Source organism: Nyctereutes procyonoides, unplaced genomic scaffold (genome assembly GCF_905146905.1).
Source record: "Nyctereutes procyonoides isolate TBG_1078 unplaced genomic scaffold, NYPRO_anot_genome, whole genome shotgun sequence".
In the NCBI taxonomy this organism is placed as follows: domain Eukaryota; kingdom Metazoa; phylum Chordata; class Mammalia; order Carnivora; family Canidae; genus Nyctereutes; species Nyctereutes procyonoides.
The window spans coordinates 14,432,117-14,561,258 of record NW_026575144.1 but is presented as its reverse complement, the minus strand read 5'-3'; the positions used below and the strand labels follow the sequence as shown (position 1 = coordinate 14,561,258).

The following is a 129,142-nucleotide window of genomic DNA, read 5'->3' as shown; positions in this document are numbered from 1 at the left end:
CTATACTTGGGATGAAGGTGCCATGTTGCATGCATATGACGCTCTTACAGCGATCTGCTGGTTTATGGTTGCTCCAAAGGCATGGATGCAGAGGGGGTGGGCAAGCCCAGGCTGAGGTTGGCTCTGCTGGTGGCTGGAACGCCACATTCTAGCTGGCCTGCTAACTCCCTGGGTCTGTGCCTGAGCTAATTGCAATGTTCCTCACAGAGTGGGCACCTCTTGGAGTTTCTAAAACCGAGCACGATTACGCAGACGCTGCCGCACCGACTATCTTTTTTATTTATTTCATTTTTTTTTTAAGATTTTGTTTATTCATGAGAGACACAGAGAGAGGCAGAGATGCAGGCAGAGGGAGAAGCAGGCTCCATGCAGAGCCTGATGTGGAACTGGATCCCAGGACCCTGGGATCATGACCTGAGCCGAAGGTAGATGCTCAACCACTGAGCCACCTGGATGACATCCCTGCACCTCTAGTCTTAACGTGGACCCCGCTCTCCAATTCTGCTTTAGATGGCATGGGGTCAGTGAGACACACTCCTGTTTCCTTTTCACAAGTTGTTTGGAGGCTTTGGGCTCATGGCTAGAACAGTTCAGCAAGGAAGCAGGCGTAGGTAACTACATTTTACTTTGCCTCCTGAAGATGTGGAGCAGAACTAAACACAATCCCTCTTCCTAACGCAGAGCACGTCTTAATGCCAGAAGGAAGGGAATAAAATCAGAGTGAGACAGTGCTTACCAAGAAAAGACAAATGCGTGCTAACATCTTCTCCCCCACCGATGGGAAACCGGGGCAACTGGGTGTCAGTGAGTTTGGGGACCAGCATTTTTGAATTGGAGCTCCTCAAGCTTCTGTGAGTGCTTGCATGAATCTGATGGTCTTGTTAAAATGCAGATTCTTACTCATTAGGCCTGGGTGGTAGGGGCTGAGATTCTCTTAACAAGCTCCCAGGTGAGTGCAGCTCCTTGCTCTACCTATGAGTAGCAAGAGCGCGCCCTGTACTAGGCCAGAAACAATCCTGTGGTTGATTCATGCCAGCGAAAGACAAAATTAGGTATAACGGTTATTTTGTATCTGTTTTCTAATAGGTTCTCTGTTATTGTATGGACTTGGCCATGGCTGGCAGAGACCGCTGCTGTCCTGCTGGGGGTTGAACGCAATCCTGTGCCAGGATCCTTTGTAACCCTGCCTACTTAAGATTAATGGCTTAAGTAGTCAGTCCCCATCATCCAGGCCCAGCACCAGCATAACCAAGAGAACTCAAGGGTTTCAGGCCCAGCTGCCTGGACTTCATTGATCCCAACAGCCACCTGCCCCACACCCCCTTCTCCCGCCCCAAAGCCAGTACCAAAAATGAAAGCCCAACAGATGTGTGCTGGAAATCCAATGTGGCAGGCCTGGCCCATAGCAGAGCTGGTACTCTGAGGAAAGGAGGTCACAATCGGGTGGAAATTCCTGTGATCCTGCTGGTGTGGGCATGTGGGATGATGCAGACATGCTGTTGGGTGCACGTGCACCCATACACATGTGTGGGGTTGGGCTGAGGTGTTAAGAAGAGGAGGGGTGGCATGGTTGGGCTGGGACCCTTACACACCTTTTTGAGGCCCACAGTGAGACATGCATTGGACATCCTCCCCCTGCCCATGCATACCTGTATATCTGAAATCAGGTTTTACATAACAACATGCAGCCTTACTGCATGTGACACCCTCTAATTTTTTTTTTTAATTCTAAAATGCTGATTCTGATCCACTAAATTGATTTCAGGGCTCACTCTTGAGTCATGATGCAGATTTTAACAAATACTCAAGTACCTTGAGAGCCTTTTCTTAAATGGAGAATATGTGATTCTCTCATTTATTGTAGAGTAAAGAAGGCACAAGTCTTCTTTAACATGAGAAGATGTAATTTAGGAAATATGCATTTAAAATTGGGATTTCTTCAAATTCCATCCTGTAAGATCTTAGTGAAAAGATCTATTTCTTTGGAAAACTTGGAGCATCTAAGAAAATGGAAGAATGAATGAACTAGCATATTTATAGATTCTTAAATCCTTGTATGGAAGATTTCAGGACAAATAAATTTATTTTTATTTTATTTTTTTAAAGATTATTTATTTATTCATAGAGACACACACACACACACAGAGGCAGAGACACAGGCAGAGGTAGAAGCAGGCACCATGCAGGGAGCCTGACGTGGGACTCGATCCAGGGTCTCCAGGATCATGCCCTAGGCTGCAGGCGGTGCTAAACCGCTGTGCCACCAGGGCTACCCTGGGACAAATAAATTTTAAAAAGAAGTATTATTGATAGGTGAGGTCCAAGTAGATACAAATAACAAATGTTTTTGAGATTAAAATTTATAGTAACAGGATAATATGACTGATTTATAAATAATCTTTGAATATATCAGCAATAGAATGATAATGTCAATATTTACTGAGTCATTATATGCCTACTCTGTTAAACATTTTAATTCATAAAAACTTGGTCTCTTTAGAAACTTCCCTTTATTTTCAAAAACAGAGTGTGGCTCTGGGAGGATGAGGTGTATTGCCCTGGGTTGGTGACCTTGTTTCTTAGAGCTGAGAAGCAGCTTTTTTTGTTTTTGTTTTTAAAGATTTATTTTGTTGAGAGAGAGAGAGCGCGTGTGTGCACGCAAGTGAGCAGGGAGAGGGGCTGAGGGAGAGGGGGAGAGAATCTCAAGGAGACGCTCTGCTGAGGGCAGAGCTAGTTGTGGGCCTCCATCTGATGACCCTGAGATCACGCCCTGAGCTGAAACCAAGAATTGGACAGTCAACAGACTGAGCAACTGGTGCTTCTGGGAAGAAGTTTTTAGATGGTCTTGTCCAGAGCTTTAGAAGTTTCACAGGGGCAATATATTGTAGGAAAACACAGTGAGGGTGTAGTGGGGAGCAGAAAGAGGGGCAGGCACCCTGAGCCCTTCAGTCCTCTGATCCAAGGTGGCTGCCTCAGCTATAACAAAGACCAATCTTGACCCAATCTGATCCAGTTTCCAATTCTAGGGAGGAGGAGTCAGACTGGCTCACCTGGGGTAGCTGTTCATGTTCATGTAGTCACCTGTAGTCTGGGTCTGGGGTCATGAAGTATAAACACGGTATTAAGGCCTCAACTCTGCTGGCATGACGGATAGTTCTGAGCGTCATGGTCTGGGTGGATAACTCAAAAGTGGTTACCATACTGCGGGACCCTTTGTTAAAATAAGATCTTACCTAAGAGCTAAACACATAGGATGGATAAAGACAGGGTTGTTCTTGTAAAGGGTATGGGGACCAAAGTCCTACCAAACTGGCACCCCTCCCCTGGGACATGGGAGTGTAGTTTTGAAAACCATGGATCTATTTCTCCCCCCTCATTTTTACAGAAAAATGAGGCTAGGGAGTGGGGTCACCTCCCCAGAGGTACACAGCAACTGAGTGTCAAGGCTGGGACTGGCCCCAGGGCCTTGGCTCCTACTGGAATGTCTGCTCATCTCCTCGCTCTGTCTCCTCATGCCCAGCTACACAAACACACCACTGCCAGGAAAAGCCTTTTGTTTCTTTTAAATTCCTCTTTTTAGGGGTACCTGGGGGAACGCCTGGGTGGATCAGTGGTTGAGCATCTACCTTTGCCTCAGGTCGTAATTGAGTTCTGCATGGGGTCCCCACAGGGAGCCTGCTTCTCCCTCTGCCTGTCTCTGCCTCTGTCTCTGTGTGTCTATGAATAAATAAATAAAATATTTAAAAGAAAAATCCTCTTTTTAGAAAGAAAACCACTTTTGTATTTCTACGGTGAGTTGATTTTAACTTGCAGAGTTAAAAAAAAAAATGAATACAAGTAAGAGAATGGAATGCCAGAAGAAGACTTGTGTCCCCGCTGGAAGTGTGGCTTGAGGGGTGCTGGCAGGGCCTCCTCTTGTGTGCTCACTGGACCAAGCCTTGCCCAGCACCTCGATTCAGTCCTCGTCTCTCCCTTGGACACGCACAAGGGTCTGCTGGCACAGATAGGCTTGCTCTGGTCCCTGACCATGTCTTAGGTTGAAAATGTGCTTTGGTGGCTCCCATAGGATAGTGACTTTGGTTTCAACGCCTCCCAGTGATGCCTCCACGTGTGGGCATGAGTCTTGATGAAGCACTTTGCAGGAACGTGCTAAACTGGATGACCCATTTCCACTGGGGTTGTTACACGTAGCCTTGGGGGGATACCCTCCTCATCTCCTGGCCGGCCGTTCCAGGGAAGGGCGCTTGGCTGGCTGCTGGCAGGTAGCAAAGCCCCATGGCTCCTCCGTGCACCGGGTCACAAGGGCTGTCTGGAGGCTCCGGCCTGCGTCTACATGCAGGGCCACTTGATGGCACTGTTAGAATTGTGGAACGGAGGCTGCTTGCCTCAAAACAGTACCCCCCCACCCCATTCTAATCCTCTCCAAACTCATTTCCACCCACCTTCTCCCAAACAGAGGCAGAAAAATTTCCTAGCCTGTTCCTGCTGGCGTGTCCCCCACCCTCTGCAACCCATTCCTGGCTGGATGTGAAGATGTAGTGGCCCCTCTGGCCTCTCCCTCCCTGCTGTGCTCCCATCTTCCCATCCTGCTCTCTAAATCTCTACCATTCTGCATGTCCCAGGGGGACCTCCAGGGTTCCAGGCAATCTGCCGGAGGAGAAAGGGCCATGAAAAGCTTCTAAGAACCTGGGGATCTAAGAGAGAGAAAGCAGAAGTGTGTGGAATCCTGCTGGCCACGGGACTTGTTTTCTAGAAGGAAGAAGCAGTTGGCCGTGGGGGGAGAGCACAGGCTGCGTGGTGAGGGGTCACTGGGAGAAGGTGCTGGGAGGAATGGGAGGAATGTGCAGACAGTGGGGGGCAGGAAATGGGCTCTCTCAGCCGGAATCTTGGCATTAGGTTGCACGGATTAAAGGCTTTCTGTTCTTGGCTTCCCAGCTGCCACTGTGTCAAAGTCCCCCTGGACCCACTGACCCACGGGGTCAAGGGTAGGCGGGGGCATGGTGCTGGGGGACCCTTGACTTCATCCCTTGTCTTGGCCTCTGGTTCCCTGTTCTTGCTGCCACTTCCTCTTTCTCGGAGCTGTTGGGGGGAGGGACCACGAGCTGGGGAAGGCGGGACAGCACCACTGCCCCACCCTGGCACCCCAGACCTCAGGTCTCCCCACCACAGAGCACCCACCACTGCCCAGCCCGCCCCAGGCTCCTGTCCCCAAGGACAGGAAGGAGAAAGCGCCATGGCCAGGGAGGAATTCATTGTAAGGAAAGCATCTTCCCCTAAACAATTACCAGGAAATACTGTCTTGACTGATTCTCGGACATGCGCTGCCCTCTTGGCAGAGTTATCTGGAGGCTTGTTAAACCACGTAAAAGCTGATGAGACAGTCCCCAAACTCAGAGTGGCCCACACAGCGTAGGCCGCAGAGGCCTCCCGGTTCCCCCTTGGTGGGTGCCGGGAGTGCCCCCTATGTCGCTCCTGCCCCCCAGCCAGCCAGCGCCCTCTCTGAGCGGGGACCCAGGCCACGGGAGGGCAGGTGCGCGCCTTCAACCCCATGAGTAATACTCGGCTTTTCATCTTCAAAGGGCCTTCCCAAGATTAACCAATTAGTCACCCTTAGGAAAGTTACAAAGCAGGCTGTTATTGTCTGCATTAAGCCTGAGGTGGGGGAGGGAGGTGAGTGGAGTCCCCACCCCAGGCCAGTGAGAGTCTGGGTTTGGGTGCAGGTGAGCAGTCACTCAGAATGTCCCAGGGTGTCCGAGGGTGTGCAGTGATGAATCAAGAATGTGCTAGAGCAGAGGTTGGAGCTTCTCAGTGGGCGGAAGCTGGGGGGAGGCCACGGAGGGGTGAAGGGAAGGATTGGAGGATCTTTTTTTCTTTTTCTTTTTCTTTTTAAAGATTTTATTTATTTATTCATGAGAGACCCAGAGGCAGAGAGAGAGAGGCAGAGACACAGGCAGAGGGAGAAGCAGGCTCCATGCAGGGAGCCTGATGTGGGACTCGATCCCAGGTCTCCAGGATAACGCCCTGGGCTGAAGGCAGGTGTTAAACCAATGAGCCACTCAGGGATCGATCCCCTTCTTTTTCTTTTTTTAAGATTTTATTTATTTATTCATGAGAGACACAGAGAGAGGCAGAGACACTGGCAGAGGAAGAAGCAGGCTCCCTGTGAGGAGCCTGATGTGGGACTTGATCCCAGGACCCCGGGGTCATGCCCTGAGCCAAAGGCAGATCCTCAACCACTGAGCCACCCAGGTGCCCCAGGATTGGACGCTCTGGGGACAGGGGAAGGGTATTTTGCTGAACCCAGGGTAAGTAGATGCAAAGGCAGGTTGACACAAGCCTACCCAGGGAGGGCTTCACCATATGTTCTAAACTTTCAGAAACTGGTGCTGATGAGGCCCCTCTGAGCCATCCAGATATTTGTGAAATGAGTTTTGGGACACTTTCCTTTTTGTATCTGTATGAGGATTTTGAAATGACTAAAAATGATCAAACATGTGTCACTAAAGCACCTTGCAGATCAGAAGTGTGTGAAAGCTCAGAAGGGCCAGAGGTAAGCATTTGTCCAGATCACTTGGAGCCGCGGGCTTGTCCTGTTTCAGACACATGATGCAGATTTGAGAGTTTGAGGAGGTAAGACTGTGTCCTGGTGGCAGAGGGAGAACCGAGGCACCTTCTGGAAGCCAGACAGCAGAGCAATCCTTCCAGTCAACCCTGTCTGCAGCTGCTTTTTATAAACTTGGCATAAATATGTGCTTGGGAACGCCAGGACAGTGTATCTGGAAAATATTTGCTACCCTTCGAAAACACACACACACACACACACACACACACACACACACACACACACTTGGAAAGGAAAAAAAAAGCATAACAGAAATTGTGCATAATATAGAGTGGCTTCACTTGTGGTTTTTTTCCATTACTTCCTCAGTTCATTTTTCTGCTGCCAATTTTAGAAGGCCATAAGTCATAGTTGTTAAACTTTGTCAGTTAAAATGTAACTCTAAGAACAAGTCATATGATATGTTGTAGCCAAATGGCCTTTTGGAGGGAAGTTGTCGTGGGAGGCACAGTTCCCCAGTGAGTCCCGGTGTCCCCAGGTCTTCTCTGGTGTGTGTTACACGCATGGTGCCACAGGCAATCCTGGTCCCCCTTGACCCAGAGCTGTCATGTATGCCACAGCTCCAAAGGGCCATCTATCAGAAGGCAGTAGACGTGACGAGTCCAATTTCCAGCATTTACTCTGTGTGACCCGGGAACAGAATGTGGTCTCATTAAGGGTGATTGGTGACAAATCCCTCACTTTGCTGTCCTAGAAATGGTGAGATCCACTTTCTCATAAACCTTGACCTGGTGGAATCAGAAAGGAAGAAGCTGAAAGGGAGGAATTGGCCCTTTGAGGCTGGGAGCACCCGGCCTCTTTACATCTACCCAGAGGAGCAGCAGACCCAGGGGTGTCAGGCCTGGCCTGTGCCTCTGGGCTTTGGGGATTCTGGGGGTGGAGTGGGGTGGAAGGGAGCTGTGCTGTTTGGTTCACCACCCGGCATCACGCTGGACTGGCAGCCTTCTGAGGGCAGGGCCCTGGGTTTGTGCAGCAGTCCTGGTGTTGAAGGCAAGGCCAGGAACACAGTGAGCATTTATACATGCTTGTGTTTAAGATTTTTTCTTTCTTTCCTTTTTTTTTTAAAAGATTTTATTTATTTATTCATGAGAGACACACACACACACACAGAGGCAGAGACATAGGCAGATGGAGAAGCAGGCTCCCTGCAGGGAGGCTGATGTGGGACTCGATCCCAGGACTCAGGGATCACAACCTGAGCCAAAGGCAGATGCTCAACCACCAAGCCACCCAGGTGCCCTCACATGCTCGTGTTTAAAACCAAGATCAAAGGCAGACACCAGCAAGCCCATCAGAGCAGAATCAGCCCGCAGTGTGGCAAGGCAGGTGGGAGCGGGGGGCTCGTGGGGGGGGGGTTCTCTTTCCAGTCCCATCTCCCCTGTGTGCTTCTGTCTGCTTTACTTTCCTCGTTCCGACTGTCCATGGAAGCCGCCTTGGGTCTCAGAGGAGAGCAGAGGAAGCCACGGCGGGGTCACAGAGACTTTTGTCAGTGGCCAGTCTTCTAAGCTGGGAGGCCAGGTGCCATCTTCATGAGGCAGAACCAGAACTGGGACTGTTTTTCTGAAAAAACAAAACAAAAAACAGATCATTGCTTTAATCCATGAGCTGATCAGGGAATCTATGGGAATTGACTGACATGTCTGATTGCAAACTCTGTCCCTGACTTACCATATAACTTCCAGGGAAAAGGCAGGGCCACTACTCAGTCCCTGAGTGGTCCATCTGTCAAAAGGGTGCACGGACCCCATCTGCATAGTCGGGGACACACTCCCTGTAAGCTGCACACAGTAACCTGGGCAGGAAAGACAAAGGCCACCTCATTGCAGCTAGGTCTTCGTGGCCATGGTGCTGGCTCAGTTTGTGGACCTTGTGCCACTGGTTTCAAAATGAACCTTGTAGCATCTCAGCTGGCATGCTTGAGGTTGCCCTGCCTGTCTATTGGACCTTCTTTCCTCTGTCAGGGCAAAAGTCTTTTGTTCATTTGTTCATTCCTTCACTCATCTGACAAATACATACTACAAATCTACTGCACTCAAGGCTCCGTGCTGGCCGCCGTGCACATCTGTGGGCAAGGAAAGTCCCTGTCTTCGTGGTGTTTTCGTCCTAGTCGGGGAGACGGGCAGATGGATATGGGCCAGCTCATCCCACAAAGAACTTTTGCATAAGATGCTGACTATAGCAATAAGAGGAGGAACAGATTGCTAAGAGCACACGACAGGAAAGATGACTTGTCTGTGGGAATAGGTGAGGTGCCCTTGGATTTGCTGCTTAACCTCCCAGAGCCTTACCTGTGGAATGGGCATGCTGCCATTCGCTTCGTGGGGTTGCTGTGAGAAGTAAAATAATGGATGTGGTAAAATAATGGATGTGGAAAAGCACTTTGACAAGTGTTGGCTGCTCCCATAACTCTCATGTGTCCCTAGTACTTGGGCCCCAGGTCCATGTTCTGCCCTCTTTAGGATAAACTGGTTTAACAGTCCAACCTTGCCTGGACAAACAGGGAAAAACCCATTCCAAAAACAACCGGCCTTAAAACCATTTTCTTGGGAGGGAGGTGGAGAATCGATGCGCATCCAGATCCTTGAGCGCTGTCTCATTGCTAAATCCAGCGTCCTGCTGTGGCCTGGAAAGAGCCCACGTGGGAGATGAGTTCTGACCTTCCCTCCGTGTGTGCTGCATACCTACGACTGCTCTGCCCTCTGGCCACAGCTTCTCAGTGCTCTGTCTGCAAAGAAATATTTAAAAGACTCAGGAAATGAACTCACATTTTTTTTTCCCTCCCCCTCCTTTTCCAGAACGGCACAGCCTTCCTGGAAGAAAGCAAACAAAACAAGTGTGACTGTTTAAAAAATTATTGGAAAACCCATTCTGAACACTCTGGCTTTGAGTAGCCTTCCTGGGTGGACGCGTCACCTACTGCTCCCTCTCCCCCCGCACCCCACGGGTGCGTGTGTGGGGAGGGGACAGGGCAGCCGCCAGGCCTTGCCGGAGGAGCCAGCTGACTGGCTGAGCAGGCCTGCCCACCAGGCCCCCCTGAAACAGCCGTGTGCCCCTGAACCGAGAGAATCATCTGCCTGCCTCCAAAGTACAGATGTCTCCTGCCCCATGTGTGGGTGACTATCTGGGGTTTTTAGGTGTGCTTGTTTGATTTGCGGCATCCTTGGTGCTGTTATGAATAACCCCGTTGGCCGCGTGGAGGCTGAAGATGGAGCCTTTTCATTTCAGCCATCTGGTCGGAAGGCTTTTCCTTTGATGAGGGAGAAACCTTTGCCGTGTTTCAACTGGAACGCTGCCTCCCAATTAAGGTGACAGCAGATGCCCAGTGGCCCGTCTTTGCAGGAGCAGGAGGCTCAGCCAGGCTCCGGAGCTCGGGCCCTGGCCGGGAGGGAGAGGGCCTCTCGTACGGATTATGCTTTGGCCTCGGCCTCGGCCTCGGCCCGTGCTGCCTGCACCGACTTGAAGGGATGCGGGGACCCCGCCAGGAAAGCCGCCGTGGGGTGTTTACCGGCTTGGGGGTTGGCTCTCCGCTCAGGTTTTCCGTGTCAGGCGGTGACAGCGATGCTTACAGACACCCTCAGGAGACGTTCCTCTGCTTTCATAACAATGAAGGATTTTTTTTTCTGACTCATCTTCAGAAGATCCCCCCCAGCCCCCTCCCACCGCTCTTCGTTTGAAAATAAATATAATTAGTAGCAGGCAGCCGTCCTGTATACAGCCAGCCCTTTCTGCCCGGGAGAGTTCTAATTAAATGTGCATGCGGTCTGTGCACTGTCTGCTGGACGCCTCGCCACCCGCTTCAGGGATCAGCAGCCCTTGGGTGGGTGCTGCAGGACGGAGAGGCCTGTCGCGGGGGCTCGGAGTCCGGCGCCCAGTTCTAGGTGCGGGGACTCGATGTTGGCCGAGTGGCAATGTGCCCATTGTCGCCCTGCACGGCCCCTGCCTGGGCTCTTCTCCATGCTCAGCCTCAACCTGGGCGGGCCCCGGGGTGCGGTATGCCTGGTCAGTGCTGGGGCTGCCCCCGCCTCCGCCCTCACCCAGAGCAGAGCTGCCAGGTATGGTTGTCATGGCAACGTGGTGGCTGCAGCCGCTGGCGAGGGGCACCTGAGCGCCTGCAGGTTGAGCTTGCTCTCTGGCGGCTAGGAGCCAGGGCAGTGTTCCTTTGTTCCCAGCTCCCGGCCTGGGAGGCTGGCCCTGACGCTGCGGCCCCGCCCCACGTGGCATGCGCTCAGACAGGTTATCCCCAGGTAACCCTGGGCTCTCCTTCCTGACCAAAGGGCAGGCTGGGTGTTCGGTGGCCACTGGCCAGGCCCACGGAGAGCTCATATTCTGCTGAAATCAGTGGGTCAGGCAGGCCCAGGAATGCGCGCACACGCGCACACACACACACACACACAAACACACACACACACCCCTGTGGGCATCTTCTGGGACCGCAGCCCAGTCAACAGGCTTGGTAAGATAGGCTTGGTGACCCGGGAGCGACTGTGCGCCTCCTGCCTCCTGTCCCTTGGGCGGGCAAGGCGGTGACCGGATGACTAGCTGGCACAGCCCTCCTTGGCCTGGATCGGGTGCAGCAGGCGTCATCGGAGCCACAGGCACCTTTACCCAAGTTGCTCAAAGTGTTTTCCGAGCAAACAGTTGTTTCATAACACCCGTGAGAAGTAGGTGGGGTGACAAAGCATTCTTTGTCCCTGTCTTACAGATGGGGAAATTGAAAAGCTCGCCTGGCCAGGTGGTGAGGCCAAGAAAGGAAGAAGGGAGCTCTCCTGCCAGGGACTCTGGGGTGCAGAGGGCCAGGACTTCTGCCTGGTTCTCTGGCCAGTGCATGCCCTGTTGCTAACTCCTGGGGGGTCCTGGGCTAGGTGGGGAGGCCCATCGGAGAAGGAGGCCAGAGATGGAGGAAGCTCAGGCTTCTCCCTCAGCACCGAGGAGCATCCGGGAACTGTTATTGCCCTGTGGTCTGAGGTGTTGACATTGGCCCTTGGCAACCTGGGAGGTGTCAGTTGTCTGGAAGTCACTGGACTCTCAGAGGTGGTCAGCAGATAGCTTTTGAGTATCCTGTGCTGGCCCAGGACCTGTTCCGGGTGCCGGGGATACAGTGGTGAGTGAAGCACACAGGCTCCTGGCCTATGCAACTTGCAGGAGGTAGATAACCAACACAGAACATTAAGAAGAAATAATTTTGGAGGGTGCCTGGCGCCATGAGGAGAGTACAAACAGACAGTATGACAGAGACTGGCTGGAGGGGAGCATGGGGAAGAGGGACGACTATGGAGAGGCAACAGGGCAGGAGTCTATGAGGGCTAACCCAGCATGAGGAGGAGCCAGACTTGGATGAGCATTCTAGAGGGAGGGGACAGCTGTGTATGGCCACCGGAGAGGGTGATAAGGGTGGCTCGTCCCAAGGTCAAGGACAAAGACGCTGCTCCTGAATGGTGGTGAGAGAGGGGACGTGGGGACCTGGTCATGGGCCAAGGGGCTGGGTGTGATTCTGGATGCAAGGGGAAGCAGTAGGGGAGTCAGGGCCTCTTGGAGAGGTAGCATGGACAGCCTCTTCTGAGAGACTCAATGGGGGGCACCAAGGAAGGATGACTTCTGGGCCTTTGCTGGAGCTGGAAGGCAGAGCTGTGGGTTCAGGTGAAGAGACCGAGGAAGAACACATGGAGGGGCGACTCCAAGAGGCTGGTGTTGTTCAGGGTGGGGGTGCAGTTTGAGACGCCTGCTTCTGGGCAGCTACATGTGAGGCTTTGGCCTCAGTGTTTCTTAAGGTGTCCCTCTCTAACAGTGGAGAAAAAGGGTGGTGGGTTCCATCAAAGGATGGTGGATTCTGTCGCAGCATGTCCTGAATTCACCTGAGGCCCTGGGTGCTCAAACCTTTTTCCAGGAGGATCAGATTCCTGTCTTCTGAGCTGGAGCAGATCTCCATCATGGTTGGTTTGTGACATGAAGAGGAGACCAGCTAGGGTCGGTGTCCCATCGTCCCCTTACTCGTGGGGGGTACATTCAGGGGACGCCTGAAACTTCGGATGGTACTGAACCCTATAGATCCACCATTTCCCCCCTGTACATATGTATGATAAAGTTTAATCTATAAATTAGGCACCATAAGAGATGGAAAACAACAACTAATAATAAAATAGAACACTTGTAACAATGTATTGTCCTGAAAGTTCAGCAAATGTGGTCTCTCACAAGATATTGTACTGTTCTCAGCCTTCGAGGACATGAGATGATAAAATGCCTACATGGTGAGATGAAGTGAGGTGAGTGATGTGGCCATTGGGACCTGGCATTAGGCTACCCTTGACCCTCTGGCTATGCAAATCAGGAGGATCATGTGCTTCCTAGCCTCAGTTGACCTCAGGTCAGAGAGCAGAACCCGGATACGGGGCAAATGTCTGCATGTGATGTGGTGAACAGCCTTCTCCAGATCCCACATGCCTGTCCCTTTCCATCCAGCTCCCTGCCTTCCACAGCCAAGTCCTTGGCCACTTATCCTTGCGTGCCATAATTAGGCTGATCGTATTACCTGTGGGTGAGGAAGACCTAAGTCTTGCCTGTCTTTGGCTGATACAAGGGAAGGATAAAAACTTAGCAATTTCTCATAAGAAGGGACATTTGATGAGGGTGGTCCATGTGGTCCCTGACCAGTGCGGCGTCCACTAAGCAGGAGGGCTAGGACTCTTTGTGGCCACTAACTTGGCATGTAGCTTTGAAGAACACGTTCATACATGCCCCATAGTATAAATTGAAAGCTGCGAAAAGGATTGCATCAGGGAAAAAAGCCATCCTCTTGGATTTGCCTCCCATGTATATCTCACTGCAGGGTCAACTCAGAGCCATTAGTGCAATGGAAATTCCAATTCTGGGTCTACAAGGAATTATTATTCCTTGTTATTATTTTAATTAATTATTATTTTTTTAGAAAGTAGGTTCCATGCCCAGTGTGGCACCCAATGCAGGGGCTTGAACTCAGGACCTTAAGATCCAGACCTGAGCTGAGATCGAGTCCTACACTTAAGTGACAGAGACCCCCAGAACACTCAGCTCTGTGCCCAATGTGGGGCCCGAAGTCATGACCTGAGATCAAGAGTCACATGCTCCCCGGACTGAACTGGCTGGGAGCCCCTCCACAGCATCATTTTGGGGCTAAGCACATGTTAGGATATTTACATCTATGGGAATTTCCTGGTATCTTGTTATAAAGCTTTACAGGTTTACATCTTGGGCTTTACAAGGAAGTTTCTGATGTATGGAGAACATTGTATTGTAAGGTTGTCTTTCCGTGTTAGGAATAGATCCAGGGATGCCAGTTCTCATACCAGAGGAGCGCCTTGGGCGAACACTCAGAAACTCACTCGTTCTGATCAGCTTTTCGGTGGACAGAACCCCTATCGCTGGTGTGTGCTTTAAAGCTCCCCAAGTGCTGTCATGGTCATTTTCTCATTCTCCATGACTCACAACGTTGTGGCATGTCGTCAGTGCAGCTGCAGCAACTAAGAGAAGTTAAGGCCGTTGTCCAAAGTCACACAGCAAAGGGAGAGCTGAGAATTAATGCCAGTCCTGCAACCTCTCCCACTTTCCCAAGTCCCTGTTGTTGCACCTTGGGTGGCAGGGGGCCAGGGTGGTTCTGGGCACCTGGACCGATGTCCCTGTGAGTGTGGCAAGCCTCGCCTGGGCGGTGCTTGAAATTCCCTGAGCTGGCTCTTGGGAACTAGTTCTGCTCACAGAGGGCCGTGTTGCAACGTGACCAATGGATGAGAAGGTTGAGACAGACAGCCATTACTTCACCAACGTGAATCAAGGTCACTTGTCACCTCAGGAAGCACACGGGGCTGCCACATTCAGCAGGAAGGCCCGCTGCCCCTGAGCCAAGCCCGCCATGTGGCCTGGCACCTTTCTCCCGTGGCAGGGAGAAGGGGAGCTTCTGGGAGTGAGGATGTGCAAGGCAGCCAGACCCAGGGGCTGCTGGCCCTCCCATCACACTGCCCGTCACAGAATCTAATAGGCCTCAGCCAGTGATGGGAGTCAGCCAGCTCCTGCCAATGCCTCCGGTGTCCTGGGACCCTTACCCCACTTGTGGGCACAACCCCCACATGGTATTTGGTTCCTTTCTCAAAAGAGGGGTGTCACATATGACCCTCTGTTGTCACCCAAGGAAATTGGGCCGACTGTGAGCTATCGGAGTGTCCCCACGGTGTCTTTCTTCATAGTTTAGCAGGTGGTACTTGCTTTCTTTTTATGAGAGAGTACAGATCTTGTCCACTTTCACTGCTGCCCATGTAAGTGCCAGCGAGAGGAGGAAGCTCACAGGAGGGCAGGGAGGAGGGGACCAGGCCCGGGGGTTGAGGCCTGGGTGGTGTTGCCTGTGCATGCCTGTGTTGGATGAGCTAGGACAGTACCTTTTCCCACTGGGCCTTCCAGCTCATGCTGGTACCATTGGCCTCGTCACGGCTTCCTTCTGGGCTTCCTTCCTCAGGGGAACAGCACTGAAATGTCCTTTGTAGTTCATTATTCAGGCCTTAGGTGCTGGCCTCAGCTCCAGTGTCCCTCCCAGAGAGAGCCCTTCCTGAGGAACGTGAGCTGCCCCCCTGCCAGTCTAGATGTTCCCCTGGGCACTTACCATGACCAGAAACTATTATTTGTTCGCCTGCTTGCTTCTAATGCCCCCTCTCACTAAAATAAAAGCTCCAGGAGGGGGGCACCTGGGTAGCTCAGTGGTTGAGCATCTGCCTTTGGTTCAGTGCATGATCCCGTGGTCCTGGGATCGAGTCCCGCACTGGGCTCCCTGCAGGGAGCCCGCTTTTCCTTCTGCTTATATCTCTACCTCTCTCTGTGTGTCTCTCATGAATAAATAAATAAAATGTAGGTATGGGGCCATGCATAGTTTAGCTCACCATCACAGCTTCAGCACCTGGCAGGGAGCCTGCTGGGGACACACAATATCTATCTATTGAATGAATGAATGAATGAATGCGACCCGGTATTGATGTGGAGGTGGGCACCAGGGGGGACAGGGTCGTACACGCAGAGGCTCTCAGGTGCCGTCACTAGCACGGGGCAGCCTGTGAGCTCCTGGACCCCTGCGGCCTCCTGCTGGGCCGAGTGGGAGGCCCATCCCAAGTTGCTTGGTTGTTATCTGATGGCTGAGTGGGTTGTGCAGATGAGTAAACAGTGACGGCCCGGGAGGTCAGGCGTAGCAGCCTCAGAAACTGCACGTGTCAATTGGATCGAGGAGCCCAGGAATGTGCTTTCCGTTGATGTAAACCTGCTGCAATAGACCACACCTGCTTCTTGACCCAGGAACGTGGGAAAGAGAAAGGCATGGCTTGTTTTGGTGCTGGCGGAGGAGCTGGTAATAGTAGAAGAATGCCCTTCTTCTGATTCAGAGCGGGGAGGTACTCTGGTGCCCTGCCAGGGCCTGAGGACCGCAGGGTCATCCCACTGCTCCATGCCCTCCCCAGTCGGCGTTCTGGCAAGTGACTTGTTCCGACAAGTACTCGCTTTGGGGATGGGACAGCCACTCTTTTGTCCAAAACCTGCCTTTGACCTAAAGCTGTACAAAGAACCTTTCGAAGAGGAAAATGATTGGGCTGGGAAGTCGTCAAGTCCTTAGCTCCTTCCCCAAGACCTTGTGTCCCCCACTTCCCCCCGGGGCCAAAGCATGCTGGGCCTTTTGGCTCCTGGCCTGCCATGGCATCTGTGGCTTCCGCCTTCTCAGGAGTCAGTCACATCCCCTGGAATCTTCTTCCTTTCCTCTCCCCTGCTCCCAGTTGTCCTGCTAAGAGGACATGGCAATCGGACAGCAGGCTTCTGGAGTCCAGAGTCAAAACCTGCGCAGAGGCTGCCTCCAGGGCAATAGCGGTATGACTTCCTGCAGGGTGGGTTTAGCTCTGGGGGATTTGAGTGGGATCAGGTGACATGCTCCCTCACCCCCAGTCTTTCTCATCCCAGTACTGCTGGTGGGGATGAGTGACCTACCCCTCCCACGCGTGGGAGGGGCTGCCTTGCTACACTCAGGACCAAGCACTGGTATTACTGGGGCCATGTCATTTGTGCCATTGGATGGTGGAACCTGTGTCTGTGCAGTGCCTGTACTATGCTCTGCAGAGGGGAACATTTGATGGAGGGGACCCACAGTGTGGACCCAGCCCTACTCACCACCCTACAACCTTCTGTAGGACTCCTGTTCTCAGCTAGGGATGGCTCCTGTGGCTGTGTGCTTTCCACTTTGGATTCAACCCACCCACCAAAGCTTTTGTGAATCTCCTCTTTGGTCAAATGAGCAGTTTTATTTATGCTTTGATTCTTTAAAATACAGAATATGTTTATTTCTTCTTGCCTCTTGTTCTTTCAAGCTTGAAATTCCTCAGCATATCAAAGTCTTCACAATGCCCTCAAACTTCTGTCTCCAAAAGCATTTTTACTTGGCTCTCCCTGGTGGGAGATGCTTCGCCTTGAGGACGTTGAAGTTTGTTTCTGGTTCTTGAGCTTGGTGGTGTCTGTAAGAACAGGTACCAAGATAGCAGCAGCCTTTTTTCTCACATGAGCAGCAGTTTGTGTTCTGTGTTTATGGATTTTAATTATTTCAAAAAGGAGTGGCCAAAGTCTACACAGTGTTTGATGTTTGGTGGTTTTATCTGTTAAAAACTGTTGTTTTGATGGCTTTGAAAAATCTTAGTAAAATAATTCAATGTTGTCAGAGCCAAGAAGGACATGCTTTCACCATGGCAGTTGGCATGCAGTCAATGTATGTACAAACCATATGGATAGAGATGACCATATTACACTCAGGATTAGTTTGTCTTTTTTTTTTCTTTTTAAGATTTATTTATTTATTTATTTATTTATTTATTTATTTAGAGCATGTAAATGGGGGGAGGGGCAGAGGCAGAAGGGGAGAGAATCTCCAGCAGACTCCTTGCTGAGCACAGAGCGGGACGAGGGGCTCTATCTCATGACCCCTGAGATCATGACCTGAACTGAAATCAAGAGTCAGACACCAAACTGACTGAGCTCCTAGTTTGTCTTTCTTTTTTTCTTAAAGATTTTATTTATTTATTCATGAAAGACACACACAGAGAGAGAGAGACGGGGGCAGAGATGCAGGCAGAGAGAGAAGCAGGCTCCACGCAGGGAGCAGGATCAGGCCCTGGGCTGAACCACTGAGCCACCCAGAGATCCTACTAGTTTGTCTTTCTAAAGATTGTTTTACCTAGTCTTTTAAAAAATGCCACCTAATTACCTAGATAACCATTTCTCAATAAAGGAGAATGAAACCTAGACCTTAACTTCTTGGTCCGCTTTGTCCCAGTTTCCTGCATCATCTCAGCCCACATGCACTGTGCCCTACTTGCTCCAGGAACGACAACGAGCTGCCTTGTCCTCTGCATGGCCAGGCCAATCACTAGCGTCCTGGCCTCACTGTGCCTGGGGGGCAGCCACCCCTCTCTCCCCATGGCTCTCTCACATCCTCAGGAAATGTCCTCTGTGACTCTGCAGGACCCCCCTCTTTCTTCTCCGCACAGCTTGCCCTGCTGACCGGGAGTAGTCTGCTGTCCTGTCTGCAATCCCCTCACCGGTTGCCCTCCCCGGTGCCAGTGACAATACTTCTGCTCAGGCTACTCATCTGGCCCTCTTGGCACTTGACACTTGTGGCTGCACGCAGGTGCTCCTGAGTCAGCACCCTTTACCAGCTCTGCACCCAGGCTGGTCCCACATCTCTCCTGTCTGGACTATGCAATGGCTGATCTATTAGCCCCCTTGCTCACATCTCTTTTCCCTTGAAACTTCATCCAGATCAATGAAAGCAGCAATCTGACCATGTGCGCCTCTGTAGAAATGTTCTGTGACTCCTGATTAGTTGGGAGTCACTCCCCAGCCTCTAGCAGGGCATGTGAAGCTGGCTCCATCACCTGGGCCCCATTTCTTACCACACTGAGATCTAGAAGTGCTGAACAACTTGTGTCCCTGGCATCTGGTTCTCGGTCATACGTGCTGCCTTGATAAGTATGGGTTCCTTTGCCAGGGACACCTTGATAGGTATGGATCCCTTTGCCAAGGACACCTCCTGACTTCTCATCTGCCTGACGAACTCCTATTCATCCTGCAAAATCCTTACCTAGAGTCACCACAGCTTCCTCCCAAGACAGATTCTTGCATGAGGCAGAGTCAGTGGAAGTCCTCTGAAGTGCGTGCAGACCTCTCATTTCCTTATTACTCTGTTGTCATGAATGTTTTTCCGCTGTTCTCCCGTTCCTCAGGCAGCGAACTGCATCTGTACACCCTGCTTTCTAGCACAGTGTGTAGCACTGTAGACCTTCAACAAACGTGCTGAGCTGAGACCTCAGATATTTCCAGGGTTGTTCCAAGAAGCAAATGTCCTTGGCCCTGTCCTTAGGCCTCATCACAGCTAATCACAATCAAAGAAAAAATCTGACAGGGACCCAAGAGACACACAGAGCTCTTTTCCCCTTTCCTGGGGTGGTTGACTGCTCTTCCTTTCTTTGGGCAGAGGAGCTGAGCTTGATTGGGCTCTGTCACAGACTGACCCTGAACCTCCTGGGGCTTCAGTTTGCTGAAGGAAACACACGCCGATAGGGTAACGCAGCCGAGAGTGTTAAGTGAACGGTAGGGGCACCATGGTTCTCTCCATGCCATTCAGCACCTGTCCTCTCTCCAGGTGACACTTGCAAGTGGGACGTGGGACGCCCCGCCCATGCACAGAGCTGTTTATAAAGGCAAATGCGTGGTCCAGGAGTCCTTGATGTGGTTTGGGTCTGCGATGGGTAAGGGCAGTAGCAGCTGTGTTTGTTTATTGGGGCGATGGCTGAGGAAGAGAATAGCACCCTTTGGGGATGTGTCTAAGGTAGGATATGTGATTAAACCACAAAGTTAAGCCCACAGAGCGTCCATTTGGGCGAGTGCATTTGTTAACACTCCTGGGTGGGAGTGGGTGGTAATGGAGTTGGGGGATGGGTGCAGGTGGATGGGTGGGTGGGGCCACTGTAGGGCGGGCAGGTCTGCCTCCTGTGCTGCTCCAGGCACAGGCAGCTGTCACACACCCAGGGAAGCCTGGGCGCTGGTCGTGCTGTTAGCCACAGCACAAGCCAGCGGATGATGCATCAGCAGCTTGAGGAGCGATGGCACCTGGGTGTGCAGCTCCCATCAGAGCAGCATGTGAAGGAAGTACACATCGGTGGGGGGTTTGGGCCGGGCCCTGCTGCTTGCGTCCCCCGCGTCTGTCAGGGTACTGGATAACACCTGGGTGGACTTCATCCTGGAGCCAAATGTGTGTAACTCCTGTGATTAGCTAACCAGGTGACTCATTGCTTACACTTCCTGAGTCCTCAACCCTTTTTTTTTCTTCCAGGAAGATCTCTATAAACGGGTCATAAAATATGCTGCATGTTGTGTGCCAAATGCCTCTGCAGATACTTGATTCCATTCTGCATGTTCAGATGGTTCCCAGGAAGTAGACACCTTCCGCTGACTCTCAACTAATGGGGTTCACTGGTGGTTGCAGCTTGGCCCATGGGATCGATTTTGTTCCTTTGTCCATCCATATGTACCTGTACTCGCTCACTCCTACCCCAGATGTCACTGAGCACTTACTAGGCCAGACACTGCTCAGCCCAGCTGTGGAAAGCTAACTGAGGCAGTCCCCACCTTCGAGAGCTTGGAAGAAACCAACCATAGGGGGTGAATAAATGCTGGGAAAGAACGAATCCTGGGGTCCTCAGCATGGTTGTCAGTGCAGAGTTGTTCAGCCCCTTTCACAGAGAAAATGCAGTGGCATCTGGTCTGTCATCAGTACGTAATACAATACTTATTTTAAATAAGTATTATAATGGTGCTTATTACTCAGCACCATTGAGGATCTTCCAGGATAGGTGCTATCTAGATGTGATGTTCTTGCCGTTGTTATAATCAAAAGCACCTAATGACCACATATACTAGTGCAAACTAAATAATATTAGTTTGTTGGTTAAACAGCTGCTCAGGGAAAGGTTTTGTAGACCAGCAGTGGTGTGTGAGCAGAACTTTCCAAGCCATCTTTGGGGTAGCCCGGTGAAATAGGAACACTCCAATAAAGGTGAGGTGCAGGCTGGGAACCTGCTCCAGGTGCACCTCACAATGCGCCTCACCTGGGTAAACACACATTTGCATATCAATGTATGGATTACGGAGGACTTCCTTTTCTCAGGCCTAGGAGGTGCCCTGTTACACACGCAGGGGGACCCAGGGCCAGCCAGCTCTCAAATCCCGTGCAACAGGAGAACCCAGAACTCTATCTTCAGAGTCCCAGGGGCTAGTCCTACATAGCGATTTCTATCTGCTTTCCCTTAAAGGAAGGGATCCTGTTTTGTAACTCACCCTGCCTTCAAATGCAGACCCGGCCTCCAGGCTCTGGAGGCCGCTGGCTCCTGCGTGAGCTAGCCAGATTTTGAAATTACCTCTGGAGCCAGTCATTATAAAAAGCCTGGTACTCCGAGGGGGAAGAGAGGTAGCTTTCATTGTAACTGATGAGCTCACCAGGTATGGATGGAACCTTCCAAAGGGGCCAAATTAAATAGCAGGCCTTGAGCTCAGGCCCCGCTGCTGCTGTGAGGAGCAGGTGGGAAGAGTATCAGATGTGTGAAGTCCAGGTGACAGGTAACTGGATCCCCGCCGCTGAGTCACTGCGTGTGATAGGCTTAGGGAAGTGGTGTGGGGGGGGCACAGCCACACCCCCTCACCTGTCCGCAGAAGGGCCAGCGGGTTAACCCACACCTGTCCTGCAGGGCTTGCCTCGAGTGGATGAGAGTGGATATAAATCAGTGCAATTTCCGCCACAGCAGTCATTAACCTGTGGGAACTGTGCTGAGGCAGGTAGTTTCGGGAGAAAAGGCTCTGGAAGCGCTGGAGGGAGATTAGAGTTTTTTGCTCTTGCCATGATTTGCGTGCATTTCAGTGTGCGTTCAGTTCCAACTTGTGACCATAAAATAACCTCATAAATGAGATTACTAGGCAGGGGAAATCGACCTGGTTTTGACAGAGGGCCTGGGATGCAGGTTGGCTTCTCGGGAGAGTGGAGAGGCCTGACCCCAGCTGGGGTCCTCAGTTTTCGGTCCTGTCTGGGGAGATCTTTGGCCTCACTGCCTTGTATGACACTTCCCCCTCAAGGCCCTGTGGTTCTGTTCGCTGTAATGAATCAGAGGCCTGCCCCGGTTCTGCGGGAGCAGCTAGTCCATCTGCCCGAGCGGCAGCTGGCAGGTGACATGTGATCCTTATTTTCAGTTGCTTGGGGACTGGGACTGGCTTCTCAGGGCCCTCTGCACATGGGCAGCTGGCCCAGGATTACAGGAGGCCAGATAATTTTGGGAGGACTCTATGGTCTAGTGGTAAAGGACCCTGAGAGTGGGCCCTCTGTTTTGATCATTTGGGCCCCAGCATCTAGCACAAGATGCTCAAGACCAAGAACCATTTGTGGAAAGAGGGAGGACACAACAGGAGGAAGAAACCTTCCCTGGAATTCCTTCCTTGGAACACAGTACTACCTGCCCTCAGCTGAAGTCCTGTTCCCTCTAGCTCACTCATATTTCCATCAAGCACTTGGATGTGTCTTTAGTGGGTTCTTTTTTTTTTTTTGTAAAGATTTTATTTATTTATTCATGAGACACACACACATACACACACACACAGACACACACACACAGAGAGAGAGAGAGAGAGAGAGAAGCAGAGACACAGGCAGAGGGAGAAGCAGGCTCCATGCAGGGAACCCGATGTGGGACTCGATCCCAGGTCCCCAGGATCAGGCCCTGGGCTGAAGGTGGCGCTAAACTGCTGAGCTACCCAGGCTGCCCAAGGGTTCTTTTTCTTTAATTTCTTTTTTTATTTTTAAAGATTTCATTTATTTATATGAGAGCGAAAGAGAGAGAGAGTGCGTACAAACTGGGGGAAAGGCAGAGGGAGAGGGAGAGGCAGAAGCAGACTCCCCACTGAGCAGGGAGCTCAATGCAGGGCTCAGTCCCAGGTCTCTTGACTCCCTCATCAAATATTAGTTGACCACATACATGAGGGTTTACTTCTGGGCTCAGAATCCTTCTAATTCCTGCTTTGCCACTGTTCTCCTACAGCATGGCATCTGCTGCAGAGATGGTTTCTCATGGACCCAGAGGATCACAACCTGAGCTGAAGGCAGATGATTAAGCAACTGAGCCACCCAGGTGCCCCTAATGGGTTCTTAACCCCCCTCAAGAATAACAATGAGAGAAATCAAATCTGTTACCTGCATTTCACTGACCAGGCCATCCAGGCACAGAGCAGGGATGGCTCTTTTCCAGTGGTGGTATCCTCCACTGGGAGAGCTTGGTTCCCACATGCCCCTTGAGCACCCATGCCCTTCTCCTTCCTGGAAGGTGTGCTTGGTAGGGGTCAGTGAGGCTGATCCAGAGGGGCTCAGAGAACCCTCCTCCCCCATCAGGCTTCTAGAAACAGGCTTCTAGACCTGACCCTGGTTTCCAGAATGCTGAGTTAACATTTCCTTTACCTGTACAAGGAGGCTGATGGGTGGGTGGCTGGGAGTCCTCCTGGTAGAAATGCAGTGAGTATGACCACATCAAGGGGCTCCCAAACACAGAGACAGATAGATACCAAGGATAACTGTTCTTATAGCCTTGAAGTTGAGTTTCACAGGAAAAGAGTTTTAAAGTACTTAACCTATATTTAAGTGTGGAATGAAAAGAATGGCTTCCCTTTACAGGAATTCGAAGTCCTAGAGGTCAGCTGGTGCTGTGGACTGCACGCATGTTTATGTCCCCAGCCTCTCAACCCCAAAATTCATATGTTAAAAACCTCATCCTCAGTGAGATGGTGATAGGAGGTAGAGCTTTTGGGGGTTATGAGGCTAAGAGAATAGAGCCCTCATGAATAGGTTTAGTGCCGTTACAGAAAAGACCCCACAGAGGTCCCTCATTCCTTGGCCGTGTGAGGACATAGCAAGAAGTCATCATCTATGAACTGGGCAGCAGGTTCTCACCAGGCACCAAATCTCCTTGTGCCTGGATCTTGGATTTCCCAGTTTCCAGAATAAATATTTGAGCAGTAAATGTTTGTGTTTTTTAATTTATTTTTAAAAATATTTGTTGTTGAGAAGCCTCCTAGTCTATGGCATTTTTGTTGTAACAGCCCAAATGGACTAAGCTACAGCCCTACCAAACTAATACAATAACTTTGTTTCTAAGGGAAGCAGATTAAAATAACATCCCTCAGAGATCATTAAGTGCGTGTGTATAGTTGTGTGTGTGTGTGTGTAGTATAAGCACGTGGCAGCAACGTTTCAGTGTCATATGCACAGCCATCCTTTGTCATCCTCTAAGTGGTCCGGGGAAGGAATCCGATCAAATGAAGAACTTGAAGTTCCAGTTTCTATTTATAGCCTTGCAATGCTCAAAGAACTTCCCAGCTGTTCTCTGCTCACATGTGGCTTTCAAGAGGTGGGAGGGTAGTTGGAGCTGCTCCTGGATGTGCCTAAGCCTCTCGAAGAACACTCTGGGTCCATGAGAAACCATCTCTGCAGCAGATGCCATGCTGTAGGAGAACAGTGGCAAAGCAGGAATTAGAAGGATTCTGAGCCCAGAAGTAAACCCTCATGTATGTGGTCAACTAATATTTGATGAGGGAGTCAAGAACACCCAATGTGGAAAGATAGTCCTCAACAAAGATGTTGGGAAAACTGGGTGGGCACATGCAGAAAAATGAAATTGGGTTGCTGTCTCACACCATTCACAAAAATTAATTCAAAATGGATCATAAGATCCCAAACTAAAATTCCTGGAAGAAAATGGAGGAGAAACTCCTTGATGTCGGTCTTGGCAGTAATTTTTTGCATAAGTGCCAACGAAAACAAAGCAAAACTTGTTTTTGGTGCAGTAGGACTGTATCAGACTTAAAAGCTTCTGCACAGCAAAGGAAATAATTGACAATATGGAAATGGAAAGACAACCTGTAGAATGGGACAAGACATTTGCAAACCATGTATCTGATAAGAGGTTAATATCCAAAATGTATAAAGGATTTGTACATCTTAATGACCCCCCAAAAAATCCACTAAAGAATTTGAATTAAAAAATGGGCAGAGGAATGAAATAGATGGTCTTCCAAAGAAGACATCTAAATGGCCAACAGGTACAGGAAAAGATGCTTAATGTCACTCATCATCAGGGAAATGCAAATCAAAACCACAATGAGATGGCACCTCACACCTGTCAGAATGGCTGGTATCAAGGAGACAAGAGATAACAAGTTGGCAAGGATGTGAGGAAAAGACCTGTGCACTGTTAGTGGGTATGTAAATTGGTTCAACTTCTATGGAAGTTCCTCAAAAAAAAATTAAAAATATAGTATGATTCAGTAATTCCATTTCTGGGTATATACTCAAGAGAAATCAAGAGGATATAGAAGAGGTATACACAATCCCAGTGTTTATTGTTATATTAATAACAATAGTCAAGATATGGAAACAAGCTACTTGCCTGTCAACAAATGAATGGATAAAGAACCCCCCCCACACACACACAGACACTAGAGTATTATTCAGCCATGAGAAGAAGGAGATCCCGCTATTTGCAACAACATGGATGGAACTTGAGGACAATTATGCTAAGTGAGATAAGTCAGAGAAAGACACATACTGTGTAATATCACTTATTTGTGGAATATAAAAATGCCAAACTCATGCAAACACAGTAAAAAGTTGGTTACCACAGGTTGGGGGTGAGGTGGGGAAATAGGAAAGAGGTTACTGAAGGGTACAAACTTGCTACTAGCAGATAAGTAAATCCTGGATATCTGATAAAATGTATAGTGAATATAGACAACAATATTGTATTATATTTACCAAACTTGCTGCAAGACTAGATCTTAATTGCTCTTACCACAAAAAAGAAATGATAACTATGTGAAATGATAGAGGTGTTAAACACAATGGCAGTCATATTATAATATATAAATGATTCAAATCAACATGTTGTATGCCTTAAACTGACACAATATTATATGTCAAATGCATGTCAAATATAAACATAATATTTTTATGTCAATAGAAGAAGGAACATTCTGTACACTTGGCATCCAGCCCCCAAAATGTCTAAAGCCAGGGCCTTCATTCTCCCCCTGAACTGTGATCCTGATGGTTCGCCAGGAGCTCAGCACCCGGGCCATCTCCCAGTCCCCAGAGACATCACCCGCCATGGTAGGATCACATGTTCCTTCTGCTCCAGCTTCTTGGGACCCTCAATAGAGAGGTCTTAGTTTGGTGACAGGAGTGGTGGGAATGCAATCATTCCGAGGTTGAGGAATTTCATTTAACATACAACAAATATTTGTTGTGTATCTGCCTTGTGTCAGACAAGTGTGATACACTTTTATCTTTATTCCATTTAATCCACGTGATAATCCTATGAGATAGGAATTCCCTTTTCCATTTATGAGATGAGGAAACCAGAGGAGCAAAGAACACAGCTGGGGAGGGACCGAGCAGCTCTAGACTGTCCATCCTTTGACATCAAGGTAGTTTGCATAGATCACCTGATAATGTTACTGCAGTGTTCAGGTGCTCAAATATTTGCTTTGCTTCCTTTTTCCTTTGAGATCTGCATTGTGGACTGTGTCCCTGTGTCCTTGAGTGTAGAGCTTGCTGCTGGGGGGAGCTGGGAGACTGTGACTTCACTGGAGCCTGGGGTAGGATTCCAGGGAGAGTGACTAGGTTTAGCAAATAAAAGTGCAAGATACCCAGTTAAATTTGAATTTAATATCAGATAGACAACGAATACTTTTGTGTTTTAATATAACTATGTGCCATGCAGTCTTTAGGATATACTTATGCTACAAAAGTATTCCCTTATTTATTTAAAATTCAAGTTTAACTTGAGTTCCCAGTGAAACTTGAAGCTGATCTAATGCTGAAGGAGGCTCCTTTTGCAGAGGCTGGGACTGGATTCAGCTTGGCTCATGAGCTCTGTGGGTTCTTTCTGAAATTAGCTTCACCATCTACACTCAAGGTTACAAATTGGCAACTTGGACAGAATCTGACCAGCCATGTTTTGTTTAGCTGGCATCATGTTGATTTGTTTTAATGATTTATGTATTTATTTGAGAGGGTGATGAGAGAGAGAGAGAGAGGGAGTCTTGAGAAGGCTTGCTGCTGAGTGTGGAGCCCGATGCAGGGCTTCATCTCACAACTATGACATGGTGACCTGAGCCAAATCAGTAGTCAGAGGCTTAACCAACTGAGCCACCCAGGCACCCCTGACATGGTGACTTTAAAAAAATTGGTCAGTTTTTGAAAACCAGGAGTTTCTACAGACAAATCTAAATGACATTCTTTTTAAAATTTATTTTAATTCCAGTATAGTTAATATGCAGGTGTATAGTGTAGTGATTCAGCACTTCTATACATCACCCTGTGCTCATCACAAGTGTGCTGCTTAATCCCCATCACCTATTTCCCCCATCCTCCCACCTACCCTCTGGTGACCATCAGTTTGTTCTCTATAGTTAAGAGTCTATTTCTTTGATCGACTCTCTCTCTCTTTTCCCCTTTGTTTGTTTTGTTTCTTAAATTCCACATATGAGTGAAGTCATATGGTAATTGTCTTTCTCAGACTGACTTATTTTACTTAGCATGATACTCTCCAGCTCCACTCATGTTATTGCAAATGACAAGATTTCATTCATTTTTATGGCTGAATAATACTCTGATATATATATATATATCTATATATATCTATATCTATCTATATATATATATATCTTCTTTATCTTCTTTATCCATTCACCTATTGATGGATGCTTGGGCTGCTTCCATAACTTGGCTATTGTAAGTAATGCTACTGTAGGCTCAGGGGTACCTGTATCCCTTTGAATTAGTGTTTTCATATTTTTTTGAGCAAATGCTCAGTAGTGTGATTATTGGATTGTAGGGTAGTTCTATTTTTACCTTTTTTAAAAACTATTTTTTTAAAAAAAGATTTTTTTATTTTTAAGTAATCTCTACACCCAACATGGATTTTTAAAAAAGATTTTTATTCTTTTATTTTTAAAGATTATTTATTCATGAGAGACACACAGAGAGAGGCAGAGACACAGGCAGAGGGAGAAACAGGCTCCATGCAGGGAGCCTGATGCGGGACTCGATTCTGGGACCCCAGGATCACGCCCTGAGCTGAAGGCAGATGGTCAACTGCTGAGCCACCCAGGTGTCCCCAAACATGGATCTTGAACTTACAACCCTGAGATCAAGAGTTGCATGCTCTACTGACAGCCAGCCAGGCTCTCCCCGCCCACCACCTTTTTAAAAAGATAGGTACCCCTTTAGGGTGTCTGGTTGGCTCATTTGGTTGAGGGCCCAACTCTTGATTTTGGCTCAGATCATGATCTCAGGGTCATGAGATTGAGCCTCACCTGGAATTCTGGCCTGAGTGTGGAGTCTGCTTGAGATTCTCTCTCTCCATCTGCCCCCTTGCCACTCGTGTGTACTCTCTCTCTCTCTCTCAAAAAAAAAAAAAAAGGAAAAAAAAAAGAAATTTAAATACAGCCCCCCCCCCCGTTTTTAACTTTTTGAGGAACCTCTATATCATTTTGCAAAGTGGCTCCAACATCCTTGCCAACACTGGTTTCTCGTGTTGTTGATTTTAGCCATTCTGACAAGTGTGAGGTGGTATCTCCTTGTAGTTTTGATTTGCAATTCCCTGATGATGAGTGATGTTGAACATTTTTTCATGTACCTGTTGGCCATCTGGATGTCTTCTTTGAACAAATGTCTGTTCATTTCTTTGCCGATTTTAATTGGATTATGTGTCTTCTGGATATTGAGTTGTATTAGTTCTTTATATATTCTGGATACTAATCCTTTATCAAATATTTGCAAATATCTTCTTCCATTCAGTAGGTTGCCTTTTAATTTTGTTCATTGTTTCCTTCATAGCGCAGAAGCTTTTTACTTTGATGCAGTTCCAATAGTTTATTTTTGCTTTTATTTCCCTTACCCCAGGAGACATATGTAGAGAAATGTTGCTGCAGCTGATGTCAGACAGATTACTGCCTATGCTCTCTTCTAAGATTTTCATAGTTTCAAGTTTTTAGGACTTTCATCCATTTTGAGTTTCTTTTTTGTGTATGGTGTAAGAAAGTGGTTCCATTTCATTCTTTTGCATGTAGCTGATCAGTTTTCCCAAAACCCATTTTTGAAGAGACTGTCTTTTCCCACTGGATATTCTTCTCTGCTTTGTCAGAGATTAACTGACCTTATAATTGTGGGTTTATGTCTGGGTTCTCTATCCTGAATCATTGATATATGTGTCTATTTTTGTGCCACTACCATACTGTTTTGGTTACTGTAGCTTTGTAATATAACTTGAAGTCTGGAATTGTGATACCTCCAGCTTTGCTTTTCTTTTTCCAAATTCTTTGGCTATTCAGAGGCTTTAAAAATATGGAATGTTTCATGAATTTGCATATCATCCTTGTGCAGGGGTCAAGCTATTCTTCTCTGTATCATTCCAGTTTTAATATATGTGCTGCCAAAGTGAGCACTAAATTTTTGCCTTTTTTTAAATTTCAAGTTTTTATTTAAGTTCAAGTTAGTTATCATATATGGTAGAATTGGTTTCAGGTATAGAATTTAGTGATTCATCACTTACATACAACATCCGGCACTCATCACAACAAGTACCCTCCTTAATACCCATCACCTGTTTAACCCATCCTCTGCCCCAAAATATCAAATCTGCCATGCTGAGCCCTTAGGACCTCATGGCAGCAGTCATCTGCAGCCAAGCACTAGCATCCCTTTAACACAAGGCATGTACTCACCAGTTTGCCTGTTCCCATTCCCATCCCTCCCTGTGGTTACATTCTACTCACTTAATTCACTTCTTGTCCAGCCCCGGCAGGTATTGAGTTTTTGACTCCTGATCTACACTATGTGCCAAAAAATCTACTTTTTCCAGTGACAACAAAAATACTAAGAGTCTTCATTGGACTAGCCCCATCAACTTCTTCCATTTTATAGCATCTCCTTTGCAGCTCCCTCCCTCAATGCACTGATACCCATGCACTGGTTGCTGGTTATCCCTTCCCTGCAAGGATTGCCAGCCTGACCCCAGAAGGCCAGGCCATGGGCATAGCTTCTTTTGAGACAGCTCCATGAAGCCTTCCCCAACTCCCAGAATCCCTCTGTTGAACACACAGAATCACATTGCCATTTAGTTGAATTTCTTCATTGTACAGATTAAGAAATGGAAAATTCTAGCATCTCTGTAAGACAGGGCATGCACTCACCAGTTTGCACTCAAGAATTGCATGGAATGAAAACTGTAAAACTGTGACTGGAGCTCAGGCAACATGGACATGGGAATTTCTTGCCAAACCACGTGCTATTCATGAGGCTCTTGCCTCAGCGCCCCTCACCCACCGCAGGGCATAGTGCCACACGCATAATGAGGGCTCTCCCACGGACTGATTGGTTGAATACTCACTTGGTGCTCCTGGCCAAGCAGTTCTCTCTGTTGAACAAATTACCTTTATACATTGCAGTCTCTAGAGCTGAGATGAGGGGGAGTTCACCATAATCTTCAAATTATTTAGCAATGTCTTAGAACCACTGGCCATGATACAAGGATCTAAGAAAAATGTCCCCTGTTGGAATGTGGAAAGGAGGCGGGGGGGGGGGGGGAGCAGGAATTCTGAGGCACTGTGATAGGGATTTTAGTTTTGTTTTCTGCTGCCCACAGCCAAATGTTGCTCACTGCCTGTTTTTATAAATAAAGTTTTATTGGAATGCAACCATACTCTGGTACGTCTTTGAATGGGTCCACTCACACTACGTGGCAGGGTTGAATAGTTGCAGCTGAAACTGTATGGTCTGCTGATCCTAAAATATTTACTGTCTGGCTCTTTATAGAAAAAGTTTTCTGAACCTTGATGTAAACCATTCATCAGCCCTCAGGGGTGAATGTTATTATCCTCACTTAACCAAAGGGGAACTGGAATCAGAGAGGGTAGTGTGGCTTTCTCCGTCTTGCCGCCCAAAGTGTGGTAGGACGGAACACAAGTATTTGATTCCAAAACCCATCGTCATTTGACCAGATGCCCATGGAATAAAGTCCAAATTTCTTAGCAGGGATCAAACTCACTCATCCAACTTTATTCTTTTGTGTGCCTGTCGGGGCAGCAACTTTGAACTCCTTGCTGGCTTCCAAACACACTGTGCAACATTCTGCATCTGCATCTTTGTAAAGAATATTTCTTTTCACCAAATCCCCGACCTCTTTCTTTATTAGTGAAATCCCTTCATGATGCATTGCAAATCTTACCTCCTCTGTGGAACCTGCTCTTTGTCAGACAGTTAATAAGACCAAGAGCCAACATTATTAGTATTTTCTTTGAGCTGTGGTCTAGGCTGGCCGCTCTGCTGTATGTTCTATGTCATCTTTTTATGGCAACCCTACAAGGTAGGCACCAGTAGTCTCATTCTCAAGGGGCACACACAGGTTGGGAGAGGTTAAGTGACTTGGCCAGGGTTCCAGGGCTAGTGAGATCTGGACCTGGGATTTGGTCCAGGTCTTTCTGATGTTCAAGTTCAGCTGTTATGACCACACTATATACAGCATCCGTTGTCTGCTCTCATGTTTTCTCCTACAGGCCTGGCTTGAGAGCATTTGCTTAGCCTAAGCTGACAACGGCTGTCTCCTGGAGGCTGGGAACTCTTGGGTGGCAGCGACACGCCCGTTTACGACTGTAACCTGGCACGTGGAGGTGACTCAGTAACTATTTGCCACCTCTCATTTCCGCTGGCCTGGGGGCCTTCCCTGCACCTCCCCACACCAAGGCTGGCTGGGGCCCCTCTTCTGAGATCCCCGATCACAGTGTGCTGCACTGGGCTGGGAGCCACAAGAAGGCGGGGCTCGCGCCCCGTCTACGCCCCAGCTCCCGTCACATAAAATGCACCATGAAGTGTGCTGACTGATCACATGATAATGACAGCATCTTGTCTTTACCATGCCAACCCTGAACCTCATTTTATTGTTCTTCCATAGTATTTCAATAGCACTTGGCAATTTGGGGAGACAAGATTTCCCTATTTCCTTTCTGTTGGTGCCACCATCTCTCTCCTCTGAGTGGACTGCATGTGGTAGACAACCCAGGCTCATTCCCTCACACTTACACTTTACTTTGCTGGCTTGGTATGTGTTTCTTTATTAGCATTTGAAAAAGGTTCTTGGTTCATCCGTAATTAAGTAAAAGTTCATAGCTGTGAATAAAAGACTGGTTAAAAGTAGCAACACCAAAAGGAGTCCTTTTTTTCCCCAAAGCCTGCCTTCCTCTAGGAAACCCCCCAGTTCTGAGCAGTGATGTGAATCCACACATCCGTATGGGCTTACTCAGACTCAAGAAAGGGAAACGTGTTGAACTATCATCACTCACTGATAAATAATAACAGCAGCAACAATAACATCCTGACTGCGGTCAGTCGGCACACTTCATGGTGCATTTTATGTGACGGGAGCTGGGGCGTAGACGGGGCGCGAGCCCCGCCTTCTCGTGGCTCCCAGCCCACTGCAGCACACTGTGATCGGGGATCAGAAGAGGGGCCCCAGCCAGCCTTGGTGTGGGGAGGTGCAGGGAAGGCCCCCAGGCCAGCGGAGAGGAGCGGTGGCAGCCCCGGGCCTCCGGCACTAGCTGGAGCTTGGTGCAGTGCTCAGACAGCTATTGCTATGTCTGGGATGAGTGACAGAGTGAGGAGCATCTGAACGCAGAGGCCGGCTGCCAACCTGCTCTCTGAGTTCAGAGGAATGGTGGGGAGGGGGTTCTCTCTGAGGCGCACCCACCTATTCCCAGGTCCCCACAGGGGAACTGAAGACCACATAGAGGTGGGATGGTGCACACCAGCCCTGCCAGCCCCTCTTTCCACCCATCTCACATCCCTTCTCTGACACCCACACGACGAGTCAGAGAAGATCATTCTTTCCTGGGACTAGACAAATGAACAGTGTAAAGAATCCATAAAGAATCCACTGGCTTCTGTTGCCTTGCATTTTATTTATTTATTCATTCATTCATTCATTCATTCATTCATTCATGAGAGGCACGCAGAGAGAGAGGCAGAGACACAGGCAGAGGGAGAAACAGGCTCCCTGCAGGGAGCCCGATGTGGGACTTGATCCCAGGATCCCGGGATCATGACCTGAGCCAAAGGCAGACACTCGACCACTGAGCCACCTGGGGGCCCCTGTTGCCTTGCATTCTAACGAAGGTTCCAGAAAACAGTTACATAAGGGATGTATCTGAGTGGCTCTCTGGAAGGGTATGGAATTATCTACCAGCTTGACAAGTGATTTGTCCCATCAGGGTTCTGGAGGAGAGCGGCCGTGTGCTGCACTAGCCATCTCAGTTGGGCTTTGCCTGCCAGAGACTCCTCCAGGAGGCTGGAAGGACCTGGAGGATCCAAGGTAGAGTCAGGGTCTCAGCTCCAGGTCCTGGGAGAGCTGCGTGACTGTCAGCATTGCCACCATCTACAGCAGCCCTGGAACAACCTTAGGAGGAGCCAGGGAACTTCTCTTTTTCTCATCTTGGTTTGTTGCTACTTTGCAGTGAGACCAGAGGCAAGGGGCGTTCAGCCTGGGCTGTGTCCCCACTGCCCCGGCTCCCTCCCAGAGTATAGGGGGACACCGGGTTCACACACATGGCCATGTTTTGAATGGTTTCTAAGAGCCCTAAGTGTGTGCTATGGATCCATTGCCTCGTGTTCCAGGAGAATGGGAAGGGATGTAATGACCGGGGTCTGGGCTGGGTCCCAGCTGATGCATAATCCTGTCTCTGACATCTCTCTGTGGGTTCCCCCTCGGTTTTGAGGATCAGGGTGGGGGGACGCCAAGTGTTTCTTGTTTGGTATTCCTGGTCCCAGTGATAACAGAGGTTGTGAATTATGGACGCAGCAGCAAATGTTTTTAATCTCCCAAGAAACAAAATCAGTGTGTTTTCTGCACCGGGGGCCGAAGCAAGGGAGCAAGCAGACAGCTGCTCTGATATGGCTAACTTGGGCTGACGTCAATGAGAGTCAGTCCAGGCCAAGGGCTCCACTCAGGAAGCTTCAAAGTGATACCGAAAACATATTTGCATTTTTTCCTTTCACGGGAACTCAGCTATTCTCAGTTCCACTGAGATGTTTTCACCAGCCTTTGCAACTGGCTGGTATGTTGAATAAACAGGGCTTGCAGTTTAATTACAAGGCAACTTTAGCTTTTGCTTCATACTTCCCCTTTAAAATTTATGCAGCGGGGTTAATGTTCCCTGGCCCTGGATGAAAACACTGGCAGGCGCTGACTTTTCTGCTCCTCTTAGGAAATAGTCTGTCCTAAGGTCGCTTGCAATGGAAAACACTCTCCATTTGGAATTTGAATGTCCAGGCCAAGATATTAGTCAAAACTGTAAACTTTAACATCTCCTTCGTCTCCCCACTCCAGCTTCGCTTGTTTAGGGCTGGGAGCCTGCGTGGGAAGGGGGCTTCTCAGTTGGACTCCTGTGCCCCACTCCCACTGGCTCCCCCGAGGTGGAAGCTGGGGTGGAAGAGGAGTGGAGAAGAGAAGGCAGCTCTCACTTGAGTGGGGGGGAGAGGGCTGGCTGAGACTCGGAGCTGAGTTTCCTCCCGGCTAGCGGGGCTCTTGGAAGACCTGTGATTCTCTGCCAGGGAGAAGTGTCCCTCTTCTGGGTGGTCACTCACAACTTCTCCCTCCATTCCTGGGGTTTACCGCCAGCTCCTTGCTGCTGGGCCTCTCGCCTTCCAGACTGCCCTATTGGTCAGGCCCTGAGATGATGCCATATTGGCTCCCTCCCGGTGGGGCCCACATCTCACTCCAGCCTTCACATATCACTTGCCCTGACAAACTCTGGAATGGGAGGCAACCCCAGCCCAGGGGCTTGCTCCTTGTCCCATCACCCAAGCAGGAATCCCCTGGAGATCAGTTCCTGTGCTTGCGGTAGCATATATCCATGAACTTGATGGCTTAAAAAAAAAAGAAACAGACTCTCCCTCAGTTCTGAGGACAGAAGTCTGAAATCTGTTTTATTTATTTATATATTTTTAAAAGATTTTATTTATTTATTCATGAGAGACACACAGGGAGAGGCAGAGACATAGGCAGAGAGAGAAGCAGGCTCCATGCAGGGAGCCTGATGTAGAACTCGAATCCAGATCCCAGAATCATGCCCTGAGCTGAAGGCAGATACTCAACCGCTGAGCCACCCAGGTGTCCCTGAAATTTGTTTTAAACTGGGCTGAAATAAGGTGTCAGGAAGGCTAAGCTCCCTCGGGAGGATTGCCATGAGCATTTGCTCGCTGCCTCTCCCGGCTTCTGGGGGCTGCTGGTATCCCTTGGCTTGTGGCCCCAGCAGTCGGGGCTCTGCCTCCCTTGTCATGTCGCCTTCTCCTTTGTATGTGGCTAAAGTTCCCGCTGCCTCCCTCTTGTAAAGACACATGTCACTGAGTATTGGGCTCATCTGGATAATCCAAGATCATCTCCGAGCCTCAAGAGCCTTAACTTAATCGTATCTGCAGAAACTCTTTGTCTGAATAAGGTCACATTTAGAGCTTCCAGGAAGAAGATCTGATCTCTGTGGGGCCTTTATGTTAGCTCACCGCCGCCTGACCCTCCTCCCCTGGATCTCCTGGCTGGGAGAGGGCCCCAGCCTGCTCTGCCCTCAGCTCGAGGGGTCACGTGGTAAACTCTCTAATACGGGGTGGAAACCTCCGCGTGCGTGGGGTGAGCGGGCAGGCCCCTACCTGAACTGCAGGAAGCACGGCTTTCTTCAAAGAGACTCCTCTCGGAAAAACCTCTCTTCAAAGTCCTGTCTCTCAACAAGCTGATTTTTTTTTGAATACTCTCTGGGCAGTGGGAAGGTTCAAGGTTGTGGATCTTGACTGTTTCCTGCAAACACCTCTTCTTGTTTTGAAATGTTGCAGTGGAAGCCACGTGGCACCCGGAGTGCCACTTTTTAACATTCTGTTCCATTTGTGATGGAATTATTAGTGGTTGATGGGGCCCGGGACTGTCCCCTTCAAGGGCGTGTGCATCAAGGTCGGCATGGGGTGCCTGCCACATCTGGCAACCCTGGCACCCTGGCCTCAGATGCCTCCATCTGTGGAGAGCATGGAGCTGCTTTTGTGAGTTCACACCACGGTGCGTGGTGCTGCCGGTGGATGTAGCTGCTCGCTTCCCCTAAGGACGCTGTGTCCTGTCCTTAGACGGTCAGAGGACTGCTGGTGGCAGGCTGGGAGAAGCAGATGCTGCAGCGTGCCAGTGGAACCCTGGTGACAAATGATGCAGACCCACTTCAGTCTTTGGGTTTCCAACTTGCAGCTGGAGTGCTGATCTAGAAATTTCCTATTCTGTGGGTTAGCAGATTGTCATTTGATAAGGGCTCAATGTTTGTGTGAATGAAGCCGAAATGGACCCGCTGTTCTGGAGGGAAAATGTACTCCTCAGCTCTCAGGATGTGGGTCCAGCTTTTGGGAAGTAAAAATGGAACAGATGTGTTTGGAAGGTTCCAGAATATTTAGGTAATAAATCCTCTTATCTCCTTCTCCCACCTTAGCAGTGAAGACAAGTGGCCTGTCTCTTGGCTGTTAGACAAGAGAATGAAAAATCAGAGCTGGGTGCAATTTCTAGAGACCTGGGTGCTGGTTAACACGAAGCCCATTTGTTCACAGAGTTACCTGTGAAAACTGTTGTTTATAGAAGAAGAAACTGACAAATATGAGTAAAGTCATTGTTCAGAATGACTAAGTCCTCCAAGGCCAAGATGGCTCAGGGATCTGTCAGCATGCTTGATTTTTTTTTTTTTTTTTAAGATTTAAAAGATTTTATTTTAGGGATATCTGGGTGGCTCAGTAGTTGAATATATGCCTTTGGCTCAGGTCGTGATCCCGGGGTCCTGCGATCAAGTGCTGCATCAGGTTCCCTGCAGGGAGCCTGCTTCTCTCTCTGCCTATAGCTCTGCCTCTCTCTGTGTGTCTCTCATGAATAAATAAGTAAAATCCTTAAAGAAAGATTTTTTTAGTGTAATCTCTACACCCAATGTGGGGCTCAAACTCAGCACCTTGAGATCAAGAGTCACATGCTCTACTGACTGAGCCAGCCAGAGGCCCTTTGGGTTTTTTTTTTTCTTTACTGAAACATCCCTCCCTCTTTCTCCTTTTACCACCACCACCTGCCACCCCCATCAGTGACTTGATAGAAAATTCCAGTCTTCTCCTATTCTCTACTAACTCACCTTAGTCCTGATTCTCAGAGGCCATAATGTTGTTGGCTCAGATGGGGATCTGTTCCGAGTGGGCATGTCTCCCTTACACTGGTAATCCCAGACGGAAACTGAGGAAGATTTGGAGACAGACTCCCGGCCAGGTTTCCTCTAGTGTGATAAGTCTGAAATGTTACCTGTGCCTTCGTTTGCCAGGACAGCTAGAGAACACTGCCAACGGGGCAGCTAACACCACAGAAATTTATTTTCTCACAGTTCTGGGGGCTGGAAGTCTGAGATCGAGGTGTGGGCAGAGTCGGCTCCCCCGAGGCCTCTCTCCTCGCCTTGACGATGGCCACCTTCTCTGTGGGTCTTCACGTGGTCGTCCATCTGTGTGTGTCTGTGTCCTCATCGCCTCTTCTCATCAGGACGCCACTCACACTCTGTTAGGGGCCACCCACATGACCTTGTTTTACCACACTCACCTTTAAGGATTCTCTCTCCAGATATAGTCCCATTCTGAGGTACTGGGGGTTAGGACTCTAACACATGAATTTGGGGGACACAATTCAACCCCTAACCCTGGGAACCCCTGATCTGAACTCAGCCATTTTGGACTGGACTGGGATGGAAGTCCATGGGAACTAGTGGGTCTGGCTACCTTTCTGCTCACAACCCTGTTCCCACTCATGCTGTAGCTTCACAGACTTCTTTTCTTCCTTCTAATTGTCCTGCTCCAGCCTCCAAGCTTCTTCCCACAGCAGCCCAGCATCAGGGACAGGACCCTTCATGGCTTTGAGCATCCTTCCTTTGCTCCCTTTAGACATACCTTTTCCTTCCTACAAAGAGGGAATCTCTTCAATTGCTACCAGTGGTCACAGTTGAGTGAAACATGAACACCAGGACTGACCTGGGAAAAAGGGAGCCCCCAAAGGGCATTGGACAGGGGACTGAGAAGGCAAATTTGCACACCACTGTGGCCAGGTGGCTTAATCTTCTTGGGACTTGGTTTCATCATATATAAGTGGGGATGGTAATATTTGCCTCACAGTGTTGTTGGGGGGATTACTTGAAATGGTGTGTAGAAAGTCCCTGATACCTGCTGTTAGGGGCTGCACTGTGTCCCCAAATTCTGATGCTGAGGTCCTGACTCCATTTCTTAGAATGTGGTTGTTTTTGAAGAGAGAGTCTTTAAAGAGGTGATTAAGTTAAAATGAAGTCATTGGAGTGGATCCTAATCTACCATGATTGGTGTCCTTATAAGAAGGGGTGATTAGGACACGACCCGCAGAGGGACAACCATGTGAAGACACGGGGTGCAGGAGAAGATGACCATCTACAAGCCAAGGAGAGAGATATCAAAAGGAGCCAACCTTGACAACATCTTGATCTGAGACTTCCAGCCTCCAGAACCATGAGGAAATAAGTTCCTATTGTTGAAGTTGCCCAGTCTGTGGTACTCTGGTACTTTTCCCTGGCAAACTAAGTCACCAAATTTCAAGATGATCACACTGGAGAAACCGTGGCTGCGAGCCTGTTCCTAAATCTTCCTCAGTTTCCCCCTGGGATTATCAGAATAAGAGAGACGTGCCCTCTTGGAACAGATCCCACCCAAGCCAACAACATTACTGCCTTTGAGAATCAGGACTAAGGTGAATTGGGACCCCTTGATTTCAGACTCTCTGCCTCCACAACTGTGAGAAAGTAAATTCCTGTTGTCTGGGCCCTCCAGTCCATGGTGCTTTGTTACTGCAGTCCAGCAAACGAATACACCTGCTATAGAAACTGTTTTCTTCCTTTCCTTCCACCCTCTTGCTGGCGCCTCACCACCCTCAGCTAGAGCTGTCTTGGACTGGCCCTGCGCAATTTGCAAACTCAAGATAGGATACACATGCAAGAGGCTAGACATAGAACAGGACTCACAGAACAAGGGAAAACAAAAGACTATGTGAGAAAAACATCTGGCCCCTAAAACAAAAAGTACCTTAAAAATCACCTAAAAGTTGGCACCTTAAAAAAAGGTGAAAGCTCTCTCTCAGTTCATGGTCCCTCTCTTGGGTTTTTCAGGGGTTCCCTGCTGAGCCCCTCTTCCCCATAGCTGCTGTGACCTGGGGAATCATCTGGAGCTTTCAGGGTCACTTGGAAACCCTGCTCAGTCTCTGTGCCCTAACTCGGAGAAAATTGACAGCTTTGCAATATTGTCTTCCAATCCAGGAACATGGCATCCACCTTCCTTTGCTTAGTTCTTTAAGATCTTTCAAGAAAGGCTTATCATCTTCATAAAGACTCACTCATCTTTTGTGCTTCTGTACTTCTGAGTGTTTTATTTTTTTGCGCTTTTGGTGTTTTTATTTATTTTTATTATTTATTTATTTATTTTTTAAATTTTTATTTATTTATGATAGTCACAGAGAGAGAGAGAGAGAGAGGCAGAGACACAGGCAGAGGGAGAAGCAGGCTCCATGCACCGGGAGCCCGACGTGGGATTCGATCCCGGGTCTCCAGGATCGCGCCCTGGACCAAAGGCAGGCGCCAAACCACTGCGCCACCCAGGGATCCCCGCTTTTGGTGTTTTTAAAGTCTACATTTTGTTTTTGTTGCTGGTGTACAAAAAGGCAACTGATTTTTATATTTAGATTTAATGTCCAGCAATCTTGTTATGCTCTTATTAACTCTAAGAATCTATATGTAGATGAATTAGGGAGATTCCTCTGTAGAAACCATATCATCTGCAAACCATAACAGTTTATTTCTTCCTTCCTTCCCTTTTTTAAAAAATGATTTTATTTATTTATTTATTTGAGGGGTGGGGAAAGAGAGAGCAAGAGCACAAGCACGGGGAGGGACAGAGGAAGAGGGAGAAGTAGGCTCCCCACTGAGCAGTGAGCTCAATGTCGGGCTTGATCTCAGGACTCCGGGATCATGACCTGAGCTGAAAGCAGACACCTAACCGACTGGGCCACTTGCCTACTCACCTTCCTTTCTAAGCCCTGCATTTCATTTCTTTTTCTTGCCTTACAGGGTTGTCTACAACTTCCAGAATCAGGCATCCTTGTCCTGTTCCCAGACATAGAGGGAAAGCCTTCAGCATTTCAACGTCTCATGTTTGCTGTAGGGTTTTTTGGTAACTATCCTTTATCATGTGAAAGAAGTTCCCTTCTATTCCAAGTTTGCTGAGGACTTTCCAATTTTTAAATCATGAACACCTACTGAGTTTTCGCAAATACTTTTTCTACTCTCACAGGGATAACCAAGACTCTTCCTCCTTTAATTTGCTAATATTGCGAACTACGTTAGTTTGTTTTCTAAAGTTAAGTCAACCTTGCATTTTTAATTTAAATCCATCTTAGTTATTCTACATTAGCATTTTTATATGTTGTTAGATTTAATTTGCTAGTTTTTAAAAAAGGACTTTAGGGATGCCTGGGGCTCAGTGGTTAAGCCGCTGCCTTCGGCTCAGTGTGATCCTGGAGTCCTGGGATCGAGTCCTATATCAGGTTCCCCTCAGCGAGTCTGCTTCTCCCTCTGCCTGTGTCTCTGTCTCTCTCTCTCTTTCTCTGTGTCTCTCATGAATAAATAAATAAAATCCTAAAAAAAATAAACAAACAGATTTTAGATGTAAATTCATGATCAAGTTTGGGCTGTGATTTAGAGATTTCCCATTTGCCCTTCCAGATGTGGTCTCTCCCTTGCCGTACCATGTTCACTACCAATGGGGAGCTGGCCAGTATGACAGTATGAATTTCTGTAATGAACCTCTGGCTCAAAGTTGGACTGGGCCGGTGGGAGCTATGGTAGGAGACTAGAGGGAGGGGGGGAGGAGAGTGAGGTCACCCCAGGCTGGTTGGATCCTTTATTGGAAGGTCACTGGTCCTCCCAAAGTGGCCCACTTTATCCTTGTGGGTTCTGGTAACTTCTGTCTTCCCTGGTTCCTATCCCAGGTACAAGATCCCTGGTTATTCCATTTCAGCCGTAAATTGTAAACAAATACTCCTCGAATTATCTTATTTCCTGTTGGGACTTTTATTGATGCAGCCTATAACTTTCCTTTTTTTGTAATATTCTTGCTAAGTTTTACAATCAAGAGTATGATAGTTTCACAAAAAGATTTGGGACTGTTTCTTCTTTCTGTTCTGGAATATTGGTTCCTTGGTAGTGCAAGTTAAAGCTTTGGTAGAACTTGCTGGTAAGACCATCTGGGTTTAGAGTTTTCATTGTGAGAAGAGTTTTGCCTACTGAATTCAGTTTCATTAGTGGTTGTTAGACTACTAACGCTTTCTTTCTTTCCTTTTTTAATTTTTATTTATTTATTTTTTTGCGTGGAGTTAGTTTTTGTAAGTTTGAAATGCATTCATTTACAAACTTACTGGCATTTATTTTTTATACTATCTTCTTACTAACCTTTTTTCTCTACATTATACTTAAGTCACTTAAAAAAATAATGCACTTTATTTTTTAGGGCAGTTTCAGGTTCATAGCAAAATTGAGCAGAAAACACAGAGTGTTCCTACATACCTGTTGTCCCCACACATTCACAGCCTTCCCCATCATTAACACTCCCCAATATAGTGGTACATTTGTTATCACTGATGAACTTTGATATAATTTTCACCCAAAGTCTGTAGTTTACATCGAGGTTCACTCTTGGTGCTGTACATTCTATGGGTTTTGACAAATGTATAATGGTATGTATCCACCATTTTAATACCATTTGGAGTATTTTCACTGCCTTCAAAATTCTCTGTGCTCTGCCTATCCATCCTCCTGCTCCTAACCACTGGTAAAATTATCAGTTTTCATTCTTAATAATTTTTATTTGTATTCTTATCTTTTCTTGATTAATCTGAACCTAAGGTTGGCAATTTTACTAGTCTTTATAAGACCCAACTATCAGCTTTTCAAATCTTATGGTATATATGTTTCCTATTTCATTGATTTCTCCTCTTTATTATTTTTTCCTTTAATTTCTTAGCTTTTTTCCTTTAATCGTTTTTCCTAAGTTGAAAACTTGTTAGATTTCTGCCTTTCTTCTTTTCTGATATAAGCCTATACCTTTCTTTCTTTCTTTCTTTCTTTCTTTCTTTCTTTCTTTCTTTCTTTCTTTCTTTCTTTCTTTCTTTCTTTCTTTCTTTCTTTCTTTCTTTCTTTCTTTCTTTCTCTTTCTTTCTTTCTTTCTTTCTTTCTTTCTTTCTTCTTTCTTTCTTTCTTTCTTTCTTTCTTTCTTTCTTCTTTCTTTCTTTTTAATATTTTATCCATTTATTCATGAGAGACACACAGAGAGAGAGGGAGACAGAGACATAGGCAGAGGGAGAAGCAGGCTCCATGCAGGGAGCCCGACATGGGACTCAATCCCACGTCTCCAGAATCAGGCCCTGGGCTGAAGGCGGTGTTAAGCCACCAAGCCACCCGGGCTCCCCCAAGACTATACATTTCTATTTAAGTGGCATGATGGCTGTATCCCACAAGGGTGTATATATGGCATTTATGTCTTTCCGATTGGAAATATTTCTTCATCTCTATTTGGATTGCTTTTTTGATCCATGAGTTCTTGGAAGTGTATTTCTTAATTTCTAAAATTAAAAATTAAAAATTGAAATTTAAATGTATTTCCTACACATCTCATTAATGCATTCCCCGCCCCCTTCAATTTTTTTCTCACGCAGTAACTGGAATAATGGTTGAAAAATATTTTTTTCAGAAAATTTAAAAGTTTCCATTTATTTATTTACTTTTATTATTTTTAAAAAGGTTTATTTATTTGTTTTAGAGAGAGAACATGCATGGGTGGGGGGAGGGACAGAGGGAGAGAATCCTCAAAGAGACTTCCCACTGAGTGTGGAGCCCAGCTCAGGGCTCCATCTCATGAACCTGAGATATTACCTGAGCTGAAATCAAGAGTAGCCATTTGAGTAGCCAATTGACTGAGCCACCAGGTGCCCCTGCATTTATTTTTTTTATTTTTATTTATTTTTTTACTGTGAATTTCTGACTTGATTGCATCCTAGTTAAAAAATAAGGTTTGTATAATATCAATCTCTTGAAATTTGTTGACTTGCTGTATGGCTGGGCATGTGGTTAATTTTCATAAATCTTTGTATGTGCTTGAAAAAATGTGTAATATGAAGTTGTTAGACATGGGTTTCCTGTATAGATGCCTTAGATCAAGCTTGTCAGTTGTGATGTGAAAATATGCTATATGTTTCCTGACTTCATTTGTTGATTCTATGACAGAATACACTAAATCTTCTCCTGTGATGATCGTTTTGTCTCTCTCTCTTTCTCTCTCTCTCCCTCTCCCTCTCTCTCTCTTTTTTTTTTTTTTTTTTTAGGTTGGGGGAGAGTCAGAGGAAGAGGGAGAAAGAGAATCTCCACTAGATGAGTCTGACACAGGGCTCAGTCTTACAACCCTGAGTTCATGACCTGAGCTGAAATCAAGAGTGGAATGCTTAACCAACTGAGCCACCCAGGCCCACCTCATTTTGTCTCTTGAAGTTTATTCTATTTTTCCTTTATACACTTTGAATCTATGTTATTAGGTGGTACAAGTTCAGAATTAAACCTTTTACAATTATGCACGGATATTTTCTATCTCTAGCAATTTTTCTCCCTTAAAGTCTATTTTAAATTATAGTATTTATTAATATATTAATACATAAGCTTTCTTTTTTAAAATGCATGCCTGGAATATTGCTTTTTTTTTCTGTTTTCAACCATTTCTGTATTCTTCTATTTTAGTTGTATCTTTTACAAACATCGTAAAGCTGGATTTAGTTGACAATCTTTGTCTCTTTACTGGAGCATTTAATTTGTTTGATTTATTTTAATTAACTTATAGGTTTTGCATTTATTTTTAGCATCTTTTGTGATTCCTGTTTTTCTCAATTTTTCTTGATTTTTCTCATCTTTTTTGACTTTTTTTTGATTGAATGATTTTTTTTCTTATTCCATTTAACTCCCTCTATAAACTTGAGGGTTATACTTCTTATTTCTATTACTTTAGTAATTAACCTTGAAATTTTAAAATGTAAAATTCACAACTACCTTTACCTTCCTCCTGGGTAATGCAAAGATCTTTAGACACCTGAACTCCCATCACTGTCTCCTGATGTATGTGCTCTTACTGTCATGTATTCCAAGTTCTGACTTTTTATTTTAATTGCACAAATCAAACATTATTATTATTGTTAATACCATCATTTTTTATTCAGATTTATACACATACTTACCATTTTGTCTGCTCATCATTCCTTCTTGTATTTATATCTTCCTCTTCTAGAGTCATTTTACTACTTTCTGAAATTAGCAAAGGTCTCTTTGATGGCAAACTCTTCTGGGTGGGTTGTCTAAAAGTGCCTTTTATCCTTCACCTTAAAAAATAATTCCCATTTTTATTAGGCACACAAACAGTAATAGGCTAAATTTCTTTTCCTCATTGAGAGAGGACTAGCACTTGTTACTTGAGATTTTCTTGGTCAGCATTTAAATGTCTATTTCCTACACATCTCATAATTACATCCCCTCCTCCAATTTTTTCTCATGCAGTAACTGGAATACTGATCGAAAAATATTTTTTCAGAAATATTTTTTTCACAATTCTTGCAATAATGCAATGTTGCTTTTTATGCAGTTAATTTTTTTTTTTTTTTTTTTTTTTAGATTTCATTTGCCACAGTATGGCAAAGTTTTATTGGTTTTTCTCTCTGTAGCTTGTCATTTCCATTTTTAAGGTTTTATGAGCAAAAGTTGTTAATTTTTCTTTTAGGGTTAGCTTTTTTTTTTTTTTTAATGTTTTCTAAGAAATGCTTCCCTGCCCCCCCCCCCCCCCCCGCCCCAGTGGGACCTGAATTACTCTTAAATTTTTTTGGAAAAGTTTTAAAGTTTTTTTTTTTTTAAAGGCTGAATAACATTCTATTGTATATATGTACCAAACTTTATTTGTTAATCTATCGGTAGGCATTTAGGATGTTTCTACATCTTGACTTGAATTTTAGGGATGTCTCGGTGGCATCTGCCTTTGGCTCAGGGCATGATCCCAGAGCCCTGGGATTCAAGTCCCACATTGGGTTCCTTGCATGGAGCCTGCTTCTCCCTCTGCCTGTGTCTCTGTCTCTCTCCCTGTGTCTGTCATGAATAAATAAAATAAAATCTTTAAAAAAAATTTTAAATTTTGTGAGGGCACATGAGTGTCACTTGGTTTCAGCTCAGGTCTTCATTTCAGGGTTGTGAGTTCAAGCTCCACATTAGGCTCTATGCCTAGCCTAAATGAAAAAAAAATAAAAATAAAAAAATTTTAACTGTGGTAAAGTACTCATAAAGTTTACCATATTTACCATCTTTTCTTAGTAATCTCTATGCTGAGATTAAGAGTCACATGCCCTTCTGACTGAGCCAGCCAGGTACCTCACCACCTTAACCATTTTAAAAAAGATTTTATTTATTTTTTTATTCATGAGAGACACACACACACACACAGAGGCAGAGACATAGGCAGAGGGAGAAGTAGGATCCCCACAAGGAGCCCTATGTGGGACTTGATCCCAGATCCCAGGATCAGGACCTGAGCCAAAGGCAGATGCTCAACTGCTGAGCCATCCAGGCATGCCCACCTTAACCATTTTTCAGTATACAGTTGACATTGTTATGGAACCAATCTCCAGAACTCTTATCATCTTGCAAAACTAAAACTATATACCTATTATAAAACAACCCCCCATCCTTCCCTTCCCTTGGCTCCTAGAAACCACCACTTGACTTTGTCTGTATGAATTTGACTACTCAGTGTACCCCATATAAGTGGGAAAATATAGCATTTGTCTTTGGTGACTGGCTTATTTCACTTAACAAGATGTCTTCAAGGTTCATTTATGTAGCATGTACCCGAATTTCCTTCCGTTTTAGAGCTGCATATTCCACTGTCCGCATTTACCACATTTTGTTTATCTATCCATCTGCTGATGGCCATGCAGGTTGTTTCCATTTTTTGGCTATTGTGAATAATGCTGCTGTGAACTTGGGTATGTAAATATTTCTTGGAGACCCTGCTTTCAATTTTTTTGAGTATGTACCTGGGAATGGAATCACTGGATCATATGGTAATTCTACTTATAATTTTTTGAGGAAGTATTATATTGTTTTCCACAGTGGCTGCTCCATTCTACATTCCCATTAAAGTGCACAAGGGTTTCAATTTCTACACATCCTTACCAACACTTGCTATTTTCTGTTTTTTTAAAAGATTTATTTATATATTTAATCAAGAGAGAGAGAGAGTGAGAGGGGGAGGGGCAGAGGGAGAGGAAGAGAATCATCAGGCACATTCCCTGCTGAGTGTAGAGCTGGATGTGGGGCTTGATCTCAGGACCCTGAGATGATGACCTGAGATGAACTCAAGAGTTGGATGCTAAGTGAGCCACCCAGACATCTCTATTTTATGTTTTTTTGTTTGTTTTGTTTTTAATAGTAGCCATCCTAATGAGGGGGAGGTGATTACTCATTGTGGCTTTGATTTGTGTTTCCCTAATGATTAGTGATGTTGAGCATCTTTTCATGTACCTGTTGGCCATTTGTATAGCTTCTTTAGAGAAATGTCTGTTAAAATCCTTTGCCCACTTTTAAATTGATTAACATTTTTTAATACATCCTGGATATTCTTTATACATTCTGGATACTAACCCCTTATCAGATGTATGATTTGCAAATACTTTCTCTCCATTCTGTAGGTTGAATTTTCCTTCTGTTGATGATACATTGGGAAGGTTAAATACATTTCTTTTACCAGGTTTACCATTTCTTTTACCTTTTATTCCTGGTTTACTGGAAGTTTTTTTCTTTCTTTTTTAAAATAATGAATGGGTGTGTAATTTTACAAAATGTTTTTTCTGCATCTGTGGAGATGGTAAGACTTTTTTTCCATTAATCTTTAATGTAGTAAACAATATCAGTGAATTTCAAAACATTAAAATATTTTTGAATTCCTGGGATAAACTCAATCTTGTGTTATATTATGTATTTTTAAATTTTTTTAAAAATTTATTTATTATTTATGATAGAGAGAGAGAGAGAGAGAGAGAGAGAGAGAGAGAGTCAGAGACATAGGAGGAGGGAGAAGCAGGCTCCATGCCAGGAGCCTGACGTGGGACTAGATCCCGGGACTCCAGGATTGTGCCCTGGGCCAAAGGCAGGCGCCAAACTGCTGAGCCACCCAGGGATCCCCCTTGTTTAGATTTTTGTGTCAAAATTATACTAGCCTCATAATTGTGGAGTTGTGGCATTGTCTCTTTTTCTATTTCTTGGAAGAATTTTTTTAGGTTTTAGGTTTTTTTGTTCCTTAACCATAGTAGTCAAACTCTTCTATAAATTGTTTTGGCCTAATGTTCTCTTTGTTAGAAAATTTTAATTGCTGCTCCAATTTCATTCACGTTTTTATTTCTTTGGTAATGGTTTGATCATTGTTTTTTTCTAGAAATATATAAATTTTATTTAAATTTTTAACTTAGTGGCGTAAAGTTGTAGAGCTGTTCCCATAGCCTTTATTTTTATTTTTTTAAAAGATTTTATTTATTTATTCATGAGAGACACACAGAGAGAAAGAGGTAGAGACACAGGCAGAGGGAGAAGCAGGCTCCATTCAGGGAGCCTGACATGGGACTCGATCCTGGGTCTCCAGGATCACACCCTGGGCTGAAGGCGGCGCTAAACCGCTGAGCCACCCAGGCTGCCCCTCCCATAGCCTTTAAATCTCTGTAGCATTTGTAATTTTTTTCTCCTTTCTCATTTGTAATATTTTAAATTCTGACTTCTCTCTCTCTTTTTTTTTATTCTCCTTAGAGGTGTTTCTTGATTATTGTCTTTCTTTCTCTAAAAATAAAAATTAACTTTAAATATTTCTTTCTTATTTCTCTTTGCTTGTTTTCTGTTTCATCGATTTAATTTTCTGTCTTTACTATCTCTTCTCTTCACCATGTAGGTCCCCTTACCTCCCTCTTTATGTTGTTCTTGTATGGTATTTTCCATCTACACATATTGAAAAGCTCATCAGAAGATATTATATTTTTTTGCTTTTGGCCATCACCATGTTATAAAGAGCTCCAGAAGAGAAAAACCAGTTTAGTATACTTACCCAAATATTTACCATTTGTGTTGCTCTTCTTTCATTTTTTAAAAAATATTTTTTTAAAAAATAATCTCTATGTCTAACATGGGGCTTGAACTCCTAGCTCCAAGATCAAGAGTTGCATGCTCTACTAACTAAGCCAGCTAGGTACTCCATTCCTTCTCTCATTTTTGAGGTTCTGAGTTCCCTTTAGGTACCATTTCTCTTATAGTCTGAAGAACTTTCTTTAGCAATACTTTTAGAGCTAGTCTACTCTTGGTGAATCTTTGTTTTCTTTCAATTGGGATTGTCACTTGTTTCATCTTCCTTTCTGAAGGATATTTTTGCTAGGTATAGGATTCTAGTTTGACAGTTATTTTCTTTCAGCACCAGGAAATATTGTGTCACTCCTTCTGGCTACCATGCTTTCTGGTGAGAAATCCACAGGAATTTCAGTGGCTGTTCCTCTGTTGGCAATGTGTCACTTTTCTCTGGCTGTTTTATATTTGTTTGTCTTGAGTCTTTAGCAGTTCAGTTATGATATTTTGGCATGTATTTCATTGAGTTTATTCTGTTTGGAGTTTTCGAACTTACTGAATCTGTAAATTTATATCTTTTGCTAAATTTGTGAGTTCATTTACCAGAGTGGGAAAAATGTCCAGTTCCTTTCCACTTCAGTACTATTTTGAATTCTGGTTTTCTTACTCAATTTTCCTGCTACTGTTTACTTTTCAGAGTCCTCAGTTCATCTGTGCATTCTGCTTGTGAATTTAGTGGGAGATACAGTGTGGCCATGTGCTCACTCCATCTTACCTAGAACTGGAACTTTAGAGCAGGTCTTTGTAAACAGAATTCTCAGTTGAGGATTTTTTTTGACCATTAAATTCTTACCTTGAGTTATTAGGGGCTGCCAGGGTAGATTATAATTGCAGGCCCACATAGGGGCTAGCTTGTGGTTGCAGATTTTTAGGTTGAAAATTTTCCCCTTCTGTGCTGTGCCAAGGTTCAGGTTAGGGAACGTTCTTTGCAGTTTCTTGTCTATTTCACTCTTGCCTAAGGATGTGCCAGCTTTTCAGGGAGCTCTGTATGGTTCTTATTAGACTTTCCACCATATCTCCTGTTTCATGCAAGCTCTCAAGACCTAGAGAGCAAGAGCTCAAGTTACTGAGATTGGCTGATGATTTCAAGGGGGGAGCTGACTTTGGTGCTCTTTGGGTAGGTAATTTAACTTAGAATTCTTTAGGTTCCTGACTTTACTTAGTGTTGCCTTAAGTGCTCTTTTTTTTTTTTTTTATTCTTTTCAAAAATTATCATTAGTTGGGGCACCTGGCTGGCTTAGTCAGTAGAGCATGCAACTCTTGATCTTGGTGTTGTAAGTTTGAGCCCCACATTGGGTGAGGCTTAAAAATAATAAAAATTAAAAATTAAAAAAAGTATTATGGTTAAAAAAATATTTCATTCAAGATTTTGTGTTGCTTTCAGTAATTGGGTTGACTAGCTTATCAGTTCACCATCTTGCTGGTAATGAAAATTCAGATAGAAATGTGTTTTGGGCTCCTAATCATGTTCACTACTTTGCTGATCTTGTAAAAGATACCTTTGTGGATGTGTGCTTCCCATTTATATATGTTGTCTTCTTTAAAACAGTGTTTGGGGGATCCCTGGGTGGCTCAGCGGTTTAGCACCTGCCTTTGGCCCAGGGCGTGATCCTGGAGTTCCGGGATCGAGGCCCACATCGGGCTCCTGGCATGGAGCCTGCTTCTCCCTCCTCCTGTGTCTCTGCCTCTCTCTCTCTATCATAAATAAATAAATCTTAAAACAAAACAAAACAAAACAGTGTTTGGAGGTGATAATGAAATACACAGTGTTTTGAGAAGTCAATATATTTTCTGTAAAAATTTAACCGGTACTTAATACCTGATCTACAAGTGAACTAAGATATGTAGAATACTTGGAAAATGGCAAAGCACTATGTAAATGTAAGATGTTATTATATAAATAATTTAAAATCTCTTTATATTTAATCAGGCCATGGATTACTGTGAAGACTAAATTAAAAAGACAATTCACAGTAAATGCCTGAGTAGAAGCCCTGGGGGCTGATGAGGACCAGCTGCACACCTATCTTTTACAGATTTCAAGAAGCTTCTGCATATGAACTTGAACCAGATTTTCTTATAAAGAAGCAGAAGCAGTCAGTTAAACAGTCCATCCCTAGGGAAGCTCATTGCTGAATTTGATTTGTATATGTTGTAACTCTGGTCTGATATAAGGCATTTTATAGTTTGTTTACAATGATGGAAGGACAAACTTATGTGTTATTTTTGGTATTTGCAGAATCTGACACCAGAAACAAACATGTGTTCCTATACTTCAGGTTCTTTTTCCCGTTGGTTCCTTCGTTGCGGCACTTCTGTACTTTACATCTGAGATGGCTGTGAAGTGTGACATTCCCTATGCATCTAACCAAAACCCTGGGAGGGTGAATGGTTTAGAATAATAAAGGATGTGGGCTTTGGTGGCAGGCAGGGCCGTGAGACTCTGGAAGACTTCTTTCCTTTTTCTTAGGCTGATTCTTCTCACCTGTAAAATGGAGATAATTATCCTCATCTCCTAGAGCCTTGGTGAGACTTCAGTGAAACAAGCCATATAGTGCTTAATTCAGTGATTGGTACATGGGATACTCAGTAAAAAGAATCTATAAGACAGCTCACTCTCTTGGGGCACCTGGGTGGCTCAGTTGGTTAAGAATCTGCCTTCAGCTCAGGTCATGATCCCAGGGTTCTGGAATCGAGTGCTGTGTTGGGCTTCCTGCTCAATGGAGAATCTGCTTCTCTCTTTCCCTCTGGTCCTCCGTCCTCTCTCTCTCTCTCTCTCTCTCTCTCTCACACACACACACACACACAGACACACACACATACACACACACTCTCTCTCTCTCTCTGTCTCTCCCTCTCTCAAATAAATACATAAAATCTTTGAAAGAATAACAGCTCACTCTCAACCTTCACACTATGTTTAGGGCAGTGATTTTCATCCTAGACAGAACATTAGACTTACCTGAGAAGCTTTGAAAAACTCTGTGGCCTAAGCCACACTCCAGAACAATTATAGTAGAATTTCTTGGTGTGGGGTGATTCTGATGTGCAACAAGTTTGAGTCTCATTGTGGGGCCTTGTGAGGAGGGCAGCAGTGCTAATCCTATAGGAAGATGCTAACGTTTCTGCAGGAGCACCTTCTGCTGTGCATCCCAGCTTACCCTGCACACACCAGTCTCATGAAGGCGTTCACCTGGCTAAGACAATGGGAAACCCAGGACCTGTGTGCAAAAGTCCTGAGGTTGCAGGGATTAAAGATGACTGGAGGAAGCTTATGAAGGTCATGGAGGCTGCAGGGCAGAGAGGGCAAGGAGGCCAAGGGTGAGACAGTAGAGGCATGTGGAATTCATGTTAATAAGATCATTCTGGCTTCAGTGGAGGGGGAAAGGAGGCTGTTGCCACATCCTCAGTTAGATAGGTGATGGTATCTTGGTGCCATGGCCAAATGTGGAGAGAAGTAGATTTGAGAGGCATCTAGTTGGACAGGACTTGGGGGCATCTTGGAGGAGCAGATGTGAACCTTGGTAGAGGGGCAGAGGTTTCAGGCTAGAGTGGGCCTATGTTCCAAAGAGATGCCCAATAGTGCCCAGCAAGCATTTGTCATCCCTACAGGAGGTTGGTTTTAGGTGTGACCTTGGGCATCTTGCTTCATCTTGGGGGTGTCAATTTCCCCATCTATGAATGATGGGATTGGAGCAGAATTCTCATGAGCTTTGTACCCACATTTCACACTTCCAGAGGCCTCATGGCTATTGTCCTCAGGGACCTCAAGCATAGTAGACTGGCCACTAACTTGGCTTCCATGTGGTCATGGCATGCCCCTCTGCTGCTTTCTAAGAAAGATCGCTGAGTCTTGTAAGTGTTTTTTGTTTACCAGTGTTTTCCTGAATAATATCAGGCTGTGTTGCTCTCTGCCACCTCTGCTCTTTGCTCAGAGAAACCCTGTGGTCTCCAGAGTTTCTGAAGCTGTTTCATTCTTCTTGGTTAAGGTGGAGGTTCTCTGCTCACTGCTTCTGCTCCATTGATCACAGAAACTTCCCCCCAGAAGCTAAGAACTTCAGGCACTGGTTCTGCTGCCCATACTCAGGGGCAGACCCAGAGCAGACCATTCTCGTGACTGAGTGAGGAGAGGCATCTGTCTCTCCTGACTCCTTGTCCCTGAGTCTCCATCTTCAGAGTGGGCTGGAGGCACGTTGTCCCATTGTCCTGTCCTTTGCAGCTCCCCCCATTCTGCTGCCCCCCAAACGAGGCTGTGTGTTTTCTTCCTTCCTCATGCTTCTCTTCACAGGTAAGCTATCCTGGGGGAATTTTGCTCCTTGATATTCAGAGACCTTCATTACTTTTTGTAGATTCATTTGCATTTAGACCTTATGTTTAAGTATGGAATGAACAGCTGGCTTCCCTTTAAAGGAACTTTGACTCTTAGAGGTCAGTTGGTGCTTGGGGCTGCATGTTTGTGTCCCCCACAAATTCACATATTGAAATTCTAACCCCTGATGTGATAGTATTCAAACGTGGGGCTTTTGAGAGGTAAGTAGGTCATGAGGGTGAAGCCTGCATAATGAAACTAGTGTCCTTGTAAGAAAAGACATGAGGGAGTTGATTTCCCCCTCTCTGCCATGTAAAGACACAGAGAGAAGGTGGCTATCTAAAAGCTAGGAAGGGATCCTACCAGAACCTGACCATGCTGACACCTTGGTCTTGGACTTCCAACCTACAGAACCATGAGAAATCAGTGTCTGTTATTTAAGCCACCCTGTCTATGGCATTTTTGTTAGGGCAGCCCATGCTAAGACAAGTGAGTGGGCATTCTGAGCCAGAGGAGGACTTTTCTGTTTCCATTGATCCCAGGCACACATAAGCTTATCCTTGTTGCAGTGAGCACATTTGTGTTAGTCTGCTTGGGCTGCCATAGCAAAGTACTAAGGACGGTGGTGGTGGTGGTGGTGCTTAAACAACAGGCATTTATTTTCTCACAGATCTGGAGGCTAAAGCCTAAAGTCAAGGTGTTGGCAGGGTAAGTTTCTTTTCTCCTGAGGCCTCTCTCTTTGCCTTGCAGATGGCCACCTTCTCCATGTCCTCACATGGTCATTTCTTTGTGTGTCTGTGTTCTCATCTCCTCTTCTTATAAGGACACCAGTCCTCCTGGATTAGGACAGATCCTCATGACCTCATCTAACTTAATCACATCTTTAAAAACCCTATTTCCAAATACAGTCACATTCTGAGGTGCTGGGGGTTAGGACTTCAACATATGAAGTTTGAGGGGGGCACGACTCAGCCCCAAACAATTTCCTTAAATACTGAATGAGGCAGTTGAAGCACAGTGCTAGATGTCTATCTTTTTAAAAGATTTTATTTATCTATTTGAGAGAGACAGTGAGCTCAAGCATGAGCAGGGGTAGGGGCAGAGGGAGAGGGAGAAAAACTCCCCACTGAGCAGGGAACCCGATGCAGGGCTCCATCCCAGGACCCTGAGATCATGACCTGAGCTGAAGGCAGACACTTAACTGATTGAGCCACCCAGGTGCCCCTCACTAGATGTCTATTAAACTCATAAACAATATTTGTTGGATCAAAAGTATGAACATAAAGAGGTGGTGGTAGTGGTGGTGATGATGGCACTGGCAGTGTAAGTATTGTTCTTTCCCTAACTCATATGGTAGAAATGAGCTGGCACCCAGCTTGTGGGAGACCCCCCAGCCCCTGCTCCGAGATCTGTCTCCAAAATGTGGAGACACATTTAATTTTTTTTATTTTTAAACATTTTTTAATAAATAAAATAAATAAAATAAAATAAAATTTATTCATGAGAGACACAGAGCGAGAGAGAGGCAGAGACATAGTCAGAGGACTAAGCAGGCTTCCTGCAGGGAGCCCAATGTAGGACTCAATCCCAGAACTCCAGGCTCATACCCTGAGCTGAAGGCAGACGCTTAAGCACTGAACCACCGAGGTGTCCCTGGAGACACAATCTATTTTTTTTTAAGATTTTATTTATTCATGAGAATACACAGAGAGGAGAGAGAGAGGCAGAGACACAGGCAGAGGGAGAAGCAGGCTTCATGCAGGGAGCCTGACATGGGACTTGATCCCGGGTCTCTAGGATCACACCCTAGGCTGCAGGCGGCGCTAAACTGCTGAGCCACCAGGGCTGCCCTGGAGACACAATCTAAAACACGTCTTCATTTGTTTACTTTTTGAAAGTCTCACACCAAAATGAGGTAAACCTAATGTGATCAATTTAGTCTTTAGTACACCAATCACAAACACTTCTTGCTATTATCTTTTCAATGTGCCAGTTGAATAAGACATTTGAGGAATAGTATATCAAAGCTGAAATTTGAATAGTTTTTGGAATAAGCCTTCCTTTGTTTTGGTTATTATAAGAAGATCTCTACTGAAAAACCATATTTGAAAACTCAAGATAGTATTCATTTTTCTACAATTCATATTAAAATAAGCAATGGATTTTACACATAATTATTTCTTCCATCTTTCCCTTATATTCATGTATTGAGAACCTAATATGTGCTAGGAGCTTTGCTGGATTCTGTCAGATGGTCTTACCTTCAAGAAACTTAGTCCTGTAGGGAAGACAGGCAAGTAAGCTGGTGATGATGGCTCTCTGAGAAGGGCTGAGGTCATGCCTAGCCCAAGACTCAGTGGGGATGCAAAGGAAGTCTCTTCTCTCCGACCAGGGAGATGGGAGGCAGCTTGTCTGAGAAAGACGGATGGGAGCTGGCAGGCAACGGGGTAGTGAGAGAGGGTGTGGTGCCCGGGTGGGGAAGGAGTGAGAAAGAGGCAGGGGAGTGGCAGGGCTGGCCACCTGTCCAAAGTTCCACCTGGCAATTTTTCTTCAGGGCCACTGATTGGTCCTCGGTTGTTTGGCCTATGCTGTGTCTGTGGCTCACTTTTTCCATAAACAGTGTGACCTAGGTTCATGTGTCTAGTCCTGGCCATTTGGCATATTCCAACCTCTAAACACAGTGAGTGGTTCAGGGATGAGCACAATGATCAAAACTGGCTCCATGAGACCCAACCCAAGACTTTAACTGGAGCTTCTTTCCTCTGGGCGGCTCAGTGAGAATGTGAAGTCATTGTAGCTGTTTTCCTGCCTGTGGGAAAATCTGCCTAAAAATGACATGGAATAATAAAACAGAGCAGGGCCTAGGAAGAGGGGAGTGCTTGAGAGCATTGCCTGAGGCCTGGGCCTCACCATAATTACATTCCTTTTCCAGACTTCTTGGTAGTGGGGTAGTTCGTTCATTTTTTGAGTATTTTTTGCTTAAGCTACTTGCCACTGAGAGCTCTGACAAGCGTGGTTACCTTCAGATGATTACTGGGCCACAGTGGGTTCTGTCCAAGGGCTGGAGACAGCATTTTGTTGGACTAATTTTAGAGCATAGGACATAACTGAAAAAAAATCAAGGACTTTGGAGTGAGAGAGGATAGATCTGGTTTGAAACAGCGTTGATACTTAACACAATGCGATGCTTGTTTGGCATATTTCTTCAATTCCCCAAGCCTTTGGGTTTTATCATCTGCACAATACTGTGCTCCAATTAGGCAGAAAACAAGTGTCTATTGAACAAATGTTTGTTGAATATATAGAAATGGTGGACATACGTGCACATTCTCTTCATGCAGAATTATTTGCGTCTTCTGCCTCTGCATTGAATTGTGGGAAATGACCTCAGGAGAGGTTAAGTGGCTTCTCCAAGATAGAACAAATTTCTCAAGAGCCAGGCTGAGGAGTCTGAGTGAGAGTGGAGTCCTGTGGTCTTGGGTGCTACTGTCTCTGACTAAGCACAACCCCCCAGGTCAACAGTGAGCCTCTCCCTGGGGGTCAGCTCCAGGGATGCTGATGGGAGTCCCCACAAGCCCTTTTTTTGGATTGTCAAGTGTGAAAGTTTGGTGTAGGTTGAAAGAGAAATCCCTTCCTCTTGGTGCCTACTGATGTTTTAAAGCCAGCCCTTGAGGGGGAGGGTGTGTGATGGGTCGGTGGGAGCTCTGGGTTGGTGCAGAGCAGACACTTCCAAGGCTGGCTGTGACAAAAGGCAGCAGGTGGAAGCGGCAACCGTGGAGGAGGATGTGTCAGAGAGGAGGGCAGGGCGTCTGGGGGCAGAGGCTTCTGCAGAAATCACCTGCACGGGGACCCAGGTGATGGCTGTACATCAGTCTTCTGATGTCCCAGCCGCCTCCGTCCCTGGTGGCAGCCTCTCGGCCACCCCCTTTCCCATCCACTGGACCTTGAGCCACCCAGGGGCCCTGTGGCGTTGGCAGCTCACCGCAAAAGAGCGGAGATTGGGAGTTTGTGTGTGCAAGAACAATAGGAACAAAAGCTGCTTTCAGGCCAGTGTTTGCATATATGCTTCGCAGTCTAAGGGAATGAAAAACAAACACCCTGCGTTGTCTAAGAGCTATGTTGCATGACTAAAGGCCGTGATTTACGGACAGGGCTGAAACCTCACTAATGGGTTCCAGCGACTTCAGTGGACCAAGAAAGGAAGACTTGTTCCCAAAGTCCCGGGTCGATGTTGGGGAGGGCTATTATCCCATAAATCATGGTGACCGCACAGGGGGCGTGGGCTCACAGGAGCGCTGGAGCCTGCTGGGGGGCGGAGGGAGAGCTGGCCCGGGAGACGTCGAGGTGCCTGGCTGCTTGTCAGCGGCTGCCAGCCACCCCTGCCCAAAGATGCTAACTCCCCACGGGGCTGAAAACAGCCAGCTGTTGCTCTTTGGGGCCCTGGGGTCTGTCCCAGCCTTGCCAGGAACTTGGGTCTGGTCTTCCAGGAGGAGGCCAAAGCAATGCTCTCTCTATCCCTCTTCTGAGGGGTGCCCAGCATGACGAATTTGTTCCTGGTATTCAGCTGACATCTTTCTCTGCTCTCCCATTGCTCCTCTAGGGCTCACACTCCCTGGGGCCCAGCTGAATAGTCCATTCTCTCTCTCTCTCTCTCTCTCTCTCTCTCTCTCTCTCTCTCTCTCTGTGGCCAGCTCCCCCCATCCATGCGTGCCACCCATCCAGCTCCACCACCGTGCTCCCCCAAGACCATCACTTGCTTTTTCTAGCTCATTAATCATCTTTGTTGCTTTTCTCTGAATTTTCTGAGTTGTTCACCAGTTTCCTGGACAGGGGCACACAGAGCAGCTGTTACTTTCGCAGGCAGAGTACAGAAGAGGGCTCTTCTGGCTGGTCACAGCCGTCCTGGGTGTCTGTATGGCTCTATATGAGCTGTGTCTGTCTGTCCAAGACTCTTCCCAAGCAAAGCCTTTCCATTTGTTCAGGATTAAAAAGCCTTTGTTATGAGAAGGAGGCCTCTCACCTTATAAGGCAGGCACATGACAGGGACCTAGGAAACACTGCTGAGAGGTGGCCAAGGGCGTTCAGAGGGATGGTGCTCATTCCGTAGGGAAATGCAGCAAGTGTGCTGACTGCCTCTCAGTCAGGACCCCAGGGCTGGAACAATGGGGCCAGGGGTGCCGGTGATGGAGAGAGTGTAGGGCTTCCCTCACTTCAGAAATGAACAAACTGGTTGGCGTTATTTATCTTTGCAGCAGGACAATGATAGAATAAAATAATCAGGACCTTTGAGTCATGGGATAGCATTGTCACTCACCAGCTATGAGATCTTGGCAAATTTTTTGGGCCTTAACTTATTGGTGAGGATGGAATAAAGATGATGGTGATGATCATGGTGATGGTGATGATGAAGAAAAACCCAGCAGAAAGGTGGTGTTCACTGGCTTGGGGTGGTGTCCCTGGCTTGCGGTGGTCTCAAGAGCACCCATCTGGACCCAAAGAAAAGGAGTAGGAGCTATCATCGTGGGGGCTCCAAGATCTGGCTGGGGGCTCATAAGTGTCTGAGATATTGTGGGGTGGCTGAGCAATTTGGCATGGAGCTGGGGGTACTAGAAGCTCTGGCAGGATATTGATCCCACCCAGAGAAAGGCACAAGATCTCACATTCCAGTCCTATGGGGCTCCTACTGGGGCAAATCGCCTCCCCTTCTTGGTGCCAGGCTTGGCTCCTCTGGTCCTACCCAGCCCCCCGACTAGGACTCCCTCACAGCGCTCCTTGTCCACTGGCACTGTCCTCAGAACTTGTGGGACCCTCAACCATCTCTAGTCCCCAAGGCCTGGAGAATGACACCTTCCCCATCATGAAGGACCTCCACAAAAGCCCTGCTGTGTGGTCCCTCTTGCCCACCAAAGTGGGCCACAGAGACTTGTTTATTTTCTTGGAGGACTGGGGAGGCCCTGGTCTTCAGCAAAGCCAAGGAGTGTATTCTGTCCCTCCAAATGCCTCTCCTGCAAGGAGAGACAGAGGCTTCTGGCTCAGTGTGTAGCGTGTCCGACCAAACTGTGCCACACCGACTTCACATGGTTTTTGTGAGAATCAATTGTGATAAAATACATGAAAATGCCTCGTTAAGTACGAAAGTGTGATGCAAGTATGAGTTGCCATTATTTCTTCATTGTGAAAACCCTGGAAAGTAGCCCAGAGCCTGTCTCTGCAGCCAGAGGCAGCCTGGCATGTGTCAGGCCTTTGCGGTGCAGGTCATAGGAGAAGGATTGAGGTCTACCATTGAGGTGGGCTGGGCGATCAGATGAAACGTGTATAACATAGGCCACCGCAGGCCACCTGTTGGCCTTCTGTCTTTTGTGTGGGCACGGGAGGCATGCCATCAGCCTAAATGGGTCTGTAACCCCAAATCATCAAAATTCTGCTTTCATGCCCAGTGTAATTGTGTCGCCTCATGTCAGGGAGCCTTCTTCTAATACTCAGAAAGGTGCTCTTTAGAGGTGGAGACATTTTTTAATGGCATTGTTTACAATGGAATTTGATTTATGGGAGAGAAAAGACTTGAGTGGCTATTAATATTCATCTCAAAATCACCTCTGCTTCCTCCTCTCTGAGATTTTTCAACGCTCATCAGCTGTATCTGACTCGGCTGTCACAACCAGTCATTTCAGAGTTGGGCTCAATTGGCTTCTCCCAAACCTGCCCTTTCTTTCAGGTCGCTAGCTGCTTCCTGGGCATGATGGGTTCAGTGTCTAGACTGGGGATTCATGGTGGCTTTCGCCCACCACATACTCTACACTCCCTGCCCCACCATGGCCTGTACTCATTCTCACAGCCTTTCCTTGAATAAATATGCTCTGACAGACTCTTTATCCCCCCAATGTCCAAGGAAACTGATTCATCACACTGAGGTTTCTGTCTGGGAACTGCTTCCAGACAGTCCAAGTCATGTCCTGGCCTGTGTGTGGGGTCTGGGTTTGGGTCTGGTCCTTCTCTTCCTTTGCTGAGCTTTATTTGATCTCCCTGCCTCTTTCCGGGCCATTATTTCACACAAGTCCTCACCTGGAGACATATTCTCGCTGGCCAGTGCTGTCTGAAGCTCCCTGACTCTGGTGCGAGGTGCTTAGGCGCTTGTAGCTCTTGGGTCCACCACGATGAGGCAAAAGGGTGAATCTGTGGGTGTAAATATGAATAAACCAGAGGCAGCTGGATTTCCAGTCACTTGGTTTCCTGTCTTAAGTTAGTGTTATTCAACAATCTTCGTGGCATTTTTAGGGCCTTTGATGGTGGAAGGAGGAGCATTTCTTTCCATTTAGAAAAATAATGATGCAGTTCGGTCTGGAATTAATTTTCCTTGTCCAATTATTTTCAATCAAATGGCATTGTGAAGAAGCCACTGTGAACTTGTTCAGTAACTCTTCTGTTATGTTTCTGCGGTTGTTGCAATGTTCAGGAAAATATTTTATCCCTTTAAGGAGTCCTGACAAGAAGTTACAGAGGATTAACAGGGACCAGATTGTAAATTGGAGATGGACCATCCGTCATGGGGGAGGGGCCAATGACAGATTTAGCAGCCCAGCTGTAAAGAGGGAGATACCGTGTTCTCCATTTTGTGGACTTAGTATCCTATATCAAGTGAGACTTCTTGATATATAGAGGAACAGCTGAGAATTCAGTTAGGGGCAGGAGGCTGACAGAGCAAGACATTTTTGGGTCAACAAAAGAACTTTAAGGAGTCAGTTCTTCTGACAGACATCTGGCTTGGGGAGAATAGTTCAACATTGAGAATCTATCTCGGGCAATGTGGCAGGACATAGTCTCAACATTTAAAAAAAGTTTCTTTCTCATTAAGGGACAGAGTCTATGCCCCTCCTGTTGACAGACTTCAGACCACTTTGACCAGTAAAGTATGGGGGAAGCGATACCATACAGCTTCTGAAGCTGGATTGCAATAAAGCTCTGTCTTGTTTGCTGAGACAATGCTCTTGGATCTCTGTGACCAACTAAGAAGCCTGCCTATCTTGTGGCTGCCATGCTGCAAGGAAGCCAAGCCACATGGAGAGGCCACATGTAGACCTCTGGTCTGAAATCCTAGTCTTTTGAGTTAGCTGAGCCAGATGCCAGATGCATGAGTGAACAAGTATTCAGATGATTCTAAACCCGAGCTGTCAAACCACCCCCAGACTTTGAGTCTTCCAGACATTGTGGAGCAGAGACAAGCCATCCTCTCTGTGTCCTGTCCAAATTCCCAACCCGCACAATCCATGTGCATAATAATATGGTTGTGTTAAGCCAGTAAATTTAGGGTAATCTGTTAATACAGCGATACAAACTGGAACAGGCAGCCTGTAAAATGGTGGAAAAATAAAGCAGATTAAGGTGTTAGAGAGTGAGACAGGTGTAGGTGGGGGAAGACAGTTGGGATAGCTTGTCAGAAGACTTCTCTGAGGATCTGACATCTAAGTAGAAATTGTACTTGTGTGAACTTGCAAGGCTCACCTCTGGGGGAAACAGATTCTGGTTATTGGGAGCAGCAAGTGCAAAGGCCCTAAGATGGAATGAGATCATTCAAGGGAGAGCAGGGTGGCCTATGTTCCTAAAGCTCAGAGAGTGAGGTGGGGGAGGGATAGAAAATGAGAGGGAGCCATATGAAGGACTTTGCTGACTTTGATAAAGGATCTGAGTTTTATTGTAAACCAATAAGAGGTTTGGAACAGGGGAATATTCTCTGTACTCACTCCCTCACTGACTTTATCCAGTTTCATAACTTCAAATAGCTTCTGTATGCTAATAAGGTATAAATATATATTTCTCACCCAGCCCTCAGCTCTGAATTCCAGATTCTTTACATGGCTTCCTACTCAACTCTTCTCACAGATTGTTAATAGGTATTTAAAATGTAATATGTATGAACTATTAGTTTATTTCCTATCCCAAACTTCCTCTTCCTACTGTCTACTCAGTATTGTCAAATGGTGACTCTGTCTTTCTAGTTGCTCAGGTCACATTTGACCCCTTTCTTTTTTCATTTCCCTGTTGGATCATGAAATCCTACTAGTTCTGCTCCCATTGGCTCCCTCTGCTCTCATCCTCACCTTCTTTCCATATATTCTCCTGACACAAAGTATGCTGCTGGAAAGTCTGATGACAATCTGATTTTCTTTTCCTTCCTAGTAGCTTGGTCTTTATGCCTAGATGTCCAAGATGTCCATATTTTTCTTTGAGATCTAGAAATTTACCAGAATATATTTTGCTATTACTTATTTTGGGGTTGATTTTGACTTTATATATGTAGTTTCAAATTTTTTAATTAATTTCAGAAAAATTTTCTTGAATTGTAGCTTTTAGTTTTTGTTCTGTTCTTTGTTTCGGTTTTCTGTTTTTAGGGACTCCTTTTATACAAATGTTGGATCTTCTTTGCCTACCTTCTATTTTTGTTACTTTCTCTCAAATCCCTTTTCATTATTTCTTCATTTCCTTTGATGTAACATTTTCCTTTTGCATTTTTTTCTATTTCTCTTAAGGCATTATCTGCTGAATTTCTGCACTCTTACTATTACTGTGATTTGTTTTTGATAACACCGCTACAACAAATGTCTGGATTCATGACGCCAAATTAAATAATCTGGTATAATAGCTCATGGGACCAAAGGAAACACTTAATAGCCAGATGAAGAGGTATATAGAGCAAGACCTGGAAGGGTCCCAACCATAGGAACTTCTGTTCTTGAGTTTGTAGTGCACCACCCTCCTGGAACATGGATGTGTTCACCAACCTGGAAGCTCTCTGAATTCCTTCACTTAGGTTTTTACGGTGATTATGTTACATAGACACAAATTATTAAGAGATGGGCCATTGGTGATGAAATCCCCAGTCACTCTCCCCTTCCCAGAAGTCAGGCAGTGGGGCAGAAAGTTCCAACCTTCTAATCACATTGTTGGCATTTAGCTGGTTTCTCTGGCAACCAGCCCTCACCCTGAAACTGTCTAGGGGCCCACCAAGAGTCACCTCCTTAGCATAAACTCAGGAGGTGAAAGAAGCTTATTGTGAATAATAAAAGATAATTCTCTTGCCCTGTCACTCAGGAAATTACAAAAGTTTTAGGAACTCTGTGCCAGAAATTAGAGATGACAACCAAGTGTATATTTCTTATTATACCACAACATCACAATTCTTCTTTTTAATTTAATCTAATTTTTGATATGATTAAAAATTTTCTAGTACTCTTCTGAATTCTATCATTTTGCTCCTGAGTTTTTCTAGCTCTGATTTATGTTGTTCCTTTAGGTTTTTTGGGAAGTAAGTTGTAAATTTCATTTGTTTAGTGGGCATGTCTTTAGAGCATGTTTTATAGTCTGTAGGAATGTAATCCTACAGCTTATATATTTCTTCCTGAATAACTTGGTATGTTACTTTTTTGTGTGTTGAAAATTTTTATATGAAAATAGTTTTTCTTAATTTGCCAAAGATGTAGTTCTGCTTGGCTCCTCTAACTTCACTGCTCTTGAATTTCTCCTTCTGTTGTTTTCATGTAGTGTTCAAGAATGTGGTGACTTGGGGAGCCTGAGTGGTTCAGTCAGTTAAGCATCCGACTCTTGATTTCAGCTCAGGTCATAATCTCAGGGTTGTGAGATTGAGCCCTGTGTCAAGATTTGTACTCAGCAAGGAGTCTGCTGGAGATTCTCTCTCTGTCTCTCTCTCTCTCCCTCTCTGTCCCTCCCCATTTCTAAAATAAATAAATAAATCTTAAAAAAAAAGAATGTAGTGGCTTACTTTCTGAGGTCCCTAGGCTCTGTTTCCCCTACTCTTTTTAGATGGCCCTTTGATTTGTTTTCTTCCTTTGACTCAGACAGGTCTACCCCTTCCAGACTTGTGCTGCAAATGCCTTGAACTTACCCATGACTTACTTAAGTAGGCAAAACCCTTCCAGTGTTGGCTGCCATTCTCCAATTGTCTTTGTTAGTTTTCTGTTGAGTACCTGTTGGATATTCTGAGATATTTAAAGTTGGTCTGATCCCTGACTCTCTGCTTCTTTTTGTACAGATGTTAATATCACTCAGGTCTTGTATCTGTTGGTGGTTTTTCTCTACCCACTTATATTCTGGGGATCCTGGGGATGCTTTGTCAGTTAGTTTTATGGTACATATGATTCATGAATTTTGGTTTTGCTGTTCTGTACTACTGGTGCTAGCTATTTTTCATGATGGAATTTGGGAAGATTCAAAACTTATGATATCATCCCAGAATCTTCAATTTGTATTCAATGCAGTATCCAGAATGGTGCTATTAAAATGTATATCAGATCTTCTCACCACTTTAATAAAAATGTTTTAGCGGCTCTCAGTGTCACTAGAGCAAAAGCCTAAATCCTTACATTGATTTATAAGGTGCTATGTAATCTGACTGTCTCCACCTCTCTTCCCCGTTACCTTTCTGAACTCATCTCATACCACTTTCCACCTTGCTTGTGACACTGCAGGCACACTGTCCTCCTTATTGTTTCTAAAGTGTACCAGAAATGGTTCTGCTTCAGGGTCTTTACACTTGCTATTCCCATTGGCCTTTATTTAAATGTCACTGTCTCATCAAAACTTGCCCTGGCCACCAGATCTAAAATTGTAACCCCTCCCAACATTACCTATTCGCCCTATCCCTGACCTTTCCTTCTTCATTTTTTAATTAGCACTTATTACCACATCTTTTATTTATTAATTTACTTATTAAATGTTTTGATTGTATTTAACTTACATATTTAGAGAGCAGGAGCAGGAGCAGGGAGAGGGGGAGGGGGAAAGGGTGCATCTTAGGCAGACTCCATGCTGAGTGCCAAGCCAACTTGGGGGTCAATCCCATGATCCTGAGATCATGACCTGAGTCAAAATCAAGAGTTAGATGCTTAACCAACTGAGCCATCCAGGTTCTTTGTATTAATTTAGTTATTAAGTTTTAAAATGTCAAGTAGAACATAAATTCCATGGAGGTGGATGTTTCTGGTCAAAACTAAATTTTTTGTTGAATCAGTGAATACATTTCAAAATTCCCTCTGTGGAGACCAGCAAGGTATAGAATGAGAGAATTCAAAGGGAGAGACAAATTAGAAGGACTTACTGCCATTATTCAGGCAAGAGCCAGTGGTGGAACAGAGGTAAATAGCTGCATTTGTGATCTACTTTAAAGATAGAAAAGCAGACTTGCTAATTATCAATGTAGGTTGGTAGATGCTGCTTAATTGTTTGATTGATGAATTATTGTAATGGGTAGATATGAAAATGCTTTATGAAGGGCTAATCACAGCTCCTATTCCCCATACATTCTCAGTTTGTTTTCATTGAATAATCTCCCAGGTGTGGCTAGGGGAAAATTCAAGAACGCTCAAGAAAGAATATTTTGGAGGTAGGGATAGGAAAGGTGTTTCAGTGAGAATTTGCTGCATAATAAATCAGCCTAGGGCACAGTGACTTAACACAACATGGATTTATTATTTTTCATGATTTTATGGGTTGGCTAGGAAGTCTCTCTGCTGATTTTGCCTGGGCTCACTCATGTAGCTTCATCCAGCCAGAGGCTCAGCATGGCTCAACATTCATCTCAGGATAGCCTCTATTCCATGTGGCAGCTGCTGCTGACAGTCAAGTGAGGGCCTCACTTCTCCTCCATGAGGCCTCTCCTCTTCTAGTAGGTTATACCAGCTTCCTTACATGGTGGTCCAAGGGTAGCATTTCAAGAAGGCAAAGGTGGAAGTTGCCAGGGCTAGCCTTGGAAGTCACACATGGTTATGTCTGCCAAATTCTATTGATCAAAGCAGGTCACAGGCTAGCCCAGATTCTAGGGATAAAGGAAACAGACTGCAATTCTTGATAGGAGTAGCCTTGGATAGTCATTGTCAGGGGGCATGCTTACCAAGATAGGAAGGTTTTGTGGTCACATTTTGTGAACTCCCACAGAAGGCAGCCAGTATTTATGAGTGTTAACTATGTTCCAGACACCGCGCAGGTACAACACATAGGTGATTCTGCTCAATCCTCACAGCAATCTTGAGTCGAGAGGCCAGTGAAGAAATGGAGGTCCCAGGAGAACCGATGGCCTCTCCCAGGACCCAGAACCAGCAAGGGGAAAGCTGGCATTCAAGTCCAGATCTGTCTGACTTTGAAAGCCTGTTTTTTTTTTCTTCTTTAACACTGATAATGGTCATGCATTTGTGGTGTGTACAAGAGGGATTCCATTGGCTCTGCCAAGCATTTCTGTTTTTTCCCCCTTTCTTCTGCCTTCTTTCTCTTGTTTCCAAAGTTGATGAGTTCTTCACCTGGTTTGGGGATTTTTTTTTTCTTTTTTTTGGTCACACACTTAATAGCTAACATTACTGCGTAGTTACTGTCCGTGAGCGACAGTTCTGCCTATGGTAGACTCTGCCATCCAGACACAGTATTCGCCATTGACCGGGCTGCTCTGGGTTGCTGGGCTGGTCAGCGGTTTGCTGTCCTGCCAGACTGACTTTCCTGTGCCTGATGTTGGCAGGGGATTTCCTTTGCTGCAGATTTCTGCTCCACTGAAGGCAGTTCTGAGCAGGCAACCAGGTGCGGTGAGTCGTGCTGCATTCCCCGAGATGTCCTGAAGAGTCTTTTATCTTTGGAATGTGGCCATCAGGCAGTATTCTAGATTGCGTGGGCTGCAACTGGGTATTCACCCTTCTGGCTGGGAAGATGGGATATACTTGTGTGTAGATTTACCCTCTGGCCTCCGTGGCCTGTTTCTAAGAGGAGAGATGTGCAATAGTATCTCCTTCCTGGGTAGGAGGTACAGAGCATTTAACCACACCCTGCTCTGCCTAGGGGCCTGTTTCTGCCCCAGGCAGGGGCTGCTGATTGCTGAAAGCACATTCAGACAGCAGATTTTTCATCTTTTGCTGACCACTTACCTTGGGATAGCCTGTGATAGTATTCAAAACACTTTCACATGCACGTTCCCATGACAGCCTTGCGACACTCCTGAGAGGGACACAAGGCAGGTGATAATGTTCCCATTTCAGAGAATAGGACAAGTGAGGCCATTGCCAGACCCTCCACTAGACCCGGGACTCAAGCCCAGGTCTCTCCCCCCGAAAATCCCGTTCCTGCCCTCATGCTGGGCTGCCTCTTGAAGACCAGATGCAAGGGTGTGGGCATCAGGGAAGAGTCTGGGATCATGGGAGGAACAGAGGGCCAGGAACTCTGTCCAGCAGCTACTCGTCACTACCTGGAGGCCAGCAGCTATGATGTAGCCACAGGCTTTGTTCAGTGATGGCTGCCTTCCTTCTGTGGGTGGGACCTCAGTGCCGGCTGGCTGGGGAATCCCACTGGTGACAACACAGCATCCTTTTGCGCTGACGCGGCAACAGATGCTCCAGACCAGCTCCAAGCCTGACAGCATCTTTGCAAAGTGTGTAAAGGGACAGCAGACGTCAGAGCCCTCCTGTAAATCACCTTCACAAAGGCTCTTTGTGGTTGATTCACTGATGACTCATTTATAATCTGGTTTCAACATTGTGAGTCAAAATGTACCACTTTCATTAAAAATAACATTCACTGGGGTCTAACGGCTTTCTTTTTTCTGTTTTTTACTGTACAGTGTGGTTTCTGGATGGGAAGCTGTCAGATAGCAGGCGAGGTGTTCCGAGGCACTCCAACATAGTCATTATGCGTGTCTTCACAGGCTCCCACTGCTCCAGGGCTGATTGAGCAGAGAGGACCGCGTCCCTCCCGCGGGGCCTGCCGCGCTGGGACCCCGAGTGTGCCCGCAGTCAGCGGGAGCGGGTGCGGGAGTGTGCGTGCTGGGGTCACGGAGACAGGTGTAAGGCAAGGTGTCTGCCCTGCAGGGGGTTCTAGGCCACGCAACAAACCAGAAGTGTCGGGATCACTTGGGATGCTTGTTCATGCAGATTCCTGGGTGCTCCCCCCAACCCCCCACGGCTCCGTGGGCGGGACCTTGATAAACCCCTCAAGAGATTTCAGGCACAGTAAAGCTGAGAGCCTTGACTTTCGGGTGAGACTGATGGGAAGTCCCTGGAGGCAAACTCTCTCTGTGCGTGGGGGAGTGAGAGGAGGCAGGTGGGCTGCTAGACAGGGGCTGAAGAAGGAGGAGGGAGAAGAGAGGGCAGGGGGTGGGGCGGGGCGGGGTGGGGGTGCAGCAGCGTCAGGGTGAAGTGGGCGCCCGGAGTCCCCGTGGGGACTGCGCTAAAACTCCCTGCTCTATTTGAGGCACCCATAGCCTTTCTGGCTTAGGGACCAAATCTTGGGCATCCCCTATTGCCCTGTGGGAAAAAAAAAAACCCATACAAAATCCGTTTAGTGGGTATTCTGCAGGGTGAGAAGCCCTTGCTCTGGTTAGAGCTTTAAACTTTGTGTTCTTCAGCAATGTTGGGAACTTTAGTGGGAAAGCCACTGACCAGATCCAGTGGAGTCTGACCTGGATGAATGTCACCGAAGGACTGGCACCGAAGGTCTCCGCTGCTCCTGGGAAACCAGCATTTCATTTCAGCTGTTTGTAGCTTTCTTTGCCAATTTTTGCTGTTGTCGTTCTAAAGTTCATTTCATGAAGACTTTCCCCTCCAAGCCCAGGGGGAAGTGTGACCTGACTCCGCATCCCTCCCTCCCCTTGATTTGTCTTCTCTCGAGGGGCTTCTGGGATGCAAGCTCTCTTGATGGAAATATGGTGTGAGGTCCTGGAGTGAGACTTGGATTGGGAAGGTGGATGGTTCACCCAGATAGCCTTGCTGTCACGGTAGTGGGTGTTGCATTCAGCAACCATAGCCTGGCCTGCCAGGGTGGCCCGACCTTCCCGCTGCTTCCATCTTGGGCAGGCACAAACACCCAGCACCTTGCTGGGGCATCACCATGGTCCTCGCCTCTTTGCTGCAACTCTCCTCATTCCCGTCTGCCCAACCTATGCCTGACCCTCTGTCTCTGGCTTTCCATGCTTACCTTGGCCTGAGGCCTGAACTCACTCCTCCCAACATTCCTCCTCTGCCATGGTTCCACCCAATTCTAGTTGTTTTCATCTTCTTCCATACTAACAGACTCCCCAGGTTGCTTCCCCAGCACTAGCCCACATGGCTGCCATTCCTGCTGGTTTCCCCCTCATCCCAAAAGGTAACTGGGCAGATGGCATGAAACTCTGGTGCTTTAGGAAGGGATCTTATAAACTATCTGCCACTTTCTGGTCCTCAGGCACCTTTCCTCAGCAGCCAGCTGTCTTGAGGTGAATGGCCACAGGGAAGGAGTGGGTCTTAATCCCTGGGCTCCTTGTCTTTGTGGTTAACAGGAATATCATCTGGCCCATTACCTGTTACCTACCCATTTTCCATAAACAACTTACTTCCACTTATTTAATTATTGGGGTCTTTGCTGTTGGCTTTGTAGTTTGTTTGGGGAGAGGGCTTCATCAAGAAAAGAGAGGCAATGTAGAGTATTGGCAAAGAGTGCAAAATCTGGAGCTTGGGTTCCAATCCAGACGCTGACTCAGCATGGTTGTGTGTTCTTGAGCAAATGACTTACCCTTTCTGCGCATTGGTTTTCTCATCCATAAAACGGACATGACAATATTAGCGCCCATCAGAGATTTTTCTGGGGATTACATTCATTACTCTTTGTAAAGCATGAAGAATAGTGCTATGGGGATTTGTTCAATTTATTTCCTCTTCTTTTACAGAGCTGCAAACAGATCCAGGGGGATCGAATAAGTAAGCAGCAGAGCCAGCACCAGCACAGGGGTCCCCTGTCACTATTTTCTGTGGCTCTGGATGCCAATGACAGACAGCATGCCCCAGGCTCTCTCCCAGCCATTTGCAGCAGAGACCTTTGCGTGGGGTTTCAAGATTTCAGCAGTCTGCTCAGTGATCCAGTTTTGCTTGGTGTCTGAAAATGTCTGTAAAACTTATCTCGATGCTTCCCCCACCCCTAATTGTCCTTTTCTCAACATTCCTGGGTTCTGTGCATCACCCAGCCAGAAACCAGGTGGAGGGGGACCAGGCTTGGCTCTTCTCTCCCTCTGCCCAAGCACCACTGGCTGTACCTCTTAGGAGCTCCAGAATCATGCTGCACTGCCTGTGTCTAATCCAAGCCACAGTTACGTCTCCGCTGAACAGCTCTAGTAGCTTCCTAGCTGGATATAGTGGTCTGCACGGTGGCCCCAAAGTATCAGGCCCCAATTCCTGGAACCTGAGATGGCACCTTATATGGGAAAGTTTTTACAGATGTGCTTAAGAATTTTTTTTGAAAAAATTAAATTGTGGTAAAATACACATCATGAAAGTTACCATCTTAATCATGTTTAAGTGTAGAGTGGCATATGTATGTTCATACTGTTGTGCAATCATCATCACATTCCATCTCCAGAGCTCTTTTTATCTTGCAAAACTAAAACTCTGTGTGCTTTAGTCTCTGCCTTTTCCCCTGATCCCTACTCCAGCCCTTGGCAGCCCAGCCCCCATTCTGCCTTCTGTTTCTATGAACTCAACTTCTCTAGACACCTCATATAAGTGGAATCCTACAGTATTTTTCCCTCTGTCACTGGCTTATTTCACTTAGCATGACATCCTCAGGATTCATCCATGTTGTGGCATGAGTCAGAGTTTCCCTCCTTTTAAAGACTGAATGAGGGTGGTCCAGAAATCTAGGGAAGTCGTTGTCGTTTAATTTTTTGCGGGCTCTCGAGAGTGCTTCCCCCCGGCGGGTGGGAGTGCAGAGAGAAAAGTGTGAGATGAGCACCATATTCGCGGACACCCTGCTCATTGTTTTTATCTCCATGTGCACAGCTCTTCTAGCCAAGGGTATAATGTGGGTCCTGGTTTACAGGACAGACAAGTACAAGAGACTCAAAGAGAAAGTGGAAAAACAGAGTAAAAAATTGGAAAAGAAGAAGGAAACAATAAAAGAGTCAGCTGGTCAACAACAACAAAAAAGAAAATAGAGAGGCAAGAAGAGGAACTGAAAAATAACAATGGGGACCTATCCATGGTCCGAATGAAATCCATGTTTGCATCTGGCTTTTGCTTTACTGCCCTAATGGGAATGTTCAATTCTATATTTGATGGTAGAGTGGTGGCAAAACTCCCTTTCACCCCCCTTTCCTATATCCAAGGACTGTCTCATCAAAACCTGCTGGGGGATGATACCACAGACTGTTCCTTCATCTTTCTGTATATTCTCTGTACCATGTCAATTCGACAGAACATCCAGAAGATTCTTGGTCTTGCCCCTTCACATGCTGCCACCAAGCAGGCAGGTGGATTTCTTGGCCCTCCACCTCCTTCTGGAAAGTTCTCTTGAAATCAAGAAGAACCCTGTAATTCCCGTCATTCTTTTTAAACATTCAAATTATACTGGCAACTATTTTGTAGCGGGGGCCATAGACAGCCTTAGGGCTTGGGCTACTTTCTAGTTCTGAGTTATTCTAGACTTTTTGGATATGATTCTAATGAGAATGGCACCCAAAAACATGATAGTACTTTCAGTCAGATTAATTTAAAAAAATAAGTTTGTTGGTTAGATAAGTTCAGCTGATGTTTATGTAATGAGAAACAAATAGCATCTTTCTTGTTTGGCTTACATGAATATTTTCTGTGGGGCTGACTCTCAAGTGTATGCTGTGTGCCATGTACCATGGAAGTTGGCTCTCCATGAGCATTTAGAATTCTGGAAGAAAATTTTAGTTTGTGATATCTTAATTGGAACTATTTGTTGTACATTGTTTCCAAGTCAAATATATGACCAAAGAAGCCAAAACTTTAGCTATTTCAAAAAAGATAATGAACTGAATGAAATTCCATGGTATGGATATACCGAATTTTATTTAGCCATTCATCTATTGATGGACACTTGAATTGCTTCCACCTCTTGGCTATTATGAATAATGCTGTTATGATATGGGTGTACAAGTACCCGTTAAAGTCCTGACTTTTCATTCTTTGGGCGAGGAATGGAATTGCTGGATCAAATGATAATCTCTTTAATCTTTTAAGGAACTTCTTTACTGTTTTCCACAGTGACTCTACCATTTTATACTCCTACCAACCGTATGTAAGGGTTTAAGGTAAGATTTTTAAGATGAGGAGATTTTCCTGGATTGTCCAGACGCCAGATGCCATCAGGAATGTTCCTATAGGAAAAAGGAGAGGCAGTTGACACATGCAGAGAAGGCCATTTGAAAATGGAAGCAGAGATTGGCGTTGGGGGTGGGGGCCCCAAACCAGCAAGTGCTGGCCACCACCAGAAGCTGGAAGAGGCAGGGAGCAGAGGGACCATGGTCCTCCTGACACCTTGAGTTCAGCCCAGTGAAACTGACTTCACACTTTTATCCTCCAGAACTGTGAAAGAATAGGGATGCCTGGGTGCTCAGTGGTTGAATGTCTGCCTTCGGCTCAGGTTGTGATCCCGGGGTCCTGGGATCAAGTCCCAGGTCGGGCTCCCCACAGGGAGCCTGCTTCTCCCTCTGCCTGTGTCTCTGCCTCCCTATGTGTGTTTTTCATGAATGAATGAATAAATAAATAAATAAATAAATAAAATATTTTTTAAATAAATAAATAAATAAAATCTTAAAGAACTGTGAAAGAATAAATGTATCTCTTTGATTTTTAAGCTACCAAATTTGTAGTAACTTGTTACAGCAGCCATGAGAAGCTAACACACTTGTCTGCACATATTCAAACTCATTTTCCTCCCACTCAATGCAGGTCCAGGGTTCTTTTAAAGATGCAAATGGGATTATGTTGCTCTTGTGACACACTCTTGGTTGTGTTTCCCTGTCCTTGGCACCATGACCAACTGCTTCGAAGCAGACTGATGCAGCCCTCAGCCCCGGGTTACAGCCTACCTCTATGGAGCCTTCACATTTCACCTTGACTTTTCCTTGTGCATTTTGCTTTAGTTATACCTGTTTTTCCATGTTCCTCAAACACACTAAGCTGTCTCTTGCTTCTAGACCTCTGCAGTGCTGCTCTCCATTTGAGTCGCTCCATCCTACTTACTCATCTCCCATTCCTCCTAAATTTTTGTGGGGATAACTCCTAAATGACTGTCGGATGTGAGGTCTCTGCTGGGGCATAATTGTCACTGCCTCTGGGATGCTCTCCCTGACGTGTAGGTGAGGTCGGCCTCTCAAGACCAAGTGGTCTCATAGCCCCTGGGACCTACTCATCATCCTGTGCCTTGTACTTGACTGCAGGTGCTTGTTTGCTTGTCTGTCTAACCTGCTGGAGTGGCAGCCTCTTACAGGCAGTGACCCTGGCAAGCTCACCTCTCAGTTCTCACTATTGCACAGAGCCTGGCCCATGGAATGTAACAGGGAATATTTGCTGGCCAACTGGCTGAGCAGATGTGGGAAGGGAGTTAAGGAAAGCCTCATTTGAAGATAACAAGGAAGATGCCAGGAGTCACACTGTAGGTCCAAGGAGGGCAGTTACCTGTGTTTACCAGGAAGTGTGTGATACCCTGTTGTGTGCCCAGAGTTGGCACTCCTGTTGGAGGAGTATCAGGATACCTCTGGAGTCAAATGAACCACCTGACCATTGCTCATCACTGGCCCACGGGGTTTGCCCTGGAGATGCCACACAAAGGTAGCTGGTTCATCTTGCCTGGCTTTGAATCTAGGCTTAGAAAGTTGTCACCCATCCTTGTCTCCCACATCCCTCATGCAACCCAACACACACACACACACACACACACACACACAGCCCTTACAAAGTATTTTGAAAGAAATCTTTAGAAATATAAATAATGGTAAAATACACATAATGTAAAACTTACCACAACCATTTCTGAGTGACATCTTAACAGGGTTAAGTTCATTCACATTGTGCTGCAAGCCCATCACCATCTATCTCCAGAACTCTTTTCATCTGCAAAACTGAAACTCTGTACCCACTAAACAATTACTCCCCATTCTCCTCCCCACTTCCACTCCAGCCCCTGGAAACTACCATTTCTACATGTCTGTTTCTATGGATTTGACTCCTCTAGGGATCTTGTATAAGTGGAATCATCCAGTATTTGTCTTGTTGTGAATAGCTCATTTCGCTTAGCATAATGTCCTTAAGGTTCAGCCATGGCGAAGCATGTATCAGAAATCCCTGTCTTGGGACACATGGGTGGCTCAGCATTTGAGCATCTGCCTTTGGCTTAGCATGATCCTGGGTCCTGGGATCAAGTCCTACATTGGGCTTCCTGTGAAGAGCCTACTTCTCCCTCTGCCTATGTCTCTGCCTCTCTCTCTGTGTCTTTCATGAGTAAATAAATAAAATCTTTTAAGAAAGAGAAATCCCTGCCTCTTTGAGACAGAGTAGTATTCCATTGAATGGATGTACCATATTTATCCATTCACTCATTGATGAACACTTGAGTTGCTTCCACATTTTTGCTATTGTAAATAATGTGCTACAAACATGAGTATATAAGTGTCTCTTTTAGACTCTGCTTCTAATTCTTTTGGGTATATACCAGAGTAATTACTGGATCATGTAGTAATTCTATGTTAAATTTTTTGAGGAACTGTCTTACTGTTTTTTTTTTATATATATATATATAATAGCTATACTGCCATTTTACATTCCCACCAAAAGTGACAAGTGTTCCAGCTTCCCCACATCACTGACTCCTGGGGTTTTGATGGGTTTTGTAAACTTTTACTGAATGTTTCTTGGTGAAGGTTGGAGGGAGGTGGTTACATTCATATCATGCCACAAATATGTCTAAAAAATTTTTTTAGCATCTCTCTCTCTTTCCCTGGGATTCTACTTTCGATGGCAGATGGCCCCTCTACCCTCACACTCTTTCTCACCAACAGGGACTCCCTGTTAATCAGATAATCTTTTTCATTATTTTGTTTCAGAGTATTTTTTGCTGGCTTTTAAAAAAAGATTTACTTTTTTAGAGCAGTTTAATGTTCACAACAAAATTGTGCAGAAATTACAGAGATTCCCTGTATACCTCCTGTCCTCTGATACATGTGGCCTTACCCACCATCAACAATCCCCCACCAGAGGAGTGCATTTGTTACAACTGATGGATGTACAAGAACACAGCATAATTTCCCTAAGTCCACAGTTTACATTATTGGTATATTCCATGGGTTTGGACAAATGTAATGATACATATCCATCATAATAATATCACACACAGTATTTTCACTGCCCTAAAATTCTCCATGCAAAAGTGCTTTTTGATTTGATATTGGCTCATATGGTTTGACACTAAAAACATTCCCAAGTTTTCCTCCCAGACAGTTCCGCAGCCACCCAGTTCTGTCCCCCAAAGTCCACCTGTGTGATACTTTCTTAAATACGTATTTGGAGATATTTTGTATACATAATATAGGAGAGCAAATTGATGAGGGGTAAAGTGGAGCATGAAATATAAAAGTAACATCAGGTTGGTACCAAAAACAGAACTGAAAGTATACATACAGGGAAAAGTCAGGTAGGTCTGTTTAACACTAGCTGAGCTCATGAGATATAATGGAAAGTAACTACCTGATTCTTTGCATCAGTTGGACCACAGAAGCACAATGAAGATTGCATACATCTGGAAGTAAAGCAGTTTGTGTTACAGCAATCACCAGGGTAGGACTGTGGGAATCTGTGGAGGTGGGGCTGTGGTCCAGGACTCCTAAAGGGGATGTTGAGTAGATTTCTGGGCAGACTCAACAGAGTGGGCAAAGACAATATGGGGTTTGGTGTTTGGACAAGTAGATAAATCCAAGTGTGCATATTTGAGACATCTGGAGTACTGAAGATCTGCTTGTTTTTTCACCCATCTGATCAATTGTCCATGTGAACATAGCTTTAGAAGTGTTGTTGCTTCCCCAGCTTCATTTCCCCTGCCTGCAGGTTTCATTCAGAGGATGAGTTCTGGCCAGATTGGGAGTGATCTGGTCCTTTGTGCTTGTGAAAATCTCTTCTTCTATGGTGCATAACTAGTGCTGGTCCCTCCAACAAGTGGGGCCATGACTAGTTTTCACCAGTGGAATATGAGAGGAGGTGACATTGCCTTCTACAGAAGGGAGTTGTCCCGTGGGACAACTTTATTGCACTGAAGCCAAACACTACTCAGAAAGAACCCTGTTTCCTAACCTTCATATCCTACTGTTTTCCTTTGATTACCTCTACAAATCATATCCACCATTAGAGAATAAGTATTTATTCTTTATTCCATCATTGAGGATATCCAGCAAAGTGCCCCTATGGCAACCTTTAATTTTCAAAGCAATAGCTCCCTTAGTGGGGTAGGACCGTAGCATGGCCCCGTATCTTGGACCCTCATACATCTTTTTAGAAATATCCTTCTCAGGATGCCTGGGTGGCTCAGCAATTGAGCATCTGCCTTTGGCTCAAGGCATGATCCCAATCCCAGGATTGAGTCCCGCATCAGGCTCCCTGCGAGGAGCCTGCTTCTCCCTCTGTCTGTGTCTCTGCCTCCCTCTTTGTGTCTCTAATGAATAAATAAATAAAATCTTAGAAAAATATCCTTCTCCTCACAAGGACCACTCAGATATTCATAGTTCACATTAGCAGATGGAAATGCCAGTGTCTGGTGGGTCTTGAGAAATACAGGTAGCATACTCTAATTCAGAATTAAGCAAAACTGAACAATCCTGAATTTACATGTTATCACACAAAACTTTTGCTGGATACTGTCTCTAGATATAGGGTGGTAGGGTCTGTGTGTTGCCATGTGGTATGACTGGTTCAGAGCGTCTCACTGCCTCCATTCCACTCCTATCCTCCGTCCCATTTCCCACCACCTTTCTGTAACACTCATCCATTGGTCGGATGAGGCCCATCTTACTGTAGTTCATCATCATTAGGACGTGTGTTGAACAATTATCAAAACCCAAATAGAAAGCCTCAGATCTTCCCTCTGATTAAAAAGAATATTCTTTAAAGTTTTTTTAAAATTTATTTTATTTTTATTATTAGTTTCAGAGGTAGAATTTAGTGATTCATTAGTTGCATATAATACCCAGTACTCATGACATCAAGGGTCCTCCTTAATGCACAACACTCAATTACCCCATCTCCTCACCCACCTCCCCTCCAGCAACCCTCCATTTGTTTCCTAGAGTTCAGCATCTTTTATCATTTGCCTCCCTCTCAATGTTCATCTTATTACATCTTTCCTTCCCTTCCCCTATGTTCATCTGTTTTGTTCCTTAAACTCCACATATGAGTGAAATTATATGGTATTTATCCTTTTCTGACTTATTTCACTTGGCATAATACACTCTAGTTCCATCCACATCATTGCAAATGGCAAGATCTCATTCTTAAAAAGAATATTCTAATAATATTTTAACATCAGGACCAGCAGTACAAAAGTGTTCTATTTATTAATGTATACGTGTATATTGAATGTACATGTTTTGTTCTCACTTTCAAATTTAATAAAATGGATGGAACTGTGAATAGATAAGTATGCTTTTCATGAATTTAGGCTTCTGGCCAAAGTATTTAATGGGGAGGAACATCGAGGATTGTTCCTTTGGCACGTGAAGGACAGCATAAGTAATCCTCCTGGGGGCAGGGTAGTAGGTGTGTGTGTGTTTTCAGTAGTAGACTGTGAGAGAATGTTTCTTCTTTCTTTTTTTTAGATTTACTTATTTATTTTGGAGGGGACGGGCAGAGGGAGAGAGAGAATCCCAACCAGACTCCCTGCTGAGCTCGGAGCCCAATGTGGGGATTGATCTCATGACTCTGAGATCAGGACCTAAGCTAAAATCAAGAGTAAGACACTCAAGAGCCACCCAGATACCCAGAGAGAATGTTTCTGAAGCAGAGCTCAGGTGATAGCATCTTCCTCAGTAGCTTCAGAGGTCACTGAGTCAAGTTGGCTTCCCAACACCCTTTTGTGAGTATTGGTCCCATTATCAAGTTTCGTAGGTCTGTTCATGGTGACCTCCCTCTGTACTCTAGGCAGAAACAGGGAAATAAAGTTGGCATTGCCTTCTATTTTCTTTAAATAAAGCTCTAATCAGACATCGTCAGTGAAGTTAGGAAACTGATACATGTAGGATTCCAAAAAGAAAACCCATGTGAGTAAAGCAAGGCTCTAATTTTTTCAATGACATTTGGCCAGACTGGTTACTTTGTTACAACATGATCGGGTTCCTCTTTTAGTCTTCCCATGAAAATCTGTGTACTTTGGGATTTGAAGTCACATGAATCTTTTCCTGGCAGAAATGTAAATGTTTTGAGAAGGCTGTGTCTTTGTGACTTTGAGCCACTGCAGAGACCGAGGGACCTGTGGAGGAAGGATGGATGATGCATGCTGATGCTCTGGGCAATTTCTAACTCTGACAAGACACAGATACCTCCCTCTATCCTCCACCCTCACATCTCCTGTCACATTCAGAAGACACCAGGCTCATGGAGAGAATGTTCCCTTCTCTCTGATTCTAGCCCACCATGATATGGGATTGGGGGGCTGGCAGAGAGCCCCAATTTAAACTCAAACAATGGCTTGTACCATTGTAACATCTTCACTCCTTTCTGGGTGGGATTGGGAACATGTGAACTGATCTTGGGGTCCTTTGTGAATTTTGAGCTGCAAATCTGACCCACATGGACAGCTCATAAGTATCTTCAGAACCAGAGCCTCGCATCTATCAGATCCATGTGACTAAGAAGGAGGAAAACAACAAAGAAAACTGAGTTTAATTTGGGGGTTGTCAGATGATTGGGTATTACTGAAATCTGGCTGACCCACTCTTTGTCAGAATGGGAGAAGAGACATGCATTCCTGCTTTTCTCATTCTTGTTCTCTCATCTAGCATGTCCACTTGAATGCCCATGGACTGCACCAGGTTGAGGTTATACCCTTGGCCAGTGTTCACAGTGTGTAGACACATACCGGGGAGGTGTGGAGCTGCTGGGTGGAGCCCTGGACTTTGTGGCAGGAGACCAGGTCCAGCTCTGCCACCTGTTAGCTCTGTGGATTCTGGCAAATTGTTTCTCATCTCCAAGGGGTGGTTGTGTCACAGTACTGTCCATGTGTCAAGGTATGGTGAGGTTCAAGCGAGAATTATGATCAAGAACGGAAGACCATTTTGAGGGTTAGGGTCGGTTCTGAGGACTAAAGCGTGGTGGCCATATGTGAAAGTTCAACAGGATCAGGTCTTGTCCAGAAATGTGAAAACCCAGATAATCATAGGCTTTAGGTATGTTAGAGCTGGATGGAAATGTAGCAAATATTGACTCCAACTCTTCCATTGGTCAGATGAAGAAATTGAATACCAGAGAAGGGAAGTCCCTTGAAGGGCTGTCTTGGGCCATTTGAACAGTCCAGGAGAGGTTCTGGAGAGACATGGACTCCATAGTGGGGCCACATCCCTTGCAGTTAAGATGGCTCCGGGGGTTCCGGGACTCTTCATGTCCAGATGAAGATCATGAAAAGCACATTGCTATGCCAAGGGGATGGAGAATCCTGCCAATTCAAACAGTAGAACTGAGGATCTGAAAGACCAATGGCAGAGCTGGAAGGTCTGACCCTTGCACGAGGAACAAAGGCCGAGAGAGTGGACCAAGGGCAATGGCCAGAGGGTTCTATTGTTTTTATTCATCCTGAGAAGTCCCTAGACCTTATGAGCACAGGTAAGACTTGGCCAACTTCTCTATGTCCCAGAGCAGCCCGAGGCTCAAATGTGACTGGTGGTTCCTCTGGGGTGGGGGTGGGGGGGCACATTGGGAAGTCGTGACTCAGAGCCACTGTCCATGGGTGGAGAATCAGAGGTGGGGACAAACCTAACCTTATAGGCTACAACTTCAAAGGGCATGAATAAAGGCTGATGCATGATACCTACTAACAAAATAGGGGGCAGCACAAGCTCCTGACCTCACCCAGAGAGGCCTTGACTTGTTCAGTGGTGTCAGGGCTGCCCTTGTTGCTCAGGATAGAGGTGGTGGCATGTGGGGAACAGTGGCAAATGAGAAACCCAGGTGCTAGCTCAGAAGAACAGAGCCCTCTTCTTTTAGAAGATTCAGATACATGGTTTGAGACAACTGACATCTACAACTCCCGTCACTCAGGGACAACTGGGGAGGGACAGCTGTGTCTTGCTATCTCTGGAATGTTGGCAACACCAGCCTCCAGAGTCAAGATAAGCTCCCACTCTTTCACTCTCTGCCCGCCCCCTCTGCCCTGTGAACCCACCAGGTCTGTGATCCTCTCTAGCAAGAGACGTCCATGTGTGGCACCGCTCTCCTTGACGTTAACGGCGCTTCTTCTGGTCAAACCTACACAGTGAGTTACAGTGAAAGATGGGTTCTGGTGTCTTTCTTGGAAGAAAGCTAGTTTTCCCTTCATTTATCTCATTTACTGGGCATAGCGTGGAGCCTGACTGAAAAGACAGAGAAATACCTGAGAAATGGACCCCAGTTGAGGACCAGGGCTGCAGGAGGACCTTGACCTGTGTGGGAGGAAGAGGGAGAAGGTGGCCCTCCATTTTCCTTGGACTTGCAATCTGATAGATTTAAGGAATCTCACTGGGCTGAGAAATCATAGGGGGAGGTCTACTGTCACTTATGTACTTGCTGGGAAAATGGGGACCTGGGAGATTTAGTGCAGAAGGCTCTGCATTTTGTTCCAAAGCATAAACATAAAGGGAATGGCCATGCTCTCTCCAGAAGCAGCCCTCACACAGGCCCAGAAGGATCTGGAACTGCTGTAGAGTTGCTTTTTTTGAAGGACTAGGCTGTCCTTGGCTCATGTCAGCCAGGGAAGTCTACTTAGACCCCCCTGGAATGGGGTCTCTTTGGGGAGTTGAGTCAGAGGGAATGCCATCTCTCACCCTGGAGTGGGGCCAGGATACAAGAGTGGACTTTTCTAAAAATAAGCCATTCATGTTTGGGCACCAGGCTTCTGTCTCCTCAGAGGCCTGGCACTCAGTGCCAAGCTAACTCCTGTGGCATCCTGCTGCAGGCATCGAGGCCAGGGACTGGCTGAGGAGGGAGAAGGCTCCCTGGACTCTCTGTCTGCCCGGTTGGGTGCAATGGAGGTGATGCTTGGTGATAAGTTTCACCATCAGAGCCTGGACCTCAGCCAAGTCCTGAGATTATAGTGGGAGGAGGAGCCCCAAAGCAGAAGCTGCTTCAGTGAGGTCTTCTCCCCTGGAGCTGTCTCTCCAGGCCTTTTGCTGCCACCCTCTCATAGAAGCCAAGCTGTCCGTCCCCACCCTGACCTGGGCCCTTCAAACCCTGACACTCCTCATTGGCTTTGGGGATAGGAGAATGGGGGATGTGAGCAGCTTAATCCACATGAAAGGAACATATTACTAATTTTTAAACAAAGAGGTGAAGTGTACTCATTATTTTTAAAAAATCAGACATAAAAAGAAAAGTATAAAGAAGAAATTAAGAAATTACCTATTACCTCTCTCCTTCCACAACTTTCTAGAGAAAATAGATGTACTTTTCTACACAAATATGCACACTTAGTTGAATATATTTTCCTGGGGTGCCTGGGTGGCTCAGTCTGTTAAGAATCTGCCTTTGGCTCAGGTCACGATCCCAGGGTCCTGCTCTCTGCTCAGCAGGGAGTTGTTCTCCCTCTCCCTCTGCCTGTGGCTCTGTCTGCTTGTGCTCTCTCTCTGTCAAATAAACAAATAAAATCTTTTTTAAAAAGTGAGTATATTTTCCTTTTATATGAATGGGATTAAGTCAACATTTTCTAACCAAATTTCTTACTTAGTAATATATCATAACAACTTTCTACAGCCAAAATTATAAATTTGCATAATAATTTTAACAGATGCATATAGAGGATTCATAATTTAACCTAGGGGTCGGCAGGCTTTCTGTCAGGACTAGATGATAAATATTTTCAGTTCTGTAGGCCAGATGTCTCTATCGCAACTACTCAACTCTGCAGGTTATAGTTCTAAATGGTCAAAAATAATATGTAAAATATGTAAATGAACAAGTGTGGTTATATTCCAATAAAACTTTATTTACAAAGATAAGTCCTGGACTGGTTTTGACATATGTGTGTGTGTGAAAATCTTGCCTGTATATGTATATGACTGTGTATGTATATTCACACACATATATAGTCACATAAATACATGCACACAGGATTCTCAACACACACACACAGGATCCAGACACACACATACACGTCCTTGTCTGATGGCACCCGTAGGATGAGTTATAGAATATGTTTTTCTGTAATTTCAGAGGGAGGCTTGCAAACCAACCGTGGATCCTCTTAGCTTTCATGAGCCTCCATCTCTTGCTTTTCTATAAATGCATTTTGACCAGGCTTTGACTGAAAAAGTGTGCATTGAAAAAGAGTCTGTTTCAGGTCCCCTGGGCAGGTATTACACTACCATTACAGGACTTCCCTCCAAGAAGGGCTGCCACAGGGAGCTCTGTTTCTGATGGCTGTCAGCGTCTGGGTAACTTACTAAGAAGAGAAGGAAATGGGGAGAGTTGACTCCCTCCAGGACAGTGCTGTCATGGGGATTTGGGCATGTGCTGGAGCTTGTCCAGGTGTGCACATGTGTACATGTGCATGCTTATGTGCACACACATATGCCTGTGTGCATGTGTATAGCAAAAATGCAGTCCTTTAAATTTATGACCTACTAGCATGGGGCATATATGCCAGTCCTTGGGCATCTTTTGTGCCTGACCCACCTGTGATGACCTGTTACATGGGGACAGGTGCTTGGCAGCCTGGAGGTGAGGCCCAAGAAGTGGGGCATGGGGCTAATGGGGTCTTTGCACACAGTTCAGTTCTCCCTGGGAGCCACAGGGCCCAGCTTTGAAGGCCTCTGGGGACCATTCCGAATAGAACTCAAGAGTTGTTTGCTTTGAAAGTCTGAGAAGCTGCCCTTGAAGGCTTAGATCAGCTTGTGTGATATTTGCCCTTGAGAAGTGGGAAAACAGTGTACTGAGGATCTGGTGATTTACAGTAAATCCTTCACGGAATGAAGGGGGGGCCAGACCCCAGTGGGATGTGGGGTTCTGCACTCCTGACAATCTCTGCAGGCTTCCTCCTGCACTTGTGTGCTCCTTGTCTCAGAGTTTTGCTGGAAGTGAATGAATTATGTTCCCCCTTGCCGGGCCTTGTCAATTGTTTTGACTTTCAGCTCTGAAGAGAAAAAATGCCTCTCAAGGCAGTGCATGTTGTCCCTGTTGTGTGGGGACCACCATCTGCATTGCTGCTTGACTAGGTAGTGGGATGCTCTTTGGCAAAGGATACTAGTTTTTAAATGTCACCGAGGACAATTTATTAATGTCCATGTTGTGCCATATTGTAGGACTTCCATCTTTTTAAAGGCTGAATAGCATTGCTCTGTATTGTATATACCATACTTTATCCATTCATCTGTTGGAGAACATTTTGGTTGTTTGCACATCTTGGCAATTGTGAATAATGCTGTAGTGGACATAGGAGTGTGGGTGTCTGTTCAGGACCTTAACTTTAGGGCTCCTGGGTGGCTCAGTCAGTTGAGCATCAGGCTCTTGGTTTCAGCTCAGGTCGTAATCTCAGGGTCGTGGAATCAAGCCCTGCATTGGGCTCCACACTCTGCAAGGAGTCTGCTTGAGTTTCTTTCTCTCCCTCTGCCCCTCTACCTACCCCATCTCTCAAATAAATAAATAAATAAACATTTAAAAAATATATCTTGATTTCAATTCTTGTATCAATACCCAGAAGTAGAATTGCTGGATTGTATAGTAGTCTGTATTTTTAAAAATTTTCTGAGGAGTCTCCGTATTGTTTTTCATAATGGCTGCACCGACTTTCCTACCAACAATGTGGAAGGGTTCCCTTTTCTCTACATCTTGGCTAAGTCTTGTCTTTTTAAAATTTTACTTTTTTTTTTATAATAGTCATCTTGACATATGAAGAAATATCTCATTGTGGTTTTGATTTGCATTTCCCTGATGATGAGTGATGTTGAGCATTTTTTTATGTACCGGTGATTAGGTCCATTTTAGATAGAGGGAAACTGAAGTCCACATTAGTTAAGAGGGACCCTTCCCAGGTCTCACTGTCAGTAAGTGATAGATCTGAAATTTGAATGTGACTGGAGAGCCTGGCGACATCACCATCACTCTATACTGTGTGCCCCATCCCAACGCCCCCTGCTGTAGGCTGACGGTTTGTGTCCCCCTCAAATTTGTACATTGAAATCCTAATGCCCTATGTGATGTCATTGGGAGGTGGGGCCTTTGGGAGATGCTTAGGGTGGAGCCCTCGCAAGTGGGGTTAGGGTTCTTGTAAAAGAGATCCCACAGAGCTCCTGAGCCCTTCCATCATGTGAGGATATAGCAAACAGTTGGCAGTCTGCAACCTGGAAGAAGGTTCTCACCAGAACTTGAGCACATTGGCACCCTGGTCTTGGATTTGTAGCCTTCAGAACTGTGAGAAATAAATGTCTGTTGTTTGTAAGCCACCCAGCCTGTATTATTTTTTTATAGCAGCTGGGATGGATTAAGACACCCCTCTGAGTAATTAGGCCAGTCAATTAGCTGGCCCAAGTGGTGGGAGGTGGGAGCCAACACTTAAATTTGGGCTGAGTCTTGAAGAGGGGGTGGGAGTGAGTGGGTGGGAGTGACAAGAAGGGAAGGTGGAGGGAGAGAGGCCGACTGGGATGGCAAGTGGAGTGGGAGATGCTGGTGAGGGCGGTGGGGGATGAGGCTGGAGAGAAGCAGGGCCAATGTTTGGGGGAAGGACACAGTGGGGTTGCGTCCTGGAAAGGCGTTAAGTTTGACTGAAGGCACACCTGAGTCCTGGGCTTATGGAGGGGCCATGATGTTGCAGAGACAGGCTGGTGGCACAGCACTAAAGGAGCCCTCAGAGTAAGGCAGAAAGACCCAGAGACAATGGCTCAATCTAGAGCCAATCTGAGTCTCCACCAGGCTACTTGGAGGATCCAGAGGAAGCTGACACAGGACCAGCTATGTTCTGAAGGGAGGCGGCCCATTGGAGAGCTGGATGCTATGGATACCCTCTTGCTCACGTCACGGTAGCCATTCACATGACCGGAGGCTGCCGTGTGGGGAGTGAGTACACTGATGTAGTAGAGCTGTTAGGAGGTTCCTTCACTGTTCCAGGGGAGAGATGATGCTGAGGAGGTGGCTGCAATGGTTGCAACAGATGCTGCTGATAAAGCCATCCTTGCTGATGTCAGGTGTGAGGAGGCAAGAGGATAGCCAAGAATGACTGGGGTGCTTTGCTCTGAATAAGAGTGTTGTTCAATGAAGTAAGGAATGGGGGCATATGAGTCTGAAGCTATGGCTGTTGAGGATAGAGACACAAATCTGAGGGTCATCAGGAATAAATGATATTTTAGAGACAGAATGAGAGCACTTGGCCCAAGGGTTTGTCCCCTGGCTCTAGATGACTCTTCTGAGGACTTTTTGCTACAAAGAAGAGCTGAGAAATGAGGAGTGTGCTGGGTTGCTGGTTGTGTCCCCTCAAGGATGTTGAAGTCTTAATCTGCAGAACTCATGGATATGAACTTATTTGGAAATAAAGTCTTTGGAGATGAGTTAATTAGGATGGGCTCTAATCCAGTATGATTGGTCTTCTAAAAAGAGTGTTTGGATGTAGAGAGATACCTATGGAGAGAAGATGATGTGAAGAGACACAGGGAGGTGACAGCCATTGACAAACCAAGGAGAGAGTTCTGGAGCAGCTTCTCCCTCCCAATCCTCAGAAGGAACCCACCCTACTGACACCTTGATCTTGGACTTCTGGCCTCCGGAACTGTGAGACAATAAATTTCTGTGATTCAAGTGGTCCAGTCTGTGGTACTTTGTTACAGCACCCCTAGCAACTACCATGGGAGGTAGCTGAGGCACACATGGAGTTTACTGCAGGCCTTTTAAGAGGGGTGATGGAACAATATGCTTACAGGACAATGGGAATGATCTGGGGTTGAGGGAAGATGGGGGATGTGGGTGAGCAAAGGGATGGGTCTCTGAAAAGACCAGGTTCTCTGAATCTTGGGCCTTTGCACACATGGCCCCCAGACTGTCCACCTGCCCAGTCCTCACTAGATGGGCCTCCTCTTTAGGGGGCCTGGAACAATCCCCTCTGCTCCAGACACATGACTTCCCCATCCGTGCACTTGCCACCCACTTTCCAATACTCTGGGAGGGACCAGGACTCACGATGCTGAGCCTAACAGAGACTCCAGCCATGGGAGGGGCCCTGTGAACACACTTTCAACGAATGAATGTGTAGTCCTTCTGGAACATTTCAGAACTCATTTTGGAAATTGGTCGTGGTATACTCCTGTCTCTCCAGACCAATGTTGGTTTTGTCCTGTGTTTATTCAATACTTTGGGGGGTTATAAATCTGGAGACAGCTCCACCAGGAACTTTTAACTGGGGCCTGACCCTGTGAACTGTGTAACCCAGAGCAAGCTGCTTAACCTCCATGACCCTAGGTTTTTCCATTAGTCAAATGGGGCAAAGAACTACCCTTTCTCTGCCTCACGGATGTGGATGTGGTAGCTCCAGCTAAGTTCTGAAGCAGAAACTTGGTTGTGTGGATTCCTGAGTCTGTGTGGGCTCTAAATTAAAGGCACAATCAGTGGGTTTCTCAGAGAAGAGCTGGTATGTATACGTGTATAGAGGGGGCAGAGTCAGTCACTCAATACTTTTATTTAGAACTCTGAATTCTAAAAGTTTTTAATTAAATAAAATTGAATTGTGGCACAATACACGTGACGTTGGCCATCCTAACCATTTCTAAGCATACAGTTCAGTGGCTTTAAGTACCTCATATTGTGGTGCCACCATCACCCCCTTCCAGAACTTTTTCATCATCCCCAACTGAAACTCTGTTCCCATCAAATAGTAAATCCTCGTTCTTCCACTTCCCCCTTAATCCCTGGCAGCCACCATCCTACTTTCTTTTTTTAATATTTTATTTATTTGTTTTAGAGAAAGAGAGAGAGAGAGAGCAAGCACACAAGCAGGGAAGGGAAGAAGGGTGCAGGGAGAGAGAGGGAGAGAGAGGAAGAGGGAAAAAATATCAAGTACATTCCTTGCTGAGTGCAGAGCCCGAAGCCAGGCTCAATCCCAGGACCCCAAGATCATAACCTGAGCCGAAACCAAGGGTCGGATGCTTAACTGACTGAGCCACCCCGGTGCCCCCACCATCCTACTTTCTATCTTTATGAATTTGATTACTCTAGGCATCTTGTATGAGTGGACTCATACAGCACTTGTGCTTCTGAGATTGGCTTATTTCACTTAGCATAATGTCTTCAAAGTTCATCTACATTGTAGGCTGGGTCAGAATTTTCCTCCTTTTTAAGGCTGGATAATATTCTATTGTCCATAGCTGGTTTATCCATCCATCCACTGATGGACATTTGGGTGCTTTCATCCCATGGCTAATATGAATAATGCTGCTTGAATATGAATTAGCCATCAGAAATCTGAATTTTATGTTACGGTTTGACTTACAGGCATCCTTCAAGGATTCTATAATCTAGTAATTTGATTCATCTCCGGGTATGGTAAACCTGCACTCATCTGGGCTGTTACTTCTGCACAGTCTATGCTTTTAACTTTTTTTTTTTTTTTTTTTTTACATTTCTACGAGACCTTTGTTTGAGAGAGTTAAACATTAGATAATTTGAAGTATTATGGTTTTGGAGTTAAGGCCATTTTTGTGTTTGTTTTGTTTTGTTTTTGCTTTTGTTTTGGAAGATCATCTGCTTTATCTCCACTTGACTTTTCTGAAAAGCTGGAACTGTTCTTTGATTGAACTTGAAGCTTTTTTCTTTGACAGTTATAAAACCAAAGGTGGAAAAGTAAGACCTTTGCTTATTAACAAAATGAATCAATCTCTTTCCCCTATGGGAAATTGAAAACAATGTAGAGAATAAACTTCAGATATGAATTTGGTTGACCTTTCCTTGAGGTAAGATTTAAAGGAGACCCAGCTGGGCTTGACAGACAGTGAGGGAGCCAGGTGCCACCAGATTTCTCCCTCGGTTGCCATGCTCTTTCCAACTGAAGGTGCCTAGCTCCCCTCCTTGTCTGCAGAGAGAGCAAAACTGACGCCCAGAGAGGTTCAGTGTATTAGCAAGGGTCACCCAGGGAGCTAGTGACTGAGGGAAAGTCAAGTTCAACCCAGAAGCCCTCGTTAAGTGGCAGTGGACACCTGTTCCCAGTAGTAAATTCTCAGAGGCAGTGGCGGTTTATTGTTTGGTATCTTTCTTCCTTTTTACTTGTATGTGCCAGATGTGTTTGGGGAAATTCCCCATTAGACCAGTGCATAGTTAACACCTCCTTTGTCTGACCGTGTCACATGTTCCCCCTCTGGAGATGGGGGGCCCCGGAGTTTCCAGCCAGCTTGATCTAGAGCCACTGCCTGTGGCTCAGTGTTGGTGGCCAGTGTTGGGGAGGCCTGCCTGCCATGCGCCTGTCCGGCATCTGGTACTTGCCCGGGAGTGAGAAGAGAATAAACAAAGCAAAGACACTGTGTTGGAAACAGGACTGCAGAGCTGAGAAGATACTTAGAAGAGTAGCCTTGGGCCAACTCCTACTCTCTCCAAATATGTCAGGAATTCTGGGCCCAGAGGAAGGGGACAAAGCACTGGAAAGAAGGAAAAAGAACAGCCCATGACTCAGGGCACACTCCTAGCTAGTCTAGTTAACAAAGCAAAAGGACATGCGTTAGCCCAGAATAAAAGTGGATCAGAACTCAAAGGTGACTGTTACTAACATTTGTGTTCCTATTGGACGAACATCTTTAAAAACAAATCTGTTAGTCTTCTCGGGGTCTCTGTTTTGGGTGAGGGAGCAACTCAGAGGACCCTTAAGAGAATGAGCTTAAGCTCAAACAGGGAGTGAGCAGGGCTGAGGTGGAAATCTCACTTGTCCCAATTGGGTGCTGAGTGAAACCGTTTGGTGCCAGGAATTAGTTTTCCAGTTTGAGCCCAAGATCAGATTCCAATGGAGGACAGAAGGTCAGAGGGTACAACACCAGAGAGGGAGGAAAACAAAACAAAAACAGGAAGTGGCTGGCTCAGGGGTTTTCCATGAGAAGACTCAGAAACATGTCCGGCTATAAAGAGAAAAAGGAATCGGAATCTTCTGGAATCTCTGGATTCTTTTGAATCTCCTGAAACCTGCTTGAGATGTGGCACCGGGTTCTTAGGAGGAGCCGGCCTCATGGAAGCATTGCTTCTGCTCTTCTTTTAGAAGAAGAGTTTGTCATGTCTTGGGGACCTGGAGGAGGTGTGTTCACCTAATGCTGATGCGTGAAAAGGGGTCTATAACCCAGAAAACCCACTTCTGCGCCAGAGTCCATAAAGGGTATTTCTGATGTATATGGGCATATAGTATTTCCAACTAACGTCATGCAAATGGAAAAACACCTGCCTCTCACTTTTAGGACTCACTGACTCAGTCCTTTTGCTATCAGAATTTGGAAGGGCCAAGGCCAGAGAGGGGGCGGGGCAAAGCCTTGGGAGGCTGTTCTGCTATCTTTCTTCAGCTTCAGTTCTGTCCCTCCCTCCCTGTCCCAGTCAGGACAGAGGCAGACTCCCCTAGAGCCCGGCTTTGTCATATTTTTCCTCCTCTCTACCTTCTCAGGGTGGGTGAGGGTCTGTTGGGCAGGGAGTGACGGTCCCATGTGGAGGTCCAACGGAGGAAAGATTCCTTGTTGTTGTTTGTAAATCTCATCGTTTGTACAAGAGCAGAGGACAAATGCTCTGGATCCTGCGCTCTGCACAGTGGCCACCCCTTCCCTCAGAGGGCTGGACTTGGTGTCTCACTCAACTGTGCTTCTTGATTTGAACTGAGACCTTCTTTGCCAACAGAAGAAGGGGGAAAAAATCTCCAGTCCTTTCTGGCCGTGTTCTGTCTTGAGCTCTTGTTTTTTTAGTCCCTAGTGAATCCAGGAATCAGCATTTTATGTAAAAAGAGAAGAATGTGCCAGCACATTTTTCCAACACCCATATATGCAAATGAGCCAGTAAAGTATATCGTAGGCAGCCATCAGAGGTCCAAGGTCACCCTCCCCATTTGACAATTATTTTGCTCAAAATAAACGGTAAGCAGGACTGCAGGAAATGAGTTGCAGCAACCTCAATTCATGTGCGAAAGTTTCCAATTAAGAATTCAAAGAACTTGTTGTTTAATGAAAAAGTGAAACAAATTCCCTTTATGTGTTTCCCCACTTCCTTGGTGGTCCCTGGTTAAGAGCACAGGTCCCTCTTTCAGTTCACCTGACAAAAGGAAGAGCGTGGCACGTGATTATATGACCAGAAGCCAAACCCGAAGTAAGGGGAAGGTAGTTGATCAGAAGATAGTTTTTGGGTTGGCAAACTACTGCCTGGGCCAAATATGGCCCACAGCCTATTTTTGTCAATAAAGTTTTGTTGGAACACAGCCATGCCCATTTACTCCTGTACAATCTGACTGCTTTCACAGTATAGAGGAGAAGGGAGTTGTATGAGGGAGTTGGAATAATTGGGACAGAGACTGCATAGCCTGCAAAGTCAAAATATTTGCTTTCTGTACAATTTTCTTACAGGAAGCTTGCCAGCCTGTACTCTAGTTCATTGCTTCTTATTTTTGTTGCACAAGGGGATTGTCTGAAAATGTGATGAAAGCTTTATATACGCCTCCACCCCCTTATAGAAAAATATATGATCTCTGGTTAAGAATGCCTACATGTAACTCTAACTAGAGCCTTCTACAGAGCCTGGGATCATGGTGGTACATTCTGGACCCCTCAACAGGAGAAGTTTCTGATCTTCTACCCACTGTGCTGGTCCCAGTTGTGATAAAGCAAAAAGAACCCCAGATTGCAGATCAGCAGACCACAAGTCCTCTTCTGGGCTCTGTTGCCCTTAAGTATGGGACCTTGGGCAAGTCACTTCATATTCTCTGTTCCTTGGTTTCATCATGTGTCAAATGAGAGGTCAGAATACATACTACAAAAACAAATTTTTAAAAAATTGAGATATAATTGACATACAGCATTGGTTTTAGGCACACAACATAATGATTTGATATTTGTATATATTATAAAATCATTACCTCAATAAGTCTAGTTAACAACAGTCACCACCCAAAGCTAATTTTTAGGATTTACTCTCTTGGCAACTTGCAGATGTGCTCTACAACATTATTGACTTGTGTCACCATGCTGTACATTGGACCCCATGACTCACACCTTTTTTATAACTAGAAGTTTGTACCTCTTGACCCTCTTCATCAATTCCACCCACGCCTCTGGCAATCACAGTTCCATTCTCTACATTTATGATTTTCATTTTGTGTTGTTTGTTGCCTTGCTTTGTTTGTTTGTTTGTTTTTTGGATTTTACATCCAAGTGGTACCTTATAGTGTGTGTATTTTTTTTTATGATAGTCACAGAGAGAGAGAGAGAGAGGCAGAGACATAGGCAGAGGGAGAAGCAGGCTCCATGCACTGGAAGCCCGACGTGGGATTCGATCCCGGGTCTCCAGGATCGCGCCCTGGGCCAAAGGCAGGCGCCAAACCGCTGTGCCACCCAGGGATCCCTTATAGTGTGTGTCTTTCTCTGACTTATTTCACTGAATGTAATGCCCTCAAGGCCCATCCATGTTATCACAAATGCTGAAATTTCATTTTTTATGGCTGAGTAATATTTCAGTATGTGTATATCTATCTATCATCTACCTATCATCTATCTATCTATCTATCTATCTATCTATCTATCTATCTATCTATCTATCTATCTATCTATCTATCATCATCATCTTCTTTATTCATCAGTGGACACTTAGGTTGTTTCTTTATTTTTTTTAATTATTTATTTATTCATGAGAGACACAGAGAGGCAGAGACATTAGGCAAAGGGAGAAGTAGGCTCCCTGTAGGGATCCTGATACTGGACTCCATCCCAGAACACTGGGATCACAACCTGAGGCAAAGGCAGATGCTTAACCCCTGAGCCACCCAGGTGCCCCCATTTGGATTGTTTCTAGAAGAGGTGATCTGCTTAAAAATACTTCAGCTTTAGATTTCTGCTCTTTAAGGGTCTGGTTTTTATTTCAGGAGCTGAGTAGATAGGGCGTTGTGATTCATGTATTTTCAAACCATCTGAAATCTGCTTGGCCACCCAGACAGGTCTGTTAAGTTAGTTAATTTAGTTAATTCTGTGCACTGAAATCTAGGATTTGAATTTGATGACCACACAGAACCCCTCATGTGTCCAAGCCTCCACCCAACCCTGGTCAGCCATCCCGAAAATTGAGTTGCCACACAGGGCCTGCTTAAAAGAGCACAGATGGGTCCAGTTCAACCCATCAAAACTTAGGAGAAACAATGTAGAACCCAAGGCCTCCTGGTAGAATGGCCTATAATAACACCTTCTAAAGGCATTTGTTTATTTATGAGAGAGAGAGAGAGAGCATGCACAAGTGGGGGGAAGGGCAGAGGGAGAGGGAGAGGAAGAGAATCTCAAGCAGACCCCATGCTCAGTGTAAAGTCTGACTCAGGGCTCAATCTCATGACCCTGAGATCATGACCTGAGTGGCTCAAGAGTTGACTGCTCAACTGACTGAGCCACCCAGGCACCCGTCACAATAATACCTTCTACCAGAATGAATATCTGTGACTAATCTTGGACAGATATGGCCTGCCAGAAAAATAGGCTTTGCATTTGTGTTGCTTTTGGTTTTCAAATGAAAATAAATGTATATTTTCATTGATCATAAAAGTACTTCACATTTCTTGTAGATACTTTGAAGAAATACAGAAAATATGAGGAAGAAGGAACAAATTACCCTGAAATCTAACTCTACAGAGATGAGTGCTGTTAACAATTAGATAAACCTTCCACGTATCTCTTTTATACACACACACCATCAACACACAGTTACCTAAACGGGCATATGCAAGTTTTGTCTCCTACATTTCATTTGTCATAGTGACCCACACTACTACTATTCTATGGCTTTGGCTGTAGATTTCCAACACTTTTTAATGGTTGCACAGCATTTTACCAAATGTATTTAATTCACTGGCTCAATCATGTTTAGATTGGTTCACTTTTGGTGTGTGTATCTATTTACCACACTGTGGTGACTACCTTGTACTTACATTTTGTGCATTTTGTGGCTCATTCGGCTGAGGAGAAATTTCTAGTCTTGAAATTAAGGAGTCAAAGGTTACTTGTTAATAATTGTAATGCACAAGGTCAAACTGCCTCCAGAGAACCTGTAACACTTTACGTCCACCAACGGTATAGGAGAGCGCCCATTCCCACTCTCTGGTCAACCCTTGCTGTTGTCATTGTCCATATTTAGAGTTTTGGTCCATCTGATAGGTTAGAAGTGATGTAATATTGTGGTGTTGATTTGCATTTCCTACATTGTTCTGCTTCTGAATCAATCACTGTCTGTGATTGAGCTGGGGAAAAATAATGACTTCATATCAGGTTCTCAGTACTACGAGAGAACCTAAGCCTGGCATGGAGCTTAGACGATTATCATTTGGAGGAGCCAGAAGCCCAGCATGGAAGAGTTGGACCGTCCTTGAGGACCATCATCTTTCACTGATTTATTTACTCAGAGGCTCACTTGCAGCTACTTTTGGGCACTTGTTGAATGGCATCTAGAAGGCCACATAGTTCCAGTTATACAGGGCTTGAATGACAGGGAGGACATGTGGGCCATTATCTTGAGGCTCCGTGCAGGCAGAGAGCTGCCTCCCCGTGTTCCTAATGGTGGCTTTGCTCCACGCCACGTCCCCTGATCACATCTCCCTTGGCCTGAACGGTTCTTCCTGTTTCTCTTCTCTTAGGCTTCGAAGCCATCAGCTTCACTTTACCTAATGCATCCAAGAAATCTGCTGGAAAGCTCCAAAATGCCCAAATGACCCAGTGGATCAGAGAGTGGGGAGTGCAGCCAGCGGGGACGACTGTGGAGAGAAGTTGAGTGCCTGGAGTGGCCACTCTGTCCGGCCGCCTTCCGCTGTGGCCTCAGGCCAGATGACCAGCTGGGGCGGGAGAGGGCTGTGGCAGAGAGTCATTCCTTCTAGGTCTGGTGCTCAGTGGTTTCCTGCCTTGCTGAGGGGCCGTTGCTGGGTGGTGATGATTCATGGCATTTGGACAGTGTGGCTGTGTTCTGAACAGGGAAGTGAAAAATAGCACAGCCAGGGGCAGTGCAGGACAGGACAGGAGCTGTCACAAGATGTGAAGCTTTACTTTGGAAAATGCAGGGGGCGGGGGAGTCACGATGAAGTTGGTTGTGGTTCGGGCCACGTGAGTGTTGGCCCCGCTCACTCTTCTTCGGGGCATCAACTTTTCCAAGTGCCGGTCACTAGGCTGCCCTTTGGAAGTGGCTGCTGGTTTTGGCCGAGCTGCTGGAGGTAGGAGGAAGTGGACAGGTGATTCAGTGAGTGTCAGCTTCCTCTCTGACTCAGCATTGGATCCGTTTCTTAGGGTGGTGCCACTGGGCCCATGTGGCTTTAGCTGGATTCTTTGAAACTGAAGTCAAAATGAAGGCTCTGCCCCTGGTGGTTGCTGGCCCTCCTCTGACCTTTGCAGACAGTAAGGGGATTAAGCTGGATTCTGTGGCCTCCCCGAAATTGGGTGAGCTCCTGTGACCCGAGGCCTTCCTGTGGTTCCAGCCCATGAAGACCAGTGAGGTGCAGAGCTGAGGCATCTCCTGGGTCTCTACCCACTTCGGGGGCTGCCTCATATTTGGGGGAGTGGTAGGGTTCTATGGGCCCAGCTCTGGCAGGTATTAGACTGATGGAGGAGGCAGTTGAGTGCCTGGGGATGCCAGGTCTCCCGGGGTCCATTTGTCCGCTTAGCCAGTGGTAGATGGAGAGGGTCAGATGTGCAGCTGCTACCTCCCCCTGAGAAGAGTCATGACTGGCCTTTTATTCCGGAGTGCTGAGTTTTCCAAGGATCTGTCATTAGTGTGCTGCCTAAGCGGTCATCCCTGCTCTCACCTGAAACCTGTTCTAAGAAGCACTTCAATTATCCAGATAATTGCCTCTGCCTAAGAGTTCATAATGATAAAAGCACTGACTCGGTAAAGACTTAAAAATTCTCTCAGAGTCGCCACAGGGCTTCTGTATTCCAATGCCCTAAATCACCCTGGATAATAATCTCTCCTTCCAGTCAGTTCTATCCACTTCTTTCCCCTCCATCCCCTCGTTTCCGTGGTGGGAGCAGAGGTCAGCTGGTCTCACTCAGGCACGATGGCCAGCATCCAATCACAGTGGATCTAATGAGGACTCTATTATTAGTCACACGCAAGAGAAGTGCAACTAAACCCCGTTGGGGCTTCTAAAAAGGAGCTCTGTGTGACAACTGTAGAAGCGGGGGAGGGGGGGGGGCTCTGAGGACACCTGCAGCTGCGACCTGACCCTGCCAGGCGCTCTCTCTTTTCTCTCACATCATCTTCCAGCAAATATTGATTCTCATCTCTTTGATAAGCTTTCTCCTCGTGGTAGGGAATGTACACGATGGCAGGTTTGCTTATCACACCTCACAGCGTCACTGCTGCAGAGGGGCTGAGAATTCCAAAGTCCCAGAGAGAGGCCTCGATGGCCTTCACTGGAGTCAGGTGACCATCACCCGCTCAATCTCCATAGCCAGGGAAAGATCTCTGAGCAGAATGCTGTTCACATTTGGACCCCATGATGAGTGCAGGGGAAGGAGTATTTTCCAGAGGGGGCTCCTGCCCTAGGCAGACGAACAGTGGGCCCGCTACTTCTGGTTGCTGAAGGCTCTTTCTGATGACCGGGCTGAGCACTAGGCCCTCTCTGCCTCCCCTCTGCCTCTTCTGGGCCAGGGAGTGAGGGACACGGCCCAGGGGAGGTGCCTTCTCTGTTCTCAGAGCTCACTGTTTTATTGTTTGAAAGTCTGCAATAGATGGGTTTTTTTTCAGCTATGTTTCTGGCGAGGATACATGTCTAGGGCAGCAGCTGTATGACTTTCTGAGGAGATTGCCTTGAAGGATCTAAGCAATGAGTGAAGGCAGAACAAAGGAACCATTCTCAGAAGCCTGGCAAAAATGAAACCAAATAAAAACCCCATAAAAATCCCTACTGGGGCAGAGGAAATACCAACTTGATGCTTTTGAGCTGCATAGTCAGTAATAAAGGAAAGATTCAAGGATAGACCATTCTGACGTGATTCTGTTTAGGCTTGAGGGAGAATGTGCTGGAAGACAATGAAAGGGAGTCATCCAAGCAAGGGAGGTCTGTTGGTGGTGTGTTGTTGCAAAGCAGGAACTGACCGATGACCAGGGTCATGGGGAGTCTGAAAGAGACACCCGTCAGACACAGGTTCAAAGTTTGTACCCAGCCCAGGAGATCAGATGACCGGCAGCTGGCCTGCCCCCTGCTGGCTCCCATTGATGTGAGAGGGGCTCTGACCCCTATCTGGTCACTAAAATACCCGTTTGGAAATCTCTTTGAAGATTAAGTAAATGCTCACAGCACAGGCCATAATAATTGAGTGACGTAGTTGAAGTATTTGTAGTAAGTGGAAGAATGGCTGATTCTAGAGCTGACAGGCATCTTGCCTTTCTGTTCCTCTAATTTGGCTTCCTTGCTTCTGGTCGCAGTTTCGGGCAGAGAGTGTCTGAAGAGGATAGAGTTGAGGATGTGGGGACTCTCACTCTCGTTTCATGGGTGTGACAGTATCCTAGGGACAGAGCATCATCCTGTCACCACACTGCAGCTGGCTGCGGCCGGGGGCGGGCAGTCCTCCTGGCACAGCTAACCTTTGATGTTGCCCATGGGGTCTTTCCATCTGGTTTGTGGCCTCGGCCTGCTGTGACCCCCAGCAGGGGTGTCTCTCCAGGTCTCCAGGGCGCGGCAGGGTGAGCGTGAAGGAAAAGTCTGGTTTTCATCTGGGAGCGCTGAGCCTCTCTGCATGATGGCTCTGCTCTCCGTTCTGCCAACTGGACAAGAGCTGCTGGCTCCTCTGGGCAGGGAGCAGGATGGATTGGGGTGTGTGTGGCCACTTTACTTCACTCATTATTTCTGGGACCCCACTGTCGATGGAGGTGGGGGTAGGCTCAGCTCTGGACTCTGCTCTGTCCACTTCTGTCCTCAGCAGCTTGACGTTTGCTCGCTGCATTCATTCCTCATTGATCCATCCACTTACCCATTCCCTGGGGCCATCATCCAGTCCCTCAGCCACTATGAGACCAGGTCTTCTTATCATTCATCTTTACTGCCTGGCACAGTGCCAAGCTCGTAGGGATTCTGCACATGCCTGCTGACTTCTCTTCCTGCTTCACTTTTGTTATGGTTGAAGTTCTGTGTCAAAGTCCGTATTGTTGAAGCCCTAAACTGCCAGGACCTCAGAAAGGGACTGGGTTTGGGGATAGGGTCTTTAAAGGGGTAATTAAGTCAACATGAGGTCATTTTAGGTTGAAATGAGGCTCTACACCAATCCTTATAAGAAGAGGAGTTTAAGACACAGGCACACACAAGGGGCAGTTGATGTGAAGGCACAGGGAGAAGACTGCCATCGACAAGCCGAGGAGAGAGGCCTGGGACAGATCCTTCACTCAAAAAGGAGCCAACCCTGCCGACACCTTGATCTTGGACTTCTGGCCTCCAGGGCCGGGAGGAACTGCATTTCTGGTGTTGCAGCCGTCCAGCCTGTGGTGCTCTTTGCTGTGGCTGCCCTGACAGACCAATAGGGCCTTTCAACGGTTTTGCTGAGCACGTAGCCAAGGGCAAGATGCTGTAGGAGGTCCAGAGACAAAGTTGAGAAGTATGGGAAAGAGGCACAGTGAGTGGCCCATCTCTATTCACCTTTTCTCCCCACAGACCCCTCTCTCTCCTCAGCCTCTCCTTACCTCTGCCCCACTAGAAGGGGAAATAGGATGAAATGAAACAGAGGGCTCCCCATCAGAGGCCACCCTATAGAAGCTCTGGAATAGAATGAAAACTCTTTCATATAGAGTCAGGAACACCGTTTTTTTTAACTTGCCCCCCTCCCCCTTGACTGCCTCTCTTCTTCCCACAAGTTCTTATTCAGCACATGTGTGTGTGTACACATGGCCAGAATCCACACATGGTCCAACAGATCAGCTGTGTGTGCACTGAGGAAAACTGGAAAGATTATCCACAGCTTTTGGGGACACGTGTGATTGTAGGGCTGGCAGCACATTCACCTGGGTTCCCTAGTGCTGGCTTTATGGTACATGGTAGCTGGGAAGGGCCACGATTAACTCTCTCTCTGGACCATGACCTATATCCTTTGCTATCCTTTGGTACTAAAGATGATGCCAATGTTGTGTTTCCATACAACTGTTACTGGGAGATTGTCCTATGAATGATGTCCTTTGAATTATGGCCCCTGGACAGTGGCCATGGGCTGCGATCTCTGCAGGAATCACGAGGTCATTTCCTCTTGGAGGAATCTTGGGATCTCTGGGAACACCTCTGAGCCTTCCAATCTGTGGGGTTTTAGGTCTTCTTAATAAAGAAGCCAGGTCCCTTTGAAAATATTTCCAGTGTGCAAGCCTTGATATTTTTTGTGTTTCTATGGTGTCTACCAATTTTACATCAAAGATACTTTCCACCACACAATTCAGGAGTAATCCTGTCCCCTTTTGGGGTCCTTGTGCAATCCTCACTTAGCTCACTGATTTTAAGGGGAACTTGGATTCCAGGAGCTTACATTGGCCAACTGGTCCCAGTTTGCACAGTACTGGGTCCCTGAAGGACTCTGGTAAAGCTATCACTGCCAGCGTGGTTGCAATCAGCTTCTGTGTACATACTGGGGAATGAAGTTTGCACATCACACATGGCATATTTTCATTGAATGTTGGCATTAAAACAAGTTTCCTATCTTTGCTACATACAGACAAGTGAACGTGTTCCGGGGATGGTCTGAGGTCTGGCCCAGCAAGAAAGTTACAAAGCCACAGTGTCCTGGGCCACTCCCTGCCCCATTTCCTCCTGCAACACCTTCCTTGGGTGGCCCTTTATTCCTTTCCTCATCCCTACTAAATAAGACTGGAGGTGTGCCCATCGCTGGAGGTTATCTGCATTTTAAATGAATGACTCCTGAACAAAGAAGCTTTCCAAAACCAAGGAAATTGCCTTCCAATGCCTGAATGAAACCGAGAGTTTCTACCTGGACTGGGTCTACTTTGCTTACTCATATGACCGAGACGGCTCTAAGTCCGGCAAGTATCCTCCCTCCCTTGATGCATTTGGCTTATCCATGTGGCGTCAAGGTCACAGTGTGACTCAAGGGGGGTTACTATGTGCCTGCAAGTGGAGACTGAGTTGGGCTCTTGGTACTATCTCTTGGCCACTTCCCCCTAGTCCTAGAGCTATATTTACTATCTGGCAGATAAAAATAAAAGACAGCTCTATATGCTTTCAAACCCATGCCCTCTCCTCCCAGGCTTCAATTTCATAAATGTTGGTTCCTCCAGAGAACTGACCAGAGCCTGCAATCCTGCATGGGCTTTTCAATAACCTGATGACTTCCAGAGTGCTCCAGCCAATGAGGATGGAGCAGTGACCTTAGATAAAAGGCTTCATTTGGCATGACTCATCATTGGAGACATCCAGCCTGCTTGGCCTGTGTTGTTAAGGGCCTGGTTCTGTAAATATTGACAGCTAGAAACCATCCCAGGAACTACCAAGCAGTGATCTGGAAGGTGATGTATATGAGTATGACCAGTGATTAGGCAATGCTTGTCATTTGCTAAGCTTCAGCCCACTGATAAATATCACCCCATTAACTCTCTTCCTAACAGTGGCTCATTTGCTGTGGGTGACTCATAGGTGATATATTATAGGGTCTGATTCAGCAAGGAAAGTCTGGTCTGCCACAACAGAGAATGACATCCAAGGCCACCTCAGTTTTTAGGATACTGGCTTCTTAACAAGCGTTGACTTTGCCAAGAAGGAACGGTTCCAAAGGAGTCCCCATCACTAAAAAACTGAAGGGAGTAAGGAGAAACAAGGAGTAAAACACCGCTTTTCACTGTTCAGAGCTGATGTGTTTCAAACCTACTTACCCATGTAGGCACACTTCCACATTCACCCGTGGATGCCCGTGGCTCTGTGAGAAGCAGTCTCTCTCTATTCAATTCAACACTTTCAGGCTTGTTGGGACTGCTCTCAGAGGAGGGACAGGGCTAAGGCTTTGCTCACGCAGAAACTGGTTTTATCTCATGCCCTCCCTTTCTCACTCCTTGAAATATATTTAACATCCCCTGAATGTCTATCAGTGGTTTCTGATGGGCTTGGCCGTTTGGTTTATTGAACTTTGTCACCTTGCAGGAGCTCCCAATTTGAAGCACAGTCCTCTTGAATGTCCCTTGTTTATTTTCTGTGTTTGCTCCAGGATGAGGGCCCATCCTGCCAAATCAGGGATGAACTTTTCTATAGGTGGGCTTTGAACATGGGGCAGACTGGTATGCCAGCTAAACGTGCGCCTCTTGGCCAAAGGCAGGCATGTGGTGCACACAAGTACATGCACACATGGAGCTGTGACCCTCTGCACAATTGTGTAGTATTTACTGTGCTCTCCTGCAATGAGACCTGAGCTCCACTTGCACTGACTGCATCAAGAGACAGCACAAGGAAGCATGCATCAGGCCAGCAGCCATTGAAGGATGCATTATGTTGCTGTAGGCCATCTCTTGGCCACTATCTGGCTGTATGACTTTGAGCAAGTTACTTAACTGCTCTGAGCCTCAGATTCCTTACTTGGAAAAATGAGAGTAATAATGCTCACCTTTCAGGGCTAATGGTGGGGGTCAAGATAATGTATTTAGTATCTACGGATCATAAAAATAGTAGCTGTTATGGTCTTTAGTCCCAAGCCACTGTGAAAATTGTTGCTATCAACAATTTTGGGGTGTTAGAGATTCAACTGTTAAAGATCCACTATAGGTCTGATATTTTATATGCATTGTATCAGCCCCTCCAGGAGGGACTGTTGTCATCATTTTACAGAGGAGGAGCCCAAGGCTCAGGAGTCCAGCTGGCCTGGTTTAGAACTGGGCATCTCTCGCTGTGGAGAGCATGCACTGGCCATCACGTGTGCTGCCTCTCAGGGACATTAGAGGTCATGATTGGGTGTCTGTTTAGCAGAGGTTGGCAACTTGCTTTGTCAGGAGGACACTAGGGCATCTGTTTCATCTTTGCCCCCATCACACGAGCACACGGTTGTGTGCCGTTGGCCAAACAGCTTCACAAAGCCCTTGCTTAACCACCTGGCAGTGGCTGAGTGTTCTGTCCCTTTGTTCAGGTAGATTACACACCTGCCGAGCTGCAGAGCAGTGTTCCGGAACCTGCTGGTAGTCCATACTTTTAATGGAATGTTGATTGGGGGGGGCGGTGATAGGGTTGATGACAGAGTCCAATCTGCTGGCATGAGGGCGGGGTGCGGGCAGGGGCGGGAGGTCTGGGATGCCGGAATAGCGGGAAGGAAGTTCAGGTTGACAACCAGAGTTCCACTCTGTCCTGGTGATCAGCAGGAAACAAACTGTTCAGGCAGGAGCTCCTCCTCCAGCCGCCCCAACCCACTGCTCCCAGGGAAATGTTTTACATGAGGCACCAAGATTTAAAATTATGCCCTTGCAGGACTGCATTATTAAATGCATATCTGTGGCATCAGGGCGATCTGCTAGAAAGAAACGGAGAGGATCCTTGCCACGACTTTGGAAGGAGAGCATGTTTACATTTAGCAGATGAGAGGGTCCAGGCACAGACACTTCGACTAGGTGAAGACCACGCTCCCTGTTTCTTCCTCAAGGGTGAGAGAGGCCCCTGGAGACCCACTGAGGAAAGGCCCCTTGGCATCACTTTCACTAACTTGAGTTCCTGAATGTCCCAGGAGGTTGGATTGGGCTTCCCTGAGGGCCCAGAGATTACCCGGCAAGGCTGGGGCCAGGGGTGTTTCCAGAGGGGGCACAGGCAAAGCCCACCAGGGCTTCCCTGAAGCATCTGGTGTTTCTGAGGCAGAGCAGAGGCAGGCAGATCAGCTTTTGCTCCCTGGAGATGGGACTTTGTTCTTCCCTTAGGGGTCTTTGCCCCATAAGTCAGAAGGAGTCCAAGTGTCCCCTCTCCTCTGTGATCAATGGAGGAAGAAGCTACAGTGGAGGCAGGATAGCAAAAGGACCCACTTTGACCAACTTTGAGGAAATGTGTGGGTTGCTCTCAATTGGATACGTCTGCTTTAAGGTGTCCTAAATCCTTCAGATCCAGAATTCTCTTCCCTGGTGCCCCAAAGAATCCATGTACTCTCAAGCTCCTTCCTACCTCCCCAGAGTGGCCATGGACAACGAAATAAGATGGTTTTGTGCAAGACACGTGAGGCATCCAGCACATGGAGTGTGTTTAATACATGTCCCCTAACGTCGTTATTGTCACTTATCATTACGTCAGACTCCTGGTTTGTGTTTGCACTTCGGAGGTCTGTTCTCCTTCAAACCAAATGTTTTTTTCCAGCAGCCAGGCCCCCACCTCATCCTTCCCCTCCCAGAGAGTTTGGTCTCCTTTTCATTTTGTGTTCTGAACAGATTAATTCCTCTTATTCGTTCAGTGGCATATTTGTCCATCCTCCCAACACTTATGCTAAAGATTTAGCTTGAGCTCTTGCCCAAGTGCTGTTATCTGCCTATGGCACTCCCATACACCACACCCCTCGCCGCCCCCCCTCCCCCATACTAATGCAATGCTCTTTTTCAGGTTCCAGGTCGAATTACGGAATAGATTTGTGTGATCTCACTTGCTTTTCTTATATGTTTATTTTTTCATTAAATGTTGTTGTGTTTTTCAAGGGACCTTCATGCCTGCAGAGAGCATTTGGAGGCTCTGGTTTAGAAAATGTGAACTGTTCTAAGGTCCTCCGAGGCCCTTGCTGTCCAGATCAGAGCAGAGAGGAAGGAGGGAGGAGCCACCATGTGCCCAAGGGAGAAAATCAAGCCCATATGTACCCCGGGGCCTGCTCCCTACTCTACACTACTTGGAACCACTTTCCATCATGCAAGGTCTGGGACAGATTTCTCTTTTCAAAGGGATGCCTGTGTAAAATGACAGAGTCGGGTCATTTGGGAAACCAAGTTGTCTTGCTGAAGCTATATGGCAATGAGGAGCCACACAGAGATCTGCCCACTCCACCCAGCACTCCCTACGTGGCCACCCACAGGATTCCTGCCATGGTGCGGCCAGGCTGCCTTTGTGCAAACAATGAGGTGGAGAAAATTTATTTATTTATTTACTTATGACACAGGGAGAGAGGCAGAGACATAGGTAGAGGGAGAAGCAGGCTTCCTGCGGGGAGCCAATGCAGGACTCGATCCCAGGATCCCGGGATCATGACTTGATCCAAAGGCAGACGCTCAACCACTGAGCCATCCAGGTGCCCCCCAAAATTATTAAAAGGGGAAACAAGGATACTGCAGGGTCAGGCTACAGACGTTAGCCCTAGAACCCTTGTTCTAGATAGTTCTGTGTTGACATGAGGGCAGCTGTTGCTGTCTTTAATGAGTAGAGAAAGAGGTCTAGGGGAGCGAGGAGAAAGCGCACAGCGGCCCAGGCTGAGGCCCCTGGATCTAGCAGCACATGCTCTCCGGGATTCTATTTCAGGCTGCCTGGAGACAAAATTGTGTTCTTTGCCACAGGAAGAATGCTCCCTGGGACACAATTGCTAATAGGGCAAGATGAGGGCTGTGGAATGCGGAGCCAGTGGTGGTTACTGTTAGCTTTCCAGCAGGCTTTTTCTCTCTTCTTTCACTGAGTCACATGTATTTTGGTCGATAATTTAGAAGGTGGTTGAACGGCCCCCTCCCCCATAGCCTTCATTTTTGAAAATGTGGGAATTACTGGAGCCTGGGAGCTATCTCGCACATCCACTAGTAATTTTCCAGAGCTCCCCTCTGTCATCTGTCTCCCTGACATAGAGAGGGAAGGCGGGAGGAAGAAGAGGAGGGTGTGGACAAGGAAAGGAGAGAGGAGGCAAAGAGGAGGGAAGGGGGAGAGAAACATCTTGCTGACGTCAAAGACCACACTGTACAGGATAACATTACTCGGTACCTCAACCACCCACTCCCTCTAATTTACTAGAAACCAAACGGATTGTTTTGAAACCTGTAGCCTGCAGTCTGTTATTTTGTTTTGTTTGTTTGTTTGTTTTGGTGTTCTCTCTGGACCAAAAGGACCATTAATTGTTGGGAGTTGGAAAGCTACCTGATTCCCTGAAACAGAGGGGATTTCCATGAGCAATAATTCAGCCCGTGCTAGTGCTGGGCGCTGCAGCTAGCGTAAATTGATCCAGCTGCGTGCAAGCTGATGGAAAAGGGCCCGGGGGAGAGCGCGGCATCTGCAGCTGGGGCGGCCGCGGGCTCCGTCCCGCCGCCCCGCCCCCAGGCCCCGCCCCCAGTCTCCGCCCCGTGCGCGCCCCCGGGTCCCCGGGCGCCCGCGCGCCCCCTGCCCGGCCCGCGCCCCGCAGCCCCCCCGGCCGCGCTAGCGGGCCGCTCTCCCTTCCATCGCAGGCGTGGCAACGTGGTTCTTGGGAACTGCGGGACCCCGAGGGCGGTGGGGGGCGGCCCTACTGCCTAAGCGCCCCTTCCAGAGTCGCGCATTTGGTGCGGTGGCCGGGTTGCTTGTGCTTCCCAGAGGCCTCCCCTGGTTCTGTTGTCTGGACACCCAGGGCCTATTTACAAATAAAATCGGAGCTGGCAGCGGTGACCTGTACGTAACCGGACGCTAAGGAGATACTGATTCCACTACCCAGATGGTAGAGTTCAATCTGTTTTCTGGCCAAGGCCGCGCAGTTAATTTTTATCCTAGTAAAAAATAATAAACACGGCATTAGCAACTAAATGTTTATCAATTTGCAGTTCATTTCCAGCCAGATCATTTCACTCCTGCCTGTTTTTACTGCTAGCTGATGCACTGGAGTGCTTTTCCTGAAACCATATGTGACTATTTAAGTCCCAGCCTCCGTAGCATTTATATGGTGCTTTTCACCTTAATTGAATAATATTATTTGGATATTTCAGGCATGGCCCTCAAATATTGCATTTTAATGATGAAGAAACTGCAGTGAAGGTTGAATGAGCGGCTGGAGATCGCCCCACAGTTCTTGTTTTGCTTTTACATCCAGCCCAAACCTGCGTGTGCTGGACTGTGTGCCCGAGCAGGGCTGCCTTGGTGGCGTTTCTTATCCTCATCTTACGGGGGAGTTAATACCAGAAGAGGTGGCAGAGAAGAATTAACACAGGGGGTTAGGAACTCCGAATAGGATGATGTCCTATCATGAGAGATGAACAACGATAAGAGTGCACTGAAGCTCGAGTGCACCCAGCTGCCCAGGCAGCCAACCCGGTCTGCAAACGCTTTGGCTCATTTTGTCATCCTAGTGGACTTACACCATTTGGTTGTGTCATCTACTGTTCATCACCAGACTGTTAGAGCCAGAAACGATTCAGTGATCACAAAATGAAGGCTTGGCTAGACTGTGAATCACGCAGGCGCTCAACCCTCTTCTCGGCTTCCTGGTTCTCCTTCATTTGAGTGTGTCATAGAAATCTTGACGTCCCTACATGCTTCAGGGTGGATCCGCGGTGACTGCTTGGGTAAAGGGAGAGAAAAAACAACTTGCAGACTCAGCAGTGTCAATCAGAATAAGTGCCATATCCATTCTGTCTCTATTTCCCCAGGGAAATAACTCATTTTTCTCGAAGCCTCAGATTTTTCCCCCTGTAAAATGGAGAGGACAGTAGGTCTTCTCTCTGCGGCCTGGCATACATATAAGGGGGCATATGTATAAGGGGGCTTGGCATAGTGCTTGGGATGGAGGAGACACTCAAGAAATGCTGCTGATAAGAAGGGTAGGCTTGACAGGGGCTGGTGGCAAGGGGTTGAAGTTCCTTTATTTGGAACTCCAAATATGAGGTTGTGTCCCATTTCCCAATGAGCAGGTTACAAGTCTTGTGCGTGTCTGTGTGTTTTCTTGGTTAGATTGAATATGTATTCTTTTAATGATGCGAGTGAAATAGTCAAATTTCTAGTTATAAAATTTATTGAATTAATTATGTGCAGATATAAAATGATACCCATAAATATACTTATTTAAAAATGTTGCCTTTAAAAAAAACTTATTACTCAGACTCTTTGTCATCATCTGTCTTTATCATATCTGGAGCCCCTTTTAAAGTGATCTCTCTCAGTCTTCCAGAACACACCATCCCGCTGCCACCCATATATCTTTGGGATTTAGTACTATTGAGTGTATGTATTGTGGTCACTGGAAATGTTAGCTCAAGTGATCTCCGTAAAGGTAACTTCTTGTACTGCTTTTATTTTTATTTATTTATTTATTTATTTATTTTTACTGCTTTTAAATGTGATTTTAATGAGGTTGGGGCTACATAAGGAAATGTGCACACATTTTTAACGATGCATACTAACATACGAAGGAATGAAATGACACAAGGTCTGGGATTTTCTTTAAGATAGTTCAGCAAAGAGGGGGTACCTGGCTGGTTCCATTGGTGGACCATATGACTCTTGATCTTGGGGTTGTATGTTCGAGCCCCACACTGGGGGAAGAGATGACTTAAAAATAAAATCGTAAAAAGGAATAGTTCAGCAAAGAGGAAAAGGCAAAAGGCAAAAAAGGAACAAGTGAAGCAAATTTGGAAAAATCTGGGTTGTTATTAATCTATATGAAGGGCATAAGGAACTTCATTTTGCTATATGCTCTTCTGATATGTTTGAAGATTTGCATAATAAAACTTTTTTTTCCCCCAATGAGCTTTAAAAGACTTACTTACAATATCTAATACTTGCAGGAATAACTACAATAACTTTGAAATATTTTTTATTAAAAATCAAAACCAAAACCAAAACTAAATCAGTCTTCCAGGCAACCTCTGTGATCATACCAGACTAGCACTGGTGGAATTTCTTTCGGGGTATTTTGTTATTTAAAATAATGGAATTGAGTGAGCACTTGACAATATGAAGAACTTTAACAGCCACAAATATATGGTGACATCTCATATTTGCCCACATGTGTTATTTTCCTCTGTGCTTTGTTGGGCTCAGTGGATGGGGTTGGTAATGGCCCCAAATGGAGAACTTCTGTAAGTGATGGGAAGACTTGCTGCAGGATCCTTTGTCAAAAGTACTTATTACCTAGTGCCCTTGTTGGCATCTGAGCTGGAAGGCACAGGATCACAGGGAACATGCAGTCCTGGAAGCGGGCCTGGTGGCACAGGCCTGGGGATGGGGTGTCAGTGATGGTGTAAAAGGGGAGAGGCAACATTTTCTTCATTGGGCAATGCTTATCCTCTGGAGAAAGTGCATAGAACTGTGGTCTACACAGCCAGAATGAGAGAGTGGTTGGGTAACTGTCCAGTAAACTCAGCTGAAGTCAGGCAAGAAAGTTTGGGCCTAAGAGTCCTAAATATTCACAGTCCGAAGGGATCAGAAAACTCTTCAAAATTTATGTTAGTTTTGGGGGCACCTGGGTGGCTCAGTTGGTTAAGCGTCCGACTCTTGATTTTGGCTCAGGTCATGGTCTCAGGGTTGTGAGTTGGAGCCCCGAGGTGGGCTTGGTGCTAGGCATGGAGGCTGCTTAAGTTTCTCACTCTCCCTCTGCCTCTGCTTATCCCCCACCCCTAAAAATTATTAGTTTTGTAGTTATGGCTTTTCCAAAGGAGGAAAGAAAATTTATTATTTTTAGACATTTTTGAAGAATAGGATTCTTTCCATACAAGCATAGTAGATTATTTGCCAGCAAGTATTAAAATTAAAAATACCTACCCAGCTGTGTGGGAAGTCTGGAATTCTCTGGAATTCTTTTTTTTTTTTTTTAATTGCATTTTCCCCCATGAATGCACTATGTTATGCCATAGGCCAGTCACCATCTTTGAGAGAGTTACTTCTAACACTTTGGTGTGTCACCTCATTCACACTTACCATATCATAAGAGAATCTTTAATATTTTGCAAGAACCTTCCCCCAATCATAAAAATCACAACACGATGGCCTTATAGTGACTATCTCAACATTGCAGTGCTAGCAGATTGCTCGGAATGCAGAAAAACAAAACAAGATAAACAAAATACCAGTATCCACAAACAGAAAGCAGGTTCTTTTGGGGAGGTGCATGTCTTTTTGATGAGCTAAGTGTTGATTCTAACCCCAAAAGACAGAAAAGTGTGAGGTTAGATAAGTGTCTGCTAGATTCATGAATGCCATGTGGATTCTGTGAAGTCAGCTTCGAGGTCACCAGCGCTCGCTGCAGAGTAAAGGTCACCAATTGTTCATCCTTGCTCTGATTGGGCAGCTCCTGAAAGCAGAACGTGCACCACCTTCTGGAAGCCCTCTGCTAACCTCAGCTCAGCAACTGTGAAGGTGGATGCTTCTAGCAAGGGAGCTCAGGATGGATTCTGCAGGCATTGCTTGAGCAATGCCAAGTGGCCACTGGCCAGGGTCAAAGTTAAACCAGGAGATGGCTATCAAATGCAGTTGTTGGGTTTGGCACATCTCTCTTGAGCTGCTGCGGAGCAGGAAAGAGAGACGTTTGTTTGTGGCTTCAGTTCATCAGTTCTCCAGCGCACTCTTTAATCTGAGCCTTTTTATTTGCTCAAGAGAAAAACAAGTCTGACTCGCCCACCACGGAGGATTTAAATTGGACGGTCCCATAGAGTCCTCAGCCCACGCCCTTTTACATTTATTTTCCAGCAACCTTATTAGTTGGTTTGGGATGCCTTCTGGTCGCGTGAAAACATTTTCCAATAGATTCGCTGCTGCACATCCTATGATAAATCTAATTGTTTCCCCCCTGAATCGTGCTGATCTGGGACACTGCATTTGCACTCGCATGTACGCGTTTGCACAAAAAATAGCATGGCCAGATTAAGGAACGCAGATCTGGCTGCAAAGCCGCTTCTGTTGGGTTTTCTACACTGTGGTTATCCTGCCTTCTGGTCGGTGAATAAATACTGTTTGGACGGGGCCTGGCACAGATGCTTTAACCGTAAAGCTTAATGTATAACTAGTATGTTTTTCTTCTGTGTCAGCAGTTGGCACCACGACACTGTAAATAAGGATTGGGTGAGTAGATGGATGTCTGTAGTCAGGGGAGGGGAAGGCTGCCGTAAGCAGTTTTGAAATTCATGCCAGGGGTTGCTCTAAGTGATAAGGTAATTTGAGTAACCTGTAAGAACTGTGGATTCACAGGTTTCAAAAACAGGAAAGTCTCTTGTTTAAAAGCCCTCTAAAGCAACATGTAGGCTTAGAAAAGAAGCAGGCTTGCGGTTAGGTGATTGTACTTCCTTATTGATATAATGGCTGGTGACGCAAGGCCTCCTGGGATTGCAGCCTGGTGACCGCAGGCCCGACAGTTACCCTGACCGGCTTCTGAAACAGGCCCGGGGCTTTCTGGACGGATGAGAAGTCTAAAAATTTCCCTTTTCATTTCCTCTCTTGTGTGACTTTGTCATTTTTTTTTTTTTTTTTCTAAACCGGTGATTGAAAAGGGAATTTTGCCCGTGCTCTGAAGGAGTTCATCTTGACTTAGTAGCTTCCCTCCCACTCCTCAAAAATCCCACCCTGAAAACCCCAAGCTAAAAAAATAAAATAAAATAAAATAAAAAAATCATCCATCCTGGCACATTTTTCAGTGAGCCTGTGTTTGATTAATCTGCTTGTGAAGCTGGATTCATAATGAGCAGCTCTTTAGAAACTGTATGTTTTTTTTTTTTTTTTTTTTTTTAAACCCTCTGGAATGTCTCTGTGTCCTCCGCCTTCTGGGAGTTTAAAGCCCAGGTAAATGCTGTGTCCTTCTGGAAACCCAACTATCTCACGGCCAACTGGGAGGCTTGATTGGGGTGGTTTCTGGGGAAGCTCCCAGTTTACATGCTCCTGTTCTGAAACATGAAAACAGATGCCATTCCGGGGTGACCCTGCTAACTGACCACAGCACAGAAAGTTCCATTGGCTAGATGTGTGGGCTGTCCTAGGCCTTGGAAACACTCTGTGTTACAAGAAACTTCAGAAAGGGGTTCTCCTGTCTGCCCTGGAGGGGATTCAGTGGGGACAGCTTGGTGGGCTGGACATGCTTTTAAGTGGCCGGCGCCCCCGCTCTCTGTCGAGGGGAGACAGAGGCAAACAGGTAGAAGCCATTTCCACACCCAAATTCCTCCCAAAATCCTTGTGGCTGTATTTTTTGTTACACATCATAAGCACATAGGCATATCCATATGTGTGCATGCACCTATGTACGTATGTACACACACTCACGTGTTACCTATGCTATTTGGCCCAGCCCACGAGTTCCTTTCGTTTTTCAGTGAATTCAAAGAAGATAACATAAGGAAGAAGTGTGTATTTTACTGTTCCAGTAAATTACCAGTGTCACATGTTGAGTCTCACCAAACGAACCCATCTTTACTGATTCCCTTGTCTGGGCCCCGATGATCTACATCTGGGATGTTTGCATGTCAGGCTGCTCTCTCTTTTTTTGGTAAGCCCAATATATCTGCCCCAATCATGTCATTGGGGCCACAAGGAAATGTAATCCTGCCAAGTGTGGGAGCTAATAACTGCCCAAATGTTAAGGTTATGCTGAAAGCAAGAGCTACTTCCTGGGTTATGCATAGGTGTTGTGGTGTGTGTGCATGGGTACTGTGTGTGTGAATGAATGCTGTGTGCATGGGTACTATGTGTTTGCCTGGGTGCTGTATGTGTGCATGTGTACCATGTGTATGTGTATTGTGTGTGTGCATGAGTACTGTGTGTGTGTATGAGCTCTGTGTGTGTGCATGAGTGCTGTGTGTGTGTATGAGCTCTGTGTGTGTGCATGAGTGCTGTGTGTGTGTATGAGCTCTGTGTGTGTGCATGAGTGCTGTGTGTGTGCGTGACTACTGTGTGTGTGCATGAATGCTATGTGCGTGCATGGGTACTGTATATGCGCATGACTACTGTGTGTGTGCATGGGTACTGCATATGTGCATGTCTACTGTGTGCTGCATGTACTGTGTGTGTATATGAGTCCCGTGTGTGTAACTGTGTATGTACGTGAGCGCTGGGCATGTGTGTGTGTGTGGATGTGTATCATCTGTGTGTGTATGAGTGCACATGTGCATGTCTACTGTGCATGTGGTGCACGGGATGTCACAGGGCCATGGCGGGCAGTGATGGGGAAGTTGCTGGCATGGGGGTTGGGGGCCTGCTTGGGAACAGGTCCATCACTTCAGGAGTTTTCTTCTGTTTTTTTTTTTTTTTTTTTTTTGTCTTCTGTTTCTCTGTCTTTTCCCCTTTAATCAATATGCATGGACATTATAGAAACCTTAAAGACAGGTCAAGTGTGTTATTACATTTCTCCTTCCCGCCTGCGTCTCCCATGAGTTCTAAGTATCTTTTTGCTTCAGCCTCAGGACAAAGGAGAGAGCTTTGGGACTGAGATGATGGAGCAAGGATTCAACACCACACTGTTCTTTTTCACTCTGTGCGTGTGTGCTTCTTGTGTGTCCAAAAGCCAGAAAGGAGAAGCCGTAAAGGGAAAATAGGCAATCAGATTGGAAAGAGAGTATAAGTTGGTATTTGTAAAATAAAACTTTTATTCCTCTCCCCAGGACTCTGCCCCAATTTCCGGTCACTAACCTCAGTATCGGCACTGACCCACTTCTGGCTATTTTTATTTGTTCCTTGAAAATGCCCGCTGTGTGATTAAAGTTTACTCTTGTCAACTTTGTTCCTATCCTCCCTGCCATCTGAGTCCAAAAGTGCAGCCCTTCCCACCTCACTCCCAATAATTATGGGTAAGAGCCAGAGAACAGCAGGGTTTTATTGGCGATGTGACACATAGCGACCCTTTCCCCAGCCATGAGAGACATGAGGACAAGCAGCTGCTGCATGCATGTAGAGCCCTCGGCCTGTGTCTTCACCTTGTGTCTGGGGTCCCCCTCCAAAGCACCACACTCCCCTGGAGATAGCATCTCTGGGTCTCAGTACCTTGGGTGGGAGGGGCAGGTGTCACTGATGCCAGGGCTCTGGCCTCAGCCATGAATGCACGGGTACTTATCTGGGATTACACCCTAAGTCAACAGTGGAACCGGGAAGTGGACTCGGGGTCCAGCATCCTATGGAAAGTTGGATGTATTTGCTTTCCTCTTAAAGCAAACTTTGATTTACTCTTTAATAAGTTACCATGAAGGATATAGTTCTAGAAAATCTAAGTCACATGTTGATAAAAGAGGAGAGGGAAACAGTGAGTCTTTGCATTCTTCCAGCTTTATCATTAACCCCAGGTTTGGAAATTAATTTGCTTTGGAAGGATCGGTTTCCAAGTTTTCAAGAAGGGGATCGTTCCCTATTGACCAGGTTGTTTTGACACCCTTTGCTGAAGGGCATTCCAAACAGGGTAACCCACAGCCAGTCGGACCCCTCGGAGGAGCTCTGTGATCTAGTAAAGAGGGACCTTCACTTCAGCCGGGTTAATGCCTTGGCTTTCTCACTGCCTGTACCACTTGGGCAAACCCTTTTCCTTCTTTGGCCTCAATTTCCTTATCTGTAAAATGGGGATAAAAAGTTATTTCCCTCCCGAAGGTTATTACTTAAGGACATGTGTGTGAAGGGCCAGAAGGGAGAGTGAGATGTAGTATATGCTTTGTATACAAGCTGTTGGGAGTACGTATGACTTAAGTCATTTTGACTGTTGGAATACCTCTTCTGTGTTTGCTTTCCAGAAGTGTCTCTAAGAAGTCACCTGCTCCAGGTACAAAATGTGATTTCGTCCTCTGTGCTTTTCCTGCTTGTTTCCACAGGAGTGGATAGAGCTGCCCTGGAAGGACTAGAATAAAAGAATGTTCTTACCTCACTGGTGATGGGGACGCAGGGCTGGGGAGTAGTCGGGGGTGAAGGCTTCCTCTCCTTTGTGTGGTCAGCACTTCCTCATTAAACTCTGTGATCTGCAGACCAGGAAAAAAACACACAAGTAGAAAAAGGAGGCACCCAGGACCCATCTCATACATCTGTGATGATCTCTGGAGATGAGTGGTTTCTTTGCTTTCCCAAAGGGCCCAAGCATAACTTTGAGGGAGAAGGAAAACACACTTTTATGAGTTCTAACAAGCCGCTCTTCCAACTGCTCCCATAAAAACATCAGGAGCAAAAGGAGATGGGGGATCACACCAGAGGTGAGGGGTGCAGGGGTGGCTATGCCTTGGTGTGGCCACGAGAAGTGCACTGTCTCTAAAGAGTTTACTTCTTTTTAAACTTCTAATTGCCACACATCAGTAATTCCACAGAATATCAGTGATAAAATCCTCCTTTCATGGGGCAGCCACTCCTCCTGTGCCCTTTTGGTGTACACTGGGTGAGCGGGCTGGAAGGGAGACAGTGTGGCCCAACATTAAAGGAACCTACAGTATTTCTTTCCTGAGGCTGGGGAGCCAAGTGTTCAGGCAGAAATTCCTTGGGGGTCAAAAGAGTGACGAGACAGGGAGAGAGATGTGTCCATAGGTAATGTAGTGAGATGGGCCCGGCTGGCTCTGCTTGTGTCCCCCAGGAGCCCGTGAGGTGGGCCTGGGAGTGGAGCTGCCATGGGGCTGTGCTGTACTGAGCTGGACTGGGCTGGGGGGTCATATGTTGGAGACAAGCTCATAAGTGGGCCTTAGAGCAAAGCTGGAGGCTGACAGTGTGACAGAGGCTGTAGCATTTCTGTATGTCAAGGCTCCTTCCCATTCCATCCTGACCTGGAGGTGGGTGCTCCTGCCCTGCTATTCTTCTAGTTTTGGGGCAAATAGGTCTGGAGACACCGCTTCCTAACGGTGTGCTTCATTTAACCCTTGCAGCTACCTGGGGAAATGCTCCTTTCACAGATTAGGAAATTGAAGCTCAACACAGGGCAGGAGCCTCCTCCCCACATCACCCAGCAGGGAAGTGACGGGTCTGGGAACTGTCCTGAGTCTGCCACCCCCAAGGCCTCCCTGCAGAAGTGATCATTCCTTGCCAGTGCTTTGCACTGTGTGCGAGATCGTTGGAGGGGCGGCGGGGGCGGGGGGGGAGGGGGATACATGGAGCCGCCCTTAGGCTCACGAGGCCTACTTATCATGATTCAGCACAGCCAAAGGCAACACCTTTGGGTTCTTGATGGGCACAGTGCCAGATAAAGAGACCGTCACCAGAGCAGGGGCTGCTTCCCGTGTATGGCAGGACTCCACAGAGCAGCGGAACAGATATTCAGGGAACAGTTTGGGGTGGCCCTGCAGGAACGTGTTCTTTATTGGTTTCCTGGAATCCTCGCTCAGAGACAGGCCTGGCCATGGGGCTCTGCCGGTGGAAGCTCCTAGTAGTGAGCACGTTTTGGCTCTGGAAATTTTTTTTCCCCAAAGACTTTATTTATTGATGCATGAGAGACACACAGAGAGGCAGAGACACAGGCAGAGGGAGAAGCAGGCTCCCTGTGGGGAGTCCGATGCGGGACTCGAACCCAGGACCCTGGGGTCATGACCTGAGCCGAAGGCAGATGCTGGCGACTGAGCAACCCAGGCGCCCTTTGGCTCTGGAAAATTTGAGAGAGACTCTCAGCACTGTCTCTATGCTTGGGATTTGCTCATCCCTTCCTCCCTACTTCTCCAGCACAGAGGAAGCCTCAGGAAATGAGGGAAATGTCTTAAGAGGGAGTCCACCCAAGGTGGCAGAGTCTGGTGTGATGCAAGGCCCCTGGTTTGGATTCATCTTGGCCCTTCTACGGGGTTCCTTGGAGGCAGGTGCCTCAGCAATGGGCCAGCCCCTGCCTCCTGGTCCAGGGCCCCACAGGGTGGGGGAGCTCCAGCACCTGGCCTCATGTGACCTTGGGGTCACACGCCGGGGTCTGCCCTTGGGCCCTGCCCCCCTCAGAGCAGAGCAACCTACCTTGAAGAAGGAAGACCTGGCCTGTCCGGGTTATTTATTTGTCTTCTGGCCTGCCTTTGTTCTGCAGAGCGGTGTGCATGAAAGGCTGGTGGGGCAGGGGAGAAGTGCCCATCAGTGACTCACACAGGAAATTGGAAATCGGACACCGAGGGTCTACCCCCAATCCGCCTCGGACTCACAGCCTCTGGCTTAAACAAACCCAACACCCGCCCTGACCTTTGCTCCCCCTCCATCTGTGGCTGGCCCGGCCTGCCAGCAGCCGGCTCTCCCTGCCAGGCCAAAGCTTGCACAAGTCCAGCCTGGGAGAGATTCCTTCAGGTGTCCAAAGGAAGGCTGTGGATGCAGCCTATGATTTTTCTTTTCTGTTTTTTTTTTTTTTTTTTTGGTCTCCAACAAAGTGAATCCTTAAATTTTTTCTCTTTAAATTTTCATCCATTATATTCATCAACGCAAAGAGATGGAACATTTGGCAAAATTATTTTAAGTAGCACTCCAACCTGTGATCGTAATTTCAAATCAAGGAATTTGCTGAGCAGCTGTGGGAAGAACAAAGGGCCTGGGGGAGGGGAGCCTGCGTGGCCAGAGCAGAAGCAGCTGGGGAGGCAGGTTGTGCATACACGGAGGGGGAGCTGGTCTTCTCGGGCAGGCAGTCCATCTATGCGGGGCGGGCTGGCACTGCAGTTTCCATCTGCTGAACACACCACAGGCTCCCCTTAAAAATATATACTTGGAGCAGAGGATTCGGAGTCAATTCAATAAGACGGCTGAGAGCTTTAGCTCAGGAGTGGGACAGACCCGGCCTTGAATCCTCAAGCTGCGCAGCTCACCAGCCTCTCCTGAGTCATCTATGAAATGGGAACAGTCATAGCAACCACATCGTAGAGACCATTATGATCTATATTTCTTTATCTGGCCTAGTTACTAGCACGTGGTAAGGGTTCACAATGCTATTACTATCGCCGGCCCGCCGAAGTGGACAATTTATGTGCTTCATCTTTGCAAATGATTCATTCAGCCAACATCTGTGGAGTGCCTATTACCCTCCAGCTGCAAGGCTGGGTGTTGTAGGAGTACAAACATGTAAAGCGTAGGAATTAATATGCTGTTAGATAAATAAGAATACTTCTATTGAGTTGAGGAATAATGCCTCCCAAGACCATTTAATTCATTCACAAAGAACTTTTCTGAATAGATGGTCTAGCACAAACGATTTGAAAAATATACGAGTTAAAAAAAAAGAAAGCTGTCTCATTTCCACTTGTTTTTGAACTCACTGCTTTTCAATAAAACTATTATCCAAATTAACTTAAATTCTTAAAATAAGCCCGGCTTCATACCTAAGAACTTCAATCAGCTAATTTGCAGATAATCAGACCTATTTGCAAACAGTCTGATTTGTCTAAGCACCGAAGAGTGACACGTGTGTACTTAGAAAGGCTTTCACTTGTCAGGATTATCCAATTGTGCTAAATTATGGCTCTGAGAATCAGACGTTATCTAGACCAACCTCTCCTCCTCTGAACAGTATTTGTGAGAGATAATAGGTAAGCTTCTGCTCCAACTCTACTAGGAAAGGAGAGCCCACTACTTTAGAAGGTAGTGAGGTTGAACAGCTCTAAAGGTGCAAGATGGAACAGTTCATGGGAGATTAATTTAAATTTGTACAGCACGTGGAAAGGATGAAAAGCCTTTTTGTTGTTTCTGCGTTCATCCTGCTCCCCATTTCTGTAGCCTGGTCTTGCTTTGACTGCCTATCTTTCCCCTTTCACCCTGAGCCACCGCCTACCTTCTGCCCCGAGAGAAGCAGCGCTAGCCCTGGTCACTGTTGGGTGGCCAAGCGTACGGCGCTTTGGAAGCTGAGAGCCAACATGCAGTTTATTACTCCTTGCCCTGTTCTCTGGGGGTGGTTCAGCCAGGCTCTGCTTTCTTGGAAAACAACAGTGAACTTTGTTCAGCCAAAGGCTTATTTCCTAAATTCTGATATTTGCTCACTGGCCCTCCTCTCTCCAGCTGTTCCCAACTGCTGACCACTTTTTAGGCATGCGGCTAGCTGCTTCTGCTACTCCAGCACTTTTTGGAAGGCAGCCACGAGGGGCCAAGGCAGATGAGGCACAAGGACTGTTGCTCGTGGCCTTGGCTTTGTGGTCTGAATCCATGATTGCGTCATTTGGAAGGTGTGCGTGGGACTACCTTTGAAACCAATGGGCTAAGAGCAGAGCTTTTAATGAGCACAACAGTAGCTCCACGAAAATCTGTAGTTGCTTCATTTGCTTCACACGTCTGGTTGCCTGTAGAATTGTTATAATAATAATAATAACAATAATTAATAAAAGCAAATCAAGAGCAGCTAAAGTAAGAAGAGAAAAGGCAAAGGTTTATTTTTGGAGTTCTTGAATTCGGTAACTCCGTCTGGCTTCCTCATTTCTCCTAACTCAGCTTTCATTTCATGCGGGCTTTGGGGCTCTGGTCTTTGCCTGGATCCTAAGTCCCAGAGGCCCTTCTGGCTCTCCAGATCTTGGAGTGAGGTTTCATCCAGCCTTTCCCACCCCACCTGATGGTTGTCCACTGGCTGGCCCCTGGGAGTTGCTGGAGAAACTCAGACAGACCCTGGGTAGAATTGGTTCCAGGCTGAATTCTGAGAGGCTCACCCAGTGGTCTCCAAATCCCCTAGGCCGCATCTGGAATGTAAGATGGGCTTTGTTTAGCCTGAGTGGCATTTAACATAATTTGGTTTGGTTATCAACATTTTAGAAACAGGAGATCACAAGAAATCCAGATTTTTAGCTCAACTCGAAAAATTGGAGACGGGGCAGGATTGTATCTTTGGTCTCTCTGGACCCGAGTGGTAGCTGCCCCTCTGACAGGTGGCACACACTCTCCACTTGGCCACCATCTCTGCAACAACAGAGAGTGTCTTTCTGGACCCAGAGCCAGAGTATTAGATGCTAGTGATCCATGGGCTTCCCCCCTCCCACCACCAGCCTCCCCACATGACCTCATTCATAAAGGGCCTGCCTGATTCTTCTGCACATTTGAGTTTGCTGTCCATGCTCAGTGGAGTGTGTTTAGCAAGAGGATTGCTGAAGACACTCCACTCCTTATCTGTATTAGACTCCAGGCCCACCACATTCTTCTTGCTTCCCTTCTTCCTTGCTTCCCTCCCTTCCTCCTTCCTCCTTTCTCTTTATCTTTTATCACCTCTTAAACAGAAAAATAAAATATACCTGTGGAAAAGTACTCACAGCAGAGATCTATAGCTCAATGATTTATCACTAAGTCCACACCTGTGCCATTACCAGGTCCACAGACAGGACTGTGCAGCATTCTAGAAGCATTCTTTCCCTCCTTTACTCCTTCCCCACCACTGGTAACCACTGTCCTGACTTCCATGGTAAAATATCCTTGATTTTCTGTATAGTTTTACCAGAAAAATATGTGTTAAATGCTAGTTTTGCCTGTTTTTACAGCCTCATGCAACTGTGACTCTACAATATGTATTCTTTCATGCGTGGCTTCTTTCACTCAACCTTGTACCTATAAAATTCACCCCTGTTGTGTATAGATGTAGTCTATAAATTTTCATCACTGGATAGTATTACCTTTTATAAATGTGACACTATTTTGTCTTATTATTCTACTCTTGATGGTCATTTGGGTTTTTCCCAGTTTAGGGCTAGTATAGACAGGGCTGCAAAGGGCATTCTTATGCTTCCATACTGGTGCATGTATGCTTTTCTGAGAGTATTACCTCTGAACTTGGGATTTTTCCCATGGAAGGTTTTAAATTATGGATTTAATTTGTTGAAGAGTTATTTGGCTAAGATTCATATTTTTTCTTGTGTCCATTTTGATAAATTACATCTTTTAGGAACTTAGTTTTATCTAAATTTTCAAATGTAATGGCATAACATTGTTTATAATATCTTCTTAACAATTTTTAATGATGATGGGCTCTGTTGTGATGTCTCCTTGCCATGTTTGACAGTGATTATGTTTATCTTCTCTTTCTTTTCCCCCTTGCTCAATGTTGCTAAGGTTTTGGGGTTTTTCTAAATCAGTTTAAAAAAATACTTTATTTATTCATGAGAAATACAGAGAGAGAGAGAGAGAGAGAGGACAGAGAAGAGAGAGAGAGGCAGAAACACAGACAGAGGGAGAAGCAGGCTCCATGCAGGGAACCCAACGTGGGACTTGATCCCCGGTCTCCAGGATCAGGCCCTGGGCTGAAGGTGGCACTAAACCGCTGGGCCACTGGGCTGCCCTCTAAATCAGTTTTATTACTCTTTCCACAGAATCCAATTTTTGGTTTTGTTGATATTTCCTATTGTATATTTGTTTTCTAGTTCATGAAATTCTGCATTCATCTTTCTTTTCTTTTTCCTTTGGGTGTAATTTTCTGTACTTTTTCTAATTTTTTAAAAAGATTTTATTTATTCACGAGAGACACAGAGAGGCAGAAGACACAGGCAGAGGGGGAAGCAGGCTCCATGCAGGGAGCCTGATATGTGACTTGATCCTGGGACTCCAGGAGCGTGCCCTGGGCCAAAGGCAGATGGTAAACTGCTGAGCCACCCAGGGATCCCCTTTTCCTAATTTCTTGAGTTGAGGGTTTAGTTTATTGATTTTAAGATGTTCTTATAATCTAATATATGCCAGTAAGATTATATGTATAATTATTTATTTTTTAATTAGTGTGGGGAGGGGCAGAGAGAGAGGGAGAGAGAGAATATTAAGCAGGCTCCATGCCCAGTGGGGCTTGATCTCACAATCCTGAGATCATGACCAGAGCTGAAATCAAAAGTTGGATGATTAACTGACTGAGACACCAAGGTACCCCCACCAAGTAAAATTATAAATGATAATCTAAACATAGCTTTAACTTTATCCTATGAGTTTCAATATGCAACATTGTATATTTTGTACAAATTCAGTCATTTGACATTTGTTAAGATTTGCTTTATGGTTCAGCATACAGTTGATTTTTGAAACTCCCTTGTGTTCTTGAAAAGAAAGCGTATGGCTCAGTATTCTGTTTGTATCTATTAGGTTATAGCTGCTGACTGTGTTGTTTGAATAGTCTGTTCTTACTGACTTGTCTATTTGTTCTGTTAGATATTCAGAGAGATGTGTTAAATTCTCCCATTATTGTGAAGAGTATTTATGAATATTTGTTGGTATTTGCTTTATATATTTTGAGGCATTTGGTATATGTAATTTTCAAATGCTATAACTTCCTGGAGAATTGAAATTCTTACCACTAAGAGTTGAAATTCTTACCACTTCTTTATCTCTAGTAATACATTTCACTTTAAATTCTATTTTGTCTAATAAATTAAATAGGTACTCCTATTTTCTTTGGATTAATGTTTACATTGGATATATCTTTCTATCTTTTTACTTTTATCTGTTCTGCATCCTTAAGTGTTAATAAACTTCTCTTGTAAACATCATACAATTAAACAATCTAGTCTGACATTTTTTGTCTTTTAATTGGTGCCTTTAGTCTGTTTATATTTACTAATACAATTTAATTAACATTAAATTTAGTGTAATTTCTGATATATTTGGAATTAAATCTACCATACTATTAAGTGCTTTCTATTTGTTCCACCTATATCCTATCTTTATCTTTCTCTCATTTTATTGCTTCTGTTGGATTGATTATTTTTTAATAATTCCATTTCCTTCCTCTATTACTTTGGAAATTGTATATTTTTGTGCTATTCTTTTGGAGATTGGCCCCAGGATTACAGCATAAACTATTGTGTTGTTAGGGTCTAATATTAATTGATGGTTTTATATTCTCAGGCGTTTCAAGGACTCTGGAACACTACTCCATTTGCCCCCTCCCAAATTATTTTATATTATTGGTTTTAATTTATTTTTATTTTATTTTTATCTTTTAAAATATTTTATTTATTTATTCATGAGAGACATAGAGAGAGAGAGGCAGAAACACAGGCAGAGGGAGAAGCAGGCTCCTTGCAGGGAGCCCGATGCGGGACTCAATCCTCAGACCCTGGGATCATGCTCTGAGCCGAAGACAGATGCTCAACTGCTCAACCGCCCCGGCATCCCTATTATTGGTTTTTTAAAAAGATTTATTTATTTATTTATTTATTTATTTATTTATTTATTTATTTATTTATTTATTTATTTAAGAGAGAGAGAGAGAGAGAGAGAACAGCAGGGGGAGGGGCAGAGAGAGAATCCTGAAACAGACCCCTTGCTGAGTAGCGAGCCAAATGTCTGGCTCTGCCTCAGGACCCTGAGATCATAACTTGAGCTGAAATCAAGAGTCAGTCACTTAGCCAACTGTGCCACCCCAGGTGCCCCTATACTATTGTCATGTATTTCAAGTGATACATACTTTAAATCTAACAGTTTTTAAATTATTTTATATAACCACTATCCATTTCTATTTACCTATATGCTTGCTATTTTCTATGCATTTCTTTCCTTCCTGCATTTCTGACTTTCCACCTGAGACTATTTCTCTTGGACCCAAAGAACCGTCTTTAATATTTCCTTTAGTGTGAGTGACAGATACTCTTACTTTTGGTTTATAACTATCTTTAGTTGATGCTCTTGGATATTTTGGTTGAGTATAAAGTTCTATGTTGACAGTTACCTACTTGTAGCCTGTTAAAACTAGTTTTCATTGAGAAGTCTGCTGTAAATCTCATTGTTGCTCCTTTGACAGTAATCTGTTTCTTATTCTGTAGTCAGTAATCTGACTTCTTGTAATATGTTCTCTTTGTTTTAGTTTTCAACAGTTTTATTATAATTCATTTAGGTGTGAATTTCTTTATTTCTCATGGTCGGGGTTTTTAAGGGCTTCTTAAATCTGTAGCTTTATGTATTTAATTAGTTTTGGAAAAATCTCAGTCATTACCTCTTCAAACATTGCTTTTTTTCCCCATTTTCTCTTGTCTTCTTTTTAGGATTTCAAACACTTTCTTGCTCGTATTATTTCTCTCTTACTCTCTCTTTTGTCTTTCCCCTCCTTTAATCCTTTATGTTTCATTTTGTATATATTCTTCTGATCTAACATCCAGTTCACTTTATCTTTGTCTGGTATGCTATGAAACCCATCCACGACTTCTTAAATTTGGAGATTATATTTTTTAGGCCTGGAGTTTCTGTTCATTTCCTTTTCATGATTTCTAATTATTTTCCAAAATTCTCAATTTTGTCTTTTATCTCCTTGAATATAATAAGCAGACTTATTTTAAAGTCTGTCTGATAACATCAATATCTGGAGACCCTTTTTTTTTTAAAGATTTTATTTATTTATTCATGAGAGACACACACACACACACACAGAGGCAGAGACACAGGCAGAGTGAGAAGCAGACTCCATGCAGGGAGCCTGACGTGGGACTCGATCCCAGGTCTCCAGGATCACGTCCTGAGCCAAAGGCAGCGCTAAACTGCTGATCCACCCAGGCTGCCCTCTGGAGACCCTTTGAGTTTGTTTCTATTGTTCACTGTTTTGCTGATTTTTATTCTTGTTATTTTTGCTTCTTAAATAGTTATTTTTGCTTTTTATAGCAGATGTATTTGCAAAACTAATTGTGGAAATGATTTGAGGCCTACGATGATACCTTCCTCTAGGGAGGATTTACTTTACTTTTTCAGGAGCCTGGGAGCACTAGCATCTTGGATTAATTTAACACAATTTTAAGAACTGAAAATGATTTGAAGGTGAGCTACATTATCTGCAAAGGCCTAGCTATTTCTGGTTAATATTTTCTCCTATGGTACAATCCTTCAGTGTCCTATCCTAAAGATAAGGATTTTCCTGGGACATCCAACTAGGCAAACTCTGGACTCCAATTCCTGATTCTTAAGCTGTATGATACTGTCAGAAGGGCTATTCAGCCCCTTAGCTTCTCTGCTGCCTAGTCTGGAGTTGGCTAATAGTCCAGAGGAAGAGCAGCTTCTGGCGTTGGATCTAACTTCTGGACCTCCATTTCTTCCAGTTCCTAGCTTGGTAATTCTTCACTCGCTCTTGTGTAAACTATCTGATGCCTCCAGACAGATGATTTTTACGTTTTATGTAACTTGTATGTTTGTCCTCACTGGGAAGATTGAGGCAAATTACCTAGTCTCCCATGGTGCTCCTCTAATTTCTCCTCATTGTCAGACTTTTTTCTTTTTCTTTTTTTTCTTTCATACCTCAGGGGGAAAAAATATCTCTTCTTCTTTCTAAAGCAAGCCCTTACTTGTATGACTTGGTCATCTTTCTCTCCATACTTGTCTAGAATCATAAAGCATCTTCAGTCTCTCCCTTCACACTGGGCCTTCCAGTGCAACTATCCTCTATACACAAAAAATAAAGCCATGCTAAACCTAAACCTAAACTCTGCAGTTCTAGCCAATCACCAGACCATGTGGTGCTATTTTTGATGACAGTTTTTGCTAGAACAGTGTCTCAGTTCCTTTTTTTTCCAGAATACTGTTGACAAGTCTGCTCAAATTAGTGTTCCCATCTTGATTGATTCACTTGGCCGGAATAAATTTACAAATCAGTGGAGAATAGTGGAGGAGGGATGGAAAAAAGAAGAGATGGAAGAGGAAATTATGCAGTCCAGCATGTAATTTTTTTTCTATAAAGGTTTTCTCTCTCTTGCTCCTACTATTTCTCTCTCCTCCCTTTTAGTGTCAGAGTTTTAAAAAGGGTAATCTATTATTGCTGTTTCTGAAACATACATTCTTATTTAAAGGTCACCAAAACATCCTGGCTACCTACCCTGTGACCTTTTCTTGGTCCAAATTCTCCTTGATCTTTTTGCAGAATTTGTCATGGTTTCCACCTCTTTCTCTTAAATTCTCTCCTCCTGCAGGTTCTGGGATTCTTGACTCTCTGAGCTCTGCTGACTAGTCATTTCCATTTCACCCTTCATTCTTTTTTTCTACTTCCCAAAGGTAGAACTTCCTGAAGGTTCTTGGCCCTCTTCATTTCGTTCCTCTTCTCACTTCTTCTCATTATAGACTCTGCCTTCATACATTTATACACACCTTTTTGTACAAGGACACCCAGATCTAAATATCTGGCCCAAGCTTCTCTGCAGGCTTTCACTTTTGCATTTCTGAATGACTGTCAATGTCTTCTATCTGAATGTTCTAGAGGTCCCACCAAATTTTTTGTTTTCATTGAGCTCATATGGGGTTCCTGGGTGGCTTAGTCAGTTAAGCGTCTGACTCTTGATTTCAGCTCAGGTTATAATCTCAGGGTTGTGCGACTGAGCCTTGAGTTGGGCTCTGTGTTCAGTGTGGAATCTGCTTGAGATTCTCTCTCTCCCTCTGCAGTCCCCACACCCCTCCCACTTGCTCTCTCTCTCTCTCTAAAATAAATACATCTTTAAAAAATTGAGCTCATGATTTCTAACTGTAAACCTCCTCTTCCTTCTAATTCCCTGTTCATCATTTGTGTACTACATCCCTATGTCCACTTTTCCCTCTACATTAAGTGCTCTTCCCTTCACCTCAACTTGTTCACATCCCATATAGTTTCGTAGGACCAGTTCAATGCTCCCTCCTTCATGAAATCATCAAGTAATGTGAAAAAAGTCTGGATTTCAGCAGTGAGAGATATGGTTCAAATCCAGGCTCTGTTGTCTTCTTTTGTCACAAATTTTTCTCACCCATAAAAATGGGAATAAAAGTGACTAATTCACAGGTTATTGAACAGATTAGATGAGTTATTTATGAATATATTCCATTTATTTTACTTACTCCTTAGCAGTAAGGTTCATTTTTTTTAAATTTTTTATTTATTTATGATAGTCACAGAGAGAGAGAGAGAGAGAGAGAGAGAGAGAGAGAGAGAGAGAGGCAGAGACACAGGCAGAGGGAGAAGCAGGCTCCATGCACCGGGAGCCCGATGTGGGATTCGATCCCGGGTCTCCAGGATCGCGCCCTGGGCCAAAGGCAGGCGCCAAACCGCTGCACGCCCAGGGATCCCAGTAAGGTTCATTTTTGATTCACGTGGCTCAAGTACTTATTAAATAGTTACCAAATGAATGGATTAATACTACACAGTTTGCCAAACAACCTGGTGCTGATGTCAGCATTTTATTCACCAGTTAAAAAAGTCAAACCCATTTTATTTTGTTCACTTAAACATTACTTGAGGATATGCAGTCACTACTTTGATATTTTTATTTCTATCTAATTTAATGGTTGATTTAATGTCACATAGCTGCTAAGATAGGTGATGCAATCAGGCCTTTTAGAGCCACCATAGCCTCCATCTGTTGTTGCCTTCACAAGGGAAGTTTGGATTATTGTCTAGTGGGTTGAATGGTATAGATAACTGGCGTTGGCTGGAAAGGTTCGCAAATCCCATCACCTCTTTTTATTCTTGTTTAATTTATCCAGATAATTGCTTCAACTCTTCACTTCTCCTGATCTTTGTCAAATAGCCTATTGGGTCCAGGCAGCCATCTGTTCATATTCCCCTAGTCTCGTGTCGCTTTTGACCTTCTTTCCTCCTCCTTAAAGGTGGGTGAAGCTGGCTTTGGAAAACCATCCCTCAGCTGGGAAGTGGCCCTTTTCCAAGAGTTCATCAGGCGCAATACACCTGTCTGCCGGGGTGGACATGCCAAGCACTCATCTCCCTCCTGGCCTATCATATACAGCTGAATACGTTTGGCTGAAGCCCTAGCAATTTGGTTATTCATTTTCTGTTCTCAGCTGAGTGCAGACCACCTGGTCAGAGCTTGGCTCACCCACCTCTTAGTTCCCTTGGCTGATAGTATCTGGCAGCCACAGTATCTTAGCTCCTTTTTGCCTTCCCCACTCTTCATCATTAGGCAAGTCCTTTAAGGAAAGGATAAATGAAGGTGAGGTGAGGTATGAGCACACATGGTGGAATTGCCATAGAATAACTGGGAAGTTCCTTAGAACAAAGTTTTCTGGTCATGGGCAGTCTAGCAGGCTGAATAATGGCCCTAAAGATATCAAGATATCAGGCCCTAATCCTGTAACCTGTAAATGTTACCTTATCTTGCAAAAAGTACTTTGCAGATATGATTAGGTTAAGGATCTTTCAGATGGAGAGAGTCTGAATTATCTAGGTGATCCCTAAATGCCATTGCTGGTGTCCTTATAAAAGAAACATAGAGGGAGCTTTCTCTCTCTCTCTCTCTCTCTCTCTCTCTCACACACACACACACACACACACACACACACACACACGAAGGCAATGTGAAATTGGAGGCAAAAATTGGAGCGTTGTAGCTATAAACCAATGCCAACAGCCAACAGAAACTGGAAGAGAGGAGGAACAAATATTCCCCTAGAGCCTCCCCAGGAGGCAGGATCCTGTTTACACCTTGACTTTGGCCCAGCTTACTGATTTTGGACTTTTGGACTCCAGAACAGTGAGAGAGTAACTTTAATGGTTTTATGCTAACAAGTGTGTGGTGATTTGTTACAGTTGCCCCAGGAACCCAGAACAGCCAGTGATGACGAGGCAGAGGCAATCACTGCAATATCCTTTCTAGGCTAGAAGCCCCCATCCAGCAAACCCATGCCTGGGGTGCTCCAAATGCCATGTCATAGTAAGTCTGCAAATAATTACCAAACAACACTTTGATCAGTGTTCAGCTGCAGTGCATAGGAGCCACCCTAGTTAGCATAAGCAGCAAGAATTTCTTTGCAAGGCATTCAAAGGCTAGCAGAAGGGCTGAGGAGGCTCTAGGCTGAGCTTTTAGGATTGAGTGCACTAGGAGATGCTATTCTTTTTTTTTTAATTTTTTTTAATTTTTATTTATTTATGATAGTCACACAGAGAGAGAGAGAGGCAGAGACACAGACAGAAGGAGAAGCAGGCTCCATGCACCGGGAGCCTGATGTGGGATTCGATCCCGGGTCTCCAGGATCGCGCCCTGGGCCAAAGGCAGGCGCCAAACCGCTGCGCCACCCAGGGATCCCCTAGGAGATGCTATTCTTGCCATCACCAGGTAGCTGGCTGCTCAGCTGCTACACTGCCCTATAGCCACTATAATCTGTGCCTCCAAAGTGGATGCCTTATGCCACATTTCTCTCCCCACTGAACCCAGTTTCAAATTCAAGTCTTGTATGGCTTCCTGTTACTTGAGGAATTTAAATTACAATTGGGACTTTAGCTCCAGGGGAGTCTGAGGAATGTGATTTTTAGCTTTATAGTTTCTGTATTATAGGCAGGCAACTTCCCGTGGTGATGGATTTTGCAATCCCGATGCCATGGACACTGAGTAAGCCAATCTGCAGTTTCTAACACAAGCACTTACTATGTGCTGAACACTGCTCTAAGGCAACATGACAGTCTCTGTGCTTAAGGAGCTTATTTTCTCATGGGTGTAGTATTTTCTCATGGGGGTGATGATAAGTTCATCAACAGACACAATGATGTCACAGACAGGCAAACCTTTGAGTCCAGATCTCTGCAATAAAGTGAATATCATAATCAAGACAATCAAATGAAGTTTTTGGTTTCCCAGTACATACAAAAGTTATGTTTACATTACACTGTAGTCTATTAAGTGTGCAATAGCATTAGTTCTAAAATATATATATACCTTTATTAAAAAATACTTTATTGCTAAAAATGCTAACCATCACCTGAGTTTTCAGTGAGTTGTAATTACTGATCACTATAACAAACATAGCAATAATGAAAAAATTTGAAATGTTTCTAGAATTGCCAAAATATGATGCAGAAACACAAAGTGGGAAAGTACTGCTGGAAAAAATGGTGCAAAAAGACTTGCTTGATGCAGAGTGGCCACAGACCTTCAGTTAGTAATAAAAAAGCAATATCTGCAAAGCACAATAAAGCAAAGTGCAATAAAACAAGTTATGTCTGTGCTGGTAAGTGCTATAAAGAAGATAAAGCAGAGTAATGATCTGATGGCCAGGTGGGGAGTATTGGTTGCTTTAGTTAGAGTGATCAGAAAGGATCTCTCTCTCTCTCTCTCTCTCTTTTTAAAGAATTATTTATTTACTAGAGAGAGAGAGAGAGAGAGAGTGAGAACATGCAGGGAGAGGGGCAAAGGGAGAGGGAGAGAGAAAGAATATCCAACAGACTTCTTGCTGACTGTGGAGCCTGATGTGAGGCTCCATCCCAGGACCCTGAGATCATGACCTGAGCCAAAACCAAGAGTCAGATGCTTAACTGACTGGGCCATCCAGTACTCCAGAAAGTGTCTCTTGATGTGACATTTTTGTTAAGTTCTAAACAATGAAGAGGCAGCTGTGCAGAAGTCTGGGAGAAGTGGTGTTTCAAGAGGAAGGGCAGCAAGAGCAAAGACCTGGAGGGAGGAATAACTTGGTATGTTTAATGGAAGGAGAGAAGGGCATTATACCTGGAATGTGGTAGATGGATGGACAAAGGAGGAACATAAGGTCAAGGGGCTATACAGGTACTAGATCCTGGCTTATGGGTATTTGGATTTTATTCTGGTTAGAACAGGAAGTCCTCAAGGTGTTAAGCAGAGAAATTGTCTTACACTGAGTGATGCTCTCCAAAATTCATGTTCACTAGGAACCTCAGAATGTGACCTTATTTGAAAATAGGGTCTTGGAAGATGTAGTTAAGGTAAGGATGAAGATGAGATCATCTTGGATTAAGGTGGGCCCTAAGTCCCATGAAGAGTGTCCTTGTGACGGCACACAGGGGGATGCTCAGATAAGGCGATGTGGAGATGAATGCAGAAATTGGAATAATGTGTCTATAAGCCAAAAATTTGAGGGATTGCTAGAGAGTTAGGAGAGAGGCATGGGTTGGTTTCTCCTTCAGAGCTTCTAGATGAACCAACTCAGTTGACATCTTGGTTTTGGACTTCTGGCCTCCTAAACTATGGGAGAATAAATTTCTATTGTTTTAAGCCCTCCAGTTAATTTTTTTTTCAGCCACAAGAAAGTAATACAAGAGTGATGTGATCTAATTAGTGCTGTAGAAGATCATCAGTCTGACAGCTGTCTAGAGATGAGTTCTAGGAGTCTGAGGTCGATGGCAACAGTGAGGCCCATTTGGACTGGCTGTTGTTTCCATCCAGGTGAGAGATGATGGAGTTTGGACAAGGGTAGTGTCAGGGTAGAAGATGAGGAGCTTTCAGGTTCAGGATATACTAGGAAGACCCTATGGGCTTCTTGGGTTGCATGTAGGGGAGGGCTGGACAATGAGAAAGAAGAGTTAATGGGTACTCTTAGGTGTGAGGCCTGCACAACTGGTATGATTTATTGAGGTGGGGAGGCTTGGGGAACTGAGTGGGGATTGAGACTTATGCTTTGGTCATGCAAAGTTTGAGATGTCTAAGTACAGATGCTGAACTAGCCAACTGGACTTTACCAGTCTAGGGATTTAGGGAGAAATTGGTGCAGGGATAGAATCTGATAGTCATCAGCATATAGGTGACGTTCAAAGTCTTGGGACTCGATGAGGTGGTACATATGGAAGAGAGAAGAGCTGACGTTCAAACTTTGGAGCATTCAAATACTATTTAGAGTTCTGGGAGAGACAGAGGGTTCTGGAAAAGCACAGGGAATGGGGTAGGGAAAATACCAGACATAGGTGAGATTGTAGAAGTCATCTAAGAAAGGGTTTCTAGGGGGGAGAGAGCATTACTATGGGCTTCACATAGGTCTTTGGGGGCCTATTTCAGGAAAGAGGTGGAGCAAGGGCTTGGTTGGAAGAGAGGATGGGAGTGTGAGGAGGTAGCGGTGGCAAGTTTGTACGACTCTTTGGAGAAGTTCCTCTCTGAAAGGAAGTGTAGGAATGGGTCAATTGCTGGAGGGGATGTGGGATCAAGGAGAAAAAATGTAATGGCAGAAGTGTCCTTGAGGAGATAGGGGTAAGATTCAGAGGATGAGTGGTG

At 45.7% G+C, this 129,142-nt stretch overlaps 2 long non-coding RNA genes, 1 other non-coding gene and 1 pseudogene across 3 annotated transcripts; 1 reads left to right on the top strand and 3 right to left on the bottom strand.

Moving 5' to 3' along the window:
* Positions 1 to 7,669: 7,669 nt before the first annotated feature.
* LOC129499263 (uncharacterized) lies at positions 7,670 to 10,200 on the bottom strand. The gene is made up of 4 exons (XR_008662322.1): positions 10,128 to 10,200; positions 8,911 to 9,347; positions 8,291 to 8,414; positions 7,670 to 8,182 (listed from the first exon to the last, which is right to left on the bottom strand). It is a non-coding gene; the product is annotated as an uncharacterized LOC129499263 (long non-coding RNA).
* A 6,211-nt stretch (positions 10,201 to 16,411) lies between these two features.
* On the top strand, positions 16,412 to 70,878 carry LOC129499262 (calcium load-activated calcium channel-like; annotated as a pseudogene).
* On the bottom strand, positions 29,094 to 29,200 carry LOC129499276 (U6 spliceosomal RNA). The gene has a single exon (XR_008662327.1). It is a non-coding gene; the product is annotated as a U6 spliceosomal RNA (small nuclear RNA).
* A 32,967-nt stretch (positions 70,879 to 103,845) lies between the features above and the next one.
* Positions 103,846 to 114,448, bottom strand: LOC129499261 (uncharacterized). Its single transcript, XR_008662321.1, has 3 exons — positions 114,276 to 114,448; positions 112,233 to 112,327; positions 103,846 to 104,975 (listed from the first exon to the last, which is right to left on the bottom strand). It is a non-coding gene; the product is annotated as an uncharacterized LOC129499261 (long non-coding RNA).
* Between the last annotated feature and the right edge of the window lie 14,694 nt (positions 114,449 to 129,142).